This window comes from Drosophila arizonae, chromosome 3, assembly GCF_054131065.1.
Source record: "Drosophila arizonae isolate 15081-1271.41 chromosome 3, UAZ_ARI_1.0, whole genome shotgun sequence".
Classification (NCBI taxonomy): Eukaryota; Metazoa; Arthropoda; class Insecta; order Diptera; family Drosophilidae; genus Drosophila; species Drosophila arizonae.
The window spans coordinates 15,350,910-15,491,660 of record NC_142923.1 but is presented as its reverse complement, the minus strand read 5'-3'; the positions used below and the strand labels follow the sequence as shown (position 1 = coordinate 15,491,660).

Sequence of the window (140,751 nt, the reverse complement as noted above, 5' to 3'; positions counted from 1 at the left end):
AAATATTGAATATTATATATCACTGTTTATAAATTTGTAAATTATTCAATTTGAGCAACCATATAACTTCAAATTTAAATATATTTACCTTATACAGAAATGCGATTGAGTTCTTATAGCTGTGACTCCTTTGAAAATCACGTGGAAAAGTATTTTCATACAAATAAAGAGCCGTTAATATATACCTCTCGGTATATATGTACATAGTTATTCACATATTTCTCCATACATTATGCCAAGTAATATTATTTATGATATTTCAACAGTCTTTTCAATATCTAAATCTAAATTTATTTTCTAAATTTAATTGTATCTCAGCTCCGCTAGTTACTAAGAGGCTCAGCCCTCCGATTAATACCCTACGTTCATAACACTTATAGTCGTTGCTCACACGAAATGACGTAAAACTTTTGCAGTGGCAACAAAACACAAACATGTTCCGCATATCAATGGCAACAGCAGCGACTACAACAACAACAACAGCAACAGCGTGAGCTACAGATACAGATACAACAAATTGAAGTTGATTTTGCTGGTGGAATTTCCAATACATTTGCGAAAAATATAAATAAAAACGAATACCAAAACAGAACTGGCTGGGCTTTCAGTTTCAACTGAAGTTGTTTACGCGCTGTCTCATGCATATGCTAATTGAGATACAGAGGCAGAGATACACTTGGGACTTTGGCCAAAGCGCACAGGCAGCTGTATGAGTAAGTTAATTGAGTGAAGTAATGGGAGAGCGAGATAGAATGAGAGATGGAGAGTTGGTTTAGCTGCAGCTCTCAATTTCGAACAGTGTCTAATTTAGTAATTAAACGCAGTTTTGGATGACGAGCGGCGCAATTAATGTGTCTCGCCTGGGCAGCATTTCAATTATTTCGGGCAAATTAGACAGTTAACTGAATTGTCACCACACACACACACACACACACACACACACACACAGTGAGTGAGCGAGATAGAGAGAGAGACATCATTTCGGCCATTCAATCAGCCAAATTTTCGTGTGCCACCTACGCTCCACATATGCTTTCGTGTGTTCAGTTGGACTAATGAATAAATAGCACGACTGTTGACTGCACTCCATCATCATCATCATCATCATCACCATCATCATAGTCAGCATCGTTCCCATCGTCGTTGTGATTAACAACATAGTTAAGTGCTAATTCAATTTGCCCTGTGCATTAACACCTAGCTAACGTTTTTGCCCAGCCCTTGTCCGCTTACCCCTACCTCGCCCACGCCCACATCTTTTGGGGGTCTGAGTCAGTCTAATTATTAGCAACTGTCCCACTGACAAATGCATTATTAATGTGCCCTGCAAAGTGCAACGCTTGAATCCTACTTAAACTTAGTAATTGCTGCCAAGCACGTGACTTACACCGAAGACACGAATTTCTTATGCAAATTACCGTATTGCCCCGGAAATTCTAAGTATTTCAGTACTCATTTGCTTCTAATATGTTTATGTGTGTGTGTGTGTGTGTGTGTGTGTGTTTCAAAAACATCAAGTGATAGCTGTAAAATGTTTATTGCGTCATAAATTGCTTTAGTTTGTTGACGAACGAATTACAATGAAATTAAAAATTAAGTCGGTCGACAAACAGCCTCAAAATAAATGATGCGCTGCAAGAGTAGTCGACCAATGAGTTACCATGCAATCAATATTTTTCGGACTCATATAAAATGACATATGTACACGCCAAGGTCAATCAAGTAACCCTTGCAGTGAAATTCTGTTGATCTCTGTTGCAAATCGGGAAGTGCATACTATGCAAATGTATTGCTCATTCAAATTTTATATAAATATATACAAATTCATAAAAACACAATTTAGCCATAATGAAGATTCCATTTAATTTTTTAATATTATTAAAAATTATAACAAAAATGCGTTTAATTCGCTTTTATGTTTATCAAAGTCGGCGACAAAGTATTTCGACATATTATTTTAATATATGAAATACTATATACTATGAATGTGTATATTTATATATAATAATATAATCTTAATTAATTTAATATATAATAATATAATTAAAATTTGATAGCTGTAGATTTTCTACACCTGTTTACAATATGTTTATATATAATGGGTATATACATACGTGTATATAAATACATATATATGTATATATATATTTACATATATGTATATACCTAGACGCGCGTGTGTGTAAATTTGATAATTAAGCTAGTTTGTGTTCAACACTTCGTATGCGCAATTTGAGCTAAACGCCTCGCTACACACACACACACACGTACACAGTGCTTACATATATAAATATATATTTTGTATTTTTCAAAAAGCTCGTTAGACAGCTTTGAGCACAAAAAATAGAAGATTCAGTTGTTGTTTGCAGTTATTAACGCGCAGTTATCAGCGATCACATTGAGAATGAAACGAGTGATGGGAATGACCCAATTTCTGTGCTTGGCCGCAATTGTTTTGCTCGGCCTCACACAGCTGGCTCAGGCGGTGACCACGGCCAAGCCCAAGCCGCTGGCACAGGCCCAGCCACAGGCGGTTGGCTCCACCAGCACCACCACAGCCAGGCCAATTGCCAAGCAGCAGCCAACGCAGCCACAACGCAAGCAAGGTAGAGTCTGAAGGAAATTGCTAGATTACTCGTTGATTTCTTATGTTTCCAAATTTGTGACAGATGCGAAATGCCTGCAGCCTCTGGAAACGGGTCCTTGTCGCATGAGCCTGGAGCGCTATTACTACAATAAGGAGAAGAACAGCTGTGAGACATTCAAGTACGGCGGCTGCAGGGGCAACGACAATCGCTGGGGCTTCCGACAGACCTGCGAGGAGGCGTGCCTGGTCAAGAAGTGACTCAAGTTCTATGAATCAACAATAACGCCACAGTCTATGCATACCAAATAAAAGATCCATCTAACGTTTGTTTATATCATTTTCTACGCTCTACTTTGCGGTCAATTACCATATTGAATATGCTGGCCAAATATTAATGTATTCTGTGTGAATTCTCAGTTAGTAAACAAGATGTTCCGCCTGTTGCTTAACTTAGCCGGAAAGCCGTATTTGTGCTTATCGTTAACTGTTCTCATAACAATTAGCGAATTCCATGAAATATTGTGATAGTGGCTAAAACTGGTTATTTGCATTGAATTTAGCAGTGGAATTTCTATAATATATTGAGAGACTCCAAAGTTAGGGAGATGAAAAGTTATCGAAAGGCATAAAATATATAAAGAAATAGAAAGAAATGGAAATAGGCTTATATTATAGATGAACTTATGCTGGAAATGTTGCTAAAATTTATGAGAATCTCAGAGAAGGCATGATACAATTATATGTAGACTTTTTCAAGCACCACCATGATCAAATACTACTACTAACAGTAGTTACTCTTTTCTATGCCTTACTTGAGCTCATGAGAATCACAGAGAAGGCATGATTGTGAATACTGCTTCATGTGCCACAAACATCCACTACTACTATCGAAATTCTGTTCCATCTCTTCCATGTCCTACTTGAATTCATAAGAATCCGATGGAAGGGATTTATTTACAGGAAAATTGCTGGAAGATAACATGGCTTAAGCTAAAACATAATATGCTATATATAATGATAAAAACATTCATAAGCAATCGTTAATATATGCATCTGTTCTTATCAACTCATGCATATTGAGTGAGACAGATGCGTATGTGCATACAAATATGCAAATCATAGATACAGATATAAACAGATGCATAGAATATACATACATATATGTATATAGATGATTCCGGAAGTATCATATCGTTTTGACATTTGTTTAGTTTCCTGATCATAGTTGATATTTTGTATATAAAATTAAGTCTAAAACTATATAAACTGTATAAAAGCAAATATTGGTATTGAAAATGAAAAAAAAAAAAATAAATAAATAAATAAATAATAAGAATAATTATAGCAAATATTGCGAAATCCATAAAAGATACAACAGATTAAACAACACAATGAATTCCCTTGATTTTATTTGATGTGAATACTAGCGATGGTAAGGAATTTTTCGCTTGCTATTATTATTTTAAAATTCTTTAAGTATATACTTCGATATAATATTCTAAAATTGCTAATATTTTATAAATTTATAAGATATAAATAATAATAAAAAAAAAATAAAACAAGCTAATTAAATACATATAAAAACAAAACAAAAAAAATCCGAAATGATAGCAATAAAGTTGAATAAAAATGTATTTAATATCCCATTAACTACTTTACATGAATACAACATTTGATATCCGCGATACTGATCGTCACGTCACTTGTGCCGTGACAATTGTTCATAACACGAAAACAAAGCGCGTCAAAGCAAATTGGGGAACTGGCGACAGCTGTGCGGAAGTAGCATATGATTTAGCTGGAGCTGAACTATCATAAAACTCTGAAATATTAATATGTGCGTTGAACTGCAACTGAGGCAGGTGAGGACGTCAAGAACTGTCAGCGAGTCACTGTGATTTACATGCCTTGACGAATGACTCGAGCAAATAGGCTATGATAACGAAATTAACTACGGCTACGTGTTGATTCGTTTCGGCTTTCAGTATTTAAGGCTGGCTAAATGCCAGAGCTGGCATCATTCGCGGCTAAGAAACTGAAACGAAATGTGCTCCCAGCTGTCAATAATTGCGCTCACTGTAGTCCTGGGCGCCATGTGTGTACACAGCGCCGCTGTGGATCAGTCCCGGCTGGTGGTGGAGAAACAGGAACCAGAGGGCCCGACAACGCAGCTACCGGCTGTGGACGAGGCCAGGGTGCCGGAGCAGTGCCACCAGCCCAAGGTGGCGGGTCGCTGCTTTGCCCTATTCTATCGCTTCGCCTACAATCTGGACACGCACGCCTGCGAGGAGTTCATCTACGGCGGCTGTGGCGGCAACAGCAACAACTTCGATTCCAAGGCGGAGTGTGAGCAGCTGTGCCTGGGTAAGGCAGAGACACCAGCAGAGACAAAAGCATCCGCGACTGAGCAGAGCCCAGAGCAGACTACGCAGCCACAGCAGTCGGCGGAGACGACAATCAGCGCAGCCGCCTAATGGGAAGCACCCGAAAAGTCTCTATATATACATACATACGTATATATAGTATATAAGCTTTATACTCATAGTACTCATCTACACTTATAGAAATCACGTCTCCTCTACTCCGACCTACCCATATTTGTACAGCTCTAATGAGCATGAGTACTTAGCTCCAGGGCCGGCGTCTTTTGTTAGAGGGGGCGACAGTATTAAAGTCAAATTTATGGGTAACGCCCAACTCGCAGCTGAAAATATAAATAGTGATAATAATGAATAAATTGTCTTTATAATTATATATAAAAAAAAAAATATATATATATATATATATATTATTTTTGTAGTTAATCTTAGCTGCCTCGGTCCTCTCCTGCTATTTATTCACTTTTTTGCAGGCACTTGTTAATGAACCTTAACTTAATTTGTACACATGCCCACACACACACACACACACACACACACACACAAACGAACTGATAGCATCATTGAGCACGTATACCCACAGATTAGTATAAATCAGTGTGAGCTGCAGCAAACCAAATTAGTTGTTTCATCGAAGCCTTAAAAACTATAGAAAATGAAATTCGTGTCAGTACTTTGCGTATTCCTTGCTCTCTTTGGCCTATCCCTCGCTCTGAAGGATCGTAAGTTGCAGTCAGTAACTGATTCCGAGGAACTCAGCTAATTTTGATTCCTCCTCAGCCATTTGCGAACTGCCGCCAGCAATTGACGGCAACGGCCTGATCAAGTGTGCCGCCTTCATACCCAGCTGGAGCTACTACCCCGAGGACAATGCATGCAAAAGCTTTGTCTATGGTGGCTGCGGCGGCAATTCAAATCGTTTCGGATCTCAAGAACTGTGCGAGTCCACGTGCAAGGAGTAGAATTACGTAAAGTTAATGCACTGAATAAATCAATTTCCTGTTTAAAATCATTGTATCTATTGGATTAGTATAAATCATTGTGAACGACGGAAAATTTAATTAGTGGCTCAAAACATCTCTAGAGGTTCTAGCTCTTATCGCTCAGTGTGTCGCTCTAAAAAATCTTCAGGTTGTGTATGTGATCCAGAGCGACTCAATTAGCTTTTTCATCGTCCTCGTCCTCCTTGAAGATAATGCCAGTGCACAGCGTTTGAAATCGTTTCGTTACTCTGGGACACTGCAGGTTACCTCAGATGAACTTGATGAGATATCATATTTTCGCTGATGCTTAAATACTACGAAGATTGTAAACGTGATTCATAATGAGTGTCGTCAATGCATTCCTGTTTTGCATCGCCCATTTACTGACTTTACTGATTTCTGAATCCAGTTATCCATTTGCCTTGGTTTATGCATGCATTTCTAGCTTAGTTATGCTCTGCAGAAAACCGAGTATGGTCGAGGACCTAAAAACTGTAAAAATCAAATTCACCCCCAGATAAACTTATATTAGGAAACTTATATGGTTATAGCGTCTTCCAAGTACAACGAGGATTCTTTGTATATCACAATATCAGTAGGAACTCAATATTGAAACACTCGCGGGTATCTAACCCTTTTTAAGAAGCGAATGACACCTCTGCGTTTCATCAATCAAGTTGACTTATTCATGTTATTAAATTTAATTAACGTAGTCCTACTCCTTCATCTTCTGTTCCCTCTAGAATAATATGAAATTCTGTTTAATTTTAGTGAAATGTATAAGACTGCTATGAAAGCATATGATATATCTCCTATGTTAACAATTTTAAAGTTAGGCCTTAAGCAAAACACTGCTATGAATGCTCATTTTTATTTTTATAATTTGATGATCAATCCGATGTATTAATCCAACATCGATGCTTGATTTTGAAAATATTAATGGACATCGACATCGATGTCTTCATTCAAATTTACAAAATGCAAGGCTGACAGGCTGAGGACGAATTTAAAGTTAGTGTAATCTCTCAGGATAAGTTGCTTAGACTTACCATTTTGCGGAGCAGCGAGGGATAGGCCAACTAGAGCGAGGAGTACGCAAAGGAGGAGTTTCATTTTGTACAGGTTTTAGAGCAACTAACTCGACTTACTGGGAGCAGAAATATTTATACTACGTTATGTATGTATGTATTAGTTAATATATGAACCAAAACGAATCTAATTTTAAAATGCGTTTACATATTATTCAGTAAAACGAAGCAAACTGTATCGAATTGACCTTAAGAAACTTTTTGCCACGCTTTATTTAGTGTATCAGTTTTTGGTTTAAGTAAATCTACTCCTTGCACTTTGCCTCGCACTGTTCCTGAGTTTCGAAACGATTTGAATTGCCGCCGCAGCCACCGTAGTCAAATTCCTTGCATGCATTGTCCGCAGCGTAGTAGGTCCAGCTGGGAAGTATAGCAAAGCACCTCATCAAGCCGATGCCATCACTGGCTGGCGGTAGACCGCAGATGTCTGAGCACAGAGCACAAAGAGAAAGTTGCTTGCAGAAATGAGATATTTAGAATTAGGTATTTAGACTTACCATTCTTCAGAGCGATGGAAGCGCCGAAGAGAGCGATGAATACGCAAAGTACTGCTACAAGTTTCATTTTGTATATTTTCGTAAAGCTTCTGTTGATTTACTAACTCAACTTGCAGCTGAACGCAATGATTTATAATAGTCACTGGCTACATGAAGCTTATCAGTAGTTTTGTGTATGTACGTGTGGTTGAGAGTGAATCAAGTTGAAACAGATTTTTCAATGCTTTCGAAACATATTCCAGAAGTGAGCGAAATCCAATAGGAGTAGATCGAAGGCAGTTAAGATTTATTTAAATACAATTCAAAAGACGAATCCAAGCCAATTTTTAATAATTATTCAATCAACCTATGGAGTAAATTAACAGTTATCCATTTGCTTTGTGACTAAATGATCGGCATAAGTATTTTGTTGATAATCAATGGAGATCAATAATAAATTACATCTCAGCGAGCTATAAGATTCTGTTGTAATATACATACATATATACATATATATATATACGATGTTTTATTGTTTGCCATCAAACTCAAATAAGTTCATCAAGTGCTAGCTAATATCATTTCAATTGCTGAGAATATCTTCACATTCAGACTTCAGAAAAAGTAAAATCGTGCTAAGCATTTAAAAAATCTCAGCTTTCTATTAAGTTGTTATCCCAATCGAATTCATTTGTCATGCAATTATTAACCTATGCAAATCATATCAGTAATAAACACAGCTTCTAAAATGTATTTAAAATGATACTCCGGCTGGCCTTAGTTTAGTTTAAATTTGTAACCAGATGTAATCGGTTCAAAGTTTCACCATGAAGCTTCTGGTGTCTTTCGTAGTGCTCGCTGTCTCCATTAGCAGCTGTTTTGCGCTCAAAAATGGTAAAACTCTAGGGATTTCAATATATATATAGATATATATAAATATTTTTTTTAAACCTGCATTTAGAGGTTTGCGGTCTGCCACATTCTGATGCAGGTTTTTGTAAGGCCCACATTCCAAGCTGGAGCTATGATGCGGCAGCTAAAGAATGTGTGAGATTCATCTATGGCGGCTGCCGCGGCAATGACAATCGTTTCAACACCAAAAAACTCTGTGAGGAAAAATGTTTGGAATAAGAAACAAAAATCTAATGAAGAATATAATTTCTGAATTTGAATTGATTTTTTATAAAATAAAAAAATTAAAAATATACAATTATTCCTTTTCATTCAACTGTTTTTCCTTGATGAGTAATACAATTTGCCATGACTATAGGAGTTGTACTATTGCATTATATTTTCCATTGTTGCATATTGTTTAATTACTTAAAAACCTATAGAGTTTAAGTTAATTGCCGTCTGACTGATGTGCTAGTCATACAGAATAGATCCAGCTGCGGATTGAGGTTAAAGTCAAGCATTTCTACGATTGGCTGAAAGCGAAACGCGTTCATTTGACCGATATGGATCGTCTTGGAGCTAACAATCGGTTTACTACGCGACAAGATTGTGAAAAGCATTGCAGGAACATTAAACCTCATCTTGCGTTCGATAACTAAGAAATTTGAATAAATGTATATGTATTTGCATAGGTAAACGTAGACATAGAATTTTCATCTGAGCTCGGCAGTCTCATATTCAAGAATTGAGTAGATCGAAGGCAGTTAAGATTTACTTGGCTTGGATTCGTGTTTTTAATTGCATTTAAAAATACGAATCCAAGCCAATCCAATCGATATAATTATTCGATCAACCCATGGAGTAAATTAACAGTTATCCATTTGCATTGTGACTAAATGATCGGCATAATTGTTAATAATCAATGGAGATCAATAATAAATTACATCTCAATATTGGCGAGCTATAAGATTCTGTAGTAATATATATTGATGAGAACGAGTAGATAGATTAGGTTGTAAGTAACAGACAGAATTACCACGTGGACTACATACTGAAACGGATAGGCGCTGAAAAATGATTATTATCGGATTTCATGGCATTGACACAAGTTTTATGCCATGTCCAAATACTTAAAGTTAATATTCGAAATCAATGTTATATACATCATGTTAATGTTAATCACATCATAACTTGTTTAGTTACGCCTATCAAACCTATATTTCACACTAATTAGTTTAGTTATTCCACGTGACAATATACAAAATCGCTGCAGTTCCTTGCCTATTCATTGCTGTCGTAAGCATTTATCCAAGTTTTGGGAATGATCAGCGTACGGTAAGCTGCGAGTTCCTCCAGGATACCTGGAGATACTATCCAGCAGAGGATGACTGCAAACTCTTCAAATTTAAGGGATGCTAAGGTTTTATCAATGTTTTCAGGACCAATTTGTATAGCTTTTGGATATTCCACTTCGAGGCAAGTCTCTATATTCCCAATGGGTCGTAAAATCTCTGATTACTATGATATTCAAATATGTGATTGAGTACAAATCTTTTTCAGAAATTATCGTTTCAAATCGTTAAATATATATTATATGTGTATAATTCCGAATTCCCACAGCGTAAGCCTAAACAACTGATTAGTAAATAAAACACAATATCAATAGCTCAGTTCTGGGAACTGAATTTGTTTGTCAACAGCTCGGGGAATTCCTGAACGGATTCCAAGACATTAAAATCATCGTTGTGCACATAGAAAAGTAAATAACAAATAAATACACAATTGCAGCAACAACTTCTAGACTTCATTCACAATAGCCTATAGAAAATGGCTGTTCAGGGTATATTGGTTTTGGACAGAAGTAGACGTTGCCGTACGATTTAATATGCTCCTACAATTACTGAATTGTTTTTAAAAGAGAAGAAAAAGAACAGAAAGGAATGCAGTGTTGGAGGTCTTTAACATGCAGATGTATAATAGCTAAAAGTCGGTCATTCCCCACGCTGAATCACTCAAATTTGATTTCGTTCAGCTCACTCGATCGGCTATAAAAAATAAAAATGTTTGCCTTTAAACAGTTTTCAGCTGTTATGAATAAAGTGTTCGATTTTCTTTGCCAGACTTGATAACAAACTGCTGCTTTGCACTCTTCTAATACTCTACCAAAGGGTATTATAGCTTTGTCATAAAAATTGAAAAAAAAAAAACTCTAATTACTTATAAAAACTCCAAAACTCATTATCAGTAAATTATAATTATAATGATCTGATTTTTCATATTCCATAGCATGTTAAATATTTTTCCCAAGTGACTATGTTTTCTTTCATGTCTGCTGAAGCACAGATATGGATAGAGTATATAACTGTGCTACTGCATTGAGTTCAGTCAAGAAAAATATATAAGCATTAGGTGCAGGCTCGAGCTGGAGTCAGTTTAGTCCAAATCTATCGCTGGATATACAAAGTTAACTTATCAGCCAGACGACTGGCATAAATTCAAATAATAAAATAAAAATGAAGTTGCTTTTATTACTGCTTGTGATTTGTGCAGCTCTTCAGGTAAACTGCTCGAAACCCAAAAATCGTATGTTGCCAAAATGTGAAATACCCTTTGGAAATTAATTTTCCAATTTGTTGCTTCTAGCGGTATGCGAACTAGCCCATTCATTCAATGTCGATGTTTATACTTCCTGCCTGAATAGTGCGCGCCGTTGGTCCTACAATGCCGCAATCAATACCTGCATTAAGTTCACCTATTTGGGCTGTGGAGGAAACGGCAACAATTTCCTGACCAAATCGCAGTGCTTACGGCAGTGTGTGCGAAAATAGTGGACAAATTTTATATTTCTATCCCCATTTTATTAATCGATGTAAAACAATCTTATCATATATAAAGCATATTTAGAATATACTCGATTGTGGAAAATTGAATTACAGGGTGTACAGGTTTCGTGTAATTGTAAATCGTTGTCTGGTTGATGAACTCATCTTGACAACTGTATTTACTATTGTATTAAAAATTACATTATTCTTATCAATTTATATATTACATTACATAAAATAAACTATATCGTGTTATTTTTCCCGAATCGTTGGAAGACAGTTCCAACAAACTGTTAACCAAATGCAATTGTTCAAATAAGGTCATCAAGTGCTAGCTAATATCATTTCAATTGCTGAGAACATCTTCACATTCAGACTTCAGAAAAGATAAAATAGTGCTAAGCATTTTAAAAATCTCAGCTTTCTATTAAGTTGTTTTCCTAATCGAATTCATTTGTCATGCAATTATTAACCTATGCAAATCATTTCAGTAATAAACACAGCTTCTAAAATGTATTTAAAATGATACTCCGGCTGGCCTTAGTTTAGTTTAAATTTGTAACCAGCTGTAATCGGTTCAAAGTTTCACCATGAAGCGTTCGTAGTGCTCGCTGTCTCCATTAGTAGCTGTTTTGCGCTCAAAAATGGTAAAACTCTAGGGATTTCAATATATATATAGATATATATAAATATTTTTTTTAAACCTGCATTTAGAGGTTTGCGGTCTGCCACATTCTGATGCAGGTTTTTGTATGGCCCACATTCCAAGCTGGAGCTATGATGCGGCAGCTAAAGAATGTGTGAGATTCATCTATGGCGGCTGCGACGGTAATGACAATCGTTTCAGCACCAAAGATCTCTGTGAGAAAACGTGCTTGGAATAAATAACAAAAATCCAATGAAAAATATAATTTTTGAATTTGAATTAATGTTTTATAATAATAAAAAAATTAAAAAAAATACAATTATTCCTCTTCATTCATCTGTTTTCCTTGATGAGTGATACAATTAGCCATGACTATAGGAGTTGTATTATTGCATTATATTTGCCATAGTTGTAATTACTTAAAAATCTATAGAGTTTAAGTAAATTGTTCGATTTGCCAGTAGAGCAAAGCTCGCCGTTTGACTGATGTACTATATCATACAGAATGGCATAGTTCTAGCTGCGAATTGAGGCTAGAGACAAAGAACTCTATGAAATCGTATTTATTTTAGTATAACTTCTTTTTCTATCAATCTCACTGTATACCCGATTATTTCTATGATATTTATTATATAAAGAGCTCTATGAAAACGTATTATTATTTCTTTTTCAATCCCGCTGACCGCCCGATACATTCCATGATATTTCTAATGCAGATGTCGAAACTATTATTTTGAATTATTTTATAGATCGAATTCTCGATACTGCTCATATGGAATACTCTAAGAGATATGATAATAAAAACGAAAATTATTCTGTTTGCTTATACGCTATTTTACATGTGTAAGAAACGATATTTTTAAAGGCTAATGCTGATTAAGACTCTTAATATAATCCAACTAAGTCTCTGATATATCAAAAATTTTCGCTTGAGTTGAATGCAATATTAAATCGAATGGATATCAATTTTCTTTGCTGTTTCCCATTAGACACGAATGTTTAACGGATATTAAGTAGATCATTCAGACTTTATTATTCATAATATGTGAATATGAATGTTTTCAGTTCATAGTTACCAGAATGAAGTTGGTTTTTGCACTTGTGCTGCTCACTGCGTTACCTTTATGCGTTGTTGCTCCGCATGGTATAAAACTACAGAATTCAAGCATTTCGATCGAACTCAGTTTAGTTAATGCTACATTATGTATCACACAGGTTTATGCGGACGCAAGCTTGTCATAAATAGACATATTGGCCGTGACTGCGGAATAAAGCGAATAAGATGGGCCTACGATTTGCTGAAAGCGAAATGCATTCAATTGATCGATAAGGGTTGTCTTGGAGTTAACAATCGGTTTACTACGCAACAAGATTGTGAAAAGCATTGCAGGAACATTAAACCTCATCTTGCGTTCGATAACTAAGATATGTGAATAAATGTATATGTATTTGCATAGGTAAACGTAGACATAGAATTTTCATGTGAACTCGGTAGTCTCAGCTCTATAGCTACAACAACTGTTGTGTTATTGTACAGTCGAGTCTCCATAATTTGCACCTCACTAAATCTGAAGACTTCGGAAAAAGTAAAATCGTGCTGAGTATTTAATAATCTCAGCTCGAGCAACGTGCTATAGCTTCCTATTAAGTTGTTTACCAAATCGAACCCATTTGTCATACAATCGTTAACCAATACAAAACATTTCAGCGATAAGGAGAGCTTCTAAAATAGATTTAAATAGCTACTCCGACTGACTTGAGTTTAGTTTAAATTTGTAACCAGCTGTATTCGCTTCAGTGATTCAACATGAAGATTCTGATGTCGTTCGTAGTACTCGTTGTCTCCATCAGCAGCTGTTTTGCGCTCAAAAATGGTAAAACTTTATTTAGGGATTTCAAAAATCATTATATATATATATATATATATTTATTTATTTATTTTTTTAATTACATGTAATTTGCAATTAGAGCTTTGCGGTCTGCCACATTCTGCAGATGGTGCTGGGGGCATATCCTGTGAAGCCTACTTTCCAAGCTGGAGCTATGATGCGGCAGCTAAAGAATGTGTGAGATTCATCTATGGCGGCTGCGGCGGTAATGACAATCGTTTCGACACCAAAGAACTTTGTGAGGAAAAGTGCTTGGAATAAATGACAGAAATCTATTGAAGAATATAATTTCTGAATTTAAATGGATTTGATTAACAAATAAAAATATAAATTTAATACAAACTATTGTTCATTTTCATTCAATATTGTATTATTGTATTGTATTCAAGTCAATTGTTAAAATTCATGTAAGTTCTACACAACTACACGAGCAATGCAGCACTGAGACCTTCTTCTATCTCTATTACTTCAACAGCTATAGTTTTATTGAATTTACCCAAGCCTCAAGGGACGCGATATTTGACCAGTTGGCGCTATGTTGACTCCAAAAGCATTTTGAGACTGCATGATTGCATCTCTCGTGGCTACGCTAGGTTTACTAAATAAATACATATATATATACAACAGATCTGGAGAGGAGGACAAGGACTTCATGCAACCAGTTCGAAGTGCTGAAAAACCCAATGAGTCCGAGCACAAATACTTATTTTATTAATTAAACTGAATACAGCTTGTTGTGCAAAATTTTACTATAACTTGAAGGTTTGTTGCTTTTGCACAGAGAGCGCCGCTTGACCCACAGATAAGGTCCCAGCCGGTTTCTGCCCATATATAACGAGCCCCACATGCCGGCTCCAAGCTCAGTTGCAATCGATTTAGTGATCGAATCTAAGTTGAAAACTTATACTCAATTCAAGATGAAATATTTCGCTGTGCTGCTGCTGCTGTGCGCCCTCTTGGGCTCTGCATTGGCTGGCCTCAAGAATCGTAAGTTTTCATATGTGAAACCAATATCTGAATAAATAATATTACTGATTCAAAAACTACGAATAGAGCCAACATAATTTACGAGCGATCTCTATATAAATATTGCTGATTTATTTCCATTCATTCATTTCATTTATTGATTGAACTTAACTCTTCTCCTCTTACATCAGCTGTCTGTGGTGAGGAGTTTGGCAAGATCGGCACCTGTCGTGCCCTGCAGCCGATGTGGACTTACCGCCGGGACACCAATGAGTGCATCAACTTCAATTATAGCGGCTGCCAAGGCAACAACAATCTCTTCGAGTCGAAGAGCCTCTGCGAGAAGACCTGCAAAGTTTGAGTGAAATAATTTTACAAGCTGCTTAAATAAATGTTGTATTTATAATTTTCCATATTCATTTGAGCAATAAGTGTTTTATTCAAATATACTAGTTGTTGTAGACTTGAGACAGGTCTACTCTGATTTGTTAGCTATCGGATCATTATATATATTTTATTTAAATTAAAAATATACATTTTTTTTTAAATTGTATAATAGAATAATAATAAGTAAGTATAATCAAGTGAAGAGAACTACGAGACTACAGGTCAGGGTCTTGTCTATTGAAAGCTGTTTCAAGTACTCCCATTGAATTGCTCAAAAAAATTCGTTTAATTATTTTTTGTTTTACAACAATAATCAAAGTTTGACAAATTTTGAAAAATATACATTTAAAAAAAAATTATTTTGATTGGCATAAAAAATAAAAGAAAATTATATTAATTTTATCAATACAAACAGAAATCATATTATATGGGATATATGGGATATTATAAAAAGTATAACCATTTCTTCATAATGAGACTATTCTCTTATAGAAATATATGCCAAATATGAGTAAATTAGTCGGCCAAATATATATAAAATGTCATGAAAAGTGCATTGAGTAGGCTCTAACTATATGATTTGTTGGTTATCTCAGCTCAATATGTAGACCCTGGGTAGATTAGAGCTAGAGTTCCGTGCTGTTATCGATGGGGGCTTTCCATGTTGACCCATTCCGTTCGGCTCTGAGTACAGCACAGATAAGCCCCACACCATCTACTTCTGCTGTACTTCTGCAAATGTCTTAGAAGTCTGCTATATGTACGGGGCTTTATATAGCCCAGTTGTGGACTGCAGCAATTGCAGTTTCAATTGTAAAATGAAGTACGACTATTTGTGGCTTACGATGCTTGGATGGCTGCTGTGCCTTGGCATGGTGAGCGCCAAGCCAGGTGGGTGGATCTGTGAGAGATTCTTGCACATACTCGAATCGAAGCATCCATTTCCTCTTAGATATGTGCAGTGAGCAGCATTCGAAGTCCGGCATGGAACAGGATGGCGCTGCCTGCATGGCCTATATGCCCAGCTGGACCTACGATTCGTCCAAGAATGAATGCATTGAGTTCGTCTTTGGTGGCTGCGGCGGCAATAAAAATCAATTTGGCAGCAAAAGTGAATGCGAAAAGGCCTGCAAGGACTAATTTGGCTCATCCCATTGAGGCATCTCAAACCGGTTGCAAGTGCTGCCAGAAATTCAGTAAAAATCGACAGAAAACCCAACAAAATAAAAAAATAAAAGTAAATAAATAGTTATTAAATAAGCGAAGCGTAACTTGTTGTGAAAAATAAACAAACAAAAATTCACATTAATTTAAAGGTTTTGTTTGCTCGCTTGACCCACTCAAATGACTCCAGCCGGTTTCTGCCCATATATAACGAGCCCCACATACCGGCTCCAAGCTCATTTGCAATCGAAACAGTGACCAAATATCAGTTCAATACCCAAGCTCAATTCAAGATGAAATACTTCGCTGTGCTGCTGCTGCTGTGCGCCCTCTTGGGCTCTGTGTTGGCTACCTTGAAGAATCGTAAGTTCTCGAACACACCTCGCTGGAGTCTGTTTGCTGTGAATACCATGAACATACTGTAGAAGCCTAGACAGAATTTTGTATGTCATTTGTGCTTGATTTGAAAGTGAAGTAGAAATTATTATTTCATCATTATTTATGACAGACAGAATTATATATAGATGAACTCCTTATCGCTGTTGCTTCAAGCAGATGTTTGATTAGCCACCTGCTCATTTTATACACGAATATTTAATATTATTTTATTTTCATTCAAAATGACATTTGCTGATAAAACTGTGACTCAAAAACTAATCCTGCCCTTCGCTCTAACTCAACTTTTGTCTCTTTGTTCAGCTGTCTGCGGTGAGGAGTTTGCTAAGATCGGCACCTGTCGTGCCCTGCAGCCGATGTGGTCGTATCGCCAGGAGACCAATGAGTGCATCTCCTTCAACTATAGTGGCTGCCATGGCAACAACAATCTCTTCGAGTCGCAGAGCCTTTGTGAGCAGACCTGCAAAGTTTGAGTGAAATCATTTCCAATGCTTGAGTAAATAAAAAATTGTTTTTGTTTAAATTTTTTAATATGATCATTTATTGTTTTATTTAACTTGATTTAACGTTAATTAACTGTGTGGTTGTCAATACTTGTGGCTCTATGCGTTTCTTGTTGCTGTTGGCTTGATTTTATTGCAGTGAGATAAGTCTAGTCTAGGCAGATGTCTGATTTCTTAGCTATCTGTTCATTCTATACAAGAGTATATGTTTATTATATATATACTATATATTGTGATGCATATGTTTGTTATTATTGTTGATATTTATAATCAATTGAAGTGGCTCTGCCAGCTGAAATCTCGACTATGAGGCTACAGGTCAATGTCAGCTCTAACCGCGAGAGATGTATCAGAGAAATATTTAGAATTTAGTTTGGAAAATTTTATTATTTTTTTTTTTTTTTTTAATGATTTAAGCCTTTAAATGAAGGTTTTTTTTTAATTTATACATTATTTTAATAGTTTAAAATAATTTTGTTTTTAAACAAAATTCTTCAGTGTGTGCAAGTTTTTCTATAACTGATAGAGCTCGCTCTCTCTTACTATCTCTCTCTCTCCCTCTCTCTCTCTCTCTCTCCTTGCCTCTCCTTTGCTTAGGATCTCGTATGCTGAGATTTTCAGCTGCTTTGCTACCTGCAAATCTCTAAAAGTCTAGCTAAGTAATCTAAAAGTATTTCGAATGTGAGTTTTTATTGTGTGTGTGTGTTGCCCTCTTGAAGCCTAAAACTAATGCTTAAATGCTAGGTCCGCCACATGGTATAGATTTATATGTATGTATTTATATAGTTTTTATAATCTAAAAATTAATAATTATTATTATAATGCTGCTTATTCGGTTTTGCTTGGCAGCGCGTTGCCATTGATGGCAGCTGCTGTGGCTGCCGGCGACTCGGGACGCACTCCAGTGGCTGTGGGTGGCAGCTGCTGGGACTGTAGCTGCGTGGGCGTGGTTGGGGGCGACAAAGTGGCATGATGTTGCTGCTGTTGCTGTTGTTGCTGCTGCTGTTGCTGATGCTGTTGCTGTTGCTGCTGCTGCTGCTGCTGCTGCTGCAGTTGTTGCTGTTGATGATGATGATAGGCCGCTGCCGATTCGGCTAGATCAAGCAGAGCAGCCGATGTGGAGCTAGTGGCGCCTGCACCACCGCCCGGACCCAAACCATTCATGGTGCTGGCCGTCATGTCCTGTGCCTCGTGTTTCATGCGCAGCGCATTGTTGTTGTTGTTGTTGTTATTGTTGTGGTTGACGGCGTGCCCCAGCGCCGGATGATGGGCGAACGAGAGCGGCGGCAAGTGGAGACCCGGAAAGGCCAAGCCCGCAGCAGCTGCGGCATGCAGCGACTGCAGCAGCGCAGCTGAATGCTCCTGCGCCTTGCGTCGCAGCTCCGCCACCGAATTGGAGCGTGGATCGTGCGAGCTACCCCCACTGGACTTGGGCGACTCTGGCGAGCTGGCCGCCGAGCTGCTGCTCACAGGGACGCTGAGAGGCGCCATCACCGAAGACGAAGCCGTGGATGACGGCGGCATAGGCGGCGGCTTCAGCGAGCAGCACGAGCAGAGACTCTGGAACGGCGAAACACCTGTGGGAGAACGAAGATTATTGCTTAAATTGAAATTATCAATTTGAAAATTGTTTTTGATGTCAATGCATCATCATCTTGGCGCCGGCAGCAGCTGCTAATTTGATTAGCAATTGCTTTTGATTTTTCTTTGGCGCATTGACGCTTTGATTGACAGCCCATCGATAGAGATTATGCCATTAGTCCACCCACCTTTGAGTCCCGGAAAGAGCGGCTGATGCGAAAACTGAGCCGCCAGATGCGGCGGCAGGAATAACGGTGGATGATTCGCGTTCCGCTGAGCCGCTGCCGCGGCGGCTGCTGCTGCGGCCACAGCGCTCTGCTCGCTGAGCACTGGACGAAAGCCGCAGCTACTGCAAGTAAATGGGAAACAGTTGTGATTATTGTAGAGTATATTAGACTGGAAGATACCCTATTCATTAAAATATGTAAAATAGTAGAATATAGAGTTAATATATTGAGAATATTGTGGAGTATATTAGACTGGAAGATATCCTATTCATTAATTGAAACATAGGCAAGGCTGAGCAAAGTAAAAAAGGGTGAAATGTTTATTCAAGGTCTAAAGAATTGAAATATACATATTTTATATTAACAAACTCTTAAACGAAATGTAATGTGGAGACATATATTTTGATGTAATTGAAATCCAGATTATATTATTTCAAATAGAGACTTAGTTTATAGAAACGTTTATAGGACATAATCAATATTTCAGGGGCATCTGTTATTTACGACTGTTCATCACATCTTCTGTTACTTATCGTGCCACTCTGCTTTCTGGAATTTTTCACTTAATGCAGCTCCTAAAGCTTCCGCCTATGACTCATATAGTATAGCCTCATATATGCCTAGCTTGAGAAAGTAATTTAACCCCATTCACTTGACAGTCTGAGCAATGGGAAAGTTTCTGATCGCTGTGGCCTCTCAGCTCTCTCGGCCCTTTCACAATTCTAGATGGATATGTACATATTTATTATATTTATGTATGGGTGCGTGTGTATTCATAGGCATCGTACTTTAAATATGCAATGGCAAATGGCTCGCACCCAACACACAAACAGGCGACACAGCTTTTAATTAACGCTTAATTGAAATAAATTAAAACATTTTTATGCGTAATTGCATTATTATTAATAAACCTAAATATTTTGTATATATGTAAAAAAGAAAATAACAGCGGCTGTTGTCCCCTGTTGTTGTTGTTGCTGTTGTCTAGGCCCCTACTCGTTTTAATTGAATGAAATATAACGCTTAGGTCACACAGCATCAGCAACTCCCATTTGTCGTGTCCCCGAACAAACAGTTAATGCAATTTAAGCAATTTTAATTGATAAGCGAGCCAAACAGTTTTTAGAAAATACAAAAAAATATATATATGTGTATAAGCATGTAATGTTGCATGATATAGATAAATTATATGAATGCCATAATCCATTAATAAAATTAACAACGTTTTTTATTAGTCATAATTGAGGCATATATTCATTTTTTAAACTCATAACCAAATGAATTCAATGACGTGTAAGAGTATTTCAATGCAAAATTAATAGATAAAAAATGATTTAAATAAATAAAGTTTAATAAATGAATCCTGCCATCGTATATGCGTATACACCTGTTAAGGAAATTTAATTATAATATGCTTAAATGCTAGACTGACAGATAAACAAGAATTAAATTTCTGATAACAAAATATAATAGATTTTATGTTCACATATTTTTTACTAAGTTCGAATACCCTCTTTTAGAGCATGTAGAAAAGAAAATGCAATTTAATTTATTTCAATTTGCGCTAAGCTTTTCAGCGTTTAGTCCATTTGGAGCTAGTCCTGTGGGACTATTGGAGCTGGATGCAAATGTGTCCAAAATTTAATAACTCTTAGTGCGGCCTAACTCAACGCGAGGGGCCCACAGCAGACAGGCATGTGGAGTGGATTGAGGTGGGCCAGAGAGCCGGCTGCCGGCTGCAGAGGGAGTGCCGAACAAATCTCTGAATGCTAATCGAGTTGCGGGTGCAGAAAAAAAAAAAAAAACAAAAAGCAGGCCATGGCAGAGAGACGGCCGAATGTCGCGACCACAGCCGCTGGGCCACAGTCGTCGCGGCTGTCGCTTTTAATTCTTTTCACTTGTTTTTTCCGCTCTAAACTTGACGGTTTTCGGCTTTTGCCTTTTGCCTTCCCCTTACATCCTGTTCGCCCTTGTCCTAATTCAGCCCTGATATATTTTTTTTTAGGATTTTGACCGCTTTACGTGCTTACAGCTGACTGAGGGGGCAGCTGCTGCACACTATTTGGCTTGAAACAGAATTTTGTATGCGGCGAATGCGTAATTTTTGGTTTTGTGTTTTTTACAATTTTCATTATTTATTTCCATATTAGACTTATGAATTTTTCAAAGAATTGTAAGCTATTTGTAAAGTGATTGAAAGGACATTGGATTAAGATGAAATTATGAATTTTTGCTTAAGGGAGACGATTTTGTCAAAAAAAATTTCTTATGAGGACTTGGGTGGAATTAATAATTATGTGAAAATGTGAAATAATTTTTTGAAAATCTAGATTTATTTATATAATATTTGAATAAATTTTTGGAATATGTTTATATATTCGCTCTGAATTGTTTACCTTATATATATATATATATATATATATATATATATATATATATATATATATATATATATATATATAAATATATATATATATATATATATATATATATATATATATATATATATATATATATATATATACATATATACATTTTATTACAATACTAAATTTTGACGCAAAGAAAAAAATGTAAATTACTTATATTTTTTTTGTAATTCAATATTATATTTAAAATATCCATTGCTTATTAATTTTATTATTTATTTAAATAATATTTAAATATATATTTTTTAATTTGTTTAGTAATTAATAAATGAAAAATTATAATCAAGCAATAAACTCACTAAATATGTTTTTTGAAAAAAATAAAAGAAAAATTCATTTATATACATATTTACTATTTAATAAAATAGGGGCTTGTTTTCAATTTTCAAAATTTTCTATTTGCATAGTAAGAGTCTTCAAGCCAATTAACACAGGACAGCCTAATTAGGCCCAAAAGGTAAATGAAAGGCAAATGCAAGAGCAAGATTTAACAGAGTCTCTAGTTCGTACCAGAGCGTATAGTATTTATAGTTCCATCTACAGACTCGACCGGCGACCTGCGCTCTCTGTTCGGGTTGCAGCGAAAAAAGCAGTAAACTTAAATGTTTGCGTATAATTAAGCACTCATCCTTTGGTCGTAATTAAATTTTGCATGTGCACATCCAACAGCTGCCGCCGACTGAGCGAGTGAGTGTGAGTGGGAGAGAAAGAGAGTGAGAGAGAGAGACAGGTGGAGTGACGGCGGCGCGGCTGGGCTCAGAGATTTCGTATGTCTTGTCTGAGAAAATGTTGGCAGCATCAACGCGCCGGGCGCCGCAGGCGACAGGCGGGTCTGTTTGACATAGCCCCACGCCCAGGCAGCCAGGTCTGTGCTGCCGCCCTAATTGCAACACTCAACGGCGTGCCCAGTCAGAGACTGGCTGCTCTCGCACTCCTAATTAAGACATTCAGAAGCTCGAGTGTTGTCGTTGAGCTCGTTAGTTAGTACATAACTTTTGCTGTGGGCCAAGAGGCTGCTGTATGTTCGTGTGTGTGCGACTTGAGCGTTTGTCAATGTCAGACTGACAGAGCCAGAGAGAGAAAGACAGAGTGAGACAGGGAGTGCTCACCTAGCTCACAAAAAGTTTTCTTTAAATTTTCGCACTTTTCACAGATTGCCGTTTGCCAAGGAGAAAGTTTTAGCCCGACTTGGCTTAATGAATTTTTACACATGTTGCCCCCGTCCAGCCGCGCCTCCACAGCCCGCCCCTTACTCTTAATTTTTCTGGCAAACATTTTAATGCTTTACGCAATTCTAACAAATTAAACTCCAGCAATCAACACCTCAACGGCTTAGCGGGCACCGCCATGCCGAATCCCCACTTTCCTGAAGCCAAACTCAATTTCCGCAAAAATGTTTGTGTTGGCAAAAGTTTCTTTTTCCACGAAGTACCCTAGACTTATGAAATATTTACAAAAGCGGGTATAATTATGGAAATTATATGTTTTCTGAGAACTGTTTCAGAATACTCGGAACTGTTGTTTAGCAGAGACACAGAAGTATTCTTAAAATTTTAGTTCGAATGATGTATTCCATTTTAATATTTTTAAAATAATTTTAGACATACTGACGATAGATAAGATTCAAATAATAAAAAAATAAATATATATATATATAAACAGGTTAACTTGATAAACTCCAACTCTACTCTTGGATGAGGCTACCTTTGCCTAAAATTATTTTCTACTTGCTACCCTAGCAACTAGCTAAAGCTTCTGCTCTGAACATTATACGCTTATTATATTAGGCAACCCAAAGTTGTTGTTGTTGCTGTTGTTGTTGGGTGGGTTGGGACCCTGTTGTTTGTTTGTTGTTAAGCGCGAGTCAGCGGCTTATTTTAATTGCATGATGAATATTAAAATATTTGCCCAATTTATTATTCAAGCATTCGTGCGCGCAAGCATCAACGAGCCCGATACACATATCTAAATGCTTATATACACACACAAATAGACGTATATATATTATGTATATCTGTATACAATATGTTCAAGTATATACATATGTAGCTTGAATAGCTCATTTGATTTTTGGCCTCTGCCTGGGCATGCGGCTGTTTACATGTTTAAGTAGCTCGGATTTTATGTGCCTCGGCATCTAATAACATATTTAGTTAGTTGTGCATAAATTATTTGGCATATACAGCTTGAAATCTTATCTTTTTTATAGTTTGGTACATAATTATAATTATAATTTCCTGTGTAAAGTTGAAAGATATTTCACAAAGAGATTTGACAGCCAACTCAAACTGCAAAAATTATATACATTTTATATCTATTGTGAGTTAATGCTGAATCTAGATTTATTGCTTATGGCTGAAATATATCCATTTCCACGGCACGTCCGCCTGCAGCTATCGAGAGATAGAAAATTATTCTTATTGCCAAAACATCCCCCATATATGAATAATTTACAGGCCTTCCTCTTACGGTCGTAGGTCCATCTTAAAATCTTTCTATGACATAGACCCCTATAAGCAGACAGATATACACAGGGAGCTAAAGTGATAACAGCAAAAGCTTAGTAAGGTATTTTGAGATTGAAAAGCTAATCGAATTCTTACAAAGCCGTCCAGCTATTGCAATGCCAAGCAACACGAAGAGCAGGTAACTCACTGCAGCGTATTTCATTTAGAACGGTTTGCGATATTAGATGTCGGATGTTGAAAGACTAACGAGGTAAACCTATAGAGCAAGCCAAATGAGGCTCACAAATTGAATTTGCATACATAATGAACTATAAAGCGAAAAAATTCAAGTAATTGGAATATATAAGCTAACTAGAAAGACATTTAGTGGTATAATATCTAAATGTCTAAAGCATATATCTTCCTGTCCATTTCTTTGTCCGATCGAACGATCTTAGTTCTCAGATCGAATTTTTTTCATACAAAAACTAATTTCGTGAAGCCAAACTCAATTTCCAAAAAAAAAATTTCGTGTTGGCAAACGTTGAATTTTTCCACGAAATTTTCTAGGCTCATTAGCCTATCTATACAAAACCAGGTATAATTATGGAAATTATATAACTGTTTTATATGTGTATATATATAAATATATAAAGTATATAGCTTGAATGGCTCATTTGAAATTTCTTCATTTTTCATAGTTCACATATATAATTATAATTATAATTTCCTATATAAATTTATAAGACATTTCATAATATATAGAGTTTCATAAATATTGAGTTTTGTAACCCTTAAACTGCTGAGAAAAAGATTAGACAACCAACTCACACTGTAAAAATATACACATATATGTATGTATTGTGAGTTAATACAAATAGAATTTATTATATTCGACTTTAAGTTTTACTGGCTTCATGGTAATCTGCCTGGAACGGCATGCATTCCTGCACTGCTTTTGAGTTTGAAAATTATTCCTATTGCCATCACATCCCCCATATATGAATGACCTACAGGCCTTCCGATTAGGGAAGTAGGTCCATCTTAAAGTCTGTTTACCACATGGACCTCTATAGGCAGGCTGCTGTACACAGGGAGCTGAATTGATAATTTTACTATTGAATATCAATTGAGAAATTGATCGCATTCTTACAAGCCAATGAAGCTATTGACATGCCAAGCCATACGAAGAGCAGGTAACTCAGTGCAGCAAGTTTCATTTTGAATGGTTTAAAATATTACAGGTGGCTCTATAGAATACAAAACCAAGTTCATAAATCGAGTATGCATAAATGATGAATTATAAAGCGAAAAATGAAACTAATTGGAATTGATAAGCTAACTAGAAAGACATTTAATGGTAAATATCAGAGATAAAACATATACATTGTCTAAAGCACATTTCATCTGTTCATTATTTTCACTGTTCATCTGAAGAACGATCTCAGTTCTCAGATCGAATTTGTTCATACGAAAATTGATAAATTTTCCAGCCTAAGCGCCTTTGGAACGGGAGTCAAAACTTAATATTTAGTTTCATGTGCATATTATGCTTTCTGTATTAGTTTATTTTTAAATAACATATATTTTATACATATGCTTGAAATCATCGACCTTTCGAAGAGCACGGTGTCTCCTAGGCCATCGTATAACGGTTTTATTCGTAAATTTGAAGCCACGGACCTTTCGGATTTTCTGGTATCTCCTAGCCGCCCGTGAATATTTTTTTTCCCGTTGGCATGTTTCCCTGCACTCTTCGAGACTATCAAATCTATTCAGGGTCCCTAGGCACCCCCCATACATGAACTCCTTACAGATATTCATCGCGCGATAGTAGGTCCATTTTGAATCTTTCTGTCGACATGGACCCTTGACAGCAGGCAGAAAGTTACAAGCAGCTAAAATGTTTACAATTATTAAGTAACGCATATCAATCGAGGAGCTTATCGAATTTTTACAAAGCCTCTGCGCTGTAGCAATGGCACACAATTGGAGAAGCACGTAAATCAATCCAGCGTATTTCATTTCGAGCAACTTGAGTTATTGAAGGTCGTCCGAGTACTTAGTCGACTAAGTAGACCAAGTTTATAGAAGCGAAATTAGAACTCGTAGCGTATGCTAAAAAGCGAAGCTAAAACGAATTTGAATGGTTGCAAAGCCTGGAGAATATCAACTAATATGATAGACCCATAATAACATGATATCACCAAAGCTAAGGCCTCTCAATGCCTGATTGCATTTTTTCTCACAGAGTTGTATATATTATAAATGCTTAAACCAAGCACATTTCCTCGCACTTTTTTCGAGACTTAAAACGATTATCATTGCCTTTGCATCCGCCATAAATGAATCTCCTGCACTCATTCACTAAATTATAATAGCTCCATCTGGATATGAATGTAAAGCACGATGGATCTCCCACAATTGCATAGCCCGGATCAGCTGGCCGCTGTGCACAAATAGCTAAAGATTTAACAAACTCTAGATTATGTAAGCAATAGAGATGTTCGTCTTATTCTTACGATTCTTTACGGTCAGCGCGATGCCAAGCACTGACAAGAGTAGATAAATCAATACGGCGTACTTCATTTTGAACAGGTGCTAAAACATGTTGCTTGCTGAGACTCTAAATAAATAATGCTAAAATTCTACGCCCTAATGGGAGCAAAATGAAATCTAAATTGTAAAGCGAAACTAAAACTAATTACGAATGTGTTGAGCTAACTCGAGAGGCATTCGATGGTAAATAACAGAGATTTAAGTGAGTCTTACTATGAATAAGAATAAATGAATATAATATATACTTAATATGCAACAATTAACTCAATTTAAAATCAACTTAAAAATAGCAATAAAGCTGTTCAATTATTCTCTTTATATCTTTAGCAAAGTCAAAATCATTTCAATGCCAGCTGCGTTTCAGCTGAACTTAAGTATTGCTTCTGCTAATTGTTTATGCAAATTGACAATAAAGACAACAACAGGTGTTAATTGTTTTTGTCACCTCACCATGTGTTAGCTGAAAATATTACTGAGAAGTGTAAAGCCCTAAACCAAATGGAAAACATTTATATTTTTCACTTGAAACTTTTTATAAGTTAGCAACAAGATGAGCTTAAAATTTATAAAAATTTTTTTTATATTATAATTTTTTTATTTTTAAAAGCTTAAAAAATGTGCATAGCTTTTCTTTTATCTGTTGCTATAATACATATAGAGAATAATATACAGTTAGTCAGATAAATATTAATAATAGTGATGCCAATAGGAATTTAGAATCCTTGGACCTATATCGAATGTCTTCAAATCATTTCTTCCCTTTGACATAATCAATTGCCATTGACTGACTTTTCGTCCTGCTGAGCTGACATCAGCAGTGAAGTTGACTCGAGTTCCATACGAATGATTGGAAAGTGAATATGTGTGCTAGTTTTGTATTTGTTGTTGTTTTCCGATTTGCATAAAATATACAAGAATATTGAGATATAGAAATAGTTGAGTGCATGTCTAATGCGATGATAAATGCTTGCGATGAAACGCTCGACTTGAGCTGAGAAGCACTGTAAAAGAGCATGATGAAAAAGATGGAAGATAGAAGATGGGAGCTGAAAGATGGAATATGGAAACACATAGACACACACACACACAGGATATCCGGCTGACGGCATTTGAATAACAATAACGATATCAAAATGATATCAAAGTGCTGAGTGCATGAGCAGTGAGCCAAAGGCGATTGCCATTAGCATATCTGGTAAAGAAGTTGGAATTGATTTGGTCAACCGTTACAGCAACAACAACGGCAACAACAACAACAGCGGCAGCAAACAGCGAGTAATGATTCAGCTAAAACAGCAGCCTGAGCAGCAGGAGTAGTAGCAGTCGACCTTCTGCCCAGTGGGTCGTCTTCGCCCCTCACCCACTCGACTGACGCTGCGCTATTATATGCCGATCCGCATCCTGATTCCAAGTATTTTCTTGTTTTTTTTTTTTTCCTACTCTCTTCTATTTTGGTTTTTTATTGTGGTGTGTCGCTTTATTGTTGTTGTTGTCTGGGCGCGTTGACATGTGAGCTGAAGCAGCGCCCGGCCGTATGGGCCGCCCGTGGCCTCTTTGCCGGCTGATGAGACCGCCCACCGCTAACCGACGCCGCTCATCCACTCACACTCCCCGTCGCACTCAGCCGCCTTTTGTGGGCCGTCGGGTGTGGCATATGGTTACATTGCCATCAACAACTCAACAAAGACGACAAACACGCGAAACACCCTCATTTACGCCCAATTACATCTCAAGTTGGCTTTTTATGCGCGAAAACATTTGAAGTCGCCAATATGCATTCATCATATTTGAATTTATATTTTGAGCAATAAATTATGCTTGAATAAATAAAGAGCTGGCGACAAGATTCATAAAAGATCAGTCTGATTTTTTAGCGTAGACTAAAGAGAAATATGATTATCAATTACAGCTATTAAGAGGTTAATAAGTTTCTGTTCAAAGAAACTCAATATAAGAAATAAAAGTCTAATAAAAGACTTAAGAAACTGTAAGACCTTGAAAGTAAAATGTCCAGATGTGATTCAAGTTTTATAATATAATTTTATAATTTTCTTTATGTATCTCTTATAAGGCTTTTCAAGCATATACTATTTTCCAAGGTATAAATAATTTATAATATAATTTCAATTTACTCGAAAAAAGTTCGATCTCTTTCAGAAAAATTTGTTCCCAAGAATTCTCGATAAATTAAATTTCTGTCTAAAAAAAAAAAAAAAAAAAAAAAAAAAAAAAAAAAAAAAAACTGATCCTATTGACATTTTGAATAATATATGGGGACTCGACTCTACTTTCCACTAGAAAGACACTGACTAGAAAGACATTCGATGTATTAAATCAGTTGTGAAAAAAGACCTAACAATATATAAATTTAACAAAAAATATATGCATATGATAGATAGAATAATTTGGTTGATATTATATCCATAAAAACAAAATAATATTAAAATGAAATGCAAATACGAATTTCTATATTCGAACCTATAAACAAATCTAGAAAATACTAAACTTCTTCTCTAGGTAATGCTACGATACATCTCCAGGCTAATGAGCATTGCCAAATTAATGGACCATTTAAGTTATCTATTAGTTCAATAAGAACTTGAAAGCTATAGACAATAATGTTGTTGCAGCTTCATTCAGGCGCTATGCCCTTGGTGATTAGACGCTGAACAGCACGTGTTGGTCATATCAGTGCATCAGCATCATTAGATCTCTACTTTTTCTCTTTTTGGAGGTCTGGCTGAGAGATGCAGAGAGGCACTCTTAATGTTTCCGCTGGCGCACACGACATCCGCTGACCGGAAGTGCGCCAATGGAATTTAAACGTTTTCATCCAAAACATTAACTGAATCGTCTTCCGCTGCGCACGCCTGCTCAATAGCCCGTGCCAGGTCCGGGGCACCGCAGGAGTCGAAAGGCGAGCCTTATGCCCATACCCAAACAGTCAGCCAGCCCAACCTTCTCTAATATCATTACTGCTCTCATTGTGGTCGTTGTCTGGCTATAATAATACCAACTCCCACAATTCTGCTCTAGCTCTTCCTGCTTTCCTTTCTCCGGCTCGTAATCAATTGCTAATTTAGTCATCGTCGCCAAAAGGAGATGAAAAAAAAAAAACACACACACACACACAAATTCTTTAGGGATGATTCCACTTCCAGCTGCTGCCTTGGATTTGTAAATATTTGCTTGGAAAATTGCTCTCAGGGGGTGGCGTTCTGTTTGCTTTTCCCTGTTCTCTTTATTCGTTTTCCCTTCTCTCGTTTTTTTTTTTTTTTTTTTTTTTATTCTGGCAGTTGTTGTTCTTCTGCTCTTTGGCATTGTTATTGTCAAATTGACGACAAAATGCGACACTTGCCATAAATTTATTGTTTGTTGTTGCTTAATGCCATTGTAAGTGGAGGCTTAATGACACGCAAGCAATTAGCAGATCGTTGAGTTTTAATCGCGTTGCTTTACAGGGGTTGCTAACCAGCGGCTTGACATGAGTAGCTCAATTTGCCTGTGTGTGTGTGTGGCTATGGATGACCCAAGGCAATAGCTAGAGCTAGTTACAGAAGCTGCAACCTATTTGGAATGCTAATTAAATGTAACAGAAATGAAAATCAAAGAAGATCCAAATATTTAGCTTGGAAAATTTTAATCTAATAACTTTGGATCAAAAAAAAAAAAAAAATTTAAATAAATAACAAACAAAAAAATGAAAAAAAAAATAAATAAATATATAAATAATATATGTTTAATTATAAAAAATATAAATAAATAAAAAACAAAAAGCTATACCGATACATAGCTACATACTTATATATAGACAAAAATAAAAAAAAAATAAAAAATATATGTGATAAATAAATAAAAAAATTTATGTAAATGTAAATATATAAAAAATATACCATTTCACACACACACACACACACACACACACAAAAAAGCCTTTGATATAAACAGAGTTGCCTGACTCTTTCATTTTCTGTTCTACTGCTCCTTCTTCTTCATATCAAGTCTACTTCAAGTGCTTAATCTAGTTAGATAATTACTACAAAGTGAGATATTACTGGTACTTACGTATCGTTGGCAACGCTGCCAGCGCCAAAGCTGCCAAAGATGTGACTGCCAAAGGCTGCGGCGGCGGCCGCCGAATGGGGCAGCTGGGCCGCGTGGGGCGTGGTTGGCGTTGGTGTGGACGAGGCCGAGTTGTTGGACGAGGCGGCCATGCGTGAACCCGTGGTGAGCGACATGGGGCCGCCCACCTCGATGGGCGAGTCCGTGTTGCGTGAGTTGGAGGGGCTGTTGGGGCCCAGGCCGGCGGCGAGGGGCGTGTGCTCGCGCATGCCGGGCGACGGCGAGCCGGCGCTGATCGAGCCCAGCGACTGCGAGGCGGAGTGCGGCGTGGCGGTCAGCTGGGCCGAGGACAGCGGTCGCTCGTTGTCGCTGGAGTCGAGATGATGGCCACCCGTGGGACTGCGCGAGTGCTGCTGCTCCATGGGTCCGTTAGTGAGAGGACTATGGGAGCGCTGCCGCGGCGGCAGATCATCCATATCATCATCGATCTCGCCGGTGATATCGGGCGAAGACTCACGCGAGTCATGGAGCTAGAAAGAGTGGAAAAAGGGAAGGGGAGATATGAGTACACTGAAGTTGTAGCTATACAATTGTTCAATGCAATGCCCCAGAGAACTAATTTGACTCAAAGGTAATCAAGTTGCATTTACAGCTTTTGCCATCATTTAAATTGTAGTCCCTGATCTTCTGCTCCCTGCGCTTACCTTCTCCAATGAGCTGCTGCTCTCGCCATTTTCCCTCTTGCGCTGCTCATCCTTGAGTCGTTCCGCTTTGCGCCATTTGGCGCGTCGATTCTGGAACCAGACCTGCCAATGACAAAGAGATTGTGGGTAAAGTTAGAAAATTGCTTTCGTACGGCTGAGTGCTGTTATTTATGCTGTGGGCCAAAGTTGTGACTCGACTTGGCTGCCAGCCAATTGAAAATTGGAAAACTTTCGTCACACACACACCCACTCATACATATATCTTGTATGTGTGTGTGTGTGTGTGTGTGTGTGTGTGTAGGGGGGACTAAAAAACAATAAACGAAATTTTCCACCTCAGAAACTTTAACAATTTGTTGTTTGCCAAGCAACAGCCGCACGGCGCTCGCAGCACTCAGCCCTATTGTCTCTGCCAAGGCATAAACAAACAAAATCTGATTTTCAATTTTGCACAGGCACACAAAACAAATTTGGCCTGTAATCAGCGCCTAAATTGGTAAGGGCGAAGCAGGAGGAGGTTGTCCCACACACACGCACACACACCAGCACATGCTGGCACAGCCTCTTCACTAATGAGCTTCAATCAAGACAATGCCCAGGCATCCTTCGCATCCTTGGCATCCTTTTGCCTGCTTGCTTATGCGCGCGTGTTTCCTTTTTCTTGCTATTGCTATTATTACTGTTGTTACTGTTGTTGTTGTTGTTGTTGTTGCTGCTGCTGTGTGTTTGCTTTTAGTTCCGGTTACGCTGATTCCATGCTTAAAGCGCCCCCTAATGGGATTTCTAACTTAAGGGGGCGCCATCTTGTATGACTATATGCCCCTCTCTCTCTCTCTGACTTTCTTTATGTGTGTGTAAGTAAATTTCCTAATCAAAATTCAAATTAGACATTGTGCAAAAGTTCGCATTGTTGTAATCATAACGCAACATAAAACAATTTCAACATTTTGCGCCTCTAGGCAACTTTCTCTCAGTCTCTCTCTCTTTCTCTCTCTTACTCTCTCGCTGTCTTTCTTTGTCTCACTTGCTCTAGTGCCATGGCCGCCATGTTGGCTTTCTACCAGACACAATACACACACCCACTTAACCAAACACTACCCCAACCCAGCCCAGCTCGGGCCAGGCTGTGGCTCCAGCTAACAATAAATTGCGCACAATCCAACCCCCAAGAACCCACCACCCAACCACCCAGCCAACCCCATACAGCCCCTTGCAAAGTTACTGCAGGAGCTTCTCTCGCACATATATACATATATACACATATTTTTTTTTGGTGGTGACGCCCACCAGTTACTTAATACAATATTTATGCCATAAGCACATTACCAATAAAATATGGCTGGGTAAACTTTTGCCAAGTGCAGCCGTAGCCCTCGGGGGCTCGCCTGAGAGAGACGCGTATAGCTGGGCACAAGCGAGACAGACAGTGTAGCTGGCAGTGCTCGAAGCTCTGGTTATTATCATGACAAAAATTGAATAATGAAAAACAATTGTGTGCGTCTGCCTTGACTTTAGCCCACCCACACGCATCTCTCCCTCTTTATCGCTCTCTGTCTCTCTCTCTCTCTCTCTCACTCTATACGTAATTCTTTTATTTTTCTCCTTCAATAATAATTTCATGCACAATTTTGCTCGGTTTTATAGCAATACCTACCCAAAAAGTAAACCCCCACAGAAAACATTACCATATTTCTTATTTATTCAATTCGCTTGGTTTAGTTTCTTGATTGCTTCTCGTCTCGCCCACTTTGAGCTGAGCTGCGGCAAGTTTTTCACTTTTGTTGGCTTGTTTTTCGCCTTTTGGCATATTCATTTACAGCGTGGCTAATTGATTTCATTTGGCAGCTACATTACTTTCAGATGCTTTTATTAATTATATTTTTAATTCGAAGGTAGAAAATAATCAACATTTTTTAGGTATTTCTGATTCAATGCATACTTTTAGGTGCAGCGCCTAAAATATTTTAGGAAAATTTTTTTTCGGTAAAATGGGTCTTATGAACCTTTTCAAACTTATTTTGGTATAAAACTTGTTAAATAACATATATAATAAAATAATAATTTTATTTTATTAATATATTAATGAAAGAGTAAATTAATTTTTTTATACTTTATACTTTCTTGACTAATTTGAATAAAAATTAATATAATTGGATATATTATATATTATATAATAATATAATTAAACCAATTAAATCAATTCTTATTCAAATACATACATTTAGTTCACAAAAAAATTGAATTCACATGTTGTATATCTAGTATTATTTAAATAAAGTTTTGTGGCAATTTTTTAAATTATAATAAATTTTGTATAGCATTTTTCCAAATACAGAGTCCAGAATATAGCAGCTGGAAAATAAATTTATTTTATTTTAAATTTATTTATTATATTTTTTTTTATTCTGTGTAGGAATCTAATGCTTCACAACTTTTTCAATAAAATATAAAAATTTAATACCAATACAAAGCACTCAGAGGTACATTAATAATATTAATTATTATTTAAGTTCTAGTTTGAAGTCAAATTAAATTATTTTTATGGGGTTTTTATATACATTTTCCCCATTTGTCTGTTAAACTCTAAAGAATTAATTTCTATATTATAAAAATATAATTATATTTAATTAGAAAAGGACAATGTGTCATGTACTCTTAAATTTAAAAAAATATATATATATTAAACACAATACTTTTGTATGCAGTAAATTGATTAAAAATAAAGTGTCCCATATAAATAAAAAAAAAATAGAAATGCAAATTTAATACCAATATAAAGCACTCAGAGGCAATTGATAGTTATTCATTCAATAGAATTTAATTTGAATAAACAAAGATGTATATTTAAAGAGAATGTTCAGATATTTTTCAAATCAAATCATCAAATATAAACCTTATCGAAAAACAAATCCATTCATTTGAATATTAAAAATAAAACTCAACATTCTACCTGCTCAACAAGTGATTATCACATTCTTTCAGCATTAAACGCAACCATAAATTATTCAGCGTGTATATATATATTTATATTTTTCTAATGCTTGTCATCTTTTGATTCCCTTTATAAAAAACTATTGCAACAACAAGAAAAACTTGGACCAATTTCTTATTTCTTTTATACCTCTGCTTCCATCGTAGCGCACATTCGCTTCGGAGCACACGTCGCGACTTATAAGTGTAAGCATTTCGAAAGAGCACTCCCTATAGAGAGAGCACAGCAGTCCTACTTCAAATACCCTATTTACCTCTCCGGCAGCGAGCGAACAGAAATGGGAAATGAAACGCCCGAAGGCGGCAAAAGTGCTCATAATTTTGCTAACAATGCGAATGGGACATAAGGTAAACATTGGAATACAGGGTATCAGGTCTCATAAAAAATAAAAATAAAAAGACCAGAGAGAAAGAAACATTGCGGTCACAAGTTACAAAAAGCGATTTGTGTTGAATAAAGCAAAAACAAACAAGCAAACGGCGGTAAATAAAGCAAAGTTGTTAAGCAAAATGGAAACAATGCGAGCCAAAACAACTAAAGGTAAACACCACCCAGAAGAGAGAGGAAGCACAGCAGGACGGGGAATGTGGCAGCGGCTGAGGTTGAGGATGTGGCTGAGGCTGATCGGCCCGGGGTAATTATGGCAAGTGCGCACCATTAGCTTCCGCAAACAGTTTGGCGGCCCGATGACGCAGCTCAAGTGGAATGAATGAACAGATGTGTTAATATCAAACGCATTTCGTGAACCCTTTGCAGGAACAACAGTTGCTGCCGCAGCAGCAATAATTGGGCTACCGCAACAGCAACACCCCTCAATATATCCGCCCATCGCCGCCGGCAGCGGGCATATGCAGTGCGGCCCATCAGCTTGGATCAGCATTAAAGGATTATTGAAGCAAATGCAATTATTTGACAGCGCAACACAGCGAACACAGCCAACCCCTTTGCCCGGGCGACGTCTTGAGATGTGGCCGTCGGGTGGTGCTGCTGGTGCTGCTGTTTGTGGTGCCAAGTGGTTCGGGGGGTCGGACTAGTTTCTGCCCAATTCCCATAGACTGTGATTATAATAAATTATCAATTATTGGTATTATATGCGGTCGTGTGGGCGGTGTGGCCGTTGTGGGTGTGGCACTCGACATTGTCATGCTGCAGACATAATTCTAAGCGAATTATCTACGAAATGAGAACTTTCTGTGGCGCCAAGCGAGGAAATCGACACTGCTGGCAACTTTTCTCAATGAATATTAATAGTTTTATTTCGAGTTGTAATTGAAATCAAGGAGCTCTACCTTAGGGTGGGAAATCTGATTCTCAAACAGCAAAAATTGTTTGCTAAAATACGTTATGTTTACTATATTACCAGGGAGTATTCAAGAGGAGTTTTAATTTTATTTATTTTAAAAGTAAATAATATAATATTAGATATAGTAAATTAGCAAATATTGCACATAGAAATTAGAAGAAAACGTTGTTTTTCTATCTGCATCTATCTGTGTCCATCTATAGCTATCTATAGCTACCAACATCTATCCATGACTATCTCTATCTACCCATACCTATTCATACCCATTAATATCTACATACCATCTCCTAATGTCCTAATATCAATTTGAAAATTTGTATAATCAGAATTTGGAAAAATCTGTTGCCTCTCATATTTTGCATTAGCTTAAATTGAATCCCATTCCCAACTGATTTATCAATCAATATCATTTATAAGGCAGCTCTGGCACATTAGCTCAACTTCAAAGCACTTTGTCTCTGTCAAGCCACTGTATAGCCAGCTCAAGTCTAGACAGGAGAAGCTGGCTTACTCGCTCAGCCGTACGGATACGCATTAAGTAAATGATTTTGCGTTGGACTGAAATGCCGAGCGACAGACGCCGCCGAGCATCAAAAATTGACAGTGGAAGTGAAAAAGACGAGAGGAGAAAAACATATCAGGTTACCGGCAAGTGCCCGGCTTTGGGAGTGAGTCCAAGTGAGCGGCAAACAAGTTCGGGGACTACAAGCGAAGTACATAATAAATTTTATTATAAAATTTATTTGCGCATTTTCGCAAAATGTGTCAAAATGCGGTCGCTGAAAATGCGACTGCGACTGCGACTGCGACTGCGACTGCGAAGCGCAGAGTCACCCTCATCAAAAATATTTGGCATTCATTCCATTATCGAAATCCCAGACTAAGCCAGGCCCCAAAAAATGAATATCTTTTATACTAACGCACTCTCTCTCTGTCTCTCTCTCTCTCTCTCTCTCTCTCTCTCTCTCTCTCTCTTCTCTTCAATTGTTGCTTTTCACTTATTTTTTTGCAGAATTTTTCATGTTTTTATGTTGTTTTATTTTCATTTGTCTGACATTTAAAGGCCAGCTTGAGCTGAAAACTTGGACAGAAGTCAGCGAGCTGACAGGCCGGGCTGGGCGCGGGTGGTTTCTAACTTTGTTAGGCTGACAGGTGCACGTGTTTGGCACAAGTGTCCCATTGTTGGACGTTTGACATATAAATTTGTGGCCAAAATTGAATTTCAAATATCAGGTTACACGTGGGAAACTTTTTTGTGCCTCAAGTGTTGCAGGGTAGTTGCTGTTGCTATTGTTGCTATTGCTGTTGCTGTTGTTGTTGTTGTCTCTAATTGTGCCGGAAATAGCGTAGTGCATCATCATTGTCATCGCCTAACGCCACCAAAGTGTTTCTAATAGCCACCTGTGTGTGGGCCGGTGCACTTATCACATAGCGCTACGTGTCTCTAGTTAAGGTTGCATCCTCATTAAGTTGCTGCCACATAATTTGCTCAGTCTCTCAATCTGTCGCGTGGGCAACGTGCCTGAGTGCCTCAGCCACCCACGTCTTGAGTGTGTGTGTGTGTGTATGTGGAAGTGGAACTACATAGTAGATCCGCTAATTGTCATCTGCCCCAGCAGCTAATCCGACAATAAGCCACGGCACAGTGTCACAAATTGTCAGCGCTAATGATTGCAATTCTCACAATTTGCCATTTCTCTCACTTGATCTTTCTATTTTTCTCTGATTTGCTGACTTAATTTGCATGCAAGCGCAATTATTTGCTTAAGTTCATAAATTTTAATGGGCAATTCACAATTTGGCCATGCCAAGTGCTGCAAATACAATTGTGACTGAATATGAAAGTGGGCAACTAGTCAAAAGAACAACAGGAAATTCGTATGTTGAGAAAGCATTGAGAAATATAAATATAAATAGATTAGATATTTATTATATTTCACTCAATAAAAATCTTATTTAATATAAAATTAATAATATCTATAAACTCCAGATAAAATGTAAAATAATTAACATTAACTAAATATGCATTGACTTCACTCAATGCTCAACTCAACATTTAAATTTCAACAAAAATTAAAATGTATACAATTTTTCACACAGCCCTTGTTTGCACTTCTCAGGGCAGGACGTTACTAACTTTATATATATATATATTATATATATATATATATATATATATTTTTTTTTTTTTTTTTTTGTAAATTCTTCTTTCTTTATGGCAGCTGCCGAAATGCTGTTACAAAGCTGCTTTTATAACTGTCTATCAACCTACATAAAACTCGCATCTAACTGTATATTGAAAAATAAATTTGATTTATTACGAGAAATGCCCTGCTCTGCTCTGCCAAAAAAGCTGGCCAAGCTGCTGTAGAAAGCGAGTGAAAGAGATGATGGAGATGATGGGGCAGGGCACGGGACTGGGGCAGGAAGTGAGGGCAGAGTTTTTGGCTTTTATAAGAACTTTGCATATTTGCTTCATTCAAAATGTATATAGAATATTTTTAAAGGCAGTTATTGCATTACGTTGTACATGACCCCAACGAGCTACCTCTTTGGCCATCTCTCTCCATCTGTCTCTGTCGCTCCTTATGTACGACATGCATATGCATTATTAATAGAGAGCGAAAGGCAGGAAAGGCAAAGTGGGCGGGGCACTGTAGCTTTGATCAGGCTGCGTGACTGGGCTAGGGTTGCCCAGTTCGCTATTCTTGGGAAACCTGATACAATTTTATTTCATTCATATATATATTTTTTGTTTGTTACTTAACCTTTTTTCGGCTCTTAATATTTTTGCATAATTTGCCAGGGTTGACCTGCGCCCAAGTCCCACAATCACAATCACATTCACAGTCGCATTCACAGTCACAGTCACAGTCACAGTTACAGTCTCTGCTGTTTGTTCACTCACCTGCACTCGCGCCTCTGTTAAATTAATTTTCATCGCCAGATCCTCGCGTGTAAACACATCCGGATAATGGGTCTGGGCAAATGCCGTTTCCAGCTCCTCCAGCTGTAGCCGAAACATTAAAAATTTAACATATTTTTCCTCTTAGTTTTTCCTCTGCACTCTGGCATTTGGAATAGTTTGCCTTGCTTACCTGTTGCAGTGTGAAGGTAGTGCGATTTCGTCGCTGCTTGCGCCTCACAAACGTCTCATCGTGTATGGCAGGATGATACGAGTAGCTGGTATCTGTAAGCAGCCCAACAAAGAGGCCAACAAAGAGAAAGAGGGAGAGAGAGAGAGAGAGAGAGTGAGTGAGACTTAGGTATTAGCTATCCCTAAGGTGTTTGAATTAGCTGGCATAATTGAAATAGTTGCAGCTCTCGAGCTGCAGGTGTTGGCGCCACTGCCTGAGCTTAGGCAACATAAGCGGCATTAAGCCTCTTGCAGTGTTGGATAAGTATGCAGAGCGATAGCTTATATAGGAAAAAATAGTGTTAGTTTTCTATTCTTGTTCCTATATGCATTTTTGTGAGTGTGAGTGTATGCATATCAATGTAAATTAAAAATTTATAAAATATTTTGAAATGCTCAAAAATAAAATTATTTAATTAATAGTTTAAAAAATCAACCAAATTTAAAACTTCATAGATCAAGGGAAAAATAATAATTAAAAATAAAAAAAAAAATAAAATAAAATATTATTTTAAAAAATATTTTATTATACAAATATTTTAAGAAAAAATAAAAAAAATGTATACATATATTTAAAAAAAAAAAAAATAGAAAATATTTGAAGCGGATAATTTCATATTATATATTCGATTATAATGGCAAATTATATATGCTATAATTTGCATATAATACTTTAAACTCTCATCTACCCATATTAAATAAAAAATGACTAAAATTGCGCAGCTCCGATCGAATTCAATGAGAAGAACTGGTCTACAAAATATTTACAATTTAATAATTCAGCGCAATAGTAACAAAACTTCGGTGCTCTCAAGCAAGTGGCGAACATTTGCCAACTCTTTACTTGGCAGCAAGCAAATGTCAGATATAAAAGTGTGTGGGATAACATAGATATAGATATATATATGAAAGAGATGATGGCCAGAGGCACGGCACGGCATAGCAGAACTGAGGCCGATGCTGAGACTGAGGCTGAGTGCTGAAAGCCAGCTGTTGCCAAAATTGCAGGCTAATTGAATTTTCTAGCAGCAGCGCCATTTTGTATGCTACCAAATATTTTATAACAGAGAAAGACAGCCAGAGAGACAGCCAGAGAGAGTTGAGAATGGGAAGGAATAGAGCAATCGAGTGGGCAGAGCTGGAGACAAAGTTTGTGTTCGTGTTGACAGCCGCACTTGACCCTCGGCAGGAGGAAGGCCAACAAAATTTGGACTTTTCATTGTTGTTGCCGTGCCTTTTTGGCCATGTTGTAAAATTAATTTTCAATTTGATTTTAAATAAATAATTAGCTCGCAAATTGCAAAATTTAATTTTAATTTCTTGCTGCTCGACGCTCCTAAGCTCCAGCCATGTCAAAACTTTGCTCTCTTTTCTCCTTTCTCGTTTTTTGTTTTTTGTTTTTTGTTCTTCCTCTCGCTGTTTCTGTGTATGGAGAAGGTTGCGTAATCCGATTAGCTGGAAAATGTTATTAGCCGCCCTATCAAAAGTGTCGCTATGCAGTTGGCCATGTCTGTGCCGCTATTAATATTTGATTATGATAATAATTAGCAAATGCTGTGCAGGTAAAAGGCACAAGTTGCACTTGCCACTTGCCATTTGCCACTTGGCAATTGCTAATGAAGCACGCATTTGGCCAGCATCATTAGGGGAGGAGGAACGTACACTAAGTATCCTGGCTACAGAAAGTGGCTGGCTAATCAAATAGTCAATGAGCCAAGCTACGTGCACTTTTCGGCTCGTTTTCGTTTCGTTTTGCCGGTTAATCAAATTTTTTGTAGCCAATAATTGCTTGAAATGCAAATGGACGCCTTGGACATGTGGCATGTGGCATGTGCGGCATGTACGGCATGTATGGCATGCCCCGTACAGTTTGAGGCCAAAAAAGCAAACGGCAATGGCAATTAGCACAATTAGGTTGCCAGTCCAAATCCCCAAAGCGCTCTCCAGCCTCAATTCTCTATAAGCCCATCGCATGCTGCCTTTCGCTTTCTCTCTCTCTCTCTCTCTCTCTTTGTCTGTCTCTCTTTCTATCTAGCTCCAATAAGAATTTCATGCTGAAAGCATCGACCTGCGTACTAGACCAAACATCAAATATCAGCCCAGTCAGCAACAACGACAACAGCAACAACAACTCAACTAACCACACTTGTCAGGAAGACAGGATTAACAAATCCTTGTTGGCAAATTGATTCAAAAAGTACGCAGCACAGAGCAAAGAGATGAAGCCAGCACAGACATGGCCAATGCCAAGAGTGATAGACTATGAAATACCGCGCAGTTAACTTGGAATTACAGAGAATGAAATGGGGTAATTACATATTTGCCTCAACTGAGAAAATTATTACCGGAGAGTTTTAGATTCCTATCGAGAAAGGTATATTCAAGATTCTCTGTCTTATTTACGTTCATCTATGTTGTTAATTTATAAATAAAATTGCTCCGCTATGCATTATTTCGAAAATTTGAGCTGCGCAATTAAGTTGCTAAAAACTCTCTTTAGTTAGCTAGAAATTAGCTAGGTTACAGAACTTCAGAACTTAGACTACATACTTTACTCTGTAGAGGTGATCAAAAGCTTTTAGACAATTTTCTGAATTTAAATTTCAATTAAAGTCTCTTACTAATTTCTCGAAATTGTTGAATCTTGTGTTTTTTTTATAAATATTATAAATACTTAGGAATATGATATATGCATAAATACATGAGATATCAACAATCTTCAATCCTGACATTATCAGCCAGATTGTTTTGCTAATGCAGCTCCTCATTCCTGAAAGATGAGTCCTACTTATATTATTCGCAGTACAATCACAAATTATCTTGAGATAATGCATATTATAGATATTAATCTACTTTTATTTATAAACAATTCTAAAATACATTTCTCTCATTATTTTTAAAATATATCATAAATAAATATATTCTATCGCCTCTATAGCTCAAGCAACCTCTTAAGCAGCTCTTTATAGCTCACAACAAGACAGCTCTATAGCTGCTCTGCTCTCTCTAACTCAGCTCTAACTGCCACACTCTCTCTTCCCCTCTCTCCTTCATTCTCGCATTGTCTGTGTGTCTGCCGCCCCGCTCGTTAGCTGTAGCCGGTAATGGGAGATAATTCAATTTTTAAACATTTGGCATAACAAGCGAAACCGTCATTAAGGGATTTTTGGTCCTGACTCTGTTGAGAGTCCTTGCAATCAGCTACCCCCCTTGGCACTAGCTGCCGCCGTGGCCATGCCCATAGTCATAGCTGTAGCTGTAGCTGTAGCTGTAGCTGTTGCTGTTGCTGTTGTTGTATATGTGCTGTATATGTATCAGTGTCTGAGTCCGTGCTTGTGTCTGTGTATTTGTATTTGTATCTGTGTAAGATATTTGTCTGCAACTTTTTTGGGCTGTGTCTGCTGCTTGATTGGCATGCAGCTTGACTTTGACTCCATCTCGAGTACTCGTTGCTTATACACACTAAGCCAGAAAATCAATTTTCATTCGATTTTTACCCTCTGAGTCTGTGTGTGTGTGTGTGTGTTGGCTTGCGTAATCTCAGGCAAATTAACATTTATTATAGTTCTGCTGTAAATGAGTTTTGGCCCAGTTTCGCTCAGGCAACGTGCCGCACGGCTCGCAAAATGTCTTGCGACACTTTTTCTGACATCTTCAACATTTTTCTTGATTTCCCCAATTCCCCAAGCGCAGGGCAGCCCTTTCAGCCTGTCGGCCCGCCTGCCTGCCTGTCCGCCTGCCTGCCAGCCCCGCCCCCTGTGTCACGCTCTCGTTTTCCAAAGTCCCGCATTGAGCTCTTGTCGCTGTCGCACGCGCTCGAAATTTTAAATTAGTTTAGCAATTGAGAAGCGTTCTTGGTGTCGAGTGACGGAATCACGAAACACGAATCACGAAACGAAACTAAATTGAATTAGCCATGCAAATGTTGAGCTTTTCTGATTTGCGTAAAGTGTCGCAGTTGTTACCTCAGATATTTGATATACATATCTAAATATTTGCATATATATATGTACAAAGATATCCCAGAACTGTTTGACATTGATAATGACATTAGTTACAGGCCATCAGTCGAAGTTCGGATGATAATGTCCTTGTGAATTGATATTATATATACATTTATTTTACCTTTTACTGCGTTATACAGCTAATCAGTGAAGATTGGAATATCTTAATCAATGCCTGAGAACTATATCGAAGAAGACTCTATAACTCTTCTTGGAAATTGAATATATGTATGTCTAGGATTTAATTGCAACCAGAAATAAATGTGTGGTATTCGAAAAAAATATTCTTTTGGTATTGTCTCTATTTTACAGTCAGGAGATAGTATCTCACAAAAGTGGCTTGGCCTGGTACATTAACAAAAGTTACTTACGGACAGTCTTATCTGCAGAACATCTAATTGAAATTATTTACTAATGGAACTGGGAAGCTAATACATGCGAGAGGATAAGGGAGTGAGCCAAAAGTGATAAAGTAAGAGAGAGAGAATAGAAAAAATTCTGAATGAGTAAGAGAGATTAGAACAGAGACAGGGCAAAAGAAAGATATTGCTAAAGACTGAGAGAACAAGGGGAGACAAAAAGAGAGAAAGTAATAGTGAGAGAGAGAGAGAGAGAGAAAGAGAGAGACAGAAAGGGAGAGATAGAGAAAGAAATAGAAACGGAGAGAGAGAAGCAAATAGAGATAGAAAGAGTGACACTAACATGGTTTTCAACAAGAATTAAAATATAAGTCCCTATGAGCTGTTCAAATAAGTAATTTAATTTTTAGGTCCAAGAGAGGGAAGATATATTAAACAAAACCTAAATGATATGAAGCCCAAGTTACGATTAGAAAAGCTTTAATCAGATCAAATCAATCCTAAATTAAGTCAAACCAACTTTCAACAACTTTCAGCAATTTACTTAAAATTATTTAAAATTTCAGATTCAGAATTTTTATTGCCAGAATAATAGATATTCAATCCTAAATTAACACAAAACAACTTTCAGCAATTTACTTAAAATATTTAAAATTTCAGATTCAGAATTTTTATCGCCAGAAATTACATTATTAGTCTATGTTACTAAGGCTTAAATTTGATTGGCCTATGAATATAATAATGGTGCTCAACTTAATATGCTTAGCTGAAATAATGCTGCCAGCATTTAATCTGTCTGGCTGGAACGTGTGTACTAGCCGTAAGGCTCTTTCTCGCATTGTCTAATGACAATCACATTTGTCGTGCATAATTCAACTCATATTTCAGCTTTTGCCTCATTAAAAGTCACAGAGCAGCAGACGTCGGCTAGAGCAGCTGATAAGCAGCCACAATTTATAAATTGCATTAGTAACACCTGGCAGACACGTAGGTCGAGCCAGGACTCAGCTCGAGCTCGAATCATAAGCGACAGTTGAATTTGTTAGGTAATAAGCCGTAAATATGCGTAGCTTGCCACATTATGAGGCATAAGTTGCAAGTTGTAGCAAGTGGAAGTAGCTGCTGCCTGTCTGTCATATCATATTGAATAAATCAGTCGAGGAGGGCCAAAATGGAATTTGCACCTAGAGCAGCAGCCTCACCTGATTAGAAAGAGAGGAAGAGAGAGAGAGAGAGAGAGATAGCTAAACGTGAGCTACGTGCAGAATGCTCATGCATTATGTACCCAAGTAGTTAGTCCCTGGGTCCGCCCCATTGAAGTTGCTGTAATGCGTCCGTAAGTCTCTGGCTAATCCCATTAAGTACTCGAACATGCGCTCAGGCATCCCAAAAACTAAATGCGCTGCAATTTGAGCAGCACAAATTGTCAGACGTATTGACAAATTCGGTCGATCGTCTTTGTCGGCGCCTTTTATGTACTATATATAGAGGAAAAACACACACACACACACAGACACAAACACACGTAAATAAAAATCAATAAAATCGTTTACGGCGGCAGGTGGCACTTTGATTTCAGATTTCAGATTTCAGTTTTCAGATTTGAATAAATGCAGCTGACGAAATCGCCGCACACTTTGGCCATATCCGTGTGCGACACTTTCGCACATTCCAGCGACTGCGGCACATTTGCATGCCAAAGCATTAACGCTTTGCTAACAAATAATTGCATGAAGCAAAAAGCCCAACCGAACCCAAAAAATCCGACAAAAAAAAACTAATTTCACTTCTTGGCAGCCCTTTTGGCCGTAGTTGAGTAGGAGCTGGCACTCCTTTGACTCTCGTGCCGCTGCGCATACATACGTACATATATCGATTGAGTTCGCTTCGTTTCGCTTCTTTTTTATTCAATTATAGTTATCGGGGGCTCCTATTGAGGGCTGTCAGCGAACAGCGCGCATAGCAGCAAATCGAATTGCTCTGCGGTTTTCTTTCGGCGCAGTCGACGCCGTCGCATGGCGTTTAATGGAATTTTTATGCCCCGACCAATTCGCGAATTCTCTGACTGGCTGACTGACTGGCTCACTCCACATGCTCAGCTTCGTTTATGCTCTGACATAAGAATTATGTACACACACATTTTATGTACCTTTATAAGGTGCAATCAGAACTACTCTTTACATGCATTGCAGAGCTTAAGGCTATGGAAAACTATGCTTCAATTCATATGAACTACTGTAGAACTTATTAATAAAGTTTTGTACATATTTAATATTTCTGTATTTTGATCAGAACAATACTCAAAAGTGATTTAATATCGTCTTTATTCATTAAATATATATTTGTAATTTATACAAACGACTCATATTTAATATATTTATTTAATTATTTAAATACTTATTTATTCATTAAAATTTATTAATTTATTTCAAAAGATTTATTCGCAAAAATAAAGTCAAATATGGATAACCTAAATCATATAATCGCACAGCCCAAAAACCCACAGAAAATAGTAGTATCACCAGCCCGATTTATCAAATTGTCAAACGAAATATATAAGCAATGAAAAATATATATACATTTATATATATTCAATGTAAATTAATGGATATATATTGACATTGCAATATTTTAATATAAATTTAATAATGAAAAAAATTATTAAATAATAAAAAAAAAAAAAAAAAATCTGTAACAACTTTATATATAATATTTATATATTTATTAAAATATATAAAATTGTCCTTTTAGCTTTAAAAACAAAAATATCAACAATTTAGATTATCCCCTCTTCTTTATGCTAAACACAATTATTCTTCACTTATCTCTCTCTATCTATGCATAACTATTTTCGCTAGCTAAACACAGATGCCTGAGCTAAAAATGAGCAAAAAATAAAAATCATGTGTCAGTTCATGAACTCTACAAATATTTAATTAGATGCGAAATCGACACTCAACAAGACACCCTTCGTTTAGCACAGACACTCTCTCACTCACACACACACACACTCTCTCTCGCTATCTCTTTCTCTTTCATTTTCATTGGCACTTGCAGCTACACACACACACACATGCAGACACTTACCCTCTGACCGATTCAGCACAGAAAAGTTCTGCGCATAATTCATGCCCGAGAAAACCCAATGCAAACCCTCGACATGTGCGACTCAGTGTAATTCGATATGCGACAAGTCCCAGTCCCAGTCCCAATCCCAATCCTTAATGCCCGAACCCAGTTACCCAGCGGCTGCCCTCGACCCGGTTGCACGTTTTTCATTCATTTCGTGCCACTAATAGAATAATTCGTTAATGTAACTACAAGATACAAAAGTAGAATATAATCCGTTGTCGGGCGATTATCATTGGCTTTTAATCTAAACTCAATTGGAAGCTGGCCGGGCTCAACTGAGCACTGAGCACTGAGCATCTGGTAATCTGTTGTTGCCCAAGCATCTGATAGATAGTGAGATACATTTGTGTACGTGTGCACTTCTCATACTCATACTCACATGGATGGGTGGCAGCAAATGGATAGTCGAGTGTGGGCAGGCGCGGCGGATGCGGACCGCACGGATGCAAAGCGGGCGGGCACTGATAGCAAAACATTCCTCTGCCCGCAGCTGCAGGACCGAGCTGGAAGTAGAGCGAACACACAAGTTATACAAATTGGTTAAAAGATTGTCAGTAATTATGATTAATTTATTTGCCAATCACGTACTCAAACTCTGTTACGACCATTTCAATATTGAGGCCCGAACAGACTTGTAATTTAAATGCAATTCAATTGATGGTAACGCTGACTGAGACGGCGACTGCGACAGCAACGGCGACGGCGACGGCGACTGCGAATGCAGCGCATGCGGGCCGACATTGCGTCGCCTTTAATGTTGTCATATGCACCTCAAACTCAATTCGATTCAATTAAAGACAATTACAGCCTTATGACAAATAATCTACAATCGATTTGAGTTTTTTCTTATTTCCATTCCTTTACATTCGCCTCTGCCTCTGTCTCTGCCACTGCCGCCGATTGCAGCGGCGTCGCTGTCTGCATACAATTAAATTGTCCTCAAACGAATCAATTGATTTAAATTAATTGCATTTGCCGCAAAGTCGAGTCCACTCGTCACTCAACTCAACTCAACTCAACGCAACGCAGCTCAGCTATTCCCACATTTCGATCCACTGGCTGTGGCCCGTTGATGAACTGGCATCGACTCTGCTCGGGATGCTGCACTGCCGCTGGCTGTCGCCCAGTTGGCGCCCTTTTATTTATTTTGCATCTGCCCAGCGCTTAATTAGTCCAAGAATTTTACATGGCAAGCCCATTCGCAGTCAACCAGATCAGATTAGATCAGATAAGCTATGAGTGCGATCAACCATATGTGCAGCAAAGTACTCTAAGGACTCTTCCTTTGACTCAATATGTAAACGATACTTGTGAGAAGTCGCAATCTGAAGATCATGCAGAAAATGAGTGTAATGGGCAAACAATAAATTTCAACTCATTTAATTTAATTAAAATTCATAAGGATAAAATATTTTAATTAATATTCATAAGTATACTGTTTTTAGAGATCATTAAAAACAAAATAACATAGCAAATAGTAATGAATACAAAATTTATATTTGATCAAATTAATATTGCACAAATAAAATTGATCATTTTAAATTTGTTTAAAAATTTAGATTTCTTAAAAGAAGTACACTTTTTTTCATATAAAGATAATCGTCAATGTTGCTTTAGAGACAGCACAATATATATTTATTTATATGTTTACTATTTAGGGAGCTATATATAAAAAAAAAATAAAAATAAAAAAAAATAAAAAAAAGACTGCTTATTGAGCGCTAAATTAAATGAATTAATTAAATTAATTCTGCATACAAGTGCAAGGATATCGATAGTTCAGTTCATTTTCTAGCTATCGATCGATAGGTATATTTTGATTTGAGTAATTTGGATTTATCTATAAGGCTTTGTATAGCTAGCAACATAAATATTGGTATATTGGTTCTTGTAGTGATAACTGAAATTGCATTTACTAACATAACTTCATCATATCACTTATATAACTTCATCATATCACTTATATTCATTACCAATGCCAATAAGCCTAAAGCGCTAAAATCTTTAGGTCAAGACTGATCAGCTAGCAGATCTTCTAAATCCTTCGCAGATGTGAGCATATGACTGTAGTCTTTACTCGTTAGAAACTCTTAACTTGATTATAGAAGAGAAACCCATATATGCATACTTAAATTTGTTAAGCTAGTCTAAACCCAGCATAAAGAGCAAATTAGAAAGCCATTACTAATGATATACTAACTCTTCACTTATAACTAAAGATCTGCTCGAGTTTAGAGCTTTCCTTCTCTCAAGTAATATAACTAACATATAACCAATGTCTATCTTCACACACACTCTACAGTAAAGACCCTTTGTCGGCGCTCTCTCTGCTCTCCTCATTAACATTATTCTCATGCTCATTCCACAGCCAACTGCAGTTGTAAATCTACTCGTGCAGCTTCTCTGCTCAGCATTAGCAAACATTTGCTTTAAATCAGCCCATTAAAATTGTAAAAATCAATTTCAGAAATAGCATTTTGATTTGATTTACATATGTAAGGCTCCCAGCTTGGGGCCCATGGGGGATACAGAGGCGACATGGACACGACGTGGATGCTGGCTATTTATTAGCCAAGCAAAATGCAAAATGGGGCCAGAGGAACGCCAGAGCCAGAACTGTGTAAGCCAGCCCAAAATAGTGGCCGCAAAATGTGTACGGCCCCAGTGCGTGTGCATGTGTGTGTGTGTGTGTGTGTGTGTACGGCTATTTAATACGGCCAAATAATTCAGCATGAATTATTCAATGGAAATTAATTCACTAACAACACGCCACGCCGGCCGTGAACAGTGACTCCAAGCAGAGCACCTACTCGGTCCCAGCACGGGCGCCACTCAAAACTTTGCGCCCAACAATGGATGGGGCCAGGTGGGCGTGGCTCACCAATGAGCCGCATGTGCAACATTAGACACGAAATGGCAATTTTCCATTTGGCAAATGAGTTTTGCGGCCGACGGACTCCAAATACAACAATTATGCAAAATTACAAATTCTCACAATTCTAATGGAATGCTCTGGTCAGGTTGGGCCAACCTGTGTGTGTGTGTGTGTGTGTGTGTGTGCTGCAGCTGTTGGCTGTTGGCAGTTAGCTGTTAGCTGTTGGCCGCTGCTGATGCTGATGCTAAATGGAAATTTATTGGCCCAGCCTTGAGGGACGCAGCTGACGCCAGGACATTTGCTGCTGCCGCTGCTGCTGCTGATGCCGTTAAATTATTTTGCGTGTGTAAATTTGGCGGAAATAGTCTGTAACATGATATGCTAACACTTGTGGTGCACGGCGGGGCGTGGCTGGATGATTGGGTGGTACGGGTGGCTTGGTTGGGTCGTGTGCCAGTCATAAATAAAATTCATAAATTTTTTTTTTTTTTTTGTTTTTTAACAAATTTACTCAAATAAATTAAAACGGCGCAAGGAAGCGGCAACAAAATTTGTGCTGCAATGAAATCATTGCTAGCCTGGAGTTATATAAATATATGAGTATATGTAGGTATGTATATATGTTTATGTCATCTAGTGGATATGCATACAATTAATTTTAATTGCAATTGAAATTGAAATTGAAATGCAACTGTAAATGCGAGGCAACAGGAAATTGCGCTGGCACTATCTAATATTGAAAGCAAAGAATCTGTAATTCTATTCCCAAATGTTTGCACAACTATCACAAATTGATGAGAATTATATATTTGGTAAAACATGTATGTGTGTGTGTGTGTGTATGTTGAGACAGAGAGCATTTCTCTTATTCAGGTTGCAGTTTAACAATTTTGCTGAGAAATATAGAAACTCTTTTAATGGCATTGTAGATGACTTTTATGGAGCTGGCACAATATATATATAAAAAAAAAGATGTATTTAATATAATTTCTTATTTTTCAAAAGAAAATTATATTCCTTATAAATATGTTTAATATAAAATTGCCAAAGCTAAGCGAAAGTTGAGTTTGAAGATCTATGATAATGATCTAGAGGTGAAACCTAAGAGCTGAATATAATCTTTTTATATACTATAATTATATTATAAGCTACGAATTAGCAGCGCTATTAAGGAATGTTAAAATATTGCAATTGGAATTCATGTTTTCATATGATAATACAAGGAAAGTAATTTAATTATTCTCTCAAAGCCCATAATGACTTGTATTATTGTACAATTAATTTTATATATAATTAATATTATTATTTTTATTTATTAAATATTATTATTATAATATATATTTAACTTGATTTTTTTGTAAATATATATTTATTTATATTATTATACTATATTTGTATTTCATTTGTCGTTTTAAATTTTTTAAGACTTTATCAGTCAGAATCCTTGCAGAGATTATTTTTTAATATTTCATTTGACTTTACGAGATGAGCCAACTGTTTTTTTTTTTTTTTTTTTTTTTTTTTTTTTTTTTTTTTAAATAAAACGGTTAAAATAAATAATATAGGTAAATATATAAAAATAATAAAATTTTCCACTTGAATATGAAGATCAATCAATGATAAATTATACGAATATTAAATACTTTTTAAAATATATTGTTTTATAGGCTAGTAACTATATTATTAATTTTTTTTTTAATCAGTTTGAGCTATAGCTAAATTTGTATTTTATAATGATCTATAAGAACGGGTTTCTGAATGAAGACTTATTAAGAAATATGAAAAAAATAAAAATAATAAAGATTATAAAATTAAAGGGATTTCTGAAGTAGCCCGTATGTCTTAATAAATATATATTTTTTAAAAAATTAAAGACAAAATAATTGCCTACTTTTGGGCAGCTCCAACTAATTAGGGCAGCTGCTGGCAGACAGTAGTTGCTGTTGCCACTGCAGCCAAATGTAATTATCCAATTGCAGCGAAATGCACTTGCAATTGCTGGGCGCTGGGCCACTTGGGTCTTGGGGCAGCCATTTCAGACAATGCAACGTGGCAACGCGCTGTGGCAGGTGGCTCTCTGTGGCTGCATGGCTGCGTGGCCGTGTGGAGTGCAGCACACGCGAAATTCAATTAGGTGCGCACTAAACAGCGCAACGATTTCGATTTGACTGGCAGTGGAGCGTTGAGCAAGGGGGAGGGCGAGGGGGAGCAGCAGGCGCGCTGCCAAAACTGGGCAAATCTGTGAGCTAAGCTTCCGACTCGAAATGCCTTTGTTGTCACGGACAGTGTGTGCGTGTGTGTGTGCGTGCGTGGGTGTGTGTGTGTGTGTGTGACGCTAGCTGCTGCCACGAGCCGTCGCCAAAACGGGAAATTCAATCAGAGCTGTAGGATTAGGCAACAGCAGCCGCTGTCCACGCCAATTGCATTAGGGAGCTGCATTCGAGTTCTGCCGAATTGTGTGCGAGTGTGTGTGGGTGTGCGTCTGTGTGTGCGTTTGTGTGTCTGTGTGAGGGCTGTCAACATTCGCGTGTTCTGACTGCGTTAATGGAATTAAAAATTTAACATTTTTTATTCAGTTTTTTTTTGTTCTTTTTTTTTTTTTTTTTGCTTGTTTATTGTGCGCTTTTTATGCCAATGCATTGGAGTTGGAGTTGCAGCACAGCAGTTGCCCCCTTTTAATGCTCTTCGTGTCCATCTATTGCTGTCTCTCTCTGGCGCCCTTTTGGCGCTGCACTCAACGCTGGGTGTTGCAGCCGCTGATTGACTTGTGTTTCATTTTAATTTGGTTAATTCAAATTAATCAACCGGAGTTGACAATTTGTTTTTATTTTTTCCTATATGCACTTTGTTGGTTGATGGAAAAGGGTATATTAGGTTTCGTATGGACGGAGTTCGAATTGATTTAAAAGTATGATTATGCAAGTCTGAGGTTGGAAAATCTGTAAACTATAAATTTTAAATAAAGTCCAAGTTAATTTTTTTAGTACTTAATAATTTGGAATATATTGTGTATCATCCGACGCTCTAATCCTTAAAGATGAATACACTTTTATATATTTTCTTGTATTAATATTAATCCATATTTTACAAAAAAATTAATTTACTCCCATTATGAATGCAATAATAATATTGTCAACTCAACAGAGTTACAGGGTATCTGACAGTCAATCCCTGCCCCTTCTGGCAGTTACAGTGCATTGGCATATTGGTTGATATGTATGCACATGCATCTGTCTCCAGCAGCCCCCCATATTGCAGACCTGTTTGAAGGGGGGAAAGTGGAAAAGCGAAATGTCGCAGACGCATTTCCACTTTGTTGTTTGCTCAATTAATGCAATTGCTCTTGTTGTTTTTTTTTTTTTAACATTATTAATTTATATTTTTATTACTTTTTCGCATCTGTTTCAGCTGCTGCTGGCGTTGCTGTTGCATAATGCGCATCAGATGTTGCTGTGCTGCAAATTGCATTACATTTTGATGCGTTTTAATTAATTTTGAGTTAATTTTTGTTTTCCTTTATTCCATATTTCTGTTTTATAACTACAGCATTTTAATCATTTGAAGGGAACACTCAATCAGATAATGTTACATAAATATTTTGATATAAAAAATTTTCAGAAATGGCTAGGATTATCACAAAGACTCAAAGTCCTAAGAAATCTTTTATTTTTTTAGATGGAAAATTCTCATTAACTGGGATCATCAAGCTACGTTTTATTAAGAGTTTTAAAAAATGTTCCTGAATAGGAAAAAAAATGATGAATCGGTCGAATTGAAGTTCTGATAGTTGGGTTTTTACATACTTGGACCTTTTTCTGAAAATATTCTTTATTATGCTACCTAAAATGCACTATGAGTATGCATAGATTATTATTATGACACTCCATTATTATGGCTCTGCAACTAGTGACTGAACACGATAGCTCCAATCAACTGTTATATGTGTAAATCAATAGACATATGGTCTACAAAAGTATTTAGAGTTGATTAAGTCGTTCAATTCTCTATTCATATCGAATCTTAATGTATCTAAATTACAGATCTCTTTTGCATTATAATATGATATCATATGATTAGATCATTTCTGACTAAATCTGAAACTTCTAGCAGTCAAAACTTTTAGTTCTTTCAGTTTCTATATACCATCTCACTCGTATAACAGTTACAGTCGCGAGAATCTTCTCGTCTTCTCACATGTAGCACAATTAACCCAGATTTGTAGCCGAGTGCCCCAGAACAATTCGCGCACTTGCCTCTGCTCAGCTTGCCTCAGCGCTCAGCGTCTGCTCCAATCGGATGGGCAATCGAGTCGAGCCCCCAAGGTCACAGTCGCATAGACCTACATATGTAGACACACATACATATGCATATGTATAGCGTCACTTCGGTACGCTTGATTCCCTAATGGACTTATCGGCCGGCTAAATCTCGGCTATCGCTCGCCAAATCGCGGCAAAATTGAGGAACGCCGTTTACAGCAGCCTGTCATAATTCGCCTGGCAGACAGCATCATCATCATGATCATCATCATCATCATCATCAACTAGAGCATCATCATCAGCTGCAACTGGCCATAGTTGTATCCACGTGCGAGGCAGCCCCGCTTGGCCGGCCAGACGCCTCATCCCGCCTGCATTAGAGCCACTTAAACGCATTTGCAAAATTGTCTGCCACCCACACAACAACAACAACAACAGCAACAGCAACAAGAACAACAACAACAAGAGCAAAGCGATTGTGCCTAAAAGCGCGATAATTTTGCACTGCATCAGGTGGAGTAGGAGCATGCGGGCAGAGAGGAGCAGCTGCATACACACTCAGTTGTTGTTGCTGATGATGATGATGATGTTGATGATGAGGTTATCACTTGGCGAAAAGTAAAGTGCATCCGTTTTTAGAATTGTCCGTCCGCGTAATCAAACTAAACTGGCGTAGAATTTACCTAGTCTGCCCCCGCTCCCATCTCTCCATCGCCAGCCCCTCCCACTAAGCCTCTGCCTCCGCCCACCTTTGCTGTGGTTTCGTCTCGCTGGCGTTGATTGCAGCTCTCGCTTGTTGTTTTTGTTTTTGTTTTTGTTTCAGCTGCATTAAGCGCATTTGATTGTGTCAATTGGCTCGCGCCTAGGCTCAAAGTGAAACCAAAAAAAAAAAAAAAAACAAAGAAAATAAAATTTACAAAATATATATAGAAACACAGCTAAGCATGATCTAGGCATGTCAGCTCGACTTGGGGGCATACTCTTTAAAAATTTATCATTTAATGCAAATTTCTTTCACAAATTCTCTTAGCATTCCTGCTGGTTTTATTATAGAAATTTCTTAATGAAATGATTGCCTGGATGAGAGAATCTCCATAAGAAAAAATGTTTTTTTATTGCATTAATTATTCAGTTGCAATTATTACATAATTTTTAGCTTCTGCTGAAAAATTTTTATCTTATAAAGTTACAATTCATCCGCTTATCTTACAAACCTATCGATCTTTTGATATATATAATTAATCTTCACATAAATAACAGACATAGTCTATGCACAAACTCAACTCAAAACTGACAAAAACTTTGGCCAACTTACAAATACCCTTTCTACTAATTATGTTTAGGGTATATACGTGCAATAAAAATCAGTTGTGGCTGGGTTTAAATTGAATTATGTGCGCGATAGGCACAACAACAACAACAACAGCAACAACAACAAGATGACTAAAAAACGGCCACCCGCTGCCCGATGCAGTTGCTCCGACTGTGATCCGTGTCCAAGTGTCAACAATTGTGCCAGGCGACAAGGGGTATGGGTGGATTGGATAGAGAGGAGGTGGGCAAGGCAACCCTTCAAATTGTATTCGTCTTCGGGGCGCCCGCATATAGGAGCTCTACATATACATATATATGCATATATAAATATATATATTCATATGCACTCTTGACAATTGCGTGGTTGGTGTTTTGTTTTATTATAAATATTTTGATTGAATTTTCTGTTTAATTAAAGCAAATTGCTTTTTGTGTGCATTTGCCAACGGGTTTTTTTTTTTTTTTTTTTTTTTTTTTTTTTTTTGCTGCCTGTAGTTTTTCTTTCTTTGCGGCTGTTCGATCTCAATTGTTGCCGGGCAGAGAAAAGTTTTGTGGTCTGCGGGGGTCAGTTGATCAAGCAAATAAGACACACATATATATAAATGAAGAAAGGGAAAGAAAGAGGGAGAGAAAAAGAGAGATAGGGAGAAAAAGAGAGAGAGAGGGAGAGAGAGAGACAGGAATGCAATTTTAGTTTTGAAGATTCATAGTGATCAAAAAACTTACTTTGAGTTGATGTTTTTAAACTCAGTAATCAAATTAATTTGCTAGACATTATAAAAATCCCTATATATTTATAAATCGCCTGTTTAAAAACATAATAGAATATTAACGTAAAATATACATATTTTTTTTAACTTGTAAATTAATATTAAAATATTTTTCCCAGAAAAAAAAAGCAAACAAAAAAACCTTCTCTAAAGCCCACGACTGTCATCCATCCATCAACCTAATTGCATCAATCAATTTCCCATAGCTAATACCACTTACACCAGCTCAAAATAAATGCCAACTAAAAGTGTTAAATATATTGGAGCATTTGAATTTGGCATTTTGAATTCGCGCTGGCAAACCGAGCTGAACCGAGCGCCCCATTGGGCAGCGGATGCCAGCGCAGCTCCAAAAATATTTCCCCATTTCGGCATTTCGACAGCCAATTCAATCAAGCAATCAATAAACATGGCAACTAACCTCCGACTAGGCGCACTTGCACGATAATTCTATTTGCTAATTTAAATATGCCAAATTGTATTTTATTTTTGTGCGCCAAAACGTAGCCCCACTCGCCCACCCGCCCCACTCTGCCACACAGCAGAGCTAACCAACCCTAATTGAGTTGAACGAAATGAAAACGAATCGAAACTTGACGATGACAACAACAACAACTGAAAAGCGACAGCAGCAGCAGCAAATAAAAAACGGAATTTTTCGACCCCATCAACGGGCACCCACTCAATGGAAGTTGGAGCTGCAGAGTTGGGGCCGTTTGGGGCTCTGGCGTTTGCATGGCTGCCAATTAATTTGCGGTTGATCAATTCAATTTGTAGCTGTGCCCTTTCTTTCGTTTCGTTGTTTTTTTTTTTACAGCATTCTCCCAGTCTTCTTTACATAGCCCGGAGGTACGACTGCTCCGCCAGCCCTGCTCCCACCCCCTTTGGCTGGCGCACTTCTGGATTCGTTTGGCAAATTGGCCATTGATTTTCGGCTCCTTCTCTGTCCCGCTCCAGCACGTGTCTGGCTGCCGATTGGAGCTGACTGGGGCTGGGGAACCGCAGTGCCCGACATTCTGCACTCTTACTCTTCTTCTCCCATTTTCTTCTTTTTTTTTTGCTTTTAATTATCATCAATTATTCAAACTGCATTTGGAGTGATCAACTTTGGGGTCTGTACCCAATTACAGGGCGAGTGTTGAACTGCAATTCAGCTACAGCTTTCTTTTGCTCGTCTAGCAGAGTTCCTTTCTCTCTCTCTCTCTCTCTCTCTATCTCGGTTTCTCTCTGTTTCTCTCTGCCACTTCCTCCTTCCTCTACTCGCATCCTTTTTTATGTGCAGCTGAAGTGTTCACAAAATTTGTGCGATTTCTCACAGGAAAGGCATCAACACAAACACTTTTGGTGTGCCCCTTTCGAGTGGAGTGGAGGCACTTAAGCAATCCACACACACACACACACAGGCAGTCACACTCATGTGTATGTGTCTGTGTACTTGAGAGCACTTGAGCAAGATTTTTATCACATTTGCACTCATTAAGAAATTTTTAATACAAATTAAAAGCGTGTAAATAAATTATGCGCAAAATGCTTTTGCCTTCAATTCAATTCAAAGACAATCTGCTTGGATACCAAATATAAGATGTTATGCATATATGTGTGTATATATGTATATGCATATATATGTTGATTTATAGAGCCTCTAATATGCTTATGCTATCATGATATTTACTTTTTATACACTAGAAATATTTTTATTTGAGTCAATTAGAGTTTTATTTGATAAAAAAAAAAGGAAATTTTCTTAATATTTTATGTATATGTTGAGTCTGAATGCTGAAGCTTGCTATGAATTTCTTATATATCTATAAAGGTATTATACTTCTAAAATGGTAGGTATTATACTTCTCAAAATATTTCAGATTATAAAACACTATGCTGAATCATATCATATCATATAATCATATTGATATTACAAAATCATATTGTATGATTGAATATGAATAAGAATTAAACCGACAGGTAGATATGTAGAAAAACGATCAAGAAAATATATAGGACCTCACTTGATCAGAAGATATTTTCTACCATATCATAAAATATCATCATGGAGTATTATCATTTGACATTATATCATATTTTTTACCATTCGATCAACAAGCCTTACGTAGCTTAAACATAAATGATCAACATTTTTAATATTTAATAAATAAATAATAATAATAAATAAATTTATATGCAATAAGTTGTTCCTAGCTAGAAGAATATCCTTTCCCTATCCTATATCCTTTAAAACTTGATGTGATCACCTTGAATGTGAATTAATTAATATGCTAATAATTATGAGAGATAGATTGGCAAAAAATAGTCTGAGATATAATTAAAGTGATTTAATAAAGTTTTTCAAGCGATAAACATAAAATCCATATACAACAAAGTTGGCACCTATGCAGCATAAAATCCATGACAAATCTTTATAACTAACATTAGAAAACTTACAAGTTTCCCATAATTCTATTATATTAGATTAGCTTCCAGCACTTATCCTTAACATCTCATTATTTTCCACCGTCTAAGCAACTTCCAGCAGTTTTCTTCGACTTACCTTATTACCGTCTGTGAAAATTTTGGCAGTAATTCTTCAAGCGTGGAACGGAAAGAAATCCTTTGGCTTGTCTTGTGGAAAACTGTGAACTGTGAACTCTGAACTCTCCGAGCAAGCGAGGCGCAGGCAACAAAAGGTAAACTTTCGTCAGCGTCTAAAAGGCGGCTCAAAGCGTCAAAAGTTTAGTGAAGTGCGTGCGTGAGTGGGTCGAGAGTGAGAAGAGTTCAGGTATTTTGGGCAGGTGTGCACTTTGACGGTGCAACTGGACCAACTTTCGAGTCACACTCAATCAAAGCTCAAATTTAGCACATAAAAGTTTTCCAGTTAAACCTACGCACGCACACGCACACACACACACACACACACAGAGACACATATACGCTCAACACACGTGAGTTGATTGCCTTGGGTTTTTGGGTATTGTTTGTCTTTTCGCACTTTCCACCTGGGGTTAACCGACGCGAATGCACAAATTGCAATTGTTTGTCTTTGTCTCGTCTGCAATCCACACGTAGATTCGCATAGACTACCTCACTGTTCGACTGTTCGACTGTTCGACTGTCGTTGGCTGGCTGGCACTGTAATACTGTTGTTATACTGTTATATGCTTGGGAATGGCTGTGTACCGAACGCGTGCAACGGCTGATTGCGAATGATCTAACAGCGCACGCAGAGGCTGCGACGTTGTTTCTGCTGTTGTCGCTGTGGCTGTTGCTGCTGTGTTGCTGTTGCTGCTGTCGCTGCCACCGTCGCCGTCGACGTCGCTGTCATCGTCCAAAGATGGCCGCAACGGGGGTTGGGTTGGCTTCGGTGGTTCGGGCTTTTCAGCTCGGCCGCAGGCTCGTCGTCGTCGCTGTCGTGCTCAGCTCTCGTCTCGTTGCGCTTCGGCCCCCTAAGCGCCGCCTTTGCTGCCTGTTTGTGTATTTCCCTTTATTTTTTGTCGCGCACGCGCTGCGCTGCCAGCCAGCCAAAGCAGCGGCCCGACAGCAGCTGTGCTGCCGGCCCGTTCGCACAGCGTATTCGCGCTCTATCGCACACACGTAAGACAATTTTCTCATTTTTCTGCTTCTGCTGTTGCTATTTCTTCTTCTTGTTCTTCTGCTACTTGTTCTGCTGCTGGTGTGCGCGCATTTTCATTGTGAAATTGAATTTTCGGCATGGGAACGTCCAGGACGTCAGGGCGACGTTGACGTCGACGTAGTTGCCTGCCTTCTAATTTCTCCACACGGCAAGGCTACTTTATTTTATTACACCTTATGCGCTAGTATGTGTGTATGAGAAAGCGAGATAGACAGAGAGAGAAAGAGAGCGCGTGCGAGCAAGAACAAAGCGTCTCACTCGCTGAGGCAGCCTTAAATTGGATTTTCATCGTTATGCTTGCCGTTAAGTGAGCGCGGGAAGAGGTTGTTGCGGTAAGGCAGCAGCAGCAGCAGCAGCAGCACCAGCAACGAGAGAGTGAGAGAGCACAGTGAAAGTGTGAGCGTGTGTGTGTGTGCGAGTGCAAAGCTTTCATCCATTGTGCGCTGTGGGTGGTCCGTTATTGTTGTAGCTGTTGTTGCTGCTGCTGCTGCTGCTGCTGCCCTGACTAAAAGCGATTACTCACCGTTGGAATTTATTTGGCATATCATTTTTGACAACTCAATTTATTTTTATTAATTTGCAGCTGAGCAGCAGCGTCGACGTCGCCGTCGACTGCCTCACGCGCTCTCTCGCTCTCGCTGCCTCCCATCTCGCACTCAGTCGGTCTCTATTGCCATCAATACAAATCCCTTGCACAACATTTAAGTGAATTTCAGTTAATTTATTATCTTGCATTATTGCCTTTATTGTTATTTGCTGACTTTGCTTCGCTCTGACTCCCTCTCTCTCTCTCTCTGTCTCCCTCTCGCTCACTCTCCTGCTTGGTTGCCTGGCCGCCATGTTGGCACGGCCTGATCCATTTATTATTGTTTGCGATTGGGTCGTTGGCCACAATTACGAAATGAATTCGCCTGCCTGGGCTGCCTTCCCCTGCTCCTGCCGCATCCTCCTCCTTCTCCTGCCCAACTTGACTTTTGGGCGTTCTGCTTATCAGAAACTATTTTCGCCTGCCGCTACTGCTGCGTTACGTGAGCTCTGACTCCCTCGGCTTATTCTACTTCTTCATCTTCATCTGCTTCTCCTGCGGCTGCTTTGGGGGCCGCCTGTCAGCCTCGCAAATTGGCGCGCTGATTTATGAGTTTGTCTATTGTAACTTTTCTTTATCCCCCCTCTCCCACTCTATCATTCTCTCTCCGTCTCACTCTCTGTCCCATTTCATTGTTTTTCCTGCCATTAGTTTGTGTTTTAGTTCTATTAGTATTTCATTTCATTTTGCTTTGTTCTACTTTATTTCATTTTGTATCATTTTATTTGCCAGTTTCATTTTTCTTTTGCTTTCTTCTCATCGTTTTAGTGGAATTACCTGCTTAATAATAGATGCGCTGGGCTCCTTCTTCTTCTTATTCTTCTTCTGCATCTTATTTTTTTCCCTTGCTTGGGAAATTGCAACTGCAACTAAAGCAGAGGGCAGGGGTGGGTGAAAGGGGGCTGCTGTGGCTCTTGAGAGATTTTCCGCTTGAAGATTTGTTTTCTATTCGCTGGCAGTGTTGCAAAGTGTGTAAAAAATACAATGAAACCATTTGGTTCTTTAGTATTCATTTAGATGGGATTTACTTGGATAAGCATAAATTTCATGGAACTAGAAACTATATAATCAGAATAGCTAAGATAATTTATACGTATACCCGACATAATAAAGATCTAAGCTTAGGCACGCCAAGTTAATTAATTTTGAATCAATTAGCTTCATTGATCAGAGAACAAAAACGAATATTTATATAACATATTTGCTGTAAAATCTGTATCTGTGTGTTCGTTCTGCTTATATGTATGTATATCTTCAATACACATTTCTCAGTCTATTAATCTCAATTTTCTGTATCTCTCTCTCTCTCTCTCTCTCTCTCTCGGTATCTCTCTCTCTCTCTCTCTCACTCTGTCTTTCTGTCTCTCTCTCTATTTTTCCTCTCTTCTCTCTAATGATGTAGCTTTCTCTTCCGCTCTTTTCATGTTCATTCTCCTTGTCTCCTTATCACTCTCCTTCATTCATATCATCGTGCTTTTTCTATCGCCTTCTTTATTCTGTCTGACATTAGCGCCTTCCCTGCTTTCTACAAGATCGCTTTTACTTTATCGTTTATTATGGGGGTATTCTTCTCAACCCTTTTATTTCCTATTTGTATATATCTCTCAAAAACAGTGAGAGAGGGAGAGAGAGAGAGGGTGCGAGTATCTCTCCCTCTTTATTCCTTTTTATAAAAGTCTTACTTTTATTATGTCTTATTCATTCCATTCGATATCATATCATTTTATTCCACTTATTTCGTATCAGCATCTCAGTTCATATTCAATTCCCCCTTGAAAACCCCTCTCCATTTTATTTAAGCAACAACTTAACCGATTCATATTTCAATTCCATTCCATTCCACTTAGCGTAAGCTCACATCTAAAACCTAAATAGCTCAACTGAACAACCCAAATCACTTCCGTTTCATTCCATTCACTCACTGCCCATCGCCCACTGATAGCTCCTAGAGGGAACGCCATGGAAGTGACACACAACCGGACTAGAAACAAGCAACGAAGAAGTCAACAGAGGAAGAGAGAGAGCGAGATAGAGCACTCGGCGGGTTCCATTTCCACTTCCATTTTGCAGTCGCACTTTGTGCGAAACTCTGGGTGAAATTTATGTAATTTATATGGGCACTTGACTGTCTAAATTGCCTGCGGAGAGCAGCACCAGCCACGCCTACCTACCTACCACTCCCCAACCCAGAAGAAGTTCTTGCTGCTGCTGCTGCTGCTGCTGCTGCTGCTGCCACTTTTTATATCATCTACTTAGCCCTAATGGCAAATAATTAATTTCATGCTTCCGCGTTTCGTGTCGCCCACACGCCCACTGACCAGCGCTGGCCAGCAGTGGGCTGAAGGGCGGTAGGAGGAGCACTTCTCCTCGTGCGACTCCTCCTCCTCCTCCTGCACTCTGACCGCCCCTCAACGACCGTTTTCAATTTACAAATTGCTTATTTTTCGAAAACCAAATTGCGAGTGCCTTGGACTTGGAGCGCAGGCCAACCAACTGGCAGTTAATGCATTTTACGTGGCCAGTCAGAAGGACGGACGAACGGACGGACCGACAGACAGCGCAGCTAGTCGAGCAGACCCGCAAGCCAAAAAGCTGCTAGCTCCTGTTCGAGCAGGCAGCTCAATTACGGTTATAAATTTTGCCCAAGCCAAAATGGCGCAGCTCGAAATGAATAGCCTGCCTGACTGCCTGACTGCCTGCCAGCCAGCCAGCCAGCGAGCCTGAACTGCCTCCCCCAGCATCGGCCCCGGCCCGCCCCCACCCCCTCACACACTCTGCGCAAAATGTTATTAACTTCTTTTAGCCGAGTTGAGCCAAATTACATTGCGGTTGCCACTCAGCAGTCACTTTTATTGAGCTCCTCAGTTATCCTCGCTTATTTCGGCTGTCATTAGACGCTGCCCCGCCCACTTTTCCACGGCGCGAGCGCGCTCGGGGCGGGGGCAACTTTATTTATGGTGCGACATTTCAGCGAAATTTCGAGGCATGAAAACAAATTTATTGGCGCCATCAAATTGTTTTTGGGGCTACGCCTTTACGCGCTATACCCAGCCCAGCCCTGTGTCCCTCTCATTCTCTCTCATTCCCTCTCGACCCTTTTCTCATTCTCTGTGCTGTCATCGCAAACGTGGTCCAATTGCCTGGTCCACTTGGCCTTTTTATGGCCAACGCATAATTTTGTTGAGAGCTCTCTAACCATCACTCTTTGCCACCTCTCCTCCTCTCTTTCGCTCTCTCTCTCCCTCTCTCACTTTGGGCCACTTACACGCTGTGCCGCCATTTTCCGACTGAATGGCCAATGCATAAAACGCATAATAAAATAAATGACTAAACAGAATTACGATAAAGAGCCCGAAATGTGAAAGAAGTCAAATGTTAAACTTCGGCTAGAATTACGCTACAAATTTCGATGCATTTTTCATTTGCTTTTATTTGACAACTCAAAATAAATTGTTTCAGCTTAAAAAACAAAAAACAAAACAAAATTGTTTACGTCGAAACAGGGTTGATATACAATGGAAGAGATATGAAATGATATTGATGGGACTATGTAGAAATTATAAATAAATTTATATATATATTTATATAAAAGTAAAAGAAATTTATTTGTTTTACATATAGGAAACAATATAAATAATGTCTCATCAGATGTTTATTGTACTCAAATCTATTTTAATCTGGGAAAGCTTTTAACTCAAATTTATCTAATCCAATTAGACTCTATAAATGGCTTATCAAACTGATTCTAGCTTTCCCAGCTTCGAATTATGTATGACATTTGAAAATATAACAGCATACACATATTTTAATTTATTAATAAATTTTATATACACATATACGGAAAATGGTGGACATTTAATAATAATATTTAATTTTTTCACTATGTAACTATAAATATAGTAAGAATATATTTTTAATAGTATTAAAAAATAGTTTTTAAGTATTGTTAGAGTTTTAAGACAAATACCTTTTTTCGGCATTCTTATGTTTATTAAAAATTTAATTATAATAATTTAATCAACTTAATACTTTACATTTAATGAAACTAATTATTAAGTAAATTGTCATTAAATTAATTAAATATATAAATATTATATAATTAATTAAACTTACATCAATCTTTATTAGCTATTTCCATAATCTATTACATTTCATTCCAGCTTACATTCCAATTCCAATTAGCTTCCACTATAAATAAGAACTTTCCCACTGGCTACAGAAACAACTTTGCTGTTTAACGGCATTTCCATTAATATAACAGTTTTCACGATCCACGCACATGAACACATAAATATACAATATGACAGTTGTTGTCTCTTTCTCGCTGACGCGCAGATCCGGCTTAATATCATTTCATTCATTTGGCCCACAAAATCAATTAAAAGCGCAATTAATTTGTTTGACAGCTAAAGAAAACAAACGCCAGACTTTTGAGCAAAAGCTCAACCAGAACAGCGGAAGAAGAGAGCGAGCGGCAGAGCGAGATAGGAGGAGGCAGAGAGCAGGCAAATTAAATGGCGCATAGATGAACAAATGAAACGCAAATAAAGAGCAATAGCAACAACAGCAACTACGACAGCAGCAGCAGCAAAAGCTCAGCTCTGATGGCAGCAGAGACGTAATAATAAAAGTAATTTAATTTTAATGAAATTGTTAATACGAAAACAATTTCATTTTGTAAAAAGTTTCACAATGCTGACGCTGCCGCCCACCCAATCCCAGCAGAGGCAGCATCAGGGGGCGTGGCAGGCAGGCAGGCAGGCAGGCAGGCAGCGTAAATTGCTCGTGACAATGAGTGAGTGCAAAGGAATACAAAAAGCACACACACACATGGGAAAAAGTTCCACAAACAGAAAAACAAATAAACAAAAGCGTGCGAAAAAGAGAAAACCAAAAAGCCAGCGAGCAGCAGCAGCAGCAGCAACAACAACAACAGTGAGAACAAATGCCGTCGGTAGAGTAACGGCAACAACAGTTGTTGGCAAACGGCAAACGGCAAACGGAAAACGGAAGAAGGAGAGAGAGAGAGAATACGAAAAATGAAATGCTGATGCGAAGATTTAATAAATGAAATTGGTGTGTGATTAAAAACACAAAAACCAAACGAAATCCATCTAATCAACTTTTGCTGCCGCCATCGTCCTTCTCGCCCTCGCCTAACTGCTGCTGCTGCTTCCACCTACCGCCCGTTAGGACACACACCACACCTTTACGATTTACAGTTAGCAGGAGCGACGGCGACAGCGACAGCGCAGCAGCAGCACACAGACGCAGCGACGCAGCCAGTGGGTGGCTGCATTGGAACGCCTACAAACCACAACTGGCGGGGTATAAATAGATACAGGGAATTTTAAAAAGGGAAATTCAGTAGGGATGATCTTGTCAAAGCTACATAAATGTATAAATAAAATATATGACGTTAATTTCCATTAATTTAATTAATTTCCTATTAAGATTTGTATTCTTTTATTTTGCATTTTACTCTCATGCATAAATATATCTATCATTAAATATGATAAGGTCCCTACTGCACGTTTTCCCACTTTTAAAATTTTATCTGCTAACACCTGGTCCTTTTTTCTGTTGGCTCCACCCCTATATATGTGTATAAAATGGCTGAATCTGTGCGTCTCGCTTACGCCGTATAGGAAAGCCTACAACTCTGCATTAGTTGGAAAGAGAGCGGCGAGGCAACAAATGAATAAAATTTACAGCACTTAGCTTTTGTCAATAGCTATAATATTTCCCTTTCTCAGCTAACTCCAGCACCGGCTATATCATGTACAACAACCTTATGCTTCGCTGCTGGTTTATGTATGCGCTCTAATTGATATTAACTTGGGGCTAAACTGAGCTAGAAAGCTCTAAAAGCTCGGCATGCCAAATATCTGCTAGATAAATCTGCATTCGAGATTTTAGTTAGTTTTCCATTAATTGAATTCTACAAATATAAATCTTTAGATTCTGTGACAAAAATAAATTTGTTACTTCGCTTATAATTAAATTTACTTATAACTCTACGCTCTCATTGCTTCTAATTGTCGTCTGCGGCTTGTCTATAACTGAAATCGGAATATTAGATAATTTCTGGTTAACGGCAGTTCAATGGCTACAGCACTCACTCAGTTACTCACGCAATTCTAAATTCGAGCTTAATTAAATTGATTTTAACTATCAACTAAGCCCCATCAAATATAACAACTACTTCGTTCCACTTGATTCCACTCGATTTCAATCATAAAACTCCCGCCCAGCTGCCCCAATGTGTTCCAAGCTACTCTCCAACTACAACTACCTGTTCTGTGGCTTTACTCTCTCAATTCTTACCTGTCTCCCTTTTTCTCTTCCATTGCTGTATATTCTCTTAGAATCATGCTATTATTCAAGCTCTCGCTCTTGCGTCCGTGTTTCTATGTTGACAAAGAAACATATAGAGGCGAAAGTAATCTCAACGTCTTTTTTGTCTGAGCTTAAGTTTTGTATATATTTAAATGAAATCTTGTTTCTTATTAAAAAAAGATAATATAACAAAGGTATTAAAAGAGTTTATATTTATGAGTGCTATATCAATATTTTCCTATTAAGCCTCGTATACAAAACAGCTTTAACAACTCAATCCACATGTCAGCGCGAGAGTAACATCCACTCTGTTTGATAATGCGCGCATTGCGCATTGCTAGTGCTCGAACGACTTTTCGGCTGCGCCAGTCTCTCAGTTTGTGTCTCGCTTCCGCAGCGTTCGCTCGTATTATTTAAGGTGGACGCAACGTGTGCTCGTTTTTGTTGCCGTCGATTTTAGTCGAACGCTAGTCGAACGATCTAGCGCATATCGCACTGTGTGCTCAATTCCAATAACCACAACAACAACATCAAGAGAACCGTTCTATTCCATATGTGCAGCGTTTGAGCATAAAATGTAAATGTTTAATAAATGTTAAAGTTGAATGTTAAAAAGTGTAACTAGGTATAAATTGAGAAGAAAAATTAAGCAGAAAAAAAATCATTGGCACGAAAAAAATGCACTTGTCAACCTCGCGGTGCATGCGAGCGAGCATTGTTGAGGAGGGGAGGGGAAGAGCGAAAAAGAGAGAGAGGGACCGCGCGCTCATTTGACATTTTAGTTAGTCGCAGCAGCCACACCAACAAAAAGCACAAAGCACGTTCTTTTTAATTTATAGTGGAAAATTAATAAATTAAACGTTTGCTGCTGCTGCCGCACTTGTTTTTGTATTTATATTGTGCATTCAAAGCGTGTAAAAAATTGCCAACAATTTGACTTAATTTATGCCTGAGGCTCACTCCACTCTCCTCTCTCTGTGTATCTCCCTCTCTTTCTCATATGACACATTTGCTTCGCTGTTGCAACGAAAATCAAAAGCTGCACTCCAACATCAATCAAAGCTTCCAAACATGCACTCGCCGCACTCCTTCTCTGTCTCGCTCACACTTGGTGGAAACTACAACAGAAACAGAGACAGCTGCCCACGCAGCTGCTTTAGTTGTGAATTTTGCGTCGCATTTTCTTTGCAAATCATTTTCCATTTGAGCTTCACAGCTGCTTTTCTACTTCTATGCATGCTTCTTCGTTCTGTTTTATAGTTTCACATTCTTATTTTTTTCCAATTTGTGTGCGCTGCTCGCTTCGTTTCTGTCTCGTTTGTTATTTGTGCCTGCCCGCGCGCATCTATTTTTAGCAACAATATTTTTGTTGTTGTTGCCGTAGCCTGGCTGCCTGTCAAGTTAACTACGCTACGCTGGCAGCGACGGCGACAGCGACCGCGGCAGCAACAACAAAGCACAGCAAATGCAGACAGACCAACTATGCGCGAGAGAGCAAGAGTATGTAAGAGAGCGAGAGTGCGAGAGCGCAGGTGATAAGAAGACGAAGGAGAACACGCGAGAGCGAGAAATGCTGTTCTGTTCACTTGTTTACCACGCTCAACAACTTGTTGCTCTCTCTCACACTCTCTCTTTTCAGTGCCCACGTTAGGCCTCAAAAAACAAAAAGAACAATAAAGCAAGCAACAACAAAAGCACTGTGACAAAGTACCAAAGTGCAGCGACGTTGTCGTCGACGTTGACGCTGCGTCGCCTGCATGCTTGCCTTAATTTTGTGCTTCCTGTGGAGAATGGACAAAAACAACAAAAACAAACAGTGGCAATAAAAAGCAACAAGTGGAAACAACATCGAAAATAACATCAGCCGAAGCAACAATAACAACAACAGCTTTCTTTAAAAGCCGGCTGCGCAGCATTAAGAAGAAGAACGCGCATAAGCATCGAGTGCCATAGTGTAAGTGGGAGAGTGCGAGCGGAGAGAGCACTGCAGCAATAGCAAATCAACTGTTCTCTTTCGGATCTCCTTTTGTTCAGCAACTTGTCAAAATGTGAGTATTAATATGCAATTATTGTTTACTGTTGCATGATTTATTATTTTACACGTACACATGTACTTATGAGTGTGTGTGTGTGTGTGTGTGTGTATGAGTGTATGAGTACACATGTATTAAGTGTTATTTATGGACTACGCCTACGATTTGCGATTGCACAATCGAGTGGAAAGTTGACGAGGCTATCGCCATTTTGAGCGCCCTTAAGCCGTGCCGTGTGTAAGTGCGTGAGTGGGTATGTGTGCCCTTGCGCCTGCATTGAATAAATAATGAAGGAGCTCAGCTTCAAAGCTCACAGAGCTTAAGCCCTTGCACGTTATGCTTATTAATATAGTTGTCATTAAAATACCCTGTAAGAGAATGAACTGAGGGTACATTGAAGCTGTGGTTAAAGTTAGGAAAAACAAAATGACAAAAAAATAAAAATTAATTGAAAAGAAAAGCTCTATGATTGCAGGAGAATTGTTTTAAATGAAGAAAATAATGTGATTGTTGCTTACATACAGTACAGGGTATCAATTAATTGGGTGAATACAAGTATATGTACATACTTAGAATACATAATATACACAGGCACAACTGTCGTAGGGGTATCAGCTAGTCGGTCAATCTTTACGTCCAGCCCTTTTGCTTATTGCATATTCATTTCTTTTGTATTCATTACCCACCCCAAAGTCCACACTCGATCGACTTATTGGTGTTGCCTTTGTTGTTGTTGTTTCTCGTTTATTTTTAGACTTTTGCCATAAAGTTTAGAAAACAAACAGCGCAACGCGAAACAACTGCGGAAAAAAGACAAAATAAATAAAATAGCTGACAATTTGTGCCATAAAATTATTCGAGTATTTTGCGACGCGTCGCCTGCGTCGACGTCGGCGCCGGCGTCGTTTTACAACTGCGCAGCTCTTGAAATCGCAACAACAACGGAACGAAGAACAACCGTTACTATCGGCTATCGCTTGTTTGTTCTGCCACTTGGCCAATTGAATAACTGAATAACTCTAACTGTTTAAAGCGAACGGAACAAAATTGAGCAAATACGTTTCAACGACTTGAGGAGAGATATGGAAGGGCGGAAATTTCCTTTAGCTAAACATACTTCATCATTTTATCAATAGCAAGATTTTTAAGAATTTTGAAAGATCTTAAAACATGCATAAAACTTTGAAGAAATATGAAAACGTAAACAATGTTTGTTTTTGTTTATAAATTGTTTTGGTATATAATCAAAATACCCTGTAAATAGTTGTTGGAAATGGGAGTTTTATACATAGATAAAACTGTAAGAAGAATTAGAAATACTAATGATAAAAATCCTTCTCTATAAAAGCTATTCTATCAAACTCAACTTCCATATTAATAGCAATAGATTATTTGCTTTTTCAAATTTACGTAATTAGTCATCAAATGTAATATCAACAGAAAGCTTAGACATAATCGCCTTTTATAGAAAACGTCTTCAATCATACAGTTTGATTAATTTGATTTTTTCCATTTAGTCGTTGTACAATACATAGAATAGATCCATCAAATTTGTTGAATATATAATTGCATATAGTATTTACCAAATTTTATTATCTTTCCATTATATAAAACTAAACACAAAACTTGTAGTGCTTGATGCCAACAGTTCCTAATTGATCTGACGACTTTATATAATATAGTTATACGTTTCTGATAAGAATTTGCTTAGACTATGGAATTGTAGTAAAGTTTGTAGATAACCTAAATAAAGGAAAATGATTGAATAAGTTCAGATTTGAAACTGAAAGCTATGTCTTTCGGTGATATATTTGATCAGCATATGTATAGGGTATAGATCAGCTAATCATTGTTCATGTTTTCGAAATTAAATGTTGCGTTCATATCATACCTTTCATTTGGGGTATTATAAATTGATATGAAAAGGAAATACCGTATTAACTAAAAGCCTTGCCCAATTCGTAATCTGAACAGTAAGGGAAATAATTCTATTTATAACTCCCAAAAAAACAAGGTAAACTCATTTATAAAATGCCCCGTAATAGTATCTAGGCGTAAATAGAGCTATATTTAAACAGAAATTTCGATAAGCAATTGTTAGAGGTGTACAAAAAAGGAACTTTTATTAACCATGGAGTCTTATCTCAACAAATATTCAGGCGATTTTTGTATAGCTCAAAATTTGCAAAACGTTTCATACGATATCAATTCTATTTGTTTGCTTTTCACTCATTTGTTCATTTGAATAATGAAAAGCAAACGAAACGTGAAAAGCAAGAAATGTTCAAGCAAAAGCCAAGCAAATTGTAAATAAAGTCATAGATAAGAAGCAATCAAATGGAGACTTACGAATCCAAGTCCAATAACAAATAGTAAAACATATCAACTTGGAAAGTTTAGCAAGATAAATAGAAATGTTTGCATGCCCATTAAAAAATGATAAATGTGGCGTGATTGTGTAGGGGAGAAGAAGAGAAACAGAAAATCGAGAAAATGTAAATGCACTGGAATAGGCATTAGTATCTATAGCGAATTGATTTGATTTATTAAACTTTGACATTGATAAGTATATTGAGATTTTGTATATTGAGATTTTGGCATATAAACTTACATATGTAAGAGTCTTATATATTTCCAAATATTAGACCAAGGTTATTATATTTCTCAATGATAATCGAATAAGTTAGAGTATATCGATTATCGATTAAGCTACAAATGGATATCGATATACTATGGATAGATTTACTTTTAGAATACTCTGCTATTTATATTTCCAAAATATTCATAGAATAAACATACATTTTTTTTAAATATCCTATTTCTAACGAAAAAAACTATACATTTATATTGTTTTAAAAATTCTAATTTATTTAATTTCATAAGTAAACTATGTACATTGAATTTTTTCTTTTTTTGTATTTGTAAACATATTTTTCATATATGTACTTCCACTTCCAGTTTGCATTATAAGTTTCGTTTTCTTTTTGGCCACGTGGAATCACCTAAAACTTGTTTGCACTTCATTCTTAATCTGCTTCTTCTTACATTAATTCGTTCAGCCGCGCCCCCTTTTTTGTAGAATTCGGCAGAGTCATAGGATTCACTGTTTAGCCGGTCGCTCTGCCGCTCCCGATCCCTCTCTCTCTAACACTTTGGCACTCTTCATTTCGTTGCGCTTGTATAAGCTGCATATCAAATTCTTGCCGAAATGACAAGTTTTTTTTACACGAGCCGCAGTCGGCGTCGCTGCTTGTTTACGTTTACAACCGGAGAAGCAGAGCGCAAGAGAAAGAAAAAGAGCGAGAGAGAGAGAGTATGTTAGCTTGTAGCGTAAACAAAATACCAAATCATGAATATTGGAATGTGGTCCAAGCTTTTACAGCGTTTGTGTCAATGATTAAGAGAGCGCAAGCAACTTTAAGAGCGCAAGAAATGCTTCAGCTGCGCTTTGTGCGTTAAGTGAGCTGCGCATGCAAACAGCTGTTGTTTTCTATGGCCTCAAATAATGCTTAGCTAATGTAACAAATTATCGTGCTGTGAATGTATATTGTATATTTATAACCATTTCGGTTTAATTTTATTATTCATTACTTTTGTTTACAAACTTTTCTTTGTTGTTGTTTTGTTATAAATGGTCTATCGATTAACTCTGTGCGCATCGAAAGCTTTTGCTGAATAAGTTTAACAGCGGGCTAAAGCTCAGTCATTTAGATATTATGAAAGTTTTTCGTGTAAATTCAGCAAAGCAAGCAAGCGCTAACGGAAAAAGCTTTCAATTTGAATAAAATTTAGAAGAAATATTATTTATTAGTATAAATTGTATTTTTGTTTTTGTTTTTTATGACAATATAAAAATTTTATATATTTTTTTTAATTTTTTATATATATATATATTTATATATTTTTTAAATATTTACTTAGACAGCTTATCTGCTTAATCTCTGATATCACCCCATATTAAGCTTATTATCTAATTTTATGACTGCAATATTTGCGAATGCATGAGTTGTTGTTGTGTTTGCTGTTTTATTTTATTATTTTTATTATCGTTGCCGCCCAAATAACCTTTCGATTACGTCAATTAAATAAAATATGTAAGTATATAACATATAATTACATAAACCCGCGCAACTTCTATTGATAAGCTCCCAATGTCACCAAATGCAAACAGTAAACAAAACAACAGCAACAATAATAACAATAACAATAAACAAAATCGTATATTTCTGATCCCCCAAATCTGAACCTAACCTCAACTTAAGCGTTGCGTGTCGAGCTCGTAAGACTCTCGGACCTCGAGCTAGCGTGCAGCTTGAATTCAATGTTTGCAAATGCAAATAAATATCAAAATATTAACAATAATACTTTTTATACCCTGAACCCATTGAAAATGGGAAATCAGGGTATAATGGTTTTGTGAAAAAGTATGTAACGGGCAGAAGGAGGCGTGGCAGACCCCACAAAGTATATATATTCTTGATCAGCGTGACGAGCTGAGTTGATATAGCCCTGTCCGTCTGTCCGTCCGTCCGTCCGTCCGTCCGTATGAGTGCGTCGATCTCAGAAGTTATAAGAGCTAGAGAGCTGAAATTTGGCATGCATACTCGTGAGTACCATACGCAGTACGAGTTTGCTTTATTTTTTCGATAAATCGTCCGATAACTTTTTTATTGAGAATAATCGAAAAATTGATTTTGTTTTTTTAGCCTAATTTGAACATTTTTAGACCTGTAGTCTTCAAATTTGTGTTGTATATAAAGTTAATCGATACAAAGATTTTGTAATTTACAGATTTTGGATACCACGCCCCCTTCTCCCCAATTTGTAAAAAACGCATTTCAAGTACTAGAGACTTGTGCTTTGGAATTTACACACATATTTAGCATATGATTATACTCTGAAAGTTTCATTAAGATCATATGTCTACAAAAGAAATTATTCGACAAATAAATTCTCATAATATTGCCCACACTGCAGCGCAGCCCAAGCGCAGTCACTGCTTACTACGCAGTTAGCAGAGCGCAGGCTTATGCGTGCGTGTGGATGCATCTGTATGTATGTGTGCATAAAAGAAGTGCAGAATGATTAGAATATCAGATTAGAGGGTTCAGGGTATCTCCTAGTCGAGCAGTCTCGACTAGAGCTTTCTTACTTGTTGATATATATGTACATGAATATATGTATGTGCACACACAGACCTATTGAAGGCACGTCCTATGAAAATGTGCATTGAGTAAAATGCGAGGGCAGTCTGTCTGTTGGTGCTATGAGTATATAAAGTCAATATTTGGTTAAATTGTTCAAATGTTCCGATAAACAATAGAGTCTCTTTATTGAGCTTAGTTATTCCATCGATTGATGAATGATTCATATGTCAGTTAATGTTCTATTCAGGTGTTTGGCGGTTCATGAACGACACGTTCTATGAAAACTTCAGTAGCACCCCTCGTATCGATTTGCTACTTGCTCAGCTTTTAAGCAAATCACTTTGTTTACATGCAATTTAATTAAATAAGCTTACAATAAATAAATCACGCTTCCACTAAAAACAAGATTTTGTAATTATAAGAGAAAATAAACAAGTAAGAAAGCTCTAGTCGAGACTGCTCGACTACGAGATCCCCTGAACCCTTGGAGTGCTAGCTATTTCAATAATTTTTCGCGTCTTTCAGCTTACACAAGAAACACACACACATACACAAACACATACACACACAAGCACCCACGCATAAACACACATGGGCTGCAGTGTGCGCTTACTATGAGAACTTAATTGTTTAATAACTTTTTTTGTGGACGTACGATCTTGATGAAACTTTCAGATTATGATTATAACATGAATATGCATGTAATTGCCAAAGCACAAGTCTCTAGTATTTGAAATACGCGTTTTACAAAAGTGAGGGTGAGGGGGTGAATTTAGAGGTGGGGGGTAAATTTTAACAAAAACCGAAATTGTATAAATTGCATATAAGCATATATACAAAATTTGGAGACTCTAGCAATAAAGGTGTAGAAGATATAATTTTATAACTGGTTTTCGATAAGGTTTTTTTATCGATAAAAAAAGATCGGGATGAGTTATCGAATTTTAATGATAAACTCGATATCCGCGCTGTAATTACGAACATTTTACAAAAAATTTGAAGTCTCTAGCTCTTATATCTTCGGAAATCGACGCGTTCAAACATACGGACAGACGGACAGACGGACAGACGGACAGACAGACAGACGGACAGGGCCAAATCAACTCAGCTCGTCACGCTGATCAAGAATATATATACTTTGTGGGGTCTGCCACGCCTCCTTCTGCCTGTTACATACATTTCAACAAAACCATTATACCCTGATTTCCCATTTTCAATGGGTTCAGGGTATAAAAACAAAATTTAATGTGGACAATTGATGGAGTTGAAATGAGCTACATATATATAAAAATATGTACATAAATACAATATATAATCAAGCAAATTATATGATTTATAGCCATGCACAATAAATAAATACATCAGTCCATAAAAAATGAATGCGAATCGCAGGCAAAAAAGAAAAACAGAAATCAAATAACGGTATCAAGTTTTTCTGCTAAAGCCGACAACATTTACGAGTTAATTTGAGACAACGTTAATGCAAACAAACTGTCAAATGATATTAGGAGATAAATACTAAATATTTACGAGGAAATCAAAGACAGATGGCATTATTGAGGCGGGCCTACGCTGCGTATGCGTATTAAGTTTGCATATAATTCAAATTATTTCTTGGCCTTACATTGCGTATACTTAATATTTAAATATTTTTATTTTATATTTATATTTAAATATATTAGCATCATATTTATTTATTTTTTTTAGTTCATCTAAGTTCATTCTCAAGACTAGGAAAGTATTTTTATCTACTTATTTGTGCTGATAAGCCTGTTAGCGTCTTCTTTTTATACCCTGAACCCATTTTCAATGGGAAATCAGGGTATAATGGTTTTGTTGAAATGTATGTAACAGGGAGAAGGAGGCGTGGCAGACCCCACAAAGTATATATATTCTTGATCAGGGTGACGAGCTGAGTTGATTTGGCCCTGTCCGTCTGTCTGTCCGTCTGTCCGTCTGTCCGTCTGTCCGTCTGTCCGTATGTATGAACGCGTCGATTTCAGAAGATATAAGAGCTAGAGACTTCAAATTTTTTTTAAAATGTCCGTAATTACAGCGCGCATATCAAGTTTATCATTAAAATTCGATAACTCATCCCGATCTTTTTTTATCGATAAAAAACCTTATCGAAAACCAGTTATAAAATTATATCTTCTACACCTTTATTGCTAGAGTCTCCAAATTTTTAATGTATGCTTATATGCAATTTATACAATTTCGGTTTTTGTTAAAATTTACCCGCCACCCTTAAATTCACCCCCTCACCCTCACTTTTGTAAAAAGCGTATTTCAAATACTAGAGACTTGTGCTTTGGCAATTACATGCATATCCATGTTATAATCATAATCTGAAAGTTTCATGAAGATCGTACGTCCATAAAAAAAGTTATTAAACAATTAAGTTCTCATAGTAAGCGCACACTGCAGCCCATGCGTGTTTATGCGTGGGTGCTTGTGTGTGTATGTGTTTGTGTATGTGTGTGTGTATGTGTTTGTGTATGTGTGTGTATGTGTATGTGTGTGTATGCGTTTGTGTATGTATGCGTGTGTGTGTGTATGCGTTTGTGTATGTATGCGTGTGTGTGTGTATGTGTGTCTGTATGCGTGTGTGTATATGTATGCCTGTGTGTGTGTGCGTGTTTCTTGTGTAAGCTGAAAGACGCGAAAAATTATTGAAATATCTATTGCTCCAAGGGTTCAGGGGATCTCGTAGTCGAGCAGTCTCGACTAGAGCTTTCTTACTTGTTTATACCCTGAACCCATTGAAAATGGGAAATCAGGGTATAATGGTTTTGTGAAAAAGTATGTAACGGGCAGAAGGAGGCGTGGCAGACCCCACAAAGTATATATATTCTTGATCAGCGTGACGAGCTGAGTCGATATAGCCCTGTCCGTCTGTCCGTCCGTCCGTCCGTCCGTCCGTATGAGTGCGTCGATCTCAGAAGTTATAAGAGCTAGAGAGCTGAAATTTGGCATGCATACTCGTGAGTACCATACGCAGTACGAGTTTGCTTTATTTTTTCGATAAATTGTCCGATAACTTTTTTATCGAGAATAATCGAAAAATTGATTTTGTTTTTTTAGCCTAATTTGAACATTTTTAGAGATGGAGTCTTCAAATTTGCGTTGTATATAAAGTTAATCGATACAAAGATTTTGTAATTTACAGATTTTGGATACCACGCCCCCTTCTCCCCCAATTTGTAAAAAACGCATTTCAAGTACTAGAGACTTGGGCTTTGGAATGTAAACACATATTCACTATATGATTACGCTCTGAAAGTTTCATTAAGATCGTATGTCTACGAAAGAAATTATTCAACAAATAAATTCTCATAATATTGCCCACACTGCAGCGCAGCCCAAGCGCAGTCGCTGCTTACTGCGCAGTTAGCAGAGCGCAGGCTTATGCGTGCGTGTGGATGCATGTGTATGTATGTGTGCATAAAAGAAGTGCAGAATGATTAGAATATCAGCTTGGAGGGTTCAGGGTATCTCCTAGTCGAGCAGTCTCGACTGGAGCTTTCTTACTTGTTTTGTTCTGGTCTCTTTGGGGAAAGCTCTTTACGTTGACTTTGTAATTAAGATATTTGCCTCACATCCTCTAAATTGTGAGCATGTCAGCTGGAGTGCTCTGATCCCCAAGCGACTCATAAATATGCATGCAATAGGAAATCTTCAGAGCAGGTTGACTTTGTATGCGTGTGTGTGTGTGTGTGTATGTGCATACCCGTTCCAGTGCTATTTAGAGTGGGTATCAACAGCTTGTTAGAGAAGTTGGAGGCAAGCGAAAGAGATAGAGAGTTATTTAATGAATTTTATTAAAATACTAGTATGCAAAAATGTTTATGTGTATATGAATAGCATTTTAGATTATAGTACACTAAATGTAAATATATGTTAGTATAAAAAAAAGCAAAATAAATATTTATATAAGAAAACATAGGTATTTTATAGGCTGACTATGATTACATTTTACATTTTTATTTTCTAAAAGTTCTTATAAATATTATGTAATACAGTTATATAATACAATAAATATAATAAAATACAATAGTAATTTCTCTCTTTTCTTGTGGACAATAAAAGCGAAAACAACTAGCTAATATTTTACTTGTATTACTATTATTAAGAACAGGGTATACATAATAAAATTTTATTATCGAAATAGGGTCCATGGCACTCCCAAGTCCTTACCAATATTCAAGCCCAAAAGTATGCTAAAAGAAAGCTCAAATATATCGTGCATATATGAAGCGGATTTTATTGTTCGTTATTGTAGTATATTATTACAATACTAATTATTTAGCAATGTTACTTTGTATTAGATATAGACACAAAATAATCAAATATATAATAATAATATAATATAATAAAATAATAGCTTTAATTATATATAAAGAAAATTAATTAAAATATCTCTAATTATTATATACTAATTAAATAATATAATTATATATTCTTTAATGTTTTAAATATACGCACTTGATAAATTTGGGAACATATATTATTGAACTAAACTTAATAGAAGCCAAAATATATTTCCTAATTTCTTTAAATTTTTCTTCATGTGAATCATACCCTAACTATTAAGTCATACCTTAAAAATACATTAGTATATTCATAAATATGTATAATATATAGATAATAGTAAATCCCCTTTTCAACTTGCAATTGTGTGGGAAACTTTCAATATTCATATTGTAAGACTCAAGTGTTAATTTGCCTATTATTTATTAGCCATATTTATGTTTGCATGTTTTCTCGCTCCCTCACTCTCGCCATCTCTCTCTGTCGTTTATAGATTAAAAACTGCAAAAAATTGGCTTTGTTGTTACTTTCAATAAAATTGAATGTGTCGTTAATTGTTTTGAGGCTGCAGGGCACGGGTATTATATAGTCAGTGGATCGTAAATTGAAGGCTCGAGTAAGACTTGTTTCAGTGTTCTCCGCGTTGTTGTTGTTGTTGTAGTTGTTACTGTTGCTGTAGCATGTGAGCGAGCAATTAGATCGTATAGAAGCTCAATGCAGTTGGTTAGCTTCTCATGTGTGAGTGTGTGAAATGTGTATTGTATGTATGTGTGTGATTGTTATTACAACCATTCTATTAAAACGAATCGAACCAACGCACGAATCACAGCAAAGACGCAAAGGCGTCAACAACACACAAACTGTGTGTGTATGTGTGTGTGCTGATCGTGCCTGTGCTTGAGTCTGTGTATGTGTGTGTGCGTGCACTCAACTGGTTTCAGCCAAATTCCGAGTTTTAATTTAAACGACATACGTACAACAACAGCAACACCAACAACACCAACAACAACAACAACAAAACAGACATGGCGACTGCGACGGCTTCTGGGGGTTCACTTCGATAACAACTGGCGTCGACGTCAGCGTCGCTGTCGCTGCCGATGCCGCCGTCGACAGCACATTCAACTACTATCGATAGCCAGTCTACGGTCGTCGTCGTTCAACTCTCGCTCTCTTGTCAGTTCTCGAGCGTCGCTCATTCGTTGCGGTACAGCCCAAAAAACCAAATCGAGAATCGCCAAGCCGAATAAATAAACAAAGTTGATATAAATAAAATACTTTCGTGTTGAAACCTTTTGAAATTCTTAGCGCGCGCGCGCAAACTCAAAAGCGTTTCCCAATTAATTTTTGTAACGGTTAACGCACGCACGCACGCACATAATTAATTAAAGATCGTCGCGTTTCTTGTTCATTAAACGTTGCAAATTGTTTTTGTCGTCGTCGGAGTGTTTTTTCGACTGCACCTCCAAAGTCCAAAGTGGAGTTTTGCCTCAAAGGTAATGCCCATATGCAGTTGCGGTCCCCGATGTGCAATTTCTTAGGCAGTTTCCCCATCAACTCACCTGTCCAAATTGGTGTTTTAATTAATGTGCACACACACACACACACTCACACGCTGCAGCAGCATTTGCTGTCGGCTTCTCCAGAAGCCGCCAACTGTCAGCAGCGAATCAAAGGCGACGCATAATCAGCTGTCAGCATTTAGACGCGTTTTGTGTGGTCTCGCACAGTTACAGCCAAGTTAGTTAGTGTCGCTCGTGGTTCTAACTCCGGTTTGCTGCACCGCTTCCTGTCACGATATCAGCTGCAATTGCTCCACATTGCGATTTTGATGGCATTTTGATGGGTTTGAGCTCAACATGCTCAATGCCTGTGACGGAAATGCCAAAGTGCATAAATATATAGATATACATATGTATATTCTATATAATGTATATATGCTTGTGTTTGCGTATGGCGTTCAGCTTGCTTGTCCCGCTCTATATTGTATTGGAAAGTTGTAATTGCTCTATTTGGCTGAGAGCGTATAAAAGTCAGTTCTAATTGCAATTTGTTTGTCAGGTTTGCATTTGATTATAATATAATACCTATCTACATAGAGTGGGGGAAAGTTTCTGTAATTTTTTACACATTTCAGTTTTATTGGGCTTTCTTTTCCACACTATTTGTATATTGTTATTGCGTCGCGTATCTCCATCTTTATTTTGCAAATGTTCAAGTTGTATAAATTTGATTTTCTTGCGTGACGAAATTACAGTTTCAAGCTCAATTACCTGTCGGTCCCACTCTACGTGAACTTCTTTTTGATGTGATTTAGTTTAAATTTGTTATGAACTGAAAGTTATTCTAATTCGACTCAGAATAGTGTTACAGAACTTAGCTATCGAATGTTTTATATAAAATATTTTTTGTAAAACCTATAATAATGCATATACCACATTTGACCACATTTCATGTTTTAACTACAAAATATAGATTGTTTTCATCATAATTCGGCAAATAAAGTCAATAGCAAAGTCTACTGATAGTAGAGCCGGAAGGCCCTATCATATGACGTATTTTTTTTTTTTTTTTGTGTATAATGTTTGGTGTTCATTAGTTCTGATATACAAAGCACACTTAAGCTATCGTCTTATACATGTTATTAAAAGTTATACTATCTTTTAAATTCTTTATATTGTGCAGATTGAATGATTTGATTTTATTGCTAAAAATTTTTTATATTTCATTCACAAATTTGTAATTATGGAAGCTCTTATAGATTGAATTGTGAATAACTTAAATATAATTTTATTCAGATATGTATTTGGGCCAGGTTGAATTATTATTATTTTTTTTTAATTTAGTTTAAATTTAGGTAAAAACAACTTCTATAATAAATTTCCTGTATTCCAAGCTCGTTTCGACAGCTCTCAAGTTTTACGGAATTTTTTCCTATCGGAACTACCTTTTTTTCTTGAATTCTAGACAGTGCTTTCTAGACTCTATTAACTGGCTTAGCCTTGGCACTTCATTGCCATATATACATGTGTACATACACACATTTATATTTACATACACATCAACATAAATCAACCCCTTTGAATAGCCGCGAAACCCAACCGAATCCAATCTAATTCCGCACTTGTTTTGCTTACATTTCGCTTAAAGTTTGCTCTCCGCCTTAAATGTAGTTCTCTCTTTCCCTTCCTCTCTCTCTATCTCCGCTCCTTCTCCTTTACGCATTCTCTGCCATTTTACAGTAGTTGTCCCATTTTTTTTTGCGCTGTGCGAAGGTTTAATTGATCGAACGTGCGCTGCATGCCAATTGGGTTCCACGGAGTCGCGATATATTCATGCCCCATGTAACGCCATGCGTTGCCTTCGCCATAGATGGGCGCCGTTGAGGGCGGGGGCGGTGGCGGGCAGGGCAAGTCCGTTTAATGCCAGCAAATCGTATCGCACTAGCGACAAAACTAAAACGTCCAACTAGTTAGCACGGTCTCCATTTGTATCTGACTGTCTTTTAAAGCGTTATCAGGCGATCGATTGCCTTCGCGGGCCGCTGTGATCGATCGATCGGCGAACGTGTCGCTGGGACTAATGAGTGTTTCGAATAAGAGCCAAACACAAAAATCGAACAGCAAATATATAAATCAAATGAAATACACCGACTCGTATACTCTGTAACGTCTGCCCCTCTACGCTGGCATTGAAGTCATTTTTTGCTACACATAACATAAATCGGTAATTAGTCGGGGTCATCAGCTGTTCAGCGGGTCAATCGGGAACTCTGCCAATAAGTCACAGAATTTACGACACTTCGCGCTGCCCACGCTCAAGGCAAAGCATTTATTTTTAAACACAATTACAATTTTATGGATTGCCTGTCAACCGAAAAAAAAAAATTAAACAAAAACAGACATTAAATAAAAAATAATTAGATTCAAATATTTTTATTTTATTTTATTTATTTATTTATTTTTTTTTTTATTTAACGAACATGCAAAATATTAATTGATTATTTGATTTATGGAATATTTAAATATAGAATGAAGATATATTTTAAACACGTTAAATATTTTTAATATTACATATACATTTATTTGGAATTTTTTTAATACAATTGCTTCAAATCATTTGATAATTACGTATATTTTTAATATTCCTAATAAAAATATGTAATAACCGGAATATACTTTAAAGTACCAATTATTTGATATGTAAATCAAATATTATATTTTGTTATATTTTATTTTGAATACACAGAAGAATTATGTTGAAAAAAATAAATAAAAATAAATCTTTTTAACATTTCATGAAATTAACTGTTGTTATATAGGGAAGAAAATATATACTCTAAAATATTTCTGTTGTTATCTAATCATTTTGAATTGAGTGTTCGAAATGCTATAACAAAATATTCCAAAATTTTATAGATTTACTTTAATTGAGATGTAAGGAAATGAATACAAATGTAATATTATTTTTCAAACAAGTTTTTCAGCTTTCCAGCATTAATGCCTTGCCTTTTTAGTATGGTAGATTCAATAGAATATAAATAAATAGTTTTAACAACTCTATCGATGTATATTTCATCTTAAATAAGCTTAAATTCTTTTGTAAGCTATATTCTATAGTTCGAAAAAGGCGGCAATAATATAAAATATTTACAATATTAAATTTTCAGCTAAATACATATTTTCATTTAATAGGAAACGAAAATATATTCAGCAAGAATTTAAAATATATTCGGAGTTACATAATGCTGAATGTAATGCTACAGGCCCTTCACTTAGGGTATGCAGAGTGCAGAGTGTTTAAAAATAACTAGAATAATTGCACGAGCTTATGATATAGAAGCAGCTGCCCGTTGCCTTGATCAATTTACAAATATAAACGAATGTACAGTGAAATAAAAGTCGTAAAATTCCGGCTCATACTCGTTGCCAATTGTTTCTTCGTTATGTGTGAGTGAGAGAGCGGCAGAATAAGTGAGTGAGCGAGATAGAGAGTGAATGTGTGTGAGTGTGTGTCTTTGCTGCTTGTGTAGCGCTTGCCTTGAGTTGAGGAAGCGCAGACAGACAGCAAGTTCGACACTTGACAATTATTATAACCTATAATTATAGCATGATATATACATATATACGTAGAACACACGAATCGAGAGAAGCACACATACATAGGCACACACACACATACTGAACCGTCTCCCATTATGGTTGCGACATAACTTTCAATTGATGTCTCATTTTGATATACGTAGCTAGCGACAGATCGCGAGCTTCCAAGGAATAGCTGATATCCGAATAGCTCATATACGCTCTTCACACTCTCCCCAGTCTCCACACACATACAGTCCAAATTGTGCGCCCGACTAACCGCTTAATTATGTTTAAATGATTCGAATGAGCTGCATTTTTGGCATGCTTCGCTTTCGTGCTTCACAATATCTGCCTGTCCATGTGTGTGTGTGTGTGTGTAAATACGACTGTCTGTCTCTGTCTGTGTGTGTGTGTGTTTATCTTGTCGCTAACTTGTTGACTGACAGCTCGGACAGTTGGGCGATCAAATCATGCATGTTGCATGCATTTCAGTTGTCTTGTGGCATTTTGTTTGCTGTCTCTTTTGATTAGCAAATGATGACGCTGACGACGATTGCAATCAGGAAGCTAAAATATGTCAATTGTATATCAAAATTGTATATCAGGCAAAGGGGCGAGGGGCAGCGGCATGGTTCAGTTAATATGCTATAGCACAAAGTTAACATTTTCGGTAAATGCCTTTTAGATCTCACATATTCAAGCTACAGAATGCTGTCAGCAATTAGAGGAATGTCACATGATAAAATCGTTTAGGCCAGGAAATGCTTTTATGACGTATGAATTAACATGAAAACTTGGTCAATAATCGAACTGTCCAATTAGCCAGCGTTTTTTGCTAGTCAGCCATTTTGTTGCAATGTTTCATAGAATTTTTATGCAGAGTCAGCATTATATTGACAGTAATATATACGTCTTCGAATTATGTTTTAGTAATAGTTTACTTCCATTTTTGCGTTATTTAGATATGCTATATATGTTATAAAAGTTGTTATCATTTGCGGTCTTTTTAATCTATTCGTTGGTGTTTTTCCAAAGATAGATTATGCTCTAAATGATGATACAGATGATAAATGATATTGCATAAATTTCGAATATTCGCTTGGCTATGATCAAGTAATTCTTTATGTAATCTATCTTGCTTTATTACTTTACAAATACATTAAACTATTCATTTAAAATTTTCCATATATAATTTGATAATTAGCTTAACTCAGCCACGACATTCCGAGGGATTTTCTGATGTTACACACCAAATATATGTTATATCCGTTGTCGATTGAGTCGAATTATCTTTGGCGATCTTTTCACGTAGTCGTCAATGATTGTTAAATAGTTCCTTGTTCGAAAATGTTTATTTCCTCAGTTAGGTAGCTGATGTTTTGACACGCAACAATAAACTGATCTGATCTCTGAGTCATCTAAGGCGACAATCGCTCAAATCTCAAATGCTTACTCATTAGCAAAGGCGATCACTTAATTTCCACCATATATGTGCGCTTATTTAGATTAGATTTAATTGGGTAGCCATACGAAATGTAAGATCAGTTAAAGAGTTGAAGCGATCACACGATCAGTGTGTGAATTTTCCTATAAAATTAAAATAATATATATGATATGAATTTGTTATATCTATATATATAAAAGAAAGTTGTGTAAAAGTGAAGACTGCTTATAACTTGATTTGGGCTGAACCAATTTTCATGGTTTTTGATTTGTTGGATTTGTCTCCGCAACGAGTTTAGTATAGGGTCTTAAAAATACTGAAAAAATTTGCCGAATACTTGAAAAACGCGGTTTTTTCCCCAAATGTTCAAATTTTTTTTATACCCAGTAGGCTTGGTAACAGTGACATTTTTGACAATAGTGTAGAAGTAAATAAACATATGTAGTCAGTCAGTCTACGGTCTCCTGACCTCGAGCAGACCTGACTATTCAAAAAAAAAAAATTTTTTTCAAATCAAAAGGAAAAATATTTCAAATCAAAAATCTGCAAAAAATCAAAAGAATAAAACCTGACTGTTCAAAAAATAAATAAAAAATTAAAAATTCGAAATTAAAAAAAAAAAAAAGGTAATTATTAAAAAGTGTATTTTTGGCTTTTTATATTTTCGGACTTTTAAACTTTATAAATATTTCAAATCAAAAATCTGCAAAAATTAAAAAAAAAATCAAAAGATTAAAACCTAACAATCAAAAATAAATAAAAAATTCAAAATTCAAAATTCTAAATTAAAAAAAAAAAGTTAATTATTAAAAATTGTATTTTTGGACTTTTACAAAAGCTAAATATCTCGAAAGTTCAGGTATTTGTTTGTCTCAAACATAAATTTGTGTAAATTATTTATATTTATATTTCTCGATTGTTTTATATGGTTTTGTGCGAGGGCAGTATTACTATTAATAAAAATGTTGCGTCCTAGAAGATCTAATCTTTCCCGGCGGACCCATAATGCAATTAGGCAACGGAATAGCGCGAGTCAATTATCTGACGAAGAGCGAGAAATCGCCCGAGAAAGGCTCCGCGTTAGTACCCAGGGAAGAAGGGCCTTAATTCGTGCTTCTCAAAGAGAGGCAGCCCGTGAAATGGCAATAAGAAATGGTTCAAGGATTGATTTGAATCGAGCAGCGTTTCGATATGATTGCACCATTGATTACAGCTTGAATCGTTTAGTTTGCATTGGTCCAATGGACGTTGTTTGCTAGCATTGTGGCGCATTGAAGTTTGCTGGTGAAACGCCCGGTTTGTGCTGCCTTAGTGGTAAAGTGACATTGCCATTAGCGGTCACCATAGCCATTGCGTTCCCTGCTTTATGGCGAAACACTAGAATCACGACATTTTCTAGCGAACACTCAAAAATACAATGCCTGTTTCCAAATGACATAATTTGGGGCGGAAAATATTGGAGACGGATATTTAAGGTAATTTACGTTAAAAATTTTATTTTCTATGACTGCCAAAAAAAAATTTTGAATAATGTAGTTTGTTAGATTTCTGTAAATAGTGTTTGTAAATATAACTATAATAACTATGGCTTTGAATTTAAAGATTCAAGGCCAGATTTGCCATCGCATTGGATCATTGCAACCTATTGAAGATGCACAGCAAAAATTCTTGCAAATATACTTCATGGGCAATATGGAAGAACAACTTGACCGGCGTCAAGAAATGAACACAGCTATGAAAAGAGCAATTCTCCATGATTTGCATGCTTAGAAATTTAAACCAACCAAAACTGTGCAATGGAACGCGTTTGGTGATAAGAAAACTGATGAGCAATGTTATTCACGCGTTGATACTCAAAGGAAAATTTAAAGATGAGGAAGTTCTTATTCCTAGGATTCCGATGAGCTCAACAGATATGCCCTTTGAATTTAAACGAATTCAATTCCCGCTTCGTCTTGCCTTCGCCATGACGATCAACAAGTCACAGGGCCAATCTTTGACTATTTGTGGCCTCAATCTAGAAAATGCGTGTTTTTCTCATGGTCAATTGTACGTGGCATGCTCACGTGTTGGCAAACGATCCGCATTATTTGTTCTTGCACCCGACCAAAAAACGAAGAATGTCGTTTACAACAAGGTGCTTGAATGAAAATCTGATTAATAAATTTATCAGTGTATCCCAGCCTGAACAACATAGCTTTCAACAATTTTTTACCTAGAAATAATATAGAGGGCAATGCAACGTTTGCCGGGCCAGCTAGTATTTTATAAACTAATATATAATATAGAATCAGTTGAAAATAAAGTGATCAGTTGTTGAACTTAGCTATAAGGTATATACATAAATATATTATCAAGACATGCTTTTGAGCTAGTAAGCATTTTTCCATGCACACTACCAGTTCAGTTTTAAAAATCAATCGATCAATTAATCAATAAACTTATGGGTATCTTGAGTATTGCACCTGGAAGTCTGCTTAAGTTAAATGTTAGTGGATTGAAGTAGTACAAAAGAAGATCATTTGCGATCACTTTATCAAGCCCTGATCTTAAGGTCTTCTCAAGCTTTGAGTCTCTTGATTGAAGGATATCATATACGATCACTTAATCAACTCCTGATCTTGAAATCTTCTCGAGTTTTAGTTTCCTTGAATATAGATAACCATTTTCGGTCACTCGATCAAAGCAATCAATCGATCAAGTTCCGTTAGATTTGAATATGATTTCTGTCTCTACATAAAAGTAATACCATGCTAACAAGCTGTAAATTTCCATAGTCTGGCAACTCTGTTATTGATCGTGATCAATTTGTAGATGTTGCTAATCTGAACACGCTCTGTGCGCAAATGAAATACCAAATATGGTGTCGACATATGTTTTGAGCCGTAGATCAACAATGTTTCCATATTTAAATGACTTTCGATGGCTTTTGGTGCGACATGGCGGGCTTATCAGTGGCATGAATGAACTCACGATCGATTTGATGTTAATACCCTCCATTGGGTTGCGTTGACATTCCAAGGCGCCGTCCACATTTTTATTGACTGAACAATGGTCGAGCAGCGGGCAGTGAGCGGGTCAAAGAGAGGAGAATTTTGTGTTTATAAATATTTTCATAATACTAATTAAAGTTAAGAACCTGTTTCCATTGCCGAACCGAGTTACCACACTCGCCGCAGAGGAGAGAGAGAGGAGGAGGCATAGGAGGTGAAGCAGTAGCATCATTTAAATGACAATAAAGAGTATAAAATCATTTAAAATATTACGTATACGACGCAGCCGGTTCGTGTTTATTATTTATGTGCCCGAGATGAAAACAAATTGCAGGCGTAATTGCGCTTAAGTGGCCCAAAAGCCCCAGCCGCACATTGGGCATATTTATTGAAAAGCTATGGAACGAGAGCTAGACAGAGATGGACGGATGTTTCCAATATTTTGAGTGGCCTGTCAATTGATGTTCTATAAATAAAAGAAAACGTCTATTTCGATTCTGTTGTCTCAATTGATTTTCATTTGTGGATTCATTTCACTCTATGGCAACAGTTGCAACAATTTTTCAGCTTCTCATCTAACAAAACTTTCGTATTGTTCTTTATTTTTGTTTCTATTTCTATTTTTCTTTGTGCCCAATTACGCGTTGTAATTACCCGTATTTTTTGCTATGGGGCTACCCCAATGCCACTGAATTTTCTATTGTTTTTTATTTTTATTTTTTTATCACTCTGTTTTCGCATTGTTTAGCTGGCATACAAATCAGCCATTAATTCGTTGTGCGACCATAAAAATGCTAATTAGCATTTAATACGTTCATTTTGCATAGATCAGTTTAGCGGATCGATCAATGTTTTGCATACAGTTGATAACAGAAAACGACTATACGGCTAAATATGTCAATTAGCTAAAAATGATCGTTGATCGTTTAATGATCCAGTTAACCTAATTGTGAAGAAGACTTCCCAGCAACATAATAAATCAGATTGTTGATCTGTGGAAATATACAAGAAACATTCAATTTGAGCATTAGAATTTAGATGCTTAACATTTGACACGATCAGAAAGTCCCCTGACTTTTAAGTTAGTAAAAAAGTCACATAGGAGACTTTACGTTGATCACTGATACTTAGGTCATTCGACCTGGGTTGTTATAAAGGGATCGAAACAATATTATTAACTAGATTACTAATTGTAAATCCATTTTATAGATCACGTAACTATTTAAGAATTGATCAATTATAGCTTTCAGTTCAAGTGCTTGTAAATTATTAATATGCAAAGATCGCTGATCACGGAAAGATGTTTTAGTCTTAAGGTTTAGTCTGAGGTTAAGAACTCCAACATTAGTATTGTTGTCTTCAATTAATCGTTGAATGACAGATGAACTGTTTCTACTATGTTGTCCACGTTTTTCTACTGATCATTAAATATTTCTTGTTTTCTTAATGGTGTGCTAGTCACAGTTTTATATATATTTAGTTTCCGCTCATCGTCAAGTGGTTGACAAGTCTAGGTTAAGAATAGAATTTATGCGATCAGCTAGTTTGTTATTTATGCTAGCTGCTCTTCAAGTTTCCTGACGATCTTCAGCTTGTCATTAAATGCTTTAACACCTACGCTTCATAGTATAGCAGAAATACACTCGGAGAAAAGAGTGTTAAGTGTTGATAGGAGTTGCATGAAACTTGCACAAAATTCTCCTCTTAGTAATCTTTCACCCATACAGTTTATCTCGACTCCAAAAACTGTAATTTTTTTTATGGGAATACCAAATTCTAGTAATAAGTAGTAATAATTTTCGCCGCTTATTTCTCCAAGTGATCTTCAAGTTGCTTCTTCACTTTGATACATTTGGTCATAATCATTTTGCATGCCAGGTTTTGCTTCGTCTATTTCTTCTTCTTCATCATCTTCTTGTTCTTGTTGGCAACCTGATCGAAGTGACTGAACCTGATCGTTGATCGTTGCGGCTGCTGGCCCATTCGGGGATGCTTCTCGTAAAACCTGATTGCTAATCGTTTATGGCTCACCTTTGTCGTGTTTGAATTTGGCGTATTTTTAGCTTTTCATTTCGTTTGGACTTTCAACTGAATTGAATTATTGTCTAGCGCGCAGACACCGAAATATGTCAATAGTTGTCTGTGCCAGTTTCGGCAAGTTGTTCTTGGCATTTGGACACATTATACATATTTACGTCTAATAACAAGAATCTAGATACAAAATGAGAAAAATACAAATACAATAAAATGTAAAAAAAACAAAATAAGCAGAACTATATAGGTGCTGATATCGTAAAAGACTTAAGGCGTGGCTGTCGTTTAGCAACGATAGGCGATAGGCGATAGGTGAGCGGTCTATAGTCTATAGAGACATTTGAAATGCCGTCGAGTAAAGTAATGTTTTTTATATCTAATTGAATACGCTATGCTTGAGGTTAATGAGGTGCATTACTTGAAAATTTAATAATTTATGTATATTATTTTAATTAGATTTTTTTTGTAGCAAAGAAGACATTGTGAATTAAATCAGAATACAGACTTGCCATTTCCCTAACATAATTTTCTAAAAATTATTAATCATTTATATTTCTAATTAAAAGAAAAATAAATAAAATAAAATAAAATAAAATAAATAAAGATCAGGAGAAAACTTAAAAGTGAATATATGTTATAATATTTATTATTCGAATCATTTTACAGTTCGAATAATACAGAAAACTTGTACATTTATTCACCATTTTCTTTGATATTGTTTTTCATTTGCTTATGATAACCTGTTATCAAAAATGGGTAAACTGAATTTTGAAAATGAACAAAGATACTTAGGTATCCATTGCAGCTATATATAACTGTAAAATAAACCTAAGCTTCCCGTTTTCTTTACTTGGCAAAACATGATTTTTAGTAAATTATTATTGTTTGATTATGATCTCCAAAATTGTTCCTTGTTTTGATTAATTTTTTACCATTTAATGAATATGTTTAGGGTTTTTTTTTTTTTTTTTTTTAAAGCTTACCAAAATGGTATACCATTTAAAATAATTATATGGTAACTGTTAGTCAAGCACACAAATTGATGAATAGGCTTACAGCTGTTATTTAGCAAAAACCAAAACAAGTAAGCATGTTTTAGTCGGGCAAACTTGATATTGTGATACGCGCTCAAGAAGAGCTTTAAATGGGGTTTCAATCTGATTTTTATACTCAATCATGAAAGTGAAATGAGTATGTGAATGAGTATTCTTTTGTTTTAGATTGTTGTGCATGTGTTTATTATTATATGAAATACAAATATCTATATTATTTAGATGTATTAATAGTTTTTCATTTGAGACTCCAACTTCAACTTAAACTAGCTATACATGTTTAAAACCCAATATACCCCACTCACTATGTAAGCGAGTATTTGAGTAGAGGTAACTTTTTTTGTTGGGGGCATTGACGACTGCTAATTTGTGTGGGTCGACGTTTAGCATGTCTGAAGCGTAGCGATTGTCTTGAATTTTGGGCGGGGTTGAGCTTCAGTTGCGTTTCATAGAAGTGGAGAATGAGTGAGAAACAGCATGGGCTGTGGTCTATGTCAACAACAAGTCAATTAACAAATTTAGTTGCCAATGCTGCGTGTCTAATCTCAAATGCTGTAAATCAGTTTCAATGACTGCTGATTAGCGGGCGATAAGAGTCTCATGCTCACAATTTGTCACTTACTGATCAACTTTCTCTCTCCCTCTCTCTGTTTCTCTGTTACCTGTTGCAGGTGTGCGTTTAATCTAGTGAGCGACTTCCACGTGGCGGCGGTTCTTCCAGAAAGCCGCCTGGATGCGTTTTTGCTTTGATCGGCTGTGCTTCGCCACCAAGCGGCCAGCCAGCAATAGCAATAGCAACAGCAATAGCCATCAGCAGCAGAGCGGCACAAATGAGCCGTGCAGCAGCAGCAGTAGTAGTCATATCAACAATACACACACCAATACAAATACAAATGCAACCACCGCAACCACCGCACAGCCAGCCGTCACTCTCTATGCCGACTACCAGAAGCTGCAGCCAGCGATAATCAGAAGAGACGACACCGAGGCCAAGCCACCGGACATCAACTCAGAGAACAGTCGAGAGCAGCCGCCGCCAGCAAGCAGCTCCACCCCCCAAACAGCACCACCACCACCACCACCAGCAGCACCGCCAACAGCACCGCCAGCAGCAGCACTCGTAGAGCGTCGCTATCGGCGCCACAGCAGCGCCGAAGATCAGCAGCGCACGAGAGCGATTGCGAGCGCGATTGCGATTCTATTGCCGAGAGCTAATTCGAATACGAGTCTGAGAAAAGCGGCCAGCATGCAGCAGGAGCCGAACGCCAACTATCAGTTTCAGCCCGACCTGGGTCTGGTGAACATCGTCAACAACAACAACAATAACATCGGCAACAACAGCAACAGCAGCAATAGCTTTGCCAACAACAGCGGTGGCATCGTTACGCTGCCCGCAGCCAACAGCATTGGCTACCTCGGCCTGGAGCATACAGCGGCGGGTCTACGCCTGATACCCGCCCCGGCGCCGCCCTGCCACTCGGACGTGCTGACGCATACGCTGATCTACGGCACACCGCCCTCGGGCACGCCTCAACAGCTGCACACAGATCCGCGCAGTCTGCTGCACCAGCAGGAGCTGCAGCTGCAGCAGCGATATCAGCAACTGCAACAGTTGCAGGCGCAGACTCAGGGCGTTTATACGGCCTCGGCCAGCCCCGTGGCCGGGATCTATCAGCCGAGCAGCCAGCCGGTGGCCATACCCGGCACCTGTAATTCACCCACCGCCCAGCCACAGCAACAATTGCAGCAGCAATTGCAACAGCAGCAACTACAGCAACAGCAGCAGCAGCAACTGCAGCAGCAACAGCAACAGTTGCAGCAGCAGCAGCATCCACAGCCACCCAACTCCTTGGCGCTGGCTCAGCAAATGCAGGGCCTGCGTATTTCCGGCTGCACGCCGGGCAACAGCTCGGCCACGCCCTCGCCGGTGGGCATGGTCGATGCGACGCTCATGATGAGCAACACGTATGTGGCGGCCACGCCGCAGGAGGAGCGCTTCCTGCAAATCATTCAAGCCAAGGAGATGAAGATTCAGGAAATGCAGCGCGCGCTCCAAATTAAGGACAATGAAATTGCCGAGCTGCGTTCCCATCTGGATAAGTTCCAGAGCGTTTTTCCCTTCAGTCGCAGCAGCGCCGCCGGCTGTGCAGGCGTTGGCTCCGCTTCGCCCGGCGCTGGCAACGGCCCCGGTTCCGGCAGCGGGCCAAGCACGGCCACAGGCGCCACCCGCAAGTCGGGGCAGACGTTTCAGCGTCAACGCGCCCAGGGTATCTCGGCGGAGCCACAGAGCGAATCCTCCGTGCTGCTCGATCACATCAGCTTTCCCAAATACGAGAAGGATGAGCGGTAAGTGCAAATTGGCTTTAAATATATTTTATTTACATATTATTATCATTGATTTATTTAAACGTATTTTTGCTTTAATAGTTGATCTGTATATAGAGTAACAGGGCTTACCATATTGTAATATATTTATATTTATCTAAAATCAACTTATTCCCCATTTAAACAATATATTTTGTATATTTCTTCCTGACAGAATAGAAACAATTTAATTGGTTTGCTAAGTTTGGCATAATTAAATAAAATAATATGTGTTCGAAATTAAACCAAATTTAATTATATGAAAATTCTTAAGAAGACGAAATCTTTAAAGAACTAATAGGTATATTATAAATTATAATGATAACAACAAGAATAATAATAATATTAATACAAGGCAGAGTTTATTAGTAATTTAAATGTAACATTTTCAAATGCGATTCTATTTATCATGTAAATCTGCAGAAATCTAAAAGCCATTAGCCCAGTAAAAGGAAAAGATAAAATAATTTCTTTGAAATGTCATATCTATGATTTGTCAACGAAGTTTGCTAACGCCAAGAATATCGTTCTACAATAGTATCATATTATATTAGTGTTATTAATAGCTAAAAGTTTACCCCACAAGTCTATTTGGAAAATACAATTTCGCTTAGATTTTTCCATTCATTCAACCGGGTAAACATCACGAATTGTAGAAAATGATATTGAAATTTGGAACACGCCAACTGATTACGGCAAGTGAAAGATCAGCAGCTCTACCAGACAGACCTCAGAGTTAGCTATAGATTAGATTATTATTATGCATGCTTATATACATAAATATAAATATGTATTAATATATTTTATATATATATGTATGAGTTTCGCTACATGCCGATAATGATCATCATTCGCGTCATCGACGGCGATCTTAATCAATAGCAACAGCGCCTTTCGCATCTGTCCCAAAATGCGTTTATTAAAAATTGTGCTGACAGTTTCAACGGGTTCACAGTCCCCACAGCGCCCACAAATCATCAGAAATGGCCTTGGCCAGTGTCATAGACTATATATGTCTATATCTATGTAGAGAGAGAGAGAGAGAGAGAGAGAGAGAGAGAGAGAGAGAGAGAGAGAGAGAGAGAGAGAGAGAGAGAGAGAGAGCGAGAGAGAGATAGAGAGTACTATAGAACCTGTGCCAACTGGGCAGCTAGCAAACACAATTTAATTGCGTCATGTGGCAAATTTTTTAATTTTCCTCGCGTTTTTTTTATTGAATTTTCTTTTTATAAAATTTAATCGCAAGACGAACCGAACAAAAAATTTATTTCAAGTTAAAATTTACAAAGCAAAGGTAGCATTTGGTTTGCTATGCACATTGTATACCCTACAATTTGTGTTTTACAGATTTTTTATACATATATTTTCAGATCTTGCACTATAGTTCATTAGCCAGTTATATGGCCCACACGAAGCCCATTAAAAACATGTGAAATTGTGTGGGTGAACTTTTTCTTTACTTTTCATAGATCTTAAAAGATCTGTATAGATCTCTAGATGTATCTCTATATACCTATCTCTATGCAAATCTCTCGAGTTGCGATATTTTCACACTTGGCTTCTGTGGAAGCTTTTACTGGGATCTGTTCAGTGTTGTTTTCCTTTTTGTTTTCAACCAATTTGTTTGCTATGGAAACATAAAAACATAAATATTTATTTATGTTTTCTTTGTTTTTCTTTTTTTTTTTTATATATATTTGTATGTATGTATGTATACATTTGAGTTGTTTCCTGGCAGCGTTGCTCGCCTTTGAGGCAGACGAGCAGAGCAGCTCGATTTGGCGGCGACACGCGCGCCCAATTGGCTGTCAATGATGGGCTGGCCGGGTGCTATTATAAAGCTATTATAATTAGGGTATTAGACAGCGGCAATTTGTTTAGATCTAGAAGAATTCGATTTTTATTTAGAGCATTTAAAAGAAAAATGTATATATTATATATGTATGTGAACATGTGAGATTTATGAGCGCTTTATTAGCAGATTGATATTTTATTGATATCTCAAATTGTAATATAGAGAATATATTCATGAAGGGAACTACGATTTGAGTAGCTTGGCTAATTTTGGCTAGACGAAAGTAAAAATAGTGTGGATGTAGGATGTAGTCGGAAGTAACATATATACACAAATAATTGTTCTATTTCTCTAATCATGAGTAGAAGAGAGGTTCGATTATAAACATGAAATTGATTATTCTAGATGATCAATACTTTATAATAACTTTTTTAATCTCCGAAATTTGTATGAGCCCTGATACTTAATATATATAAGCATAATTGACGAGACCCTGAAAGGTGTTTCAATAGTCTAACAATAGTCCTATTCGGCTAGTGCAAATAGTGTAATAATTATGCTGAATACTCCAAGTATGTTCAGAGTTTTCTGACTCAGCATGAAGTGTTTCCCGAAGCACAGCATGTATTCGTATTTTACCAGGAATATCGATCATATGATCTTTGTGGGGCAATGGCCAACGCCTTGAACTGACTGGCTGTATGTATCATGTTCCACCTCTGCTCTACATTGAAGTAACTCAGTTGTAAAGCCCGACGGAGTACAAGGCTCGGTCTTATTTTGTCAATTGCCATTCCGTTTGGAAATTTAATTCAGATAAACAACTATCAATTAATTGGCTCCTTTAATTATTGCAGGCGTAAAATATATAAAGAAATGAACTAAATTAATAACTATTTTATACCTTATTTATCTGTCTTGGAAATACGAATATATGTTAGGACTTATTTATATAATATATATCAATAAATCATGTAAATTTGAAGAAGCTCTAAAAATTTTACAAAAAGTACAAGTAGCTTCTTTAAAAGTCCTCTGCATATGCTCTAAATAACGCTTTTAATGAACCTTATCATATTCTCGCTCGTCTTCATTCTACCGATTAGAGATTAGCTGCATGTCAAGTAAAATTAGTTGCTTTTTGGGATAATCTTTGGCTCTAGTACCCAATTGATTGTCTTGACCTTGTTAGGATTATTGAATTCATGTAGCTGCATACCGATTGCCGACAATTCAAATGCATTTGCATGGTCATAATACAACTATATAGCGACTACTATATATGCATGCGTATACATACATTTGTCTATAGATCTGTGACAAATCTACATCTGGCATTAAATAATGCCGCAAATTTGTTAGCTGGACACAATTTATGCGATTTACTGGCGAATCGCAATAGCTGCTGACACAATCACTGAAAATCGCAGCAAATTGAAATCCGACTGCAAATGCGTTGTCAACAATTCAGCCTTTTAATGGCCGAATATGCAATGCAATGCGACTGACAAAAGGGGGAGACAGGCGTGAGTAGTGAGAGAGAGATAGTCAATGCAGACTCGTATCTTTGCCTAAAATCTATGCAACGCAACGCGTGTGTGCAACAGGACATTTTTTGACACTTGTGTGGCATAAATCAAATGCGCCGCAGGCAGCCAGCTGACGCTGACCATGCTGCACTCGAGTCGAGTTGAGTGGAGTCAACTCGCCTCAGCTTTTCATTCGCATATACCCAGCCAAGCCAAGTGGTCTTTCGGCCCATTTACACGCCGTTAATGCCGCCTGGTGGCTTTCAGCGGGGCCATCTAATAAATAATGCCAGCAAATTGTGCAAACTTGTCGCATGAGAGAACTTGCTAGTGCGCATTGTGCTGCAAAAGCCAGCTGAAAGATGGCCCAGAGCCATGCCATGCTTATGTAAATACGAGACTCACTTTGAGCCTGGCTCACCTAAGGCAACTGCATAATAATAAGCTGAAATTAAGCCAAGTCAATTTATAGTGTAATGTAGTATGGGTCAATTTATAGCCATAAGTTCGTAATAAAAACTGACTATTACGAGCAATTCGTTTTATTGATGTACCTTACATTGAGTCTTGAAGCATTCAGCTTTTGTCATGCGGCGGCCCTAACTCAAGTTGCAAGTTTTGTTTTTGTCACATCCACAGAGGAGTTGGCCCACAGTTTCAGAGGCATTCATGGGGCTATGCTTTTTGCCTGAAAGAGCAAATTATGATCAATATTTCACAAGTTTTATTAATGCACCTTCCATCGCGACTCGTAGCATTCAGCTTTTGTCATGCAGCAGCCGTAATTCAAGTATTGTTTTTGTTACATTCACTAGAAGAGTTGAGCACAGTAAATCACACGTTTCATAAGGGTATGCCTTTTATTTAGCGAGTAAGTTCTGATCAATATTTGCACAAGATGTGGATGTAGATGTACCATCCATCGAGTGTCATATCTTTCAGCTTCTGTCATGCAGTCTCTGAGCATTAGCCTGCCATAAATTCGCTAGAATATCTAAACTAAGATAGTTTTTATATATGTGAATCATGAATATGTTCTATTTCATGAACGATGAATTCATATTATTCAGTCTTTGGCATTGATGTAAGTTACATCGAGTCTTGTAGCATCCAGCTTTTGTCAGGCAGCTGCCCGTACTCAAGTTTTGTTTTCACATTCGCAAAAGAGTTGGCCCACAGTTTCAGGGTCATTCATGGGGTTAAGCTTTTTTCTGAACGAGCAAATTATGATCAATATTTCCACAAGTTTTATTAATGCACCTTCCATCGCGTCTCGTAGCATTCAGCTTTTGTCATGCAGCTGCCTTAACTCATGTTTCAAGCAAATATTATCAATATTTACTTATCATAGATGTCGGTAAATAGTTATCGAAACCGATAAATACTGATCGAATTCGATAAATAGTAGAGCACAGTTGATCACACGTTTCATAAGGCTATGCCTTTAGCGAGTAAATTCTGATAAATAGTCCCATAAGGTTCGAGTGTCATATCATTCAGCTTCTGTCATGCAGTCTCAGACCATTCAGCTTCTGCCACAAATTCGCTAGAAGATCTAAACTAAGATAATTTTTATATATGTGAATAATAAATATGTTTTATATTTCATGAACAATGAATTCATATTATTCAGTCTTTGGCATTGATCTACCTTACATCGAGTCTTGTAGCATCCAGCTTTTGTCATGCAGCTGCCCTAACTCAAGTTTCAAGTTTTGTTTTTGTCACATTCGCAAAAGAGTTGGCCCACAGTTTCAGGGGCATTCATAGGGTTATGCTTTTTTCTGAACGAGCAAATTATGATCAATATTTCCACAAGTTTTATTAAGTACCTTCCAGCGAGTCTTGTAGCATCCAGCTTTTGCCATGATTGTCAAGTTTCAAGCAAATGAGATCAATATTCCACATAGTTTCATTGCGGTCGATAAATAGTTATCGAAACCGATAAAAAGTTATCGAATTCGATAAATAGTTATCGAATCGATAAATAGTTATCGAAATCGATAAATAGTTATCGAACCCGATAAATAGTTATCGAACTCAATAAATAGTTATCGAAATCGATAAATAGCCATCGAAATCTATAAATAGTTATCGAACTCAATAAATAGTTATCGAAATCGATAAATAGTTATCGAAATCGATAAATAGTTATCGAAATCGATAAATAGTTATCGAAATCGATAAATAGTTTTCGAAATCGATAAATAGTTATCGAAGTCGATAAATAGTTATCGGAACCGAGAAATAGTTATCGAAATCGATTAAAAGTTACCGACATCAATAATTAGTTATCGAGGAGTTATAAAAGTCAAGTATTACTCATTACTTTTCGAAATTTATTGGTGATAAACTATGGCTTGATGTATTGATAGACTTATAGATTTAAAATGCTTTTTATAACTTAAATCAGGGCTTACACAAGCTTCATTATATGCACTCTTTGTCATATATGTACCTTACTTCGAGTCCCGTGGCATTCAGCTTTTGTCATGCAGCTGCCCTAATTCAAGTATTGTTTTTGTTACATTCACTAGAAGAGTTGAGCACAGTAAATCACACGTTTCATAAGGGTATGCCTTTTATTTAGCGAGTAAGTTCTGATCAATATTTCCACAAGATGTGGATGTAGATGTACCATCCATCGAGTATCATATCTTTCAGCTTCTGTCATGCTGTCTCTGAGCATTAGCCTGCCATAAATTCGCTAGAATATCTAAACTAAGATAGTTTTTATATATGTGAATCATGAATATGTTCTATTTCATGAATGATGAATTCATATTATTCAGTCTTTGGCATTGATGTAAGTTACATCGAGTCTTGTAGCATCCAGCTTTTGTCAGGCAGCTGCCCGTACTCAAGTTTTGTTTTCACATTCGCAAAAGAGTTGGCCCACAGTTTCAGGGTCATTCATGGGGTTAAGCTTTTTTCTGAACGAGCAAATTATGATCAATATTTCCACAAGTTTTATTAATGCACCTTCCATCGCGTCTCGTAGCATTCAGCTTTTGTCATGCAGCTGCCTTAACTCATGTTTCAAGCAAATATTATCAATATTTACTTATCATAGATGTCGGTAAATAGTTATCGAAACCGATAAATACTGATCGAATTCGATAAATAGTAGAGCACAGTTGATCACACGTTTCATAAGGCTATGCCTTTAGCGAGTAAATTCTGATAAATAGTTCCATAAGGTTCGAGTGTCATATCATTCAGCTTCTGTCATGCAGTCTCAGACCATTCAGCTTCTGCCACAAATTCGCTAGAAGATCTAAACTAAGATAATTTTTATATATGTGAATAATAAATATGTTTTATATTTCATGAACAATGAATTCATATTATTCAGTCTTTGGCATTGATCTACCTTACATCGAGTCTTGTAGCATCCAGCTTTTGTCATGCAGCTGCCCTAACTCAAGTTTCAAGTTTTGTTTTTGTCACATTCGCAAAAGAGTTGGCCCACAGTTTCAGGGGCATTCATAGGGTTATGCTTTTTTCTGAACGAGCAAATTATGATCAATATTTCCACAAGTTTTATTAAGTATCTTCCAGCGAGTCTTGTAGCATCCAGCTTTTGTCATGATTGTCAAGTTTCAAGCAAATGTGATCAATATTCCACATAGTTTCATTGCGGTCGATAAATAGTTATCGAAATCGTTAAATAGTTATCGAAACCGATACATAGTTATCGAAATCGATAAAAAGTTATCGAAACCGATACATAGTTATCGAAATCGATAAATAGTTATCGAAACCGATACATAGTTATCGAAATCGATAAATAGTTATCGAAATCGATAAATAGTTATCGAAATCGATAAATAGTTATCGAAATCTATAAATAGTTATCGAAATCTATAAATAGTTATCGAAATCGATAAATAGTTATCGAAACCGATAAATACTGATCGAATTCGATAAATAGTATAGCACAGTTGATCACACGTTTCATAAGGCTATGCCTTTAGCGAGTAAATTCTGATAAATAGTTCCATAAGGTTCGAGTGTCATATCATTCAGCTTCTGTCATGCAGTCTCAGACCATTCAGCTTCTGCCACAAATTCGCTAGAAGATCTAAACTAAGATAATTTTTATATATGTGAATAATAAATAGTTTTATATTTCATGAACAATGAATTCATATTATTCAGTCTTTGGCATTGATCTACCTTACATCGAGTCTTGTAGCATCCAGCTTTTGTCATGCAGCTGCCCTAACTCAAGTTTCAAGTTTTGTTTTTGTCACATTCGCAAAAGAGTTGGCCCACAGTTTCAGGGGCATTCATAGGGTTATGCTTTTTTCTGAACGAGCAAATTATGATCAATATTTCCACAAGTTTTATTAAGTACCTTCCAGCGAGTCTTGTAGCATCCAGCTTTTGTCATGATTGTCAAGTTTCAAGCAAATGTGATCAATATTCCACACATCGAAATCGATAAATAGTTATCGAAATCGATAAATAGTTATCGAAATCGATAAATAGTTATCGGAACCGAGAAATAGTTATCGAAATCGATTAAAAGTTACCGACATCAATAATTAGTTATCGAGGAGTTATAAAAGTCGAGTATTACTCATTACTTTTCGAAATTTATTGGTGATAAACTATGGCTTGATGTATTGATAGACTTATAGATTTAAAATGCTTTTTATAACTTAAATCAGGGCTTACACAAGCTTCATTATATGCACTCTTTGTCATATACAATATGTACCTTACTTCGAGTCCCGTGGCATTCAGCTTTTGTCATGCAGCTGCCCCAATTCAAGTATTGTTTTTGTTACATTCACTAGAAGAGTTGAGCACAGTAAATCACACGTTTCATAAGGGTATGCCTTTTATTTAGCGAGTAAGTTCTGATCAATATTTGCACAAGATGTGGATGTAGATGTACCATCCATCGAGTGTCATATCTTTCAGCTTCTGTCATGCTGTCTCTGAGCATTAGCCTGCCATAAATTCGCTAGAATATCTAAACTAAGATAGTTTTTATATATGTGAATCATGAATATGTTCTATTTCATGAACGATGAATTCATATTATTCAGTCTTTGGCATTGATGTAAGTTACATCGAGTCTTGTAGCATCCAGCTTTTGTCAGGCAGCTGCCCGTACTCAAGTTTTGTTTTCACATTCGCAAAAGAGTTGGCCCACAGTTTCAGGGTCATTCATGGGGTTAAGCTTTTTTCTGAACGAGCAAATTATGATCAATATTTCCACAAGTTTTATTAATGCACCTTCCATCGCGTCTCGTAGCATTCAGCTTTTGTCATGCAGCTGCCTTAACTCATGTTTCAAGCAAATATTATCAATATTTACTTATCATAGATGTCGGTAAATAGTTATCGAAACCGATAAATACTGATCGAATTCGATAAATAGTAGAGCACAGTTGATCACACGTTTCATAAGGCTATGCCTTTAGCGAGTAAATTCTGATAAATAGTTCCATAAGGTTCGAGTGTCATATCATTCAGCTTCTGTCATGCAGTCTCAGACCATTCAGCTTCTGCCACAAATTCGCTAGAAGATCTAAACTAAGATAATTTTTATACCCTGAACCCATTGAAAATGGGAAATCAGGGTATAATGGTTTTGTTAAAAGTATGTAACAGGCAGAAGGAGGCGTGGCAGACCCCACAAAGTATATATATTCTTGATCAGGGCGACGAGCTGAGTTGATTTGGCCCTGTCCGTCTGTCTGTCCGTCCGTCCGTCCGTCCGTCCGTCCGTCCGTCCGTCCGTCCGTATGTATGAACGCGTCGATTTCAGAAGATATAAGAGCTAGAGACTTCAAATTTTTTTTAAAATGTCCGTAATCACAGCGCGCATATCAAGTTTATCATTAAAAATCGATAACTCATCCCGATCTTTTTTTATCGATAAAAAACCTTATCGAAAACCAGTTATAAAATTATATCTTCTACACCCTTATTGCTAGAGTCTCCAAATTTTTAATGTATGCTTATATGCAATTTATACAATTTCGGTTTTTGTTAAAATTTACCCCCCACCCTTAAATTCACCCCCTCACCCTCACTTTTGTAAAAAGCGTATTTCAAATACTAGAGACTTGGGCTTTGGAATATACACACATATTTACCATATGATTACGCTCTAAAAGTTTCATTAAGATCGTATGTCTACAAAAGAAATTATTTAACAAATAAATTCTCATAATATTGCCCACACTGCAGCGCAGCCCAAGCGCAGTCGCTGCTTACTGCGCAGTTAGCAGAGCGCAGGCTTATGCGTGCGTGTGGATGCATGTGTATGTATGTGTGCATAAAAAAAGTGCAGAATGATTAGAATATCAGCTTGGAGGGTTCAGGGTATCTCCTAGTCGAGCAGTCTCGACTGGAGCTTTCTTACTTGTTATATATGTGAATAATAAATATGTTTTATATTTCATGAACAATGAATTCATATTATTCAGTCTTTGGCATTGATCTACCTTACATCGAGTCTTGTAGCATCCAGCTTTTGTCATGCAGCTGCCCTAACTCAAGTTTCAAGTTTTGTTTTTGTCACATTCGCAAAAGAGTTGGCCCACAGTTTCAGGGGCATTCATAGGGTTATGCTTTTTTCTGAACGAGCAAATTATGATCAATATTTCCACAAGTTTTATTAAGTACCTTCCAGCGAGTCTTGTAGCATCCAGCTTTTGTCATGATTGTCAAGTTTCAAGCAAATGTGATCAATATTCCACATAGTTTCATTGCGGTCGATAAATAGTTATCGAAATCGTTAAATAGTTATCGAAACCGATACATAGTTATCGAAATCGATAAAAAGTTATCGGAACCGTTAAATAGTTATCGAAATCGTTAAATAGTTATCGAAACCGATACATAGTTATCGAAATCGATAAATAGTTATCGAAATCGATAAATAGTTATCGAAATCGATAAATAGTTATCGAAATCGATAAATAGTTATCGAAATCGATAAATAGTTATCGAAATCGATAAACAGTTATCGAAATCGATAAATAGTTATCGAAATCGATAAATAGTTATCGAAATCGATAAATAGTTATCGAAATCGATAAATAGTTATCGAAATCGATAAATAGTTATCGGAACCGAGAAATAGTTATCGAAATCGATTAAAAGTTACCGACATCAATAATTAGTTATCGAGGAGTTATAAAAGTCGAGTATTACTCATTACTTTTCGAAATTTATTGGTGATAAACTATGGCTTGATGTATTGATAGACTTATAGATTTAAAATGCTTTTTATAACTTAAATCAGGGCTTACACAAGCTTCATTATATGCACTCTTTGTCATATATGTACCTTACTTCGAGTCCCGTGGCATTCAGCTTTTGTCATGCAGCTGCCCTAATTCAAGTATTGTTTTTGTTACATTCACTAGAAGAGTTGAGCACAGTAAATCACACGTTTCATAAGGGTATGCCTTTTATTTAGCGAGTACGTTCTGATCAATATTTGCACAAGATGGGATGTAGATGTACCATCCATCGAGTGTCATATCTTTCAGCTTCTGTCATGCTGTCTCTGAGCATTAGCCTGCCATAAATTCGCTAGAATATCTAAACTAAGATAGTTTTTATATATGTGAATCATGAATATGTTCTATTTCATGAACGATGAATTCATATTATTCAGTCTTTGGCATTGATGTAAGTTACATCGAGTCTTGTAGCATCCAGCTTTTGTCAGGCAGCTGCCCGTACTCAAGTTTTGTTTTCACATTCGCAAAAGAGTTGGCCTACAGTTTCAGGGTCATTCATGGGGTTAAGCTTTTTTCTGAACGAGCAAATTATGATCAATATTTCCACAAGTTTTATTAATGCACCTTCATCGCGTATCGTAGCATTCAGCTTTTGTCATGCAGCTGCCTTAACTCATATTTCAAGCAAATATTATCAATATTTACTTATCATAGATGTCGGTAAATAGTTATCGAAACCGATAAATACTGATCGAATTCGATAAATAGTAGAGCACAGTTGATCACACGTTTCATAAGGCTATGCCTTTAGCGAGTAAATTCTGATAAATAGTTCCATAAGGTTCGAGTGTCATATCATTCAGCTTCTGTCATGCAGTCTCAGACTATTCAGCTTCTGCCACAAATTCGCTAGAAGATCTAAACTAAGATAAATTTTATATATGTGAATAATAAATATGTTTTCTATTTCATGAATTCATATTTTCAGTCTTTGGCATTGATCTACCTTACATCGAGTCTTGTAGCATCCAGCTTTTGTCATGCAGCTGCTCTAACTCAGTTTCAAGTTTTGTTTTTGTCACATTCGCAAAAGAGTTGGCCCACAGTTTCAGGGGCATTCATAGGGTTATGCTTTTTTCTGAACGAGCAAATTATGATCAATATTTCCACAAGTTTTATTAAGTACCTTCCAGCGAGTCTTGTAGCATCCAGCTTTTGCCATGATTGTCAAGTTTCAAGCAAATGAGATCAATATTCCACATAGTTTCATTGCGGTCGATAAATAGTTATCGAAACCGATAAAAAGTTATCGAATTCGATAAATAGTTATCGAATCGATAAATAGTTATCGAAATCGATAAATAGTTATCGAACCCGATAAATAGTTATCGAACTCAATAAATAGTTATCGAAATCGATAAATAGTTATCGAAATCGATAAATAGTTATCGAAATCGATAAATAGTTATCGAAATCGATAAATAGTTATCGGAACCGATAAATAGTTATCGGAACCGATAAATAAATATCGAAATCGATTAAAAGTTACCGACATCAATAATTAGTTATCGAGGAGTTATAAAAGTCGAGTATTACTCATTACTTTTCGAAATTTATTGGTGATAAACTATGGCTTGATGTATTGATAGACTTATAGATTTAAAATGCTTTTTATAACTTAAATCAGGGCTTACACAAGCTTCATTATATGCACTCTTTGTCATATATGTACCTTACTTCGAGTCCCGTGGCATTCAGCTTTTGTCATGCAGCTGCCCTAATTCAAGTATTGTTTTTGTTACATTCACTTGAAGAGTTGAGCACAGTAAATCACACGTTTCATAAGGGTATGCCTTTTATTTAGCGAGTAAGTTCTGATCAATATTTGCACAAGATGTGGATGTAGATGTACCATCCATCGAGTGTCATATCTTTCAGCTTCTGTCATGCTGTCTCTGAGCATTAGCCTGCCATAAATTCGCTAGAATATCTAAACTAAGATAGTTTTTATATATGTGAATCATGAATATGTTCTATTTCATGAACGATGAATTCATATTATACAGTCTTTGGCATTGATGTAAGTTACATCGAGTCTTGTAGCATCCAGCTTTTGTCAGGCAGCTGCCCGTACTCAAGTTTTGTTTTCACATTCGCAAAAGAGTTGGCCCACAGTTTCAGGGTCATTCATGGGGTTAAGCTTTTTTCTGAACGAGCAAATTATGATCAATATTTCCACAAGTTTTATTAATGCACCTTCATCGCGTATCGTAGCATTCAGCTTTTGTCATGCAGCTGCCTTAACTCATATTTCAAGCAAATATTATCAATATTTACTTATCATAGATGTCGGTAAATAGTTATCGAAACCGATAAATACTGATCGAATTCGATAAATAGTAGAGCACAGTTGATCACACGTTTCATAAGGCTATGCCTTTAGCGAGTAAATTCTGATAAATAGTTCCATAAGGTTCGAGTGTCATATCATTCAGCTTCTGTCATGCAGTCTCAGACCATTCAGCTTCTGCCACAAATTCGCTAGAAGATCTAAACTAAGATAATTTTTATATATGTGAATAATAAATATGTTTTATATTTCATGAACAATGAATTCATATTATTCAGTCTTTGGCATTGATCTACCTTACATCGAGTCTTGTAGCATCCAGCTTTTGTCATGCAGCTGCCCTAACTCAAGTTTCAAGTTTTGTTTTTGTCACATTCGCAAAAGAGTTGGCCCACAGTTTCAGGGGCATTCATAGGGTTATGCTTTTTTCTGAACGAGCAAATTATGATCAATATTTCCACAAGTTTTATTAAGTACCTTCCAGCGAGTCTTGTAGCATCCAGCTTTTGTCATGATTGTCAAGTTTCAAGCAAATGTGATCAATATTCCACATAGTTTCATTGCGGTCGATAAATAGTTATCGAAATCGTTAAATAGTTATCGAAATCGTTAAATAGTTATCGAAATCGTTAAATAGTTATCGAAATCGATAAATAGTTATCGAAATCGTTAAATAGTTATCGAAACCGATACATAGTTATCGAAATCGATAAATAGTTATCGAAATCGATAAATAGTTATCGAAATCGATAAATAGTTATCGAAATCGATAAATAGTTATCGAAACCGATAAATAGTTGTCGAACCCGATAAATAGTTATCGAACTCAATAAATAGTTATCGAAATCGATAAATAGTTATCGAAATCGATAAATAGTTATCGAAATCGATAAATAGTTATCGAAATCGATAAATAGTTATCGGAACCGAGAAATAGTTATCGAAATCGATTAAAAGTTACCGGCATCAATAATTAGTTATCGAGGAGTTATAAAAGTCGAGTATTACTCATTACTTTTCGAAATTTATTGGTGATAAACTATGGCTTGATGTATTGATAGACTTATAGATTTAAAATGCTTTTTATAACTTAAATCAGGGCTTACACAAGCTTCATTATATGCACTCTTTGTCATATATGTACCTTACTTCGAGTCCCGTGGCATTCAGCTTTTGTCATGCAGCTGCCCTAATTCAAGTATTGTTTTTGTTACATTCACTAGAAGAGTTGAGCACAGTAAATCACACGTTTCATAAGGGTATGCCTTTTATTTAGCGAGTAAGTTCTGATCAATATTTGCACAAGATGTGGATGTAGATGTACCATCCATCGAGTGTCATATCTTTCAGCTTCTGTCATGCTGTCTCTGAGCATTAGCCTGCCATAAATTCGCTAGAATATCTAAACTAAGATAGTTTTTATATATGTGAATCATGAATATGTTCTATTTCATGAACGATGAATTCATATTATTCAGTCTTTGGCATTGATGTAAGTTACATCGAGTCTTGTAGCATCCAGCTTTTGTCAGGCAGCTGCCCGTACTCAAGTTTTGTTTTCACATTCGCAAAAGAGTTGGCCCACAGTTTCAGGGTCATTCGTGGGGTTAAGCTTTTTTCTGAACGAGCAAATTATGATCAATATTTCCACAAGTTTTATTAATGCACCTTCATCGCGTATCGTAGCATTCAGCTTTTGTCATGCAGCTGCCTTAACTCATATTTCAAGCAAATAATATCAATATTTATTTATCATAAATGTCGGTAAATAGTTATCGAAACCGATAAATAATGATCGAATTCGATAAATAGTAGAGCACAGTTGATCACCCGTTTCATAAGACTATGCCTTTAGCGAGTAAATTCTGATAAATAGTTCCATAAGGTTCGAGTGTCATATCATTCAGCTTCTGTCATGCAGTCTCAGACCATTCAGCTTCTGCCACAAATTCGCTAGAAGATCTAAACTAAGATAATTTTTATATATGTGAATCATAATTATGTTTTCTATTTCATGAACAATGAATTCATATTATTCAGTCTTTGGCATTGATCTACCTTACATCGGGTCTTGTAGCATCCAGCTTTTGTCATGCAGCTGCCCTAACTCAAGTTTCAAGTTTTGTTTTTGTCACATTCGCAAAAGAGTTGGCCCACAGTTTCAGGGGCATTCATAGGGTTATGCTTTTTTCTGAACGAGCAAATTATGATCAATATTTCCACAAGTTTTATTAAGTACTTTCCAGCGAGTCTCTTAGCATTAAACCTATATCTAGCCCTTCACCATTAATTTTGTAAAAGGCAGATGCATGCATTTCAATGTTATAATCACGATCTAAAAGTTTCACGAAGTCAATCCATTATTATATTTTATCTACACTTTGCAGCATAAAAGTCGTTAAATGATTTTTAAAAGCTTTCTCGCCTTGAGCTGCCCACATACCACTTTAGAGCTTACAAAATCCCCCGAGTAATCTTTATTTATCTCTAATTACACACGCAATTGATATATATATATATATATATATATATCATTTTACGTTCGGGTTGTTCGACTGGTGGTTTATGAGAATTGGTTTATGAGGACTGCTTTTCGACGTTTGCACACACAATTTGGTCTGAAAGCAAAAGTCAACTGCAAATCGTTGAAACGCACCCGCAATGCGAAATCTTTACCTCTCGAGACAGCGTCTTGGGAGGCTGGCCTATAGAAAAAGGTGCAGCTCGGCGACTCGTTGGCGTCTGTTTGGTTTTTTGGGGAGGCGGGGCATTCGAGCAGCCTTGGCATGCCTTACGCATGCACGAAATCAAATTTACGTACAAATATAGTCATATAAATGGTTATAGCTTCCGATAGACAACTGGAACAGTGCCAGGCTGCCCGACTGCCTAGCTGCCAGCACGCCCCAAAGGTCTAATTGAAGCTATTAATTGTTTGGCTCGCCCGCGGTGGCATGCCACACCATTGCAGCCAATGGGGCGATCGTTTGCACCGTGGGCAACACAAATTGCACACCACACGCATTTTTCGCCTGCTGTGCTGCTGTGCGAATGCTAATTTACGCATATCAAATGCAACTTAGTTTGCAGCATGATCAACTAGAGCATGCCCTGCATAAGCTACGATTATTGTGTTACAGGAATCCAAATAAGAGTCAGACGCTGCGACTCACAGCAGGAATCAACTCTCTGCCTTGGGCTTTAGACATTCTGTTTGCCTTCAAGTTAATTGGCATTGAGTTCTATTTCGATAATAATGTAAAACTAGAGTATGTTGGCACCATAAAAATATTTATTTGCAGGACATTATTTGATAAAAATTTGAGTTTCTCTTCTCTTATTCTTTTAGTTCAAGAAGAGGGAGGAGTAACTAAATTAGATATAAAGCCAACATTTGCATTTATATACTAGATTTAATCTATGATTAGATCATTTATGAAATATCATAACTTCACTATTTTTAAATTATTTGTTTTAGTATGTTAATTGGCTATTTTTGCAGGATTTTTCAATTTCTTAACTCTTAAGTTAATAGTTCAGTAATTTTAAAATCAGACTGTAGATGTAGGAGACTCATTCTGAAAACTTGAAAATTTTCTATATTTCCTAAGTGACGAAAAAAAAAAATCCCTCATAAGTAAAACAAAATTCTAAGCTTAAATAAGCTAATATAAACATCCATAATTAAATAATTCTTTTTCTGCCTTTAAATATTTATAACATTACTTGCATTACATTACATCTAGTCCCCAAACTTTGTCGAACAATAGTAATTAACTTTTCAAACACCTCGAAGTTAGAGTATTTAAAGGCGTTTAGTGGCGTCGGAATAGCGCCGCGGGTGTTGCTGCCACAGCCACGCACCACATCGAGCTCTTGGCGTCGAACTTGTTTCGATTACCCAAAATATACTTTCGGTCGGGTAGTCGAAATATAATACGCATTTTTCTTTCGTAAAAAATGTAATAAAAGACGGCGCTTGCAGCTTGCCAAAATAAATTGGTCGCTTCCTAGGCAACGACGACTGTGCCAACAGCTAAATCTTACAGCCATCTACGATGATTACACTGTTCGAAAACTTGGAGTGTGTTCTACGAAGTTGATATATTAACTATGATGCAGCTTGTTGAAGGACTTAAGCACTTGTGTTAATGTAACAATATTTGAATACTTGCTCAAGCAAATTGAGTTTTAATTAATTTAAAAATTTTATGATCATATTATCTATGCCAAGATATTTTATTTCAAATTGAAAATTTTATCAATCGATAAAACTTTATTAAAATGTGAAGTATGATTTAATTCAATGCTCCAAATAACTGTTTAATTTATCTTTCCATACGAAAGAGTTACATTCTCTAGGGCTTAGAATAAATCAGTTTAACAGTAGTTTGACTTTAGTGAAATGTTATCAGAAGTACATATAGGGGCATAAAAATGACTACCAGCAGATTGGTGAAAGTATAGATCAAAGGGATACCTACATAGATATTGTATTTGGCCTTTTTCATATATTTAACTAAAAGTTATAATAAAATATATGAAATAAAAAGTTGTATAAAACATAGGCCGTAATTTTTAGTAGTGTATAATTGTGGACTCTAACCTGCGCCGTTAGGTGCGCAACTGTCGCTGGTAACGAGTAGCCTGTATGTTTATTAAATTTTTATATTTTAATTGTAAGTGTTGTTAGGCGTGAGTGTGTGTGTGTGTGTGTGTGTGTGTGTGTGTGTGTGTGTGTGTGTGTGTGTGTGTGTGTGTGTGTGTGTCTGTGCCAAAACTATGTGATTACCGGCCAAACAGGCGGCACAGCTTGTTGTCTGTTGTCGACCTGGCTGGATAGCTGGCTGTGTGGCTGTATGGCTGTATGGCTGTCTAACTCATCATCCACTATCGTGGCTGGCTATAGCTAATTTTATGTCTACGCGCATGCGCAGCGTTGCCAGAGTTTACAAATTGGATGACCAACGACGACAAGTGCGTTACGCCCGATTTCAAGACTTGGCTTTAATTAATCGGCCCAAGTCGATTAAGCCTGACTGTCCGGCTGCCTGGCTGCCTGGTTGGTTGTCAATTGTGCTGACAGATAAAGTCATTTGACATTTACAGGCAGCACATGGCACATGGCATAGCCTCTCCCCCATCTTCTCCCCTTCCTTGTAATCACCTCCGCCTACTTCTCTTGCATTTTTCAAATTTGTTGCAATTTTATATCGTATAATATATATATATTTTTTCTTTTTTGCGTACAACTTGTTGCATTCGATGTAAGCCAAAGTGGCGAAGCAGATAAAAAACGATTTATATGTGTCAGTCGCGAAATTAATTGGCCTTTTGACTTTGTCAGCGGCGAGTGTGCAGAATAGTTGTTAAGACCACAACTGATCATTTTTGGGACGTAACCATTTGACAGTTGTGCTACCATATTCGTACTTACCTCAAGCGTAACTAATTTATGGCCAAACATTTATCCATATCTATTTCATATCTATTGACAGCTCCCGTGAACTTATCAAAGCGGCCATTTTGGATAACGACTTCATGAAAAACTTGGACTTGGCCCAAATACGCGAAATTGTCGATTGCATGTATCCGGTCAAGTATCCAGCCAAGAATCTAATCATCAAGGAGGGAGATGTCGGCAGCATTGTCTATGTTATGGAAGGTGAGTCAGTGTATTTTTTAAATAATTAATAATAATTACATACGTTGAGTGGGCGAAACTGAAACTAATAGAGATTGCATAGGGCAGAGTTCCCTTTTTTTGAGTAATAAAAGAAGAAAGTTCATTAAAAAAATAGCTACATTTGATTTGGATTGATTTTATATTAAGTGAATGCGATTTCTTCGATTAGGGTAAGACAACTGCAGTGATAAATGCTATGCTATATAGCTTTAAGGATGTCAGATCTTCAGCAAATGCTATCTTACTTTTTTATAGAAGAAAAGTAATCGATTCAAGATGAATTTTAATGCCTAGAGCATTGCGTTATTCAGCTTTAACAACTGCTACTTTTTTATGATTGATGTTGATTAGCTATTTCTGTCAAATAATAGAAATTTTTATATAATTTTAGAAAATGTTTCAATAGACACAAAATACATTGTGTTCAGAAAGTGCTTCAACTAATACAGTTTTATAATTTTCTCAAATCGATTTTAATTGATTTGATTGATAGTACAGTACACATCCAACAGTCAAAATGAAATAATGCAAAAAAAGACAACATTTTTACAAATTCGTTAAGTTACAAACATTTCGCTTAAGGTCGTGTAAAATTTATTCGCAATGTTTTTAGTGTTGTGCAAAATTGTGAAATCTCTAAAGGAACAATTTCATAGACACTGTTATCTACTTTTAATATTTCTGAGACAGCTGCCAGCTCTGTTCCAAATGGGTATGTCAAAATGATTATTAAATATACATATAAATTCAATACTTTAAATTAACTAAAATAGCTGACACTTTTAAGTATGCAAAGCTTGAACTGCATTGAAATGGACTCACTTTACAGTGCCGCCCATAAGTATGCAATAGAATATATTCAATTTATATCAATTGCAACTGCAGTATTTACTCTTGTACTCCCTGCTGCCACTTCTGCTCCTCACTTGGCATTGGGTTGTCAGGGCTAGCCGCCCACGCCTGTTCTGTCTGCCGATCGTGCCACTCGTTGTGGCAGATAAGTAGCGCCTACTTTGGCAGCGCACGCGCAGCTGGCTCCAGTGCCCTCCCAGAAATGCGCATGCCTTGCAGTGCACACACCCACACAGCACTCAGCACATTGCACAGAGCGCGTCGAGAAGTTCACAAGCTTGGCTTGGCCTGGCTTGGCTGGGGCTGCGAAATGTCAGCGATCTGGCAGCAGCTTCTAAATTTAGTTTTCCTTTCAATTTTTCGTATACCCTGTGCGAATGTCAAATGTGGGTGGGATGGAGTTTCAGAACTTTTGAAGTAAGGTATTATAAAAATAAATTTTCATCATTAATTTGCTATAAATTGGTAGTTACATAAAAATTATAAAAAATCTGGGATATTTGATTCAAATTTTTGATTGCATATATATAACACGTGTGTGTATATATTTTTATATACCTTTATATATTTTAAGTTACTCTAATTGATTTATATGAAGCTGTACAAAAAACTCTTTAATTTCATATACAGAATACCTAACTGCAGGGTATCTACAATTTAGCATTTCGATTCGCTTCATTTTAACGTGTTTCTCGGACTTGTTACTTCAATTTTGTTTTTGTTTTCTTGGGTGTGCTTATTTCTAATTGTTGTTTTAAATATTTGCACGCCAATGTTCGAATTTATTTAGATTCGAGTTTAGGATTGGCTCCGGTTGTTTGCTATTCGTGTTAATTTAGTAGTCGAATTAATTCAAGCACTTTTTTTCGTGTTTAATTGCGTCAGCAACAAAGCTAATTGCGTGATGTACAAATTAAAAAGTCTCAGACTGAGTGCCAAAATCAAGAAGAAGAAAGTTAACATTGTGCTTCCTCATAAAAACTGAAACCAAATGATGATTCATAATAATGATAATGATGCTGTTGATGATGATCATGCAACAGCGTCGACAGTTGCTTCCTTAATCTGTGCAACCTCCGCACTTGAAAGCCGGCTGCAACAACTTGGAAGCCAAAAAAAAAAAAAAAAAAAAAATACATACAACAGATGTCATGGCAGCTGTTGCTGCTGCAGGCAACAAAGAGAGTGTGTGTGAGAGAGAGAGAGAGAGAGTGAGGCAGAGCGAGAGCATGATCGATACTCTCTGAACTGCAGATGTGCAAAAATCGTGTGTGCTTCGGCTGAGTGAGCAACTTGTATACGCTTCAAATTGCATGAATGAACCATAGTGATAATTAAGTATTCAGAGCTGTGACACTTGGGTTAATAATACGGTGATAAGGCGAGTACATTTACGTACATGAAACAAATAGATAACGAATTCATTTAGTGGCATAAATAGCAGCTGATTAAAAGCTTTTCATGTGTCTGACACACAGTAGTAGCAATTGATTTGAAAACATTCTAATCTTTAGAAAATAAAGGAATAAAGTAACTGTCCATAGCAATCAACAAGTATTAAGTCGACTTTCCATATTTAAATTATTTAATGAAATATAATACTTACAATATATTATATATAAATATATAATATAGTCTGATCTCTAAGGAAAAACCTTTGTATGAATAGAATTATCGAAATTTAAATTTAAATTAGATTTATATTTAAATTACTTTCTTGCATAAATTATACTTTTTGATCATGACAAATTTCTTTATTAATTAAAATACTCATACACATAGTTATTAATTTGAGCATAAACATAATTAATTGAATAATTCGTATCATTTGTTGAGCTACAAGCAATCAGTGAGTACAAGTAGCGTATCAGTTAAGCGTAGCTGGTTAGCGAGTCGACCTTGTCTATTAACGCACTTGTTTTCGTCTACGTTTTACCTGCATATGCACACATATTCACTCTCACACATTTTTTTCCACAGCAACTCTCTCTCACCCGCGCACACACTATTGTTGCTCAGCTGGTGCTGATCTCTTTGGCCAATGGCCATCCCTCAAACGAGTCGTGCTCAATCTCATTCTTGCGCGCTCTCTCTCTCTCTCTCTCTCTCTCTCTCTCTCTCTCTCTCTCTCTCTTACTGTCTGTCATTTGCTGGCTGTGCGACTCACAGCGGGAATCATTCGTTCAGCAGCCAGCGGAGCAAGTGAACGTGCGAGGCGCATGCGCGCTCGGCTTGCAAAAATAATATTGAAGAAAAAACACACTCACACACAGAAACTCGTGTTTCGTTCGCGTGCTCGTGCGTGTAGCGTGATTCGTGTCGTTCGGCTGCAACTCTTGTGTTTTGTTTTTTGCATATCGTATGCACGCTTCGTCGCGCGTGGAATATTACAACAACGCAGCCCACTTTAAAGAGGGGCATGAAAAGTAGAAGAAATAATATTAATACTCAAGTACTCACACACACACGCACTTAAGCGTGTGTATGTATTTGTAGACATAATAGCCGCATTCCAACAATTACACAGCCTTTAAAGATGTTTCATTAAAATATTTTTTTTTGCTCTATTTTCAACAAGGCAATTACATAAACATATAAACATTTTCTATTGTTTTGTCTGTGGTACATTGTTCCGTGCGGCCCATTCTATAAGTCCACAGCAAACCAACACGGAACGCCAAGCGAATGAATTTATTTCCCATGTGTTGTTTACAAAACCAAAAAAGATCGAAACCCGGCTATAAACCAGAAATTATGTAGAAAAGGCAAGCGACAAGCAATGCGGTTTCTACGAATTGCTGTTGGCTTGGAGAATTCTTGACAGGCAACAAGAAGAGAAAAAAATCAAGCAAGAAAAATAAAAACTAAAAGTGAAAGTGTATTAAAAAAAACAACAAAAAATCAACTCCTGTTTGTTGCAGTTTGTTGCACGGACTCGTGGGCGTGCCAAAGTACGCAGATCTGTAAAACAGTAAGAGAGGGAGAGACCTATAACGGACTGAGAGGTAGAGCATGGGGGGAACTGAAGTTACAGTACATTTGCTCTTTATACACATACATATACAATTTTGTGTCGATTGAACGAAAAGATCACTTGAAGAATTCCGGTTTTTGTGGTTTTTCACAGTTGTTGCTGCTATTGTTGTTTGTGTTGTTGCTGCTATTTGTTTCGTGTTGCTTGCCCCCTCACATTTGGCGGATTTGTATTTTGTCGGTCATTGGTCCGAAAAAGTGTAGACAGAATTAAAAAAAAAAAAAAGTAAAAAAGAAAAATACTTTTGTATATATAAAAAATACTCGAAATAAAGATCCAAGATCCAAGTCAAGTCAAATAATGGTAAATGGCAAATGGCAAAAGAACCGTAACTTGACGCTGACAAACAATTAAATTGATATAGTTGCCCAGATAATGTATTCACTCAGGGCCTGATACATCAGTTGAGTCGTGCAAGAATGTGAAGCATTAAGAAACTCTGATTTTGCAACACTTTATACCTGCAAAGAAATGCGGAAGACGTGGGCAGCATTTCATGTGGCATCACAAGCAAAAGAAATAACAAAAAAATAAAGATTTAAGCCAACATTAAATTAGAAATCGTGCGAAAGCCAAAGACAATCAAAGAAACCCAACCCGAGCCAAGACGGCAGAAAAAGTAAAAGAAATAATGAAGTAAAGCTCAGGTGTGACAAAAATTAAATACTCTCTTGAATGTCTAAGGTAGATCTGACTGGCTATAGTATTTTATAAAGACTATATTGCTGGAAATCTAAGAATTTATCTATTCTTCTACATATAGGGTAAAATATTACTCTTTATCGATATATATCCATAAAACATATGACAATATTAAAAGTGAATATCTATTTCCAATATCAATCAATCCTCTACAACGGATTCTAGCTTATTATTTGATATGAAAGCAACTAGATTTGATAAGTTCATATTGCTCTTCCAATATATAGGGTATTAGAAAGACAGAAGAGGAAAAACAAAGAGTCACAAAAACGACAAAAGTGTGTTAATGTCGCGCGTTTTGTTACGTTCGGATTCTGCTTTGTAGCCCATTTGGCTTCTTCAGAGTGCGGCTCAGTTTGTCCCAAGCGATCGTTTAGCTGGCGGGGAATTGCGTTCATTAATCAGATCCGCTAGATGGCCAAGGGGAAACTCTCACTTTTCCAGCTGCTTGCAGGCACAGAGGCAGCGCTTTTCTGTCGAATGATTAAGTAACTTGCGATCGAGCCTCGAGCTAGCAGCTACTACGATTAGATGATGATCGTAACAATGGGAAAATGAGCGCATAATGTGAAAATGAGCAGCAATTGGGCTTGGGGCTAAGGTAAAATGAAAATATGATCATACATAATATATATCTTTCTGTTTTGATCAGATATGATCAAAGACTGCGCTGCTTTAAGCATGTTTTGTCCATAAATTAAATACCTTTCAAGCTGTAAAAAGTAATCTTATCAATGGAAATTTTTGTGATTTCAATGATCAGTTAAGAATTTTACGAATTTGATGGGCAAAGGAGAATTTGTTGATATGAATTGTTCAAAGTTTTCGTGTAATAAAAATCTGGCTAAATTTGTTTATAAACACATAAAGCTCAGTCTTCCATTGGAGTGCCTTAATTGCACTTCGATCAGTAATACTTCAAGAATTTCTTTAGCTGCTTTAATGATACTTTTCTCAAGGCATTGAATTGCCAAGCATTCCAATTTCTCGAATTTGAAGTGCTTACAATTTCACGATCGAAATATTGCTGTTAACATTTATCGGTTCATATCAGGTATCCGACTGTGAATGAGGTATATGCATTATTGTTGCTCTACCGGATCAGGTTTGGATATCATTCCAGTCATTGGGCCAAATCGCTTCGATGTCATTAATCAGAATTCTGAAATTGAAAAATATTTCACGACCACAGCTATATATACATACATAGATATAGGCTATATCAATTGAAATTCAGCAAGAAATTGCCTGAGAGATTCTATTACATTGAATGGACATAGACGGATTTTTAATTGAGCTTCAATTCTTACTAATAAATAGAGTGATCGTTCAACTGATATTTTATTAACAATATATTTAAATAAATAACATCAATTTATACGACATATAATATACAAATGTGATGATGCAAACTGTTATAAAGATGATTAAAATGTAGCTACCGATTTTCTTATAGCTGAATTTCGCATAAAAATCTAATAAATCTTTTTAATGTTCATAAATTGCTTATATAATGGTCATTGAAAATACTCGAAAGAAATGCTTAAAATTATATCAGATCGCATAAAACTTTTGTTGTATTTAGACAAATATTTTGAGCAATCAAATACCAGTTCCATCCTAATTCTATTCATTGTTGAATTCGCAAAAAGAGAAATAGAATAAAATAAATAAATATAAGTATTGTTGCTAATGAGCTCACAATGTATCTGGTTTGACTACAATCTAATATACACATATATATATACCTATGTATGTTATATGTATAATAAACCAACAAGATCTTTAAGACGATCGCAAACATGCATCGGCGCTACCTGAAAATGTCAATCAGTTTCTACTTTCTTTATTGGCCTAGGCAGACAAAAGAAGTTATAAATATTTATTACAATAATTTGCAAGCCAAAGCAGAGAAGCAGATAAAATGCGGTCAGGCTGAAAAAAAGATGACTAAGGCAGTGGAATTTTTAATGTAGTTGTTGCCAGGGCTCGGAAGCGGGAAAGCAAATATAATAAAAAGGTTGTTTATAGTTTTTATTTATTTTTTTTTTTTATGGCATTATATGTAATTGCGTAGAGTCAGGCAAAGCGAAGAAATCAAGTGAACATGAAATGATGTAGCTTTTGCCCTTGGCACATAATCATTAAGCAACTGCCTCTGTGACTAACTTCAGTTTAATTGAGGCTGGTCTGGGCGCTGGCTCAGAGGCGACCGTTACGTTTATAAATAGCCGCAGCCAAAAGCCAAATGTTAAGCCGCTAAAGCTTGAAACGGGCTTTTGTAAATTCTTGCGATTGTATTCAAATCAGCGAACAATGTGAGATAGAAACAGATATAGCAGAGCGACAGCGAGCGGCAGATAGAGAGAAAGAGAGAGAGAGAGAGAAAGAGACAGGGAGAGACAAGCTGGCTGGCTTAGCCAACTTGTTGTTGACCTTGCACAGCAGTTTCATTAAAGCCATTGCAAAATCTTTTTGGCCAGCTGCATACGCTCTGTGCCTTTTGCTGTTTCTTTTTGTTTTCGAGTTGTTCAACACTGTGTGACGGATTTCCGCATTGAGAATGAGAGGCATATAGAGAGAGGGAGATAGACAAACTCTTTGAACTATGGCCTCTCATGACGGCGCCTTTCCATTTACCAACTGGTACATAGCGCACATTTTCCATTTCATCTCCAATTACAATTTCAATTTCATTCCAAGCTGCCTTCCAGTGTCTATTATCGACGCCTGCTGCTGCCTTATCAGCTCGAGAGCTGCGGCACGAGGTTGTCTCTCTGACACGTCCTGATAAGCCATATAGTTAGTTATTTCCAATTCCATTCATTCGAGACATTTATTTTTGGTCATGTTACGCAAATACTCGTACTTCGACAAGCAAACAAACTGAAAGACAAGTACAATAATTGGAGTCGGCGCAACTGACTGCATAATACTCGTTCACGGTTCGAAAAACCGGCGAAACGTATGACAAAATGAAAATGTTTTCCGCTTCAATAGATGGAGCTAATAATTAATAGGTGCACGAGTAGAGGAGGTTAGCAGTGAACTGTGGCTTAAGAGTGTGGAAAATATAATTATTTCCTTTCTGATATGCCAATAGTCTGTATCTGTAGAGAATCTCAACAGCAAAATAATTTTTATTTTTTAACTGTTACATAATATAGTATTATCCCCGAAAGTGCTTAATCAAGTGATCATTCTCGACTATTATAAATTTGAATTGTTATCATTTATAACGATCGACATCTAGCATAAAAACCAATATACTCGTTTGACTTGGTATCCGTAAATAGAAACTACAAAACTACATTTGCTGTTTTGTTTACCGATTGATGATGCCTATGCATTGAAGGCAAACAATGATCGTCAGCTGGCTATCTTTTAGTCATAATTGTACTTCTTTTTCACTGATTTTTCTTTTTTTTTGCATGGCTGAAAGCAATCACGTAATTGCCTGGGTTACTCCCAGCCGTCAACGTTTCGCTTTTTTGGCTTAAATGGTAATGTGACATTTCTGGAGCACCTTGACGTAAATTTATAAAACGCATGAAGTTCACTTTATATTGTGTACGAATTGCAAAAAGTTTGATCAGTTAGCCAAACACTCGATATTTATATAAATCGAGTTTTTGTTATGTTGTTGGAATTCGATTTGTAGAGTTTTCAAGAGCTCTTTAAGCCGTGCTGCATTGATCTTGAGCGTGCTTTAGTGGACTTGGTTCATGAGCTCAGCTGATCAGCTGTTAATAGATAAATGAATTTTATTTATTTTTTATTTATCATTATATTTATTTGTTTTTAATGAAGCTTTATAGCAATTGGATGTCTTTTTTTAATTACCTATTAAAATCTTTTTAATTGACTTTTGGCTAGGTCAGGAAAGCTTATCAGTTATTTTTTGACGTTTTCCCAAGTATATTCCAGGAAATTCATGTAGCAGATTCTATAAATGACCCCGTATATTTCTTACTGATGATCATTAGAGTGGGATTTCCTCGATAATGATTATGAGGGGATTTCTACCCTGAATTTCTCTCTAAATATTCTTATACATTTGTTTCCTAGTCAGTTGATTGATTAAAAGTCGATATATATTTTTGTTGAAATTTATTTTAATTAAATTCAATCTGATCAGCGATCGTTTTGAATTTCTAATATCAAGAAAGTGTATCTAATTTAAATTGTAAATTATCGTTGGAGTATGAACATTTTAAGTGACTCTCAATATGAACTTTCTCATAGACGAAACTGTTAGCTCTCAAATATATTTATTAGAGCTTCCAAACCTGATCTCTCAACATCTTGCTGTTTGTTCTTTAGTGTTTGTTCTAATTAGTCACAGTTGGATCATCAATCAAAGTGTTTGACGATGCATGACTGATGTATATTTTGCATAATGTTAGCATGTTATAAAACTTCCAAGTTAAGTGATGATTTAATCCATAGTTTACTTGGATTTCTGTTCTAAAAACAAGTAAAGTTGTTCAATTTCTCTAGTTTTGTGTGTTTTTGGGAGCACACAATACCTGCATGCCATTGCGTTACGTTCTACTTCTCGAAAAAGCTGTTAAGCTATGTATTTTAATTATACCTGAAGTTATTTATTGTGCTGTAAAAATTGATTCCTTCACAGCTTTTGTTTTCAGTTTTCACGCTCATTTGAACATTAAGTATACGTGACCTGATCATTTATTTTTTGTGAATAATTTATAGTGATTGTGATCGAGTTATTAAACAACACTATATATTGCTATGCAAGTTTAGATCTGTAAAATATATTAGTTTTATTTTGTTTTCATCCAAGTCAAATATTTGTTGATCATATGACGCAGGTGATAAGTGAGCCATAAGTAGAAATGTCCACAACTTCTGTGAAGCTAATCACTTCAATCTCTTTATTTAGTCTGTTTACAACTTTAGCTAATCACTTAAGTCTTCGAATCTCTTTCCTACTAGCATTTCTTTTTCTTGTAAACAACTATCAAGATCAGCTTAACGATCGTCTATTTGCTTAGGGCTCATACATGAGCTGAGGCGCAAAGATTTGCTTTTTGCTTTAATCGCTCAGGTTACCTCATAACTTGAAGATCATTTAGTTGCACATGATGATCATCATCATCATTATTATCATCAATGATCAATTTCCCTTGAATGTGGTTTCTAGGTTAATTATGCGAATACATTTACAGATCGAAGTTATTATGTTTATATTTCATGTACGCCAATGACTCACGATCCATTTTTCCGCTTAGTTCGGTCAGCCACATAATTAACTGGAACACCTGAGCTTAACTTTTCGTTGTTTACCTATCGCCAGCCTTGTCTTTGTATGCCCTACCCATAGAGCAATATACATGTATTCATTCATCATCATTTTATTTGCGCTCACGTTTTGGGGGCAATTCCCAATGCATTAGCTGCGTGCACTCTCTGTAAAAGCAAAGTCTCGACTTATTCATTCACACGCTTATTCAAATTGCAACAAAATAATTAACACTTAAGTCTAATTGTTATTAACTTTATAGACTTGTGTGGTGTACACACACACACACACACACATACTACATATGAATACACACAGAGACAAAGGCAAACAGTGAGGTCTGCAAATATTGGCACAACTGTTGGGTTTGGATTTGTTTTTTGACTATGGGATTTGATTTTCGTAGTTCGCCCATAGCTCGAGGCATTTTCGTCGTATAACTTTTGTTTAATATGTACGTGAGGCAGGCTTGGAAAGTTTAACAACATGTGCAAGAAATCGCTTTGGTAATATTAATAATAGAAAACTAAATACAATTTGGCGTCTGTCCTCAGTTGTTGTTTTTCTTTTACCGTCCACTGACTCGTCAAAATTCCAAGCGCGAATTTCATGGCTTGGTTATGCAAAAGACAACAAACAACAACAATCAGCAACAACAACAACAACAACAACGAAAACAAAGCCAAGTCGTGTCTTTTAACTAACAAAACAAATCTCGTCAAAATCGCCAGCGCCGTCATCGACAGGCCAGTGAAATCTTTGGGCCAGCTAAAAGCCATAGCTGACAAAAGTAGTAAAAATAATAAAAAGCTGAAAGGAAAAACAAGAAAATTGCTCAAACAACATGAAAATCAAACATTATCCGGGCAAAGCTGTCGATGCGAGCCTCTCGCTGGACAACGACAGCGCCATGGGCGCCCTGTATGAGGCCAACTGGTTGCAGGCGCATCATCAGCACCATCGAGCGCCCACGCAGCCAACACTCAGTCGACAGCCGAGCAACGCCGGCTCGAGCAGTTTCCTGCTCGATGGCATCTCGGCTCTGAGCAAGTATCAGATGACGCTGGAGAACATTAGGCGGCTGGAGCAGCAGGCGCAGGACAAGCGCATTGTGAGTGCCATCAAGGAGCTGAATGGCTATAGGCCGTCGGCGCTGCAGCATCACCAGCAGCAGCAGCTGGACAATGGCTGGGTGGCTGAGGAGGAGACGGAGGCGGAGGAGGAGCAGTTGGGGGAGAAACCAAAAACTGACAATGCTCCAACGCCAACCGCCGCCAACGTTAATCACTATGTAGTTGATCCAACGGAACGCCAGCGCCTGCCACGCCCGCGGCAACAGCTGTCCGTGAAGCCGCCCTCGCTGCGTCGCAGTCAAACGATGCTGCAGCATCCGCCGCCCAGTTATGTGACGCTACGTGCGCCCAAATCGAAACCCGCCCAACACAACAGCAGCAACAGCTCCTCCGCCTACTCCACATTCTCCTCCGCTGCCGAGGATCGGCAGCCGGAGCGTGTCATCTGCCAGCAGCCGTTGCGCCTACTCCAGCCACCCACAGAGCCGCCGCCACCTCCACCAACAGCCGGCAGCAAAGCAGCGCGCGCCTTCAAGCCGCTCAGCAGATCACAGACGAGTGTCCAGCGCTATGCCACCATCCGCATGCCCAACCACTCCGCCTCCTTCTGTCGGGCTACGGCACGCGCGGCGGAAACGCCAGACATCAGGCGGCACAGCCTAGAGGAGGCGTTGCAAGGTCTGCAGCTAGAGGAGCAGCTGCCGGATGCTGCTGCAGAGCCAGTTGTGAGCAGGCAGCCCGAGAGACACACGTCACGTCACATCTCGCCTGGGGCCAGCAGCAATGGCAGCGCGAAGGATCTCAACGGCGAAGGCTTCTGCATACCGCGGCCACGTCTCATTGTGCCCGTGCACACATACGCGCGACGCCGTCGCACAGGGAATCTCAAGGAGCAGTCAGCGAATGCCCAGGAGGAGGATGTAACCAGTGGTAAGGAGGTTGCGTAGAGTAGGTTGTAAAGGGTTGCGAAAAGTTGAGATGAGAGAATTGATGAATCAAAAGGTTGATTGATTGGGTTATTAAGATTGGAGAGAGTTAAGATCTGCATTGAAATGACTTACAATGATTTAAATCAGATTCATACTAATCTAGCTGGTTATTGTAATCATTAGCAAAGATTGGAATAACTATTTGAAAGACGTTTTTGGTATAGGGATATGTTGAGGTAGCTGAAACCTATATATATTGAACTCAGATGTGATTCGATGTTGTAGGATTCGATCAAAATTCAAATCTATTAGGGAGATTCAATATATAGAACCAAACAACCCTAATTAAAGATAAAATCCAAATTAAATTTGTATATAATTTTCTCAAGTCAGTTTTCTTTACTTTTAACTCTATTCGTCTCTAGCTTAAAGCTATATTCTGAATCAATTAGGTTTGAAAGCCCTTAATTAAAAGAGCAAAGCTACCAAAATTTCTACAAAGACTACCAATAATTTCTGTGGAGTTCATAAAGCTGCCGTCGCTCGCTCAATGAGTTCTTGAGCTCAAAGCGTAGCACGAAGCTTAATTGAGAGTTATTGAAAGAAAGCACCGAGCTGTGCCTTTAATTTCGATGACTAAGACATTTGTTTGCTTCTACAATTTGCGCTCTGCTTTCCCATACTTTGTTTACACCAAGTGAGATCTCTTGTTTAATCAATCGAACGCTCTGCTCGTTTCAGATGGACGCGTGGAGGTGTCACGCGAGGGCAAGTACCTGTCGACGCTCTCCGGCGCCAAGGTGCTGGGCGAATTGGCCATATTGTACAATTGCCAGAGGACGGCGACAATCACAGCGATCACCGAGTGCAATCTGTGGGCGATCGAACGCCAATGCTTCCAGACAATCATGATGCGAACGGGCCTCATTCGGCAGGCGGAATACACGGATTTCCTCAAGAGGTATGTAGTCTGGATTAGTTAGTGGACTGGACATCGAGATAAGGTTTTAGCTTTCATTATTTCCTCGAGCCAAATAACAAATTGCTCAACTGGTTGCAGAAATGCAATTAATGTGCATTTGCACTTAATTATATCAATTCCGCCAAGTTGTTGTTGTTGTAGTTTCTTCTTTCTATACATATCTCTGGCCATTATAAGAGAAAAAAAAAGTAATATATATAAAACGCTTGGTTTAAGGATTTTTGTTGTTCGTGTTTGGTTATTTTTTGTGCAACTTTCTCTTCGTCAAATGGGCAAACAGCATCAGACGACTTTGATGTCGTCGTCATGGTCATGGGCGTCTCATATACGTCTATTACAATGACGTGCAATGGCTCAAAATGAAAAGACGATGCGACGGACCGACAGACACACAGACGGAGGGAGAGACTGACAGACCGGCAGACCGAAGACTTCGATCGTTCGGTTAACGAACGCATCGAAATGTTTTCTTTTCTCTCCAACAGATGCACAAGTTGGCAACCAGTTTAAGGCCACGAAGCTGGCGCCGTGAGTGACCAACAAATTAATCGCATTTAATTGGCCGCATTGAGGGTAGGCCAGGCGCCTTCAAACACCTTTGATGGCCAGAGCTGACTCCCCTTCCGCGCTCGTGGCACCTTTATAATATGATTAGCGCTCAAAGAGTTTCGACATTTCAAGCATGAAATTGCGCGAAAAAAATGCATTACACCACATGAAAATGAAAGTGCAGTTAAGGGGACGGCTGTAGTTAAGCTGATAGAGATTAAGCCGATGAGTAACGTTACGAAAGACACAATTCAGCAGTTTGGCAGAAGGTTTTTTGGGCAGTGGGTATATAAATAGGGAATTATGACTAGGGAAATGATAGGAATGATGATAGATAATGAGTTATTCCTTGCTTGGCTTATTTTACTAGACAGATCAAAATGATTTTTAATCAGGATTTATATTTGTTTCTTTTTTTCTTTGCTTTCCGAATAAATTTCCTTAAAATATGAATCCTCCATTCTTAAAATCTGTCTAGCATTTGCTGAGGGCAAATATCATCTACCTTTGCTAGCTCTTTATAATCTAGTTGAACTGGAAAAGGTGACAGAACTATTTAAAAATCTTTTTAGCCTTTGCCTACTTGAGAATACTCTTCACCTTTTCCTTTTACCCTTTGTTCAAAATAAGTTGTTTTCTTTTCTTATACTTATTTTTTTTCGTTTTTAATGCAATTTCTTCTTCACTTCGTGCTGTAGCGTGCCCATTTTCAAGGACTTGGCCGAAGATACACTGATCAAAATCTCCGATGTGCTTGAAGAGACGCACTATCAGCGGGGTGATTATATTGTGCGCCAGGGCGCTCGTGGCGACACCTTCTTCATCATCTCGAAAGGCAAGGTGCGTGTGACAATCAAGCAGCAGGATACCCAGGAGGAGAAATTCATCCGCATGTTGGGTAAAGGTGACTTCTTTGGCGAGAAGGCCTTGCAGGGGTAAGTAGAGCAATCGATTGGCATTAGCTTCTAGCTAACTAACGTTGGTCTATTTATAGAGATGATCTGCGCACAGCCAACATCATTTGTGAGTCGCCCGAGGGCGTCAGCTGTTTGGTCATTGATCGCGAGACATTCAATCAGCTAATATCGAGCCTGGACGAGATCAAGCATCGCTATGACGATGAGGGTGCCATGGAACGCAGAAAGTAAGTCTAAGCTGAGCGTACAAATATCTTGATCGGCTCACTTATCTCTGCTTGAACTCCACTAGGATCAATGAGGAGTTCCGCGACATTAATCTGACAGATCTGCGTGTGATTGCCACACTGGGTGTGGGAGGCTTCGGGCGCGTGGAGCTGGTGCAAGTGAATGGCGACAACTCGCGTTCGTTTGCCCTCAAGCAGATGAAGAAGTCGCAGATTGTGGAGACGCGTCAGCAGCAGCACATCATGTCCGAGAAGGAAATAATGGGCGAGGCCAATTGCCAGTTCATTGTGAAACTGTTCAAGACCTTCAAGGACAAGAAGTATCTGTATATGCTGATGGAGAGCTGTCTGGGCGGCGAACTCTGGACGATATTGCGTGATAAGGGCAACTTCGATGATGCCACGACTAGATTCTATACGGCTTGCGTGGTTGAGGCATTTGACTACCTGCACTCGCGCAACATTATCTACAGGGATCTGAAGCCGGAGAACCTGCTGCTGGATGAGAAGGGATACGTGAAGCTGGTGGACTTTGGCTTTGCCAAGAAACTGCAGACGGGCCGCAAAACCTGGACTTTCTGTGGCACGCCCGAATATGTGGCGCCTGAGGTGATACTGAATCGAGGACATGACATAAGCGCCGATTACTGGTCACTTGGCGTGCTCATGTTTGAGCTGCTCACGGGTGAGTAGCGACTGATAATCCCGATGCCTCTCAAGCTCTTTACTCACTCTTCACTTTTTACAGGAACTCCACCGTTTACGGGCTCGGATCCCATGCGCACATACAACATTATACTTAAGGGCATCGATGCCATCGAATTTCCGCGCAATATCACACGCAATGCCAGCAATTTGATCAAGAAACTGTGTCGCGATAATCCCGCCGAGCGTTTGGGCTATCAACGCGGCGGCATTAGCGAAATACAGAAACACAAGTGAGTGCATCACTGCGGGGGAGGGAGGGAAATACTAGCTAGATCTATAATATTTATTAATAAATTCATTTGCTATGTAGATGGTTCGATGGCTTCTATTGGTGGGGCCTGCAGAATCGCTCTCTGGAGCCACCAATAAAGCCCAGCGTGAAGAGCGTTGTGGACACAGCCAATTTCGATGAGTATCCACCCGATCCGGAGGGACCGCCACCAGATGATGTTAGTGGCTGGGACAAGGATTTCTAGTGTAGAAAACGTACGGAATGTTTTTTTTTTAAATTTTTTTTTTTGACGCTGCTCTCTAACGAACTATGTCGCGCATCTGCTGCCACTGGAGACAGAGGGTTATTGATAAGCGATCGGTTGGATCTTAACTAGTGCGCCATTTGTGTGCCAAAGCAATAGTCAGGATCAGGCTTCCACAATAATGAAAGCTGATCCCCCAAGTAGCAGTCGCAACGCCTAGGGTCCTCATACTACTAATCGTAATCGCAAAGAAAAAAAAAAAAAAAAAAAAAAAAACAAAAAAAAAGGATACACATCTGCACACACCCATCTACAAGCAGCTTAAGCATGCAGCTCATTGTCTCAGAGATCTGATTATCATGATAACATTGTGCAACACTATGAATTTATTAACGAGTTTATAAACTATTATTATGTAAAGATTGAGAAATCTATGTCTTCTAGTTCATTGGATATCGATAGAAATTGTAAGTAGGTTCCTGTGTCCTGGCATTGCTCTAATTTAGCCATGTGCATTGTGTAAATTGTTTTCCCCTATCTATTATCTATAATCAAATTATAATCAACAAAATAATTGTTAAATGTACCAAGTGCAAACACATACACACATACACATCGGATTGCCTTATAGTCTGTAAGCTGATTCTTATGCAATTATATGATCAAGACTTTCATACCCATAACATGTAACTCTTTCCTTCACTTGTCTAATTATCTATCCATCATTTTACTATTTCTAAGCAATTGTTGATCTATACGCTAATAATTATTTAACCATTTAAGACTTTGTCATTTTTTTATAATCAATGATATCTATATAAATATGTAAAATAGTATGTTCATTGTTGTTCATTTTAATGGATATGATGGATAATGGGTATTGCTGAAAAGGGATAAACTTCAAATTTCTGTATAACATAAAAAAATATTCTAGTATATTCGGTTGATAAAATTTAAATATGTCATATAGTTCTGTATAAGGTAGTAGTTACTGTAGTAGTTTTCCTTTGATAAAAAGAAACAGCTTGCGCACTTTTTAAATAGGGATATATTTATAAGAATTCTTGTATTATTAATTACATGAATTATTTATTTGAGATGTATCCCATCTGTTGTCGCCTCTTGACTGTTTCTATGCAAGCTATCATATCATTCTTGAACATTTAAGCAGGTTTACCCCTAGCAGAGAGATACGAACATAACTATCAGTTAAAAACTAAGCTCTGATAGTTTATCAAAATGTCAAATCGAATAGTTTAGTAAAATATGTTCAGCATGTTGTATACGTTCAATTCGCCATGTTCTAGATATACCCATATCAGCCCTTCTATACTAGGGACATTAAAGAAAATAAGATAAAAAACAAGTCTAGAAGGGTATTTAATATTCGATATCTTTGATATATATTAGCTTGTCATTCTCAATTACACTCACTCGATTTGCCATTAGTTTATTCAGCACTTCGTATAGCTTACGGAAGCCTCTCTTGCTTCCTGGATTTGAGCACTCGAGGAAACTGGCCGAAAACTCACGTTTTGACTCAATGAGAATTGAATGCAATTCCAGTGCATACGAAAGAAAAAAAAACATCAAATTGAAGCGAAAAGCAAAAAGCCAAAATAGAATTCAAGACAGAAACTCAGCTACGTGCGCAACGAGACTTTAGGAAAAATTCAAAAGCAGAGAAAGCTGAGAAAAATAAGTCTAGAGCTCGAGCACTGAACGGAGAACATTCTGTAGAGGTAGTTCGATTCGTACGGTTCTAGACAAACGGAACAGTCTATACCCAAAAACACAGTAAACAACAAAAATATAAATAAAAACTAAAAAAATAAAAATAGATATAAGTAGAAGTGATTTTAGCTGATCGGTAACTGCGTATGATATATATTTGCATATATTTTAAATGATCCGAAGATCGTAAAGAAGATCCAGAATGATAACGATTAGCTGGAGCGTGCTGCTGTTCCTGCTGCTGCTGCATATAACCGTCACCTTCAGCCTGCATCTGGAGAATCAGACGCGCGAGCATGTCAAGCAGCTGATCGGTGAGTTCTATCGAATCGTAGCCGATGAATCGGGCTAATGCTGTTGAGATTCCCGCTTCTAGCTTGCAAACAGCCGAAGGCGCCGGGCCTGTGCCGTGGCCGGCAGTTGCGCTACGCCTACAACAAGGAGACGGCCAACTGCGAGAGCTTCTACTACACGGGCTGCGCCTCCACGGAGAACAATTTCCTGACCTACGAGGAGTGCAGACGCGACTGCATGCAGCGCGGACGCTACTAGAGAGTAGATCTAAGTTATTTATTATCTTTGTTTTTATTGACAACAAAAACATCTATTGAAATTCCCTGAGAACTAAGACTTTTTGGCCTTCTTGGACTTGGGCGGCTTCCGCGGCGTCTGGCCTCGTGTCAGGGCACGCCAGCTGGCGATGAGCAGCAGCAGCACCACCACCAAGATGACAGCCAAACTGTCCAGCGAGTGGTAGATAAACCAGTTGAGCTCGATGCCCGGCGATTGCAGTAGCTCGACTGCAAACATGCCATGCTGCATCACGTGCTCCACGCTCCAAATGGCCGTCTCGAGCGGCGTGCGCTCGCGCTGATTGAAGATCTGCGCTAGCTGCGCGGCACGTGAGGCGTAGCTGCAGGGGATTAAAGATTAGTTAGAGAAATAGAATCAATTAGATCTCTAGGTAGCTCACCTGGGCTTGCTTAGCTCATTCAGCGACTCCTGCAGCATTTCCACATTGATGTCCAGATAGTCCAGCTTGAGGCCGATGCCGCGATCCTGGGCCGCATAGGCATTCAGAAACTGATCGCCATAGATGGGCGTCATGAGCATCGGCTTGCCGCAGTGCAGCGCCTCGGTGAGTCCCAGCAGACCGGCGTGCGCCCAGAATAGACGCACCTTCGGCTGGCCTAGGAGCAATGTGAAAGTTAGCTTTAATTCAAAAAAGATTTACTTTGCGATTCGACTTACAGAGCAGCGCCAGCTGCGGCGCCCATTTCACAAACAGAAACTTGCTGGCATCCAGTTGGGGCTTGGGCGGCTCCGAAGATTCCCATTTCCAGATTACGTTTAGGGGCTGCTGCTGCAGCACCTCGATAATCGCGTCCAGTTTCTCGGCATCGATGCTGGAGGCGCGCACCATGGAGCCCCAGCTGATGAAGATGACGCCCTGCTTGGACTGCTCCAGGAACTGGACAATGAGCGGGCTCAGCTGCTGCTCGTCCTTGCTCGTGATGTGCACGCCGCCCACCTCCAGGAATTGCTGAGTGCGCGGGCGACTGCCCATGTGTGAGTAGTGCTGGTTTCCCAGGATGAATGCCGTCTGGGCACGAGCCACAGCATCCACATCCACATCGATGTCGAGATGGCGCTTGATCAGCGCATTGTCCGCCCGATTCGTGTGCAGCCTGTAGATGAGCTTCAGCAGCTTGGCCTGGAAGAAGTTCAGGAGGCGATCGCGCCACTGCAGAGGTCGGGGGAAGCCGACGAACTCGGACTGGACATAGGACGGCGTATCGGGCAGATCGATGCGGTCGTAGTAGTAGGGCATCAGTGCACAAGTGCTAATCCCAATGATGGGCAGCTTCAGCAGCTGCGCAACTGCCAGCTGGCAGTCCGTGCTGAAGTACTCCGTGAGCAGCAGATCGTAGGGCTGCTGTTTATGGCGCTCCAAGATAGTCTCAACATGGCCACTCTGGAAGAGGCTCTCACAGGAGATCTGCCCGTTGATATAGAGCTCGTAGTACTCCTTCAGGAGCTCCCACAGCGAGCGTGTGGGCGTGTGCTCCGACAGCGGCACCACGTTGATTGTGGTATTCGACTGATCCTCGTTTGCGTCGGAAATCAGCAGCTCTTCGTAATTTGGCAGCTGCGCTGCCTGGGGATGTCGCACATACGAAATGACCGTCAGCCGGTGACCCCGCTGCGACAGCTCGTTGAGAATGGGTAGCACCACCTTAAAGTGGCTGTAGCCAAAGTGCGGGAATATGGCGAGCACATTGCCCGCACTTGCCCCACTTAGAATCAGCGCCACACAAAATCCAATTAACGTCGCACGTCCCATTGCCGTCTTCATTGCTGCGCGGTGGTCGAACAAATGACGCTTTGTTCGTGGGTGCCATGATTACGCAACGCATCGCTTGATATCGCGCTTGACTGCGGTTGAGATACCCGTCTGCGACTATTACTATTGTTGTTGCGGTTTATTAATAAGTGTTTGTTTGTCACTTTGTGGCTGATTGCATGATTAAACTGCTGCACTTGTACTTGTCAGCAATTGCATGTTTGTGACGTATGTCAGCACTGGTCGAGCTATTATCGATCGCACATTGAAAAACAATTTCATACTTTTGAGAGCGGTTTCTCTTTTTTCAAATGAGTGTTGCAGCCCTGACAATGGCAATTTGTTACACAGCTATCCACAGCAGAAAGTGTGCATTTTTATGTAGCATACTTTTGTGCGCATTCCTAAATATTTTGTTCGGCGGTAATTTTTTTGACTCGAACTATAGATGGCGCTAGCAAAGCAGTTAAGGTTTTAAAAATATACGCATAATTATATTAAATTGTCCTGCAAAACTGGTGTTTTAATTTAAAATAAATTTATCAAAATTTTATATATGCTATGTATATATAAACTAATTTATTAGTTACATATGTTGTTGGGAAATAAATTTATTTAAAAATATAAATACACACATATTTCTTGAATTTTAGCAATTAGATAAGCTGTTAGAAGTTTCTTAGTCAAAAGTGCCTACCGCATGGAAAATGTAAGGCTTTTATTTTAACTTCATTCTTAGAAACTTCAGGACGTTAAAGCCTCATAACAAACTAAAAGTCTCTTTAGATTATAACAAATCCAATCTGAATCAAATTATCAATTCCCATTCATAAGTTCGATTCATTTTCATTTCAGTAATTGGCCTCTTAACTTATTGTCGAGCACTTAATGCTGGCAAAGCCTTGAGATGTTCGATGCACAATTGAATTGGAAAAGGCCCCGAAAACAATAGATAATGGACAGTAGGAAGCGTTAATTGAAACCGCAAGCGATGCGACGAAGAGGCAATGTTAATAATTGTAATTGGCAGACAAAATGCAATTCGACTGGCAGCTGCAACAGCAGCAGCTGCGACAAGTGCAGCGCACCAAGAGTATAAGAGAGAGCGAGAGGGTGAGAGAGATGGAAGAACAGGGCTGGCCACAAGATTAGGAACTGTTAGAGCAAGTGCGCAGGCAGAGGGAAATCCATTTGGCTGCCTCGAGACATGGACATGGAACGACAGCTCTTTAGGCGCCTGCAAATGTGTAAAGGGTGGCTACAATCACGTCTGTGTGTGTAAGCGTGTGTGTGTGACTGGCTGTGATTGTGATTGTGGGCGTTGTCAACGACCCACTTCCCAGGGCAACACAACAAGTGCGCCGATTGGGCCACATTAGACGATAAGAGTCCAAAAACAAAAAAGTGAGAGAGAGAAAAAAACGCCAACCGTTAACAATGCTCGTAAGTGTTTTTTAACGATAAAATATAATAAGCAGCAGAAGACGCAAGGAGTGCAGGAAAAGTGTATTTGAACAAACAGAGCAATTAAAAGTGAGCTCAGCGCCAGAGTGCCTCAGAGGCGATAAGTGGATGCCCATGGGAAGCATTATACTGCCTGCCAGCTAGCGCGCGGTAGTTTCAATGACGCCCCCAATAAACACACTTACAGATTGGCCCCGATATCATCTCCGAAAAAATACAAACCACACTTACCATATGTGCATGTACCGAAAACCGAAAAAAAAAACATTTTCGAAATTTATATGAATTTCAGTTTGCCCTATATTCTCAGAATTCGAATATTAAACGAAACTCTGTTTACACTTTGCTGAAATAGTTTTCTTTTTGAAATGAATAAGTATATTGATATGGCTAAAATTTGAGAATCCGCTTTGCTATGTGGTTTATCTTGCTGGTATTTTACTATTCTGCAGATTCTTAATTTTGTATGAGATTATAAAGGGTATTTTTTTCTATGTCTTCATATCAAATTTGGGGAGTCTTTTGGGAAAGTATATTAAATTAAAAACTTAATAATGAAAATGTATTTATATCATTTAGTTATAGGCAGTCTTTATGATAATTTTTTTTCTCGTCTTTTGTTAGAAATGCTGCGTAGTAACAATTGCTAAAATTTGCATATTTTAAATTTTTATCAGGATTATTTGTCAATTGCATTTTTTTATATTTCATATAAATTACATATTTATTGGTTCGCTTCCTGAAAGGTAACAACCTTTCAGACAATATATAATACATATTAAATATTGAGTATTGATTAGATTTAAGGTTTTAGAAGGATTTTTTTTTTTACTTCTAAAATACCGGAAGATTATACTTTGGCTATCATTCTGTGTTCTTTCAAGTGGTGCTCTAGTACTAAGGGGGCTTGGCTTTTAAATGATATCAGTTGCATTTTTTTAATGAGAGTTTTTCTTTCGAGTAGAACCTAAAACACTAAAAAAATTAATGTGACCGTGAGTCTAAAAAAAAAAAAATAAATAAATAAATAAATAAAAATAAAAATAAATCAAAGTTATTTAGAGAAATAATGCTTTGTTCTCGAAAAACGCTTTACGGCACTTTGCCAGATTTTATATATTTATGAAGACTGTGAATATAAAATGTAGAAATCGTCATGCTATAAGAATTATATATTTTCCATCGCTCATCGTCTGGCGTCAGTTTTTATGGGCTGGGTTCCAATCTCAGCAATCGTGTAATCTATATATGCCCGAAATTAATATTTCTGCGTGATTTCATTATTATCGACAGATTTCCCAACTCGCAGACGATGACTTTGATGACCCCACTCCACGCTGACTCACTGATGTCATGAACAGAGACAGACAGAAAGAGTGAGAGAGAGAAAGAGAGTGAGAGATAGAGAGTTTGTATAATTTTAATGCACGCCCATTTTAGTTGTTATTCTATGGGCTCATGGCCAGCCTTTGTGCTCTTAATGTGCCTCGCTGCAGGACTTAATTAGAGCGCTGTTTGTGCAGATTTCGACATTTTGCTGTTATGATCCAATTTGGTTCGTTTAAGGACACATACGCTGGCCATTTGTTTGCTCATTTGTCTGGCTGTTTGCTCGATTGTCGCCTGGCAGCTCCAAACGCCCAGACACATTGATGCCCAGGATTAGCAGGGGCCATAAAGCCAACATGTGTGCACAGCAGGCAGAGCAACTGCCCAGCTGTCCAGTTGCCTTGCTGCCCAGAGCAGAACGTGGGGCGCCCAGCTCTAATTAATGTCTGGGAGGAGGTCAAACAGAACTGAGATTAGGTGCTAGATTCGCATCTCCCGCTGCCATGGAGTCACCAACGACGGGTAGCTGGCCAGTTGCTGAGTGCCGAGTGTCAATAGATTGCGCCAAGTGCATGATTCGACTCGGGTGCACTGGCTGCAGCTCACAGTGCGCGTGGAGCGGCGATTTCCTGCCAGCCCACTCCAGATGGGGGCTAAACACACGCTACTTGAATTGACTTCAACTGCTGTCTGGGCAGGTGCAATTGCCAGGTAATGAATGACAATGCCTCCTCCAACAGCTGAACAGTTGCTGACGTATGCGAAGTGCATGTGGCAATAATAGATCCCAAATACTTGATGCATGTCGATAGCTTATCAGGCCACTCACTCCGCCCATTCCCAGTTATGTGAAGTGCTGAAACATGTAACGTAGACATCCAGAGCTTAGCTCAAACTTGAACTTGATAGACTGATAGAGAGCGATAGGAATTAGTAAATGACCTCGCAGAAATTGTTCTCAATTTGATAGAGTCTGTTGTTAATTGTTGGTGAATATCATTTGAATAGCTTCGCTGGAGTGAATGGAAGAGACTTCTGTAAGTGTTTTTCCAGACTAGCTGACTGCAATTGTAAAGTTGAGGGAGTGTATATAATATATATACATATAGATATATAAAGTTGTTAAAATGAGTGAAAGTTGTCTTTGTTTTGATTTCATGCCTTTGTTTCGCTGCTCAGTTACTATTTTTAGTTATAAATACATATACATATACATATACATACATATTTATACCTTTATTGTTTACTCACTTGTAATAGCTGTTAGCTATCATCTTGTTATATGTCCCAGACCGAAACAATGCGATTGGGATTCAATTGATAAGAATAATAAAATCGTAATTTGAGGGAGTGCCAGAGTTTAAATCATTTAAGTAAAGTAAGAGATAGTTTGATGAAAGAAGAGAGAGAGAGAGAGGGAGAGAGAGAAAGAGAGAGAGAGAGAGAGAAAGAGAGAGAGAGTGTGTGTGTTTGGGAGAGAGAGAGACATATTTTTGTTTTTAGAAGATTCACCACTTTTAACAATTCATGAAGAGCTTAAGATGCAACTGGTATTAAGGTGTCCGATAAATAGTGAGAAACAGAGAGTGTGTGTGTGTGTGAGAGAGAGAGAGAGAGAGAGAGAGAAACAGATTGTAGCATTGACACTTGCAGTTCTTCTCAGGCATTCATCTTCAACTTAGTTAAGTAAAACAATGACCATCATTAGTATTAGTATTAGTAATACTAGCTTTTGATACTCCCCCTGCCCACAGGTGCTGCAGAGAGCTTCCTGAACGAATGCACCTCCAACGGCAGGTTAGCTGCAGCTTTGACTGGTCGCTCAAGTGGCAGGAAGTTGATTCGTGCGACTGCAATTCAACGGAATCTCGACAATGGGTCAAGAGTTTTCACCGTTTGTTTGCTCATGAGCTGATACCGCTTTAGAGGCGCGTGCGGCATCAACGTCGCGTCGGCGGACCGAGGCCTGAAGGCTGCAATGTAAACAGGAAACTGGGCAAAGGAGTCGCGAGCCGCGCAACTGAAGAGACAAAACTTGAGGCATGTTTTACACGTGAATTGCGATGACAAAAAGACGCCGGCCGAGGCCAATAAACGGGAATGGGAATGGGACTGAGAATGGGTAGAGTGGCAGGAGCAGGGGCATCCTCAGAGTGAAGGTGAAGCGCATACAACAAAAATTGGCATAAACTGAAATGGACAGCCCGGCCAAGAAGTCTTCCACGTCGTCGTCGTTGTCGTCGTCTTCAGGGTTCTCGCACTTCCATTTGTTGATTTTGTTTGCTGGATTGTCCTTCCTACACGCGACGCTCTTTATGGCCGCTGCGGATTCGTGGAAGACATTCAATTGATACGAAATTGCTGCAATATAAATGCATTGCTGCCGATCGAGCTTCAGGGAGAGAGAGGCAGAGGAAGCGAGGGAGCGAGGGAGAGCAACGGCAGGCGGCAGGTATTCGAGGCATAAATGCGGCAATAAAACGATTCTCTCGCTGATCTTCGGTTGTATTGTTGACTGGGCCTGGAAAAATGGCAGCCAGGGACACGCGTGTTCGCCGGTTCGCCAGCAACAACTCTCTCCCGTTTCGCTCTCGGGAAGTGTGCAGCAGCAGCAGCAGCAGCAGCAGCAGCAGCAGCAGCAGCAAGCAGCAAACACAATTTGTTTACAGCATTGTTATTGAGACAAAGTCACTGATTTTCAAGCAAAAAGAGACAGTCAAGCTCTGTCCACCTCTCTCTCTCTCTCTCTCTCTCTCTCTCACTCACTCTCTCGCTCCCTCTGCCTGTCTCTGTTGGGTGCGAAGGCATCGCTCATCGCTCACAATGATGTTGCAATTATTGAACCTTCTGTATTTTCAAATTTCCATCATTAATAACACAGGCGGAGACCAAGGTGAAGGCGAGATGCATCGATGCACCGATGCTGCGATGCTGCGAACGTTGTGACCATTAGCGAGTTTCGGCGGAATACGCGTGAATTCGTTTTGTCTAACAATGCGACGACTCACTGAGCGCATCAATTGAAGGAAAAATGGAATTTTCGGAATGCCAAAACGCTGCAGGTAAAGCCGGAGCTCTCCAGTCTCCGTCACAGTCTCAGTCTCAGTTCCAGTCCCAGTTCGCTCTGGCATCAACTGTAGCCCATTAACGGTCGCAGCAAGGAGCCGGCAAGCGCATAAAGATCAGCTATAATTATTCATCTTGGGTGGGGGGCAGCTTGGTCCAAGGCAATGCCGTCGCCTCGCTCGCCTTGGGACCGCTCACTGTGTTTGTCAACGCAGATGCTAATCACAACATTAGGCCCGTGCAGATTCCACTTCAAATCTCTGGCCGAACCAATGCCGAGAGCTGTGCGTTTCCCATTCGCTTCGCTCGCCTGGCAAAAACCCAGCAATTCTGGCTGCTTGGGCTAACCTCGTGCCCCCTCCGGCGTATTCGTAACTCAAGGATACGCGTAATTGCAATTGGATATACATAGGAGTTGCTCTTGCTCTTGCTGTTGTTGAGGGCCATTGCTTGGCCGTTGCCAACAATTGCCAACAGATTGCTGATGAAGCTGTCCAGCCTATTTGCCAAACAGATAATTATTTCCATCGACATTTAGCAGCAGGCGCAATTTCCTCAGATAGCCAACAGCGCGGCCGAAGGTGACAACCATCAAATGTTGGGTTAACCAAGCAAGGTACCTCGATTAGCTGCACATTCGAGCAAATTGAGCGATTTGCAGAGGAATTGGCGAACGAGTTTTGGAATCACCAAGTGAAAGAAAGAGACTTTCATCATTATTTCATCATTATTTTTTTCATTATTATACATAAATATTTTGAAATGTGCAGGAATGTTTCGAAGGAGTAGATTTAAAAGTTGTGAATGGAGAGTTAGAAATTAAACTTCATCACTAAGCTCTACTTATAGAGAAGCTCGACACATTTCATGCAAACTAGTTAAATCAAATCAATCAATCAAATTAAGTTTTCAATTATTAACAAATGATTAGATTTTTTAAAGAAACCTTTTGTTACATAACAAAATACTTCCCTTATGTACAAAATTATGTTTTTCATTTATTGCCTTATAGAGATATTCGTATTTTATTGATTTATCATCTTTAATTTAAGATACTGCTGAAAAAAAAATACAATAAAAATGCATGAAATGTTATGATTTTTATTATGATATATTGAAAAACTAATAATAATAATTAGTAACGGTATTTAATAATTGAATAACTTTTTAACTTGCATTTACAAATTATATTTTCATTTAATAAATTTAGTGTTATTCTTGTTGGAAACTCCGAAAAATTACAGATTGAAGCAACGATATCAGGAAACTAGGCTTAACACAAATTAATCTGCGCATCGTAGCACTGATTGGATTGGTTTATTTAAATAATAAACTGATTTCATGCACTTGATACATTCTACACTTCTTCTCACATTCTGTCTTAGTCAGAAAGCGATTCACGGACGTGGAACTATCTGGATCTTTGCAACCGCCCCACTTGAACGTATGGCACAGGTTTTCAGGTAAATCGTAGTAGTAGCGGGTTAGGGGTGTTCTGCACGTTTTACCCGGGAATTTTTTTCTAAAGCACTGGACTACAGAATTTGGCATTTGAATCGCCCATCATGTTGATTAACTTGATTTTACTCACAGCCATCTTTGGCACTGGTGAAACCAGTTAGCAGAACTATTGTTAGCAGACCCAGCATTAGCAAATCAATCTGTTTATCACCGATCCTCATTCTGTTGCGTGTGGGACTGCCTTCACCTGGTGTCAGCGGAGAGCGAAATTAGAATGAGGGAAAAGTGCGACATTTGAGTATGGTTTATATTAGTTATTAATACGTGACTGGAACTCAAACGAAAGGTTTCGCAATGCTTGCCATTTAATAATTTAATTCAGCTTGCAGTTGACAGAGAATTGTCAGCCTATATATAACGTATATGCCATGAAAATAATAATAATATTTTAAAAAGAATTTAAATGGAATATAAGATATAGATATTTAAGAATAAGATTAGCCTATGTTCTTACAAAGATGTTTTTTTTTTTTTTTTTTTTTTTTTTTTTTTTTTTTTTTAAATTCATCGGTACCTTGGTAGATCGATAGTTAAGATTGCATTTATTTATTAGAGCTTACAATTAATATAAAATAACAAAACGAACTTTAGTTAGTAATATGGGGTCTTTGGCTTGTTATATTTTGCATAAACTTAAAATGTTGGTGTAATTATTGTCACGGTGAGAAAACCCAATTTGGGCCTAGTATAACTTCATATATCACGGTCTAGCTTGGCACATGCGTGACAGAATCAATCAATCTTTTATATGGAGTTGGTTATGGTATATGAAGTATATACAATAAGTCTATCAATATACATTTAAGCTATCAAGGAATCAGAGCTTAGCCGCTGCAAAATGATTACATTTGATTCACCTGCTTTAGATTCTAAGCAGAACTTTAAAAGACAACAAATACGGATCATTAACCATGAGATTCTGACTTCTGAATTTGGACAACAGTGAAGATAGCATGAGCAGTGCTGATTAATGAATCCAGATGAGTACATTTAAGTCACAGTGTTTGAAATGTCTCTCTGACTTAGCTTACAAAGAAGGTAAGCACATTTATTGCCGTTACAGGTGTTGATGTTTTCATTTTGAGAAGAAGTCTGAACTGAGCTGATTTCACACACACAGTCTAGTCCATATGTCTAGCTTCTTCCTCGATTGTTGCATTTGTGAAACCCAAATCGTGTCAAAACGAAACCAAACAATCTCAAGATGTGAGCAGAGCATCCTTCAGTAGGAAATCAACGGGAAACCACTCGAGCATCGAAGCGCTGTGGAACTACCGTTTAGCTGCTATCGCTGCTAATGTTTCCCCGAAATGCACATTAGCTCTAAGTATGGATGTTTAGTAAGTAGTTAGTCGTAAAAGTGCAACTGCAAAATGTGGCCCGGGCCACTTGAGAGAGCCTGGTCGCTGGACCACCCAAGAGCACTGAGAGCTAAAGTCTTCTCAGTAGACTTTGGGCAGCTTCCACTGGAGTGAAAAGTTTTTCTGATTTGATTTGATTTTTGTTTTTTATTTGGGAAAATCTAGGACGCGACACTTAGTCTCATGGCTCGCATGTAAACAAAGTGCAAGAGTTTTCCAGAATCGTTATCGACAAAGGATTTGGGCATCAGATTACGTCAACTGCTGTTGTTGTTGTTGTCGGTGTTTGTCGTGGGAGGAGTTGCGAGTTGAAGCATTGCGTAATTTATGACGAGCCGCGCACTGTAAACACACCGAGTGCAAGTGACCAAATAAACCAGCATAGCATGTAATTGGATCGTGGCCACGGTCCGACCCACTTGTACTCGACACTCCGCTAAGAGAGCTAGAGCGAGAGGGAGGGAGAGGGATAGGGAGAGGGAGAGGGAGAGAGGGTGCCTGGAATGCGAGTGAAGTGGCGCTGAAGGATGCGCCAAAGGATCTGGTGGGTCGCACATGTTTGCAGTCATAAATCAACGAATGTTATGGCTGCCCTCGGCCAACGGGCCTCGCCGCTGTCAGTGGAGAAAACGCATTTTCACACTTTTCGTCTGCGTAATTTGAATACTTTACAAGCGGCGTTCGCTGGAAACCCAAACGGAGCATTATTAATTACACACTTGGATTGGATTTCTGGTGCTGATTAGTGCTGTAAGCGATATCATCGGGGCACCAGCGACAGCGGCGAGTGAGCAGTGCCCCGGCTAGCAATGGGTGGGCGTACCATTAATAGCGCTTTAATTAGAGATCAATGGATCAGGCGCGCAACGGGATTTGCGTTTTGTTATTTTCTTGTTACCCTTTTCGAGTTAATTGAAAAGCATTCAAAATAGCTGAGCCAAACCAGAGTTGCGCTTGGCCAAATCAATTAGGCCTCTGGTCAAAAGGCGCACGCATTAATCAAAGCCTCGTTGCGCCTCGAGGGGGGCGGCCTATTGGGCCATTGTGTCTGCAGAGCGGTGCGTGTGGTAGTGGGGTAGTGGGATAGTGCGGAGGAGGGGGGGCTGAGCATTGGGGTTGGTGCGTATTTTGATTGGCTTTTTGGTGCTGCCGCCATTGCTGCTGTCGCCGCCGCCATATTGCCAAATCACAAGCGCAAATAAAAGGAATGACGGAGCGAGGGGGCGAAGGGGCGAGGGGGCGCACTGTTAAAGAAATATGAAAATCAACAGCCGGCAAAATATGAAAGTCGCCGCCGTT

The 140,751-nt window shown here is 37.8% G+C and overlaps 16 protein-coding genes and 2 long non-coding RNA genes across 27 annotated transcripts; 13 read left to right on the top strand and 5 right to left on the bottom strand.

The window, feature by feature from the left end:
• Positions 1 to 2,334: 2,334 nt before the first annotated feature.
• Positions 2,335 to 2,919, top strand: LOC108610014 (uncharacterized). Its single transcript, XM_018001836.2, has 2 exons — positions 2,335 to 2,606; positions 2,670 to 2,919. The coding sequence occupies exons 1-2, from the start codon at positions 2,405 to 2,407 to the stop codon at positions 2,843 to 2,845; spliced, it is 378 nt and encodes a 125-aa protein (XP_017857325.1). The 5' UTR covers positions 2,335 to 2,404; the 3' UTR covers positions 2,846 to 2,919.
• A 1,667-nt stretch (positions 2,920 to 4,586) lies between these two features.
• LOC108610013 (uncharacterized) lies at positions 4,587 to 5,520 on the top strand. Its single transcript, XM_018001835.2, has one exon. The coding sequence runs from the start codon at positions 4,633 to 4,635 to the stop codon at positions 5,059 to 5,061; it is 429 nt and encodes a 142-aa protein (XP_017857324.1). The 5' UTR covers positions 4,587 to 4,632; the 3' UTR covers positions 5,062 to 5,520.
• Positions 5,521 to 5,527: 7 nt separating this feature from the next.
• LOC108610026 (male accessory gland serine protease inhibitor-like) lies at positions 5,528 to 5,974 on the top strand. The gene is made up of 2 exons (XM_018001848.2): positions 5,528 to 5,687; positions 5,746 to 5,974. Exons 1-2 carry the CDS (start codon positions 5,621 to 5,623, stop codon positions 5,925 to 5,927), a joined length of 249 nt encoding a protein of 82 aa, XP_017857337.1. The 5' UTR covers positions 5,528 to 5,620; the 3' UTR covers positions 5,928 to 5,974.
• A 719-nt stretch (positions 5,975 to 6,693) lies between these two features.
• Positions 6,694 to 7,693, bottom strand: LOC108610028 (male accessory gland serine protease inhibitor-like). The gene is made up of 3 exons (XM_018001850.2): positions 7,534 to 7,693; positions 6,998 to 7,463; positions 6,694 to 6,942 (listed from the first exon to the last, which is right to left on the bottom strand). Exons 1-2 carry the CDS (start codon positions 7,598 to 7,600, stop codon positions 7,282 to 7,284), a joined length of 249 nt encoding a protein of 82 aa, XP_017857339.1. The 5' UTR covers positions 7,601 to 7,693; the 3' UTR covers positions 6,694 to 6,942; positions 6,998 to 7,281.
• A 553-nt stretch (positions 7,694 to 8,246) lies between these two features.
• Positions 8,247 to 8,735, top strand: LOC108609601 (kunitz-like toxin PcKuz3). The gene is made up of 2 exons (XM_018001321.2): positions 8,247 to 8,406; positions 8,474 to 8,735. The coding sequence occupies exons 1-2, from the start codon at positions 8,340 to 8,342 to the stop codon at positions 8,641 to 8,643; spliced, it is 237 nt and encodes a 78-aa protein (XP_017856810.2). The 5' UTR covers positions 8,247 to 8,339; the 3' UTR covers positions 8,644 to 8,735.
• Positions 8,736 to 10,820: 2,085 nt separating this feature from the next.
• LOC108610025 (kunitz-type serine protease inhibitor-like) lies at positions 10,821 to 11,316 on the top strand. The gene is made up of 2 exons (XM_018001847.2): positions 10,821 to 10,989; positions 11,050 to 11,316. Exons 1-2 carry the CDS (start codon positions 10,920 to 10,922, stop codon positions 11,232 to 11,234), a joined length of 255 nt encoding a protein of 84 aa, XP_017857336.1. The 5' UTR covers positions 10,821 to 10,919; the 3' UTR covers positions 11,235 to 11,316.
• Positions 11,317 to 11,687: 371 nt separating this feature from the next.
• LOC149269727 (kunitz-type serine protease inhibitor 2-like) lies at positions 11,688 to 13,340 on the top strand. The gene is made up of 4 exons (XM_089466158.1): positions 11,688 to 11,718; positions 11,795 to 11,875; positions 11,943 to 13,018; positions 13,090 to 13,340. Exons 1-3 carry the CDS (start codon positions 11,688 to 11,690, stop codon positions 12,110 to 12,112), a joined length of 282 nt encoding a protein of 93 aa, XP_089322284.1. The 3' UTR covers positions 12,113 to 13,018; positions 13,090 to 13,340.
• Positions 13,341 to 13,587: 247 nt separating this feature from the next.
• On the top strand, positions 13,588 to 14,105 carry LOC108610027 (male accessory gland serine protease inhibitor-like). Its single transcript, XM_018001849.2, has 2 exons — positions 13,588 to 13,748; positions 13,843 to 14,105. Exons 1-2 carry the CDS (start codon positions 13,682 to 13,684, stop codon positions 14,022 to 14,024), a joined length of 249 nt encoding a protein of 82 aa, XP_017857338.1. The 5' UTR covers positions 13,588 to 13,681; the 3' UTR covers positions 14,025 to 14,105.
• Positions 14,106 to 14,590: 485 nt separating this feature from the next.
• LOC108610017 (male accessory gland serine protease inhibitor-like) lies at positions 14,591 to 15,144 on the top strand. The gene is made up of 2 exons (XM_018001839.2): positions 14,591 to 14,750; positions 14,921 to 15,144. Exons 1-2 carry the CDS (start codon positions 14,609 to 14,611, stop codon positions 15,088 to 15,090), a joined length of 312 nt encoding a protein of 103 aa, XP_017857328.2. The 5' UTR covers positions 14,591 to 14,608; the 3' UTR covers positions 15,091 to 15,144.
• A 706-nt stretch (positions 15,145 to 15,850) lies between these two features.
• Positions 15,851 to 16,425, top strand: LOC108610015 (male accessory gland serine protease inhibitor). Its single transcript, XM_018001837.2, has 2 exons — positions 15,851 to 16,007; positions 16,069 to 16,425. The coding sequence occupies exons 1-2, from the start codon at positions 15,875 to 15,877 to the stop codon at positions 16,254 to 16,256; spliced, it is 321 nt and encodes a 106-aa protein (XP_017857326.2). The 5' UTR covers positions 15,851 to 15,874; the 3' UTR covers positions 16,257 to 16,425.
• Positions 16,426 to 16,482: 57 nt separating this feature from the next.
• LOC108610029 (male accessory gland serine protease inhibitor) lies at positions 16,483 to 17,212 on the top strand. Its single transcript, XM_018001851.2, has 2 exons — positions 16,483 to 16,643; positions 16,980 to 17,212. Exons 1-2 carry the CDS (start codon positions 16,574 to 16,576, stop codon positions 17,147 to 17,149), a joined length of 240 nt encoding a protein of 79 aa, XP_017857340.1. The 5' UTR covers positions 16,483 to 16,573; the 3' UTR covers positions 17,150 to 17,212.
• Positions 16,520 to 58,600, bottom strand: Drgx (Dorsal root ganglia homeobox). The gene is made up of 8 exons (XM_018001825.2): positions 57,878 to 58,600; positions 46,494 to 46,617; positions 38,582 to 38,673; positions 38,392 to 38,493; positions 31,189 to 31,290; positions 30,488 to 31,014; positions 18,949 to 19,109; positions 16,520 to 18,756 (listed from the first exon to the last, which is right to left on the bottom strand). Exons 2-8 carry the CDS (start codon positions 46,588 to 46,590, stop codon positions 18,008 to 18,010), a joined length of 1,830 nt encoding a protein of 609 aa, XP_017857314.2. The 5' UTR covers positions 46,591 to 46,617; positions 57,878 to 58,600; the 3' UTR covers positions 16,520 to 18,007.
• LOC149269726 (uncharacterized) lies at positions 23,314 to 24,717 on the bottom strand. Its single transcript, XR_016269351.1, has 2 exons — positions 24,020 to 24,717; positions 23,314 to 23,954 (listed from the first exon to the last, which is right to left on the bottom strand). It is a non-coding gene; the product is annotated as an uncharacterized LOC149269726 (long non-coding RNA).
• Positions 25,883 to 26,539, bottom strand: LOC108610024 (kunitz-like toxin PcKuz3). The gene is made up of 2 exons (XM_018001846.2): positions 26,386 to 26,539; positions 25,883 to 26,326 (listed from the first exon to the last, which is right to left on the bottom strand). The coding sequence occupies exons 1-2, from the start codon at positions 26,450 to 26,452 to the stop codon at positions 26,136 to 26,138; spliced, it is 258 nt and encodes an 85-aa protein (XP_017857335.1). The 5' UTR covers positions 26,453 to 26,539; the 3' UTR covers positions 25,883 to 26,135.
• Positions 58,601 to 66,248: 7,648 nt separating the features above from the next.
• On the top strand, positions 66,249 to 127,469 carry for (cGMP-dependent protein kinase for). 10 transcript variants are annotated; one of them, XM_018001808.2, is made up of 10 exons: positions 66,249 to 66,459; positions 67,522 to 67,930; positions 90,652 to 92,326; positions 110,731 to 110,897; positions 123,516 to 123,735; positions 125,004 to 125,240; positions 125,300 to 125,449; positions 125,515 to 126,134; positions 126,198 to 126,387; positions 126,468 to 127,469. In XM_018001808.2, the coding sequence occupies exons 3-10, from the start codon at positions 90,714 to 90,716 to the stop codon at positions 126,631 to 126,633; spliced, it is 3,363 nt and encodes a 1,120-aa protein (XP_017857297.1). In that variant the 5' UTR covers positions 66,249 to 66,459; positions 67,522 to 67,930; positions 90,652 to 90,713; the 3' UTR covers positions 126,634 to 127,469. The 10 variants fall into 10 exon arrangements, with proteins under 10 accessions (XP_017857297.1, XP_089321901.1, XP_089321903.1 ...); XM_089465775.1 differs by having other exon boundaries at positions 66,249 to 66,507; XM_089465777.1 differs by lacking the exons at positions 66,249 to 66,459; positions 67,522 to 67,930 and adding an exon at positions 78,547 to 78,869.
• Positions 127,470 to 127,609: 140 nt separating this feature from the next.
• Positions 127,610 to 128,995, top strand: LOC108610022 (kappaPI-actitoxin-Ael3a). Its single transcript, XM_018001843.2, has 2 exons — positions 127,610 to 128,681; positions 128,744 to 128,995. Exons 1-2 carry the CDS (start codon positions 128,570 to 128,572, stop codon positions 128,917 to 128,919), a joined length of 288 nt encoding a protein of 95 aa, XP_017857332.1. The 5' UTR covers positions 127,610 to 128,569; the 3' UTR covers positions 128,920 to 128,995.
• Ugt36A1 (UDP-glycosyltransferase family 36 member A1) lies at positions 128,934 to 130,949 on the bottom strand. The gene is made up of 3 exons (XM_018001826.2): positions 129,619 to 130,949; positions 129,341 to 129,557; positions 128,934 to 129,280 (listed from the first exon to the last, which is right to left on the bottom strand). The coding sequence occupies exons 1-3, from the start codon at positions 130,721 to 130,723 to the stop codon at positions 128,992 to 128,994; spliced, it is 1,611 nt and encodes a 536-aa protein (XP_017857315.1). The 5' UTR covers positions 130,724 to 130,949; the 3' UTR covers positions 128,934 to 128,991.
• A 7,878-nt stretch (positions 130,950 to 138,827) lies between these two features.
• Positions 138,828 to 139,844, top strand: LOC149269725 (uncharacterized). The gene is made up of 2 exons (XR_016269259.1): positions 138,828 to 139,129; positions 139,212 to 139,844. It is a non-coding gene; the product is annotated as an uncharacterized LOC149269725 (long non-coding RNA).
• The last annotated feature ends 907 nt before the right edge of the window (positions 139,845 to 140,751 follow it).

What these genes read in the sequence shown, in the direction of transcription:
- LOC108610014 (XM_018001836.2), top strand. Translation starts at nt 2,405, where the DNA reads ATGAAACGAGTGATGGGAATGACCCAATTTCTGTGCTTGGCCGCAATT. An exon ending in GCAGCCACAACGCAAGCAAG is followed by an intron (nt 2,607 to 2,669) that starts GTAGAGTCTGAA and finishes AATTTGTGACAG; the next exon opens with ATGCGAAATGCCTGCAGCCT.
- LOC108610013 (XM_018001835.2), top strand. Translation starts at nt 4,633, where the DNA reads ATGTGCTCCCAGCTGTCAATAATTGCGCTCACTGTAGTCCTGGGCGCC.
- LOC108610026 (XM_018001848.2), top strand. Translation starts at nt 5,621, where the DNA reads ATGAAATTCGTGTCAGTACTTTGCGTATTCCTTGCTCTCTTTGGCCTA. An exon ending in ATCCCTCGCTCTGAAGGATC is followed by an intron (nt 5,688 to 5,745) that starts GTAAGTTGCAGT and finishes ATTCCTCCTCAG; the next exon opens with CCATTTGCGAACTGCCGCCA.
- LOC108610028 (XM_018001850.2), bottom strand. Translation starts at nt 7,600, where the DNA reads ATGAAACTTGTAGCAGTACTTTGCGTATTCATCGCTCTCTTCGGCGCT. An exon ending in TTCCATCGCTCTGAAGAATG is followed by an intron (nt 7,464 to 7,533) that starts GTAAGTCTAAAT and finishes CTCTGTGCTCAG; the next exon opens with ACATCTGCGGTCTACCGCCA.
- LOC108609601 (XM_018001321.2), top strand. Translation starts at nt 8,340, where the DNA reads ATGAAGCTTCTGGTGTCTTTCGTAGTGCTCGCTGTCTCCATTAGCAGC. An exon ending in CTGTTTTGCGCTCAAAAATG is followed by an intron (nt 8,407 to 8,473) that starts GTAAAACTCTAG and finishes ACCTGCATTTAG; the next exon opens with AGGTTTGCGGTCTGCCACAT.
- LOC108610025 (XM_018001847.2), top strand. Translation starts at nt 10,920, where the DNA reads ATGAAGTTGCTTTTATTACTGCTTGTGATTTGTGCAGCTCTTCAGGTA. An exon ending in CTGCTCGAAACCCAAAAATC is followed by an intron (nt 10,990 to 11,049) that starts GTATGTTGCCAA and finishes TGTTGCTTCTAG; the next exon opens with CGGTATGCGAACTAGCCCAT.
- LOC149269727 (XM_089466158.1), top strand. Translation starts at nt 11,688, where the DNA reads ATGCAATTATTAACCTATGCAAATCATTTCA. An exon ending in AACCTATGCAAATCATTTCA is followed by an intron (nt 11,719 to 11,794) that starts GTAATAAACACA and finishes ATTTGTAACCAG; the next exon opens with CTGTAATCGGTTCAAAGTTT. An exon ending in CTGTTTTGCGCTCAAAAATG is followed by an intron (nt 11,876 to 11,942) that starts GTAAAACTCTAG and finishes ACCTGCATTTAG; the next exon opens with AGGTTTGCGGTCTGCCACAT.
- LOC108610027 (XM_018001849.2), top strand. Translation starts at nt 13,682, where the DNA reads ATGAAGATTCTGATGTCGTTCGTAGTACTCGTTGTCTCCATCAGCAGC. An exon ending in CTGTTTTGCGCTCAAAAATG is followed by an intron (nt 13,749 to 13,842) that starts GTAAAACTTTAT and finishes ATTTGCAATTAG; the next exon opens with AGCTTTGCGGTCTGCCACAT.
- LOC108610017 (XM_018001839.2), top strand. Translation starts at nt 14,609, where the DNA reads ATGCCGGCTCCAAGCTCAGTTGCAATCGATTTAGTGATCGAATCTAAG. An exon ending in ATTGGCTGGCCTCAAGAATC is followed by an intron (nt 14,751 to 14,920) that starts GTAAGTTTTCAT and finishes CTCTTACATCAG; the next exon opens with CTGTCTGTGGTGAGGAGTTT.
- LOC108610015 (XM_018001837.2), top strand. Translation starts at nt 15,875, where the DNA reads ATGTACGGGGCTTTATATAGCCCAGTTGTGGACTGCAGCAATTGCAGT. An exon ending in CATGGTGAGCGCCAAGCCAG is followed by an intron (nt 16,008 to 16,068) that starts GTGGGTGGATCT and finishes ATTTCCTCTTAG; the next exon opens with ATATGTGCAGTGAGCAGCAT.
- LOC108610029 (XM_018001851.2), top strand. Translation starts at nt 16,574, where the DNA reads ATGAAATACTTCGCTGTGCTGCTGCTGCTGTGCGCCCTCTTGGGCTCT. An exon ending in GTTGGCTACCTTGAAGAATC is followed by an intron (nt 16,644 to 16,979) that starts GTAAGTTCTCGA and finishes CTCTTTGTTCAG; the next exon opens with CTGTCTGCGGTGAGGAGTTT.
- LOC108610024 (XM_018001846.2), bottom strand. Translation starts at nt 26,452, where the DNA reads ATGAAGTACGCCGTATTGATTTATCTACTCTTGTCAGTGCTTGGCATC. An exon ending in CGCGCTGACCGTAAAGAATC is followed by an intron (nt 26,327 to 26,385) that starts GTAAGAATAAGA and finishes TTAAATCTTTAG; the next exon opens with CTATTTGTGCACAGCGGCCA.
- Drgx (XM_018001825.2), bottom strand. Translation starts at nt 46,590, where the DNA reads ATGTTTTGCTATCAGTGCCCGCCCGCTTTGCATCCGTGCGGTCCGCAT. An exon ending in ATTTGCTGCCACCCATCCAT is followed by an intron (nt 38,674 to 46,493) that starts GTGAGTATGAGT and finishes GGCTGCTTACAG; the next exon opens with ATACCAGCTACTCGTATCAT. An exon ending in TAACAGAGGCGCGAGTGCAG is followed by an intron (nt 31,291 to 38,391) that starts GTGAGTGAACAA and finishes TGTCATTGGCAG; the next exon opens with GTCTGGTTCCAGAATCGACG.
- for (XM_018001808.2), top strand. Translation starts at nt 90,714, where the DNA reads ATGCGTTTTTGCTTTGATCGGCTGTGCTTCGCCACCAAGCGGCCAGCC. An exon ending in CATTGTCTATGTTATGGAAG is followed by an intron (nt 110,898 to 123,515) that starts GTGAGTCAGTGT and finishes TGCTCGTTTCAG; the next exon opens with ATGGACGCGTGGAGGTGTCA. An exon ending in GGTGCCATGGAACGCAGAAA is followed by an intron (nt 125,450 to 125,514) that starts GTAAGTCTAAGC and finishes GAACTCCACTAG; the next exon opens with GATCAATGAGGAGTTCCGCG.
- LOC108610022 (XM_018001843.2), top strand. Translation starts at nt 128,570, where the DNA reads ATGATAACGATTAGCTGGAGCGTGCTGCTGTTCCTGCTGCTGCTGCAT. An exon ending in GCATGTCAAGCAGCTGATCG is followed by an intron (nt 128,682 to 128,743) that starts GTGAGTTCTATC and finishes TCCCGCTTCTAG; the next exon opens with CTTGCAAACAGCCGAAGGCG.
- Ugt36A1 (XM_018001826.2), bottom strand. Translation starts at nt 130,723, where the DNA reads ATGAAGACGGCAATGGGACGTGCGACGTTAATTGGATTTTGTGTGGCG. An exon ending in GCCGCAGCTGGCGCTGCTCT is followed by an intron (nt 129,558 to 129,618) that starts GTAAGTCGAATC and finishes CATTGCTCCTAG; the next exon opens with GCCAGCCGAAGGTGCGTCTA. An exon ending in AATGAGCTAAGCAAGCCCAG is followed by an intron (nt 129,281 to 129,340) that starts GTGAGCTACCTA and finishes AATCCCCTGCAG; the next exon opens with CTACGCCTCACGTGCCGCGC.